At 44.5% G+C, this 144,179-nt stretch overlaps 1 protein-coding gene across 9 annotated transcripts; it reads right to left on the bottom strand.

Moving 5' to 3' along the window:
* Window positions 1-47,575: 47,575 nt before the first annotated feature.
* Window positions 47,576-126,418, bottom strand: IRF2 (interferon regulatory factor 2). 9 transcript variants are annotated; one of them, XM_055315664.1, is made up of 11 exons: window positions 113,904-114,981; window positions 111,254-111,438; window positions 108,348-108,423; window positions 87,262-87,354; window positions 79,954-80,053; window positions 78,574-78,750; window positions 78,201-78,247; window positions 68,900-69,017; window positions 57,757-57,921; window positions 50,254-50,300; window positions 47,576-48,931 (listed from the first exon to the last, which is right to left on the bottom strand). In XM_055315664.1, exons 4-11 carry the CDS (start codon window positions 87,346-87,348, stop codon window positions 48,623-48,625), a joined length of 1,050 nt encoding a protein of 349 aa, XP_055171639.1. In that variant the 5' UTR covers window positions 87,349-87,354; window positions 108,348-108,423; window positions 111,254-111,438; window positions 113,904-114,981; the 3' UTR covers window positions 47,576-48,622. The 9 variants fall into 9 exon arrangements, with proteins under 9 accessions (XP_055171639.1, XP_055171644.1, XP_055171640.1 ...); XM_055315669.1 differs by lacking the exons at window positions 111,254-111,438; window positions 113,904-114,981 and adding an exon at window positions 124,871-124,885; XM_055315665.1 differs by lacking the exon at window positions 108,348-108,423.
* Between the last annotated feature and the right edge of the window lie 17,761 nt (window positions 126,419-144,179).

The raw sequence follows: 144,179 nt of genomic DNA, 5'->3' as shown, positions 1-144,179 counted from the left end.
TGAGCTGAGGTGATTTACTATAAAAGGGTTTAATGGTGAAGAGCCATTATGCAGAGTCATAGAAATATAAGAACACCTGCTACAGCAAAGGTCCTGGACAATACATGCATGTTTTATTCAAGCCCCAGAGCTGCGGGGAACTTGTTAAAATAAGGGACACAGACATTCATACGTGGCCCTATGTGCCTGCACTGGAAGTAGGTGAGGGCTATAGTTCCCTCAACTTCATTACCAGGTGCTTTGTTACAATGAAAGCAAGTCTCAGACTGAATTCAGCCATAAAATAAACATTTGGAAGCCAGCAGGCACAAAAAAGTTGTACAACCAGTTCTGTAAACTCAATGAAGTACAGTTCTCTGTCCCACTGGCTCTCTGACAAATTCCTTGCATAACAGACTCGCTTAAGGCAGATGTGACAACATTCTAACAGCAAGACTTAGCTCAACGTCTGGTCAATCAGGTGCGAGAAACTTCCTACAAGACCTGGATACAGGTCTGTTTCAAATCCTAAGACAGAGGCAGCATTCCGAAGGGCACGTACTATCAGCTAGGCTTTCCAGAACACAATACCCTGTTTAAGCAAGGTCGGGAGTGTCTGATACAGAATTTTCAACCATTTACGTATTTTGAACATCTTTAATGCCTGCCAGTGAACATTACTTCTAAGATCCATTATGCTAAATAACAAAGCCGTTGGTTCTTATAGCTGCCTCTAGAGCAAGAGCCTCCTGATAACCTTTCAAATTCCAACAAACATTCCTTGAAGTGTATCTTCAACCCCAAGTAGAGTCCTTCAACGTTCCCTGCACCTGCAGTGTCAATAAAAAAACCAAGAGACTGATACCACGCTCATTGCAGACATTAGAACATTTGTATTAGGGCATTTTATTATTTCTAGTCAGAGCCCAGGCAGGGACAGGAGCTACACCTGAGCTCTGAATTTAAGAGAGCCCATCTTTCCTGTTGGGTGTTTAGAGTCTTGGGCAGAATCAGCTCATACGCAAGCAGGCCTGTCTCCTCATTCCTGCTCCTTGGACCAACTCTATCGAGAACGTGACAGTAACCAGGCTTAGAGATTGGTTCTTTCATAGGCTCATCAGTGCAATTAGGTCACAGAACTGATTTTTTTTTTTTTTTTTTTTGCAATTTATCTGGACTCCAACATTTTCTTTCCATAACTCTTAATGTGACCCGATGTTTTTGATTTGCCGGGAAGGTTCCAGAATACCAGCCCGGTTAACACCAGCCAAAATACCATCATAAATACCACACTTGAATGGGGGGCTTCGGCAAAGACACTCTTCTTGACCACACTTTAGTCAGGCCCCTTTCAGCCCACTTTCTGACTGGGCCTCATCGTTAGGCTCTGACTTTGGCCTTCCTAGACCAAATATAGCAAGTATAGCAAGAACCCTTGATATCTGACCACCCTGGACTGCCTTCAGTAAGAAACCTAAGTCAATTTAGCAAGAACTGCCCATACCCTTCCTGTCTCCTCTTAGTAATGTTTTATCTACAAACCCATCAAACTCCCATTCAATTCCTTGGCTACAAATCTCCAGCTGTGTTTTAAAAATTGGGCCCTATCATTCTCCCCATTGTAAGTCTTGACATCTATGACAACAGTCCTGAATAAATCATCCTTACCATTTTAACAAGCATCAGAATAATTTCTTCTTTAACAATTATGGTACCATGACTCAGGATCAGATTCCCCATTGGACCCCTGGGCCTCTCACCCAGGACCCCAAGTGCATATCTTTGAAGGCTTTGTCTTCAGCCCTGACTCCTTGATCGAGGACCCATTGGTAAGTCCAACTCCTCAGCCAGCACTCCTGACAACACTCTGCTGAAGCATGGTAAGGCTAGACTTTGATTCCTTTTTTTTTTTTAATAAATTAATTTTTATTGGTGTTCAATTTACCAACATACAGAATAACACCCAGTGCTCATCCCGTCAAGTGTCCCCCTCAGTGCCCGTCACCCATTCACCCCCACCCCCCCGCCCTCCTCCCCCTCCACCACCCCTAGTTCATTTCCCAGAGTTAGAAGTCTTTATGTTCTGTCTCCCTTTCTGATATTTCCCACACATTTCTTCTAAGACTGAGTGTATTCTCTGAGGCTGGGTTAGTCTCAGGCTTCTTTGTTTGAAAGGTACCTTCTGACTAGACATTCCTCCTTGGCTCCTTGTTTCAAGTGTAGATTCATTCCCTTAATTGCTGGGCTGGAAGTGCTTCCCAGCTCTTTTCTTTCTAGTGGGGATTCACTCCCTGATTCTTGGGCAGGAAATTTTTTTCCTAGCTCTTCGTGAAGCCTCTCCGACCTATTTGATCTTACTTTTTCTATAGGAGTATCTCCATCAGCTGAACCTCCTTTTCCTAAATCCCTCCCAACTATATGCCCCACCACTACCATGCTAATTCTGTCCCCTTTACATCTTGTTGCCATGATTTTACTCAGGATATTTTGGAACTTCAGTGCTTTTCCTAGACTGACTCATCTAAGACCTCTCCCTCCCCATCACTTCCATTCCTCCTTCCTCCTTTTACCATTTTTGACCTTCCCTTCAGCTCTCTTGAATCCTTTCATAGGTCCGCCTCTAGCCCCCTACCTCCTCCATCCTTCTGTTCACCCTGCCAGACTTTTCCTTTCCCACTCCCGCCCACAGTCACTTGAACTTTAGGCCTCCTGTCCCCTGTCAGGGGCTCTCAAGGAATTTAAGAACCCCCAAAGCAACTACAGATCAGAGCAAAAGAAAACCCTACAAGTTTCTTCTGCAAATATTGGTGGAAAGCCTTAGCCCTATGTTAAACAGGTAACTAACTTTTTCCATCTGCCAGAAATATAATTCAGATTAAATATATATATAAAGGAGATCAAAGATGAGAGCCAACTATTTATATAAACCAGTGAGTCTTGAATTACTGCATTTACCTGACCCAGGGCTAAGGTTTTAGAATGAAAGTTACAAGTTCTCCATTTGTACTTGTTCATGCAAATGCCTATGTACATACGCTGTGTATGCATGGTATTTTTCTACCTCTGGATGGTATTACCAAATTAATTTATAAAATCCTATGAAGGAGCTCTATTCAGATTTTTTTTAATTTTTTTATTTTTATTTATTTATTTATTTATTTATTTATTTATTTTATTTATTTATGATAGTCACAGAGAGAGAGGGCGGGGGCAGAGAGAGAAGCAGGCTCCATGCACCAGGAGCCCGATGTGGGATTCGATCCCGGGTCGCCAGGATCGCACCCTGGGCCAAAGGCAGGCGCCAAACCGCTGCGCCACCCAGGGATCCCTCTATTCAGATTTTTAAAGTTTATTTTTTAAAAGTGCTTTTATAATTTAAATATTCCTAAAACTCCCAGAAAGATAGATACTAATCCAAATGTTTTTCAAGTTCTTGCAATTTGAATAGATCTTTGATAAACAAGACTAGTTTGTTATTACTGGTTTAGCAAAAACAGGTATGCCTTCTGTCAGCATTGAGTATGATATATTTTCGTTCTGCTTGGGTTTACTAGTCAAATTAGGTAATGGTGGGACACCTGGATGGCTCAGAGGTCAAGCCTCTGCCTTCAGCTTAGAGGGTGATCCAGGGATCCCGGATCAAGTACTGTATCAGACTCCCTGCGGGGAGCCTGTTCTCCCTCTGCCTGTCTCTGCTTCTCTCTCTGTGTCTCTCTTGAATAAAGAAATAATTATTTTTAAAAATTAGGTAATATTATATCTACAAGATGGCTAAGGTTATAAAAATTATAAATTCAACCTAAGAACAGATGTACAAGTAAAGATGCAGTAAAAATGAATTGCTTGGTATCCATTACTTTATATATATATATGACAGCTGTGGAATAAAACAGAAACCAATATATGAAATTGATTTTGTATACTTCAATTTTGGTAAATTCATCTATTACTCCTACTAGGTTTTTCTGCGTGTAAATTCCATTGGACTATGCTGAGAATGCTGTCTATAAATACAGTTTTACTTCCTTTACAATCTAGATGATTTTTTTTTAATTGCAATGTCTTGATACAGTACACCACACAGTACAATGTGGAATAGAAGTGATGAGAACAAACATGCCTATTGTTCTGGATCTTTGGGAGAAAAATTTAGCCTTTTATCATTGTATATGATGTCAGTTTTAGCTTTTTTTTTTTTTTTTTGCAGATGCCTTTTATCAGACTGTGGATATTTCTATTCCTAGTTTGCTAAGAGTTTGGGGGGGGTTGTTTTTTGTTTTACTAAGAATGGATTTTGCATTTCTACATACAACAAACCATTGAAATTGAAATTTACAATAAACAACACCATTTAAAATAGGGTCAGAGGGATCCCTGGGTGGCGCAGCGGTTTGACGCCTGCCTTTGGCCCAGGGCGCGATCCTGGAGACCCGGGATCGAGTCCCACGTCGGGCTCCCGGTGCATGGAGCCTGCTTCTCCCTCTGCCTATGTCTCTGCCTCTCTCTCTCTCTCTCTGTGACTATCATAAATAAATAAAAAATTAAAAATAAATAAATAAAATAGGATCAGAAATATTAAATACTTAGAATAACTCTGACAAATCTTTAAAAGATCTGTCCACTGAAAACTTTATATTGCTGAGAGAGGGGGGCCTGGGTAGCTCAGTTGGCTGAGATTTCAACTCTTGATTTCAACTCAGGTCATGATCTCAGAGTCCTTTTTTTTTTTTTAATTTTTTATTTATTTATGATAGTGGGATTTGATAGCCCGACGTGGGATTTGATCCAGGGTCTCCAGGATCGCACCCTGGGTCAAAGGCAGGCGCCAAACCACTGCGCCACCCAGGGATCCCCAATCTCAGAGTCCTGTAGTGGGGCCCCACTTGGGGCTCCATGCTCAGCCCAAGATTCTCTCTCGCCCTCTTCCTTTCCCCCCTCCCGCCACTCACATGTGCTCGCTCTCTCTCTTTATCTAAAATAAATGAATAAATCTTCAAAATATTACTGAAAGAAATTAAAGATCTAAACAAATAAGGAGATACACCACACTCATGGAAAGAAGATCCAATGTTGTTAAGATGAGTTCTCCCTGAAATTGGTCCGTAGATCCAGTACATTTCCAGTCAAAATCTCAGCAGATTTGTAAGGGTGTGGGAATTAATAAGGTGATTCTAAAATTTTTATGGAAAGGCAAAAGGCCTAGAATCGTAGAAACAAGTTTTAAAACAAAGTACTGAGCTTAAAAAGAAGAGGACTAATATGACTAGATTGCAAAATTTACTATAAAGGTACAGTCATCAAGATACAGCAATTTTGGCATGAAGATAAACTAGTAGATTGAGGGAGTAGAAGAGAAAATTGAGACAGAGAGGGGGCCCACATATAAATGGAGAATCAATGTTTTACAAAGATGAAAAAGCAAATAAATGGAGGATGAGTCTTTTCTGTTTTTCTACTCTTTCATCTCAACAAATGATGCCAGTGAGATTGGTAATCCATATGCAAAAAAACCTCAATCCATAGTTTGCACAATACATAAAAGCTAACTCAAAATGGATCATACATCATGTAAAACCTAAAACTGTAAAACTTCTTGAAGGAAATCATTGTGGTGTTGGGTCAGATCTCTTATATACACCACCGTAAACATGATTCACTAAAAACATAAATTGATTAATTTAACTTCATCAACATTTAACTCCTCTTGCCTTCAAACGATGCTGTTAAAACAGACAAGCCACAGGCTAAGGAAAATATTTTCAAAGCACATATCTGAGGAAGGGCATATATCCAGAACATATAAAGAATTCTCAAAATTCAATAAAGAAGAATAAACCCAATTTTTAAATGGGCAAAATATTTTAACAGACTCTTCACCAAAGAGGATAAATAATTACGTGAAAATATGCTCAACATATATTGTCATTAGAGTAATGTAAATTAAAACCACATTGAGATACCATTCCACCTTATTAGAATGGTCAGAATCTAAGACTGAACACAAGTTTTGGAGGAATATGGAGGAATTAGAGCCCTCATGTATTGCTAGTGGGAGTGTAAAATAGTATAACTATTTTGGAAAATAGTTTGGCAGTTTCTTAAAAATTTAGAGATGAACCTAATATATGGTCCAGCCATTCCACTCCTAGGTATTTACCTCAGAGAAAAGGAAGCATATGTCCATACAAAGACTTGTGTGTGAATGTTCATAGAAGCTTTATTTGCAATAGTCCAAAACAAGAAATGACCCACAGGCCCTTCAATGAATGAACAGATAAACACACTGAGGTATATATGTGCACTGAAGTCCTACTCAGCAATATAAAGGAAAATATTGATAGAGAATCAGCACAGATGAATCTCAAAATTATGCTGAGTAAAAGAAACTGGAGAGAGATGCAGAATGTGTGATTTCACTTACATAAAATTCTGGAGAATGCAAGCCAATCTATAGTGGCAGAAAGCAGATTAGGATTACTTGGTGTGGCACTTGCTTCGACGTGGATGGACCTGGAGGGTATTATGCTGAGTGAAATAATCAATCAGAAAATCAGAAAAGGACAAACATTATATGGTCTCATTCATTTGGGGAATATAAAAATTAGTGAAAGGGAATAAAGGGAAAGGAGAGAAAATGAGTGAAAATATCAGTGAGGGTGACAAAGCATGAGAGACACCTAACTCTGCGACAAACGAACAAGGGGTAGTGGAAAGGGAGGTGGGTGGGGGGTTGGGGTGACTGGGTGATGGGCACTGAGGGAGCAGTTGGCGGGATGAGCACCGGGTGTTATGCTATATGTTGGCAAATTGAACTCCAATTAAAAAAAAAAAAGTTAAAAAGAAAAATAAACAAATAAAACAATTTCTTTCAAAAAAAAAAAAAGGATTACTTGGTGTGGGCTAAAGAGATGGGGGAGGATTTACAATAGGGCACAAGGAAATGAAACTCCTGGTAGTGATGGATGTTCACCATCTCAGTTGTGGTGATGGTTTTGTGGGTGTATACGTATAACAAGACTTCTCGAACCGTACACTTTAAGCATGTGCACTCAAATATTGTACATTTTACTGTACGTCAATTATACTCCAATAAACCTCAAAAAAATCTACTACTTTGTGCTCAACATACTATTTCTCCAGTTTAAAAAGCCCCTTCTGTGGTTACTGCAAGCTGGTTATTGGGTGAGAGACCCGATATTGATGTCAAGTTACAGCTCACAGCGGGATCATGGCCCTTCTGAGCTAACCGCCTGTTGAGAAAGGCCAGGCATCTTCAAGCTGTCCTAATGAGTAAGCAAACTGGATTGGAAGGAATTGGGGAGGAAGCATGGTTAGGTGGAAAGTAGATGCGATAGATAAGGGTTGAAGTTGTAGTGCTCACGCTACTTATGGCCATGCGACTTAGAGCTAACTTCTTTTTTTAAAAATATTTTATTTATTTATTCATGAGAGGCAGAGACACAGGCAGAGGAAGAAGCAGGCTCCATGCAGGAAGCCTGATGTGGGACTCGATCCCGGGACTCCAGGATCACGCCCTAAGCTGAAGGTAGAGGCTCAACCAACTGAGCCATCCCAGCATCCCTAGAGCTAGCTTCTTAATTTGTCACCATTTATCAGTTTGGGGGTACTTGGTCACAAGCATCAGAAACTGATTCAGGCTAAAATTTGGAATAGATAAGAACCAGCAGCTCCAAAGCATCTTTATAGCAGAGACCACGTCTCAATAGTTTTGCCCAGAATTTTCCTCCTTCTGGTCATGAATCAAATTTCAGAGATAGAGCATCCAACTCCAAGTCACATGCCTGCTGCTTGACTAAGGGAGGGACAAGCATCTTATTGGCAAGTACAACAGAAGGGATTTGGAATGCTAGCAGCACTTGAAGGTAAGATAGATGCTTGGTGCAAAAAATAACATGAAACTTGATCAGGTATATATTGCTGCCCATAGTTTTAGAGGCTTAAGAAAACAGTGATTTCTTATCTCTCCTGAGTCTGTGGGTTAGCTGAGTGGTTCCTCTTCTAGTTTCACCTGGCTTGCCCAGGCAGTTCCATTCAGTTAAAGGCAACTTGACGGAAGATTCAAGATGGCCATACTCACATGAAGGAAGTGGGTACTGGCTGTGAGCTGGTGCATCTTGATCCTTCCTCATGTGGCCTCGCATCCTCCGATAGGACCAAATGTGCTACATTTATAGACATTACAGGACAGTGGTCCAATTGAACGAAGGCAGAACCTGCCAGACCTTTTGAGCCTGGGCTCTGGAACTCACATTCATGTCTCTTCTGGCACATTCTATAGGCTGAGTAGGTCACAAGATTCAATAAATTATGAGGAATGAGGAAATAATATACTGCTGCATGGGAGGGATGGCTAGGTCAGATGGCAAAGAGTATGCATCCTAGAGAGGGCTATGTAGCCACTGAACAATCAACCAGTGCCATTAAAAATATTTTATTTTCCTCATTATGAAATTAGAATAACAATACTTAAATTCTAGAGTTATTTTGATAATTAAGTAAAATAACATAGTTGACTAGGCCTCACATATAGAAAATACTTGATGAAAGCATACCTATTATTAATGTCATTGAAGGCTGAGATGATAGACAGTACTCCTTCAAGGAAACTTTGTTTTATATTTTTTTTATTTTTATTTTAAAGATTTTATTTATTTATTCATGAGAGACACAGGGAGAGAGGCAGAGATGCAGGCAGAGGGAGGAGCAGGCTCCTCACAGGAGCCCGAAGCGGAATTCGATCCTGGGACTCCAGGATCACATCCTGAGCCTGAGGCAGACGCTCACCGCTGAGCCACCCAGGTGCCCCAGTTTCTTGTTTTAAAATACTTGTGCTAACTTCTTTTCCTTGGCGGAGGCTGCAGGACATCTGAGGAGGAACTGAGTTTTGTTCGAGTATTTTTGGGGTAGAATTTTGCTTATCTGTTCCTTTGTGTAAACTCCAAAATGCAAGTGGAGTAAGGGATTAAACACATCAAAATTGTACTTTGGTTTGCCTTCAATTTTTTCCTTTAAGATTTTACTTATTTATCTGAGGGAGAGAAAGCACGATCTGGGGTTGGGGGGTAGGGGGAAGGGAGAGGGAGAAGCAGACTCCCCACTGAGCAGGGAGCCCAACACGGGGCTGGATCCGGACCGATCAGACGAGCAGAAGCAGATGCTTCACTGGCTGAGCCACCCAGCAGCCCCAGCTTGCCTTCAATTTTTGTGTTTAGTTTATACATGGATGTATTCATCAGTGTCCAGTCAGCGGAACAGAAACTACTGTAGGAATTTTAAATAGTTGGTTAACAAAATGTGAAGGGCTAGAGAGAAGAAAAAAAGGTGAGATTATTCAGAGATTGGTAACAGCAGGAAGCTACTACCATCCTAAAGCCAACTGAACATAGGAAAAAAATGGTGTGATCCAGAATCTGCCACTATTCTGTTGCTGAGACTGCTGGTATACCCACCGCCCCACTGCTGTTGTTGGAAAGTCTTTCCGGAAGCCAGTGGCCTGAACTCCCATCACAGTTGGCCAGTGAGAGGGCTAGAGCCAGAGCTGGGAGATGCTGAGCCGCAGGAGCACCCCCTACCCCTACTGCTATTGAAATTCTACTACCTGAGTGCAAACCCACATTCACCCGCTATTGCTGCCGCTTCCTCTGCCAAAGCCTTCAGCAGAAGTAGAAGAAAAATCGGCCTCTCCTTCTGCCTACCTTGCAGTCTCCCAGCACTGTCTCCCGTGGGTAGAACCTAAGTGGAAGCCAGCTGGCTGGGGAGTCTGGGAGGTGGAGCTCCCAGGCTTCCAGCCCCTAGAGAGGAGGCAGGACAGGCAGCGTGGGTATGGAGCTGGGAGCCAGCAAATAGCAAGCAGCACCGTGTATGATTTATACACAGCTGTTACACGGAGCGCTGCTGTGTGCACCTCCAGATGTTTTCTATTCGGATCTGTTTGAAGCAAAGAGAACATATGTTGAATGTTTCAAAACTTCTAGCGGAATGCTGTCTTGCCACAGTTAAGCATCTGATAATCAAACCCCTCTTCCTCATGACCATTTACTCCTTTCCTCCTTGGGCTCTGGCCGGGGATATGGAAATGCTGGCAAAAACTTGAGTTTCACACTCCTCTGTGCAAAATACCAGTGAAATCTTTCTAGTCTCCTGCCTCTTATCCACTTCGAAGTGCCTCATTAAATACGTGACACAGTATGTCGTACGGGGCAACTTATGTGAAGAGATAGCAGATTCGTTATTTTTCCTTCGATGGGCCCAAAAGGTGTTCCTGGTTTTCTCTTCAAAATTGTCTGTAATCTTTTATCGGTGACTGCACACGAAGGATAACAGAACATGCCACCCCAAAGTATGACTATAGGAGTTCAGGCTGTGTCACCCCCAAATATGCTGCTTTGGTATATTGGTTATTTTGAGCTGTAGGCAAATGCTGGGAGAGGCTTTCTCTGGACTACCCTTATCTACCTAAAGACAGGTGCTCCAAAAGGAGCTCCGTTGTCATAAGTCTCCTCCCAGGAGTGTCGTCAACCAGGAAGAATGGACTCTTGTCACAGGAGGGGAGCATAGAAGTCAACTCGACACCCAGACAAACTTTGTCACAAACTTTCATACCTCCCATCTGTTCTTTCAGGGGCCCATTTGTCTCCTAAAAATAATTTCAGAGGCCTCCTAAGAGGCCTACATTCTCCTTCCCCTCTCTCTGTTAAGATGGCTTTTATTTTATTTTTTAAAATATTTTATTTATTTGATAGAGCACAAGCAGAGGGTGCAGCAGGCAGTGGGAGAGGGAGGGGGAGAAGCAGACTCCTTGCTGAGTTGGGAGCCTGACATAGGACTTGATCCCAGGACCCCGGGATCACCACCTGAGCCAAAGGCAGACGCTTTACTGACTGAGCCACCCAGGCACCCCAAGATAGGTTTTAAATCTGAATTCTAAGTCACTTCTTTGAGTTACCCATTTGTCCCTGGGTATCTCCCACATATACATGAGGTAGACCTGTTAATAAAAATCCATTTTTCTCTTTTTGATCTGTCTTTTGTCTTTGATCACAGAGGTCTCAGCTAGGAATTCAGAAGGGTAGAGGGAAATTATTTTCCTCCCCTACACACATGAAGTCCGCTAGATCCACAATAATGCTAGTGGACTAGCAGTAACTGTCCCTTCCGAAACAAGGTCTTTTCCCCTTGACACCTGAGCAGTGAGTTTTTTAGTCTATTCTCAGATTTTCCCTTAGGTTTATTGAGCCTGATTTTTCTTTCATGGGCTCAAATCATGCTGCAGTCTGCAAGACGAGTCCTGGAGTGGAGAGGGGTGGGACAAGTGTCAGAGCCGCTCTGACAACTGAGGCTTGGTCAGGCCTCCGGGGAAACTCTATCCCGACTCTGGAATTGGCTTCTGAGGTAAAATCAGGTCACGCTCAACAGCGAAGGCAGTTGTAAACATGGCAGGCTTGTTTCGGAAGTGGCAGTCCCCTGAAACCCGAAGGCAGCTTCCATACCTGGCTGAGGCACCCCAGGGGGTTCCACCGAGGGCAATGACAGGGGTCCAGCCACATGCGGGGGCGTCTCAGGGTGCACGGGTGGCATATGTCAGAGAAGCTGAAAGGTGGAAGCCAGCTGCATGGCTTTGTCTTTTCAGTCCTGACAACGACTTGATGACATCATCTCCTCTTTAGGAAGAGAGAAGCTGGGGGCCTCACATCTGGGAAGCAGCATCGCCAGAATCAATACCCTGTCTATTCTGCTCACACATGAGTGTGAACAAATCCCTGTGAGCACCGCCCCCCCACAAGGGGGCTGAGGTACAAGCCTTCAATGAGCATTTATTTGTCCTGTGCCAGGCGCTGCGCGGTCTTCCTCAGTACCCCGAATGGTAGGCCTCGATGGACCCATTTTACAGGGAAGGAACATAAAGTCTAACATCATAACTGTGCACCGAGAGAGGATTTGAACCCAAGCCTGACTTCCTCCGGAGCCACATTGTTTCCATGACAAGAGTGGCTCCATTTTGAGAGAGCACTGTGCCGGGGAGGACAGGAGCTGGATGGCTGGATGGGACAGGAGTGTGCAGCCACAGAGATGAGGGGTGAGCCTGGCCTGGGTGACGGTGCACTCATCACAATTGCTCGGCTCCTCACGTCCCCCCCTTTCTGCCCGTGTCTCTCAGAGGTGCGGACTAGCAGAGGCCACTTGTTTTATTTTATTTTTTCCCCAGAAGCCAGTATAACTTTGATTTTGGGGGCCCAGACGAGTGTTTCTGCTGATCTGCCCACCCCCCACCCCCGCCGCCCCAGGTGGGCCCCTTCCCTGCAACTTCCAGGGCCTATGTCCCAGTCACCCAGTCCTGGAGGTAAGGAAGGCCTTTTGTCCCACACCATCCTTCCCTTTTCAAAAGGTTGTAAATCCAGCTGGGCAGGGCCCCGGCCTACTCTTTAATTGCCACACCTGAAGACCCATTACATCACTGTGCACCCAGGGGACAGTCTCTAAATAACTTCTGACCAACTGAAAAAACACATTAACCTTAAAAAAAAATCCTCAGCATTTTAGGAAAAGCATAGCCACTAAAGCAATTTCATGGGCTCACTTTGGGATTTGCCAGCCGCGCTCGGAGTCGCCACAGAGCATGAAGAAGTAGTCAGTGGCATGGAACAAAACGAAAGAAGTAAACCCAAATACATTTCCATTTTCTAAAATCTTCTCCTTTTACATTTGGTGTCATGGGACAGCAGCACCTCCTGCCTTGGCAGCCTGGCGCATCCTCACCCCGCATACCCTTCTCCCCTCTGAGGAAGGACAGAAAGGAGGAAATCTTGGGACTGGGACATTGCTGGTGAGAGATTCCTTCTATCCCGACGTTGCCCTCCTAACCTAGTTCTGGGTGTGATCTCAGTGGCCGAAGGCTTTCCACAGTTAAGCCAGAGGGAGCTCAGAAGCAGAGAGGCGAGGGGAAGAAGACTGGACGATCTGAGGACAGAGAACCAGCTATTTTTGCCCAGCTGCTCGCTCTAGGTGAATATCATCTATAGAAAAATGTTTGAAACACCATTTAATGCAAAGCCATCCTGGGGAGGCAGCGAACCAGGGATTTCCTCTGGACAAGGAGTTCGGGGGTGCTTGGTACCTGACACCCACCGCATTGCCAGCAGGTGACCAGATGAGCGCCAAGGTCGCTGGGGCAATCCTTCTATTTCACGACAGCTACAAGGCGGGCCATCCCATGAGTCTGAAAATATACATCCCCAGCCACAATCCCTTAGGAGGTTTTAGAGACAGATGGCTTTGTTAACTCTCGGTGAACGTCACAGTCTTTCCAAAATTCTGCTTTCCTGCCTTCAATCTTACTTCCTCTTTCAGCTGTCGAACAGCAAATTGCTGCTGCAGAAATGACCTCCCCACTGTTCTGGAGTCCTCGGCTCCAAATAGGAATGGATTGATGGATGTGCTTGCTACTTGTCTCTGGGCCCAAGAGCCTGTGCTTGGAGGGGCTCCATGGCTTCTCAGCACCGTCAGATTTCTGTTGACTCAAGAATCCTCCCAGAAGTCTGGGGAAACGTCTTTGGTAGAGCGACGCCAACTGTCCCTCCTCTGGCTTATGCATTGGCCACAACATACAGGAAGGAAGTCACAACTTAAAAATATAATTCACATGTAAGCACTCGGCCAACATTTTTTTTTAAGATTTTATTTATTTATTCATGAGAGACACAGAGAGAGAAAGAGAGGCAGAGACACAGGCAGAGGAGAAGTAGGTTCCATGCAGGGAGCCCAACGTGGGACTCGATCCCGGGTCCCCAGAATCAAACCCTGGGCTGAAGGTGGCACTAAACTACTGGGCCACCAGGGCTGCCCTGCTTGGCCAACATTTAAATGTTACTCTGAAGTCTCGTGGTGTCCCACACTGAGCTGTATCCAAAGTCAGTGATAGCCACATGGATCCTCAGACACCTCAGACCATCCCCTTTGAGCTGGGGCCTTCCTGGGAGAGCTGCCCCAGCAGAGCCAGTGGAGGTGCCTTCTGCTGAGGAAACTCTGACCATGACTGGATTTGAGGCCCACATCCATTCTCCCCGCTGTTACTCCAGGTCCACCTGCCTAGTGGTAAATTCCCCAGGCTTTAGGACATGTCCTTGGGTCCCCTCAAGGAGAATTTTTGAACTTGCCTGCTGGACTCTCGAAGGAGAGAGGCAAGAGCTTGTCATGGACTCAAAGAGGCTTTCATCAAAGTCTCTGCTCTTTTACAAAATTACCCACGTGAGTCTTCCCTTACTGGAGCCTGCCCACTGATGGAGGTCCTCACACGTGATCTGTTCACACTCGGAGCCCACAGCAGCCAGGAGGAGATTTCAGTGTCTCCACCCCAAGAGGAAGTGGGTTTTAATACCTTGAAGTCAATGAAGTTCTCCAAACTGCCTTTCAGTGAACTGTTCCAACTTCTGATATGCGTATATCTATTTTCATTTTTTAGATCACTTCCTGGTAATAGCCAGGACTCACAGAGATAACTGGCTCCTCTTCTAATACCCCGGTTGGCCTCAATGCCTCCCCGAAGCCTGCTCCCTGATAGTGAGGCTCTGTTGCCCAGAGGTCAGTGTGAGGCCAAGGGGAGAGCCATCTGGCACCCAGGACCCGGGAAGTCATCATTTCAATCCATTGACCATCTGGGTCTATTAAGAGACCTGTGTTTGTAGCCTGGTGCTTCATGAGATGGATTGTTTTTCTGATCATCACCCCATACAAATGAAATTGAATCAGACACCTAGCCCCGATATGCCTGCAAGTTATCGCCCTATGACTCTCCATAGACGCAGACCCCGTGGCAACCCTTCTCTCTGCCAGGCCAATGTGAATCGTGCATTTATTTGCTGACTGAAGCTCTTCTCTCTCCTGGTTTCGCACAGTCCTCCCCTGATCAGTGTTAGAAGTTGAATAAACAACCTTATCTTTTGGCAGCCTTTTCCAAAAACATACTGTAATTCCTTTTCTTTTTTCCTTCGGTGCCCCGCCCCCCTGGACCCCATACTGTACCGCACTGGTGCCAACTCCCCACACTTCTCTCTAGAGCATTGTCCTGGAATATGGTACGTGATTTAAAAAAAAAAAAATCTGAGAGTTTTGCCAAACCAGTAGGATGACGGGAGTTCAGCGGATTATGGAGATCATTTCCCCGTGGATGTTAATTGAAGGCCAAGGTCCACTGTACTTGGTGGTGCCCCCCATTTGGAACACTGAGGCCAGTGTTCTTCTCACCGCCCCAGCCTCACATTGGCTCCCTTGCAAGCAGGTGGGGGCGGCGTGACAATGAGTGACTTGAACCCCCTGGCTGGCAAATATTTACACCCGCAGGTGCTGCTTCTCCAGCGGGTGAGGCTGAGGGTGCTGCACAGGGCGAGCTCCCTGGGCAACTCTTCCTCCTCTTGCTTGCAGCCAGTCCCCGCTTAAACCCGGTTTAATCGATCCTCTTTTTAAAGCCTCCCAAGGAAGGCCTGATAGGTAATTGCCCTTGCTAGAGCGCCTTAATATGTCATTTCAATCCAGGTCCCTTACGCGTTCCATCTGCGCCTCGTGGGCCCTTACGGATCCATTGCGTGCAACTTGTGTCTCGTCATGATTTCTTGAATGAGTGAGTGAAAAAGATGCAGAAGCATATCTCATTCTCCAGTCTCTTTCTTTTTTTCTTAAAAATTGTATTTAATTTTATTCAATTTGCCAACGTATTGTATAACACCCAGGGCTCATCCCACCAAGTGCCCTCCTTAGTGTGTGTCACCTGGTAGCCCCATTCCCCCTCCTCCTCCCCTTCTGTAGCCCTTTGTTTGTTTCCCAGAGTTGGGAGTCTCCAGCTTCTTTCTTTCTTTCTTTCTTTCTTTCTTTCTTTCTTTCTTTCTTTCTTTCTTTCTTCTTTCTTTTTTTTAAAGATTTTATTTATTTATTCATGAGAGGCAGAGAGAGTGAGGCAGAGACACAGGCAGACTGAGAAGCAGGTTCCCTGCGGGGAACCGATGTGGGACTGGATCCCGGGTCCCTAGGATCATGCCCTGAGCCAAAGGCAGACGCTCAACTGCTGAGCCACTCCAGGCGTCCCTCCAGCCTCTTTCTAAACCTTGTGATCGCGACAGAGCGAGTGCCAGCTTCCATTTCCTTTATGTCTCCCTCTTGGCACTGCCCTCTCAGCAAAAGTTTAGGGAGTGCTGACTCTGGCTTGCTGGTCATGCAGTAAGACAGGGGACTCCTGGCCCCTGTGGAAGAGTCGCATTTACTGAGTCCCCTGCCTTCTTTTCCAGGTAGTGTGGCCTCTGTCTCTGTCCTTGGGGCTCTCCTTTGAACGCTCTTAAGGATTTATTTCTCCTCTGACAGGGCATGTTCCACAGCCCAGGCATGGAGTGATCACTGAGTTACTTCTGGGCAACAGCAGGCAAACAGGCAGGAGACATTCTGGAAAAGCCCTGATGAAGCCATGCTCTTTGGGAACAGAGGCCAAGGCCAACCCCGAGTCCAAGAGTGCCAAGAGGACCCATGTAGCAACTGGCAAGGACAGCAGCCCAACACCAAGGTCTCTTCTAGGGTGTACCCTCAGGGGGGACCTGGTGGCCACACAGGGGGTTCTGTAGGTACATCTGGAACACTCCTACCTCTTTCCTAGCTCAAGCATCAGCTTCCAATTTAGAGGATGTATTTGAAGGGCAAAGGGAGGAAGGAGTCACTGAGAGGGGTGTGGACAGGGGGAGGAGGTCAGGGCTTGGGAACTGACCCCACAGGTCATGGACGATAAGGAACACACGTGGGTATGGATTCATTGTACTCATTAGTATACAGGAGGTCCTAATAGCTGCCAGTGGGGTAGGCGTTTGAAGGCCACCCCCCTATTCTTCAGTTGCTTTGTGAGTGAGGCTTTTTCTCTCAATATTCTGCAAGAGGCAGAGGCATTGAAGTCATTTGAAGGACCTTGGCTGAAAAGGTGGGAAAGCATGTGTGTCTAGAGCCTGCTCTTCTACATTTCTATTTCCTCCAAGAGTTCCAGTGCCACACAATCACAGGAGGCTGATTTGAAGGGGGAATTACAGGGGCGAGGCAGCGTGAAAGGTGCATGAGGAAGTCAAAGTATATGTAAGTATGAGCATGGAGGTGGCACTGCCTACTTGAAAGGATTTTTTTTTAATATTTTATTTATTTATTCATGAGAGACCCAGAGAGAGAGAGAGAGAGAGAGACAGAGACAGAGACAGAGAGAGGCAGAGACACAGGCAGAGGGAGAAGCAGGCTCCATGCAAGGAGCCCGACATGGGACTCGATCCTGGGTCTCTAGGATGACACCCTGGGCTGAAGGCGGCGCTAAACTGCTGAGCCACCCAGGCTGCCCTTGAGAGGAGCTTCTTGATGCCCGCACTCCAATTCCATGAGAAGCAGCCATGGGTGTGGGAGGTCTGCTGGCTCTGGCCATCAGGACTGTGCCAGCCAGCAGTAGCCGAGCCAAACACAGCTCACCAGGGAGACACCTTGTTGGATGGTGCTGCCATCATTCTTGGCTCCAACTGGAAGTTAATCTGTACCCTCCACACTCTTCCTCATTCTCGAGGCTCCACCACTGCCATCCTTATTTGAATTCCTAGCACTCATTGCTTCTACCAACTACAGTCTGCTTTTGCACGGTTTTTCCAAGCAGACTAATATTTGGAAGCAATGATCAGCAAGGGTTTCAGAGTTCAATAGAAAGTGTTAGCCCTAAATGAAAATTTGAAGAAAATATGAATATCATGCAGAAGTATGTCCCATTGGTGCACATAGGAGCTGGTTTCATAACTTCGAGAAATTGGACTTTCCAGTATGGCTGGGGAAGTCGTAAGTGAAGATGAAGGACTTGCAAAGACATTTCCCCCAGTGCCTATAAAGAAATGATCAACCAACCAGGCCATCTCAAGATTGTACTGTTAATTTTAATGAAACAGGTCACTATCAGAAAAAACTGCCCTATGGACATTCCATTCTCAAGAAGAAAGCACAAACCTGGGACGGACTCGCTGATGCCATGCCAGTGGAGATGAACTCTACTAATACTTTTATTAGCATCGTTATTGTTTTTATTAGTGCTCTGGTTATAAATCCCATAAGCTTTGAATCATTTTCCCCAACCATACTTTTCCCATAAGCCTAGTTATTATTCATGCTTGATTTTGCAGATGTAAGGGGTTTTTTGGGAGGAAGGGAGAATGTATATATGGCATTCGAGTAGAATTCCCAATACTTGACCGTTTGTCATGGGCTATTGACCCATGACACCATTTTCTGGATTCTTGTTTCATTTAACTTTGCTGTCTGTATTAGTTTTCTATTGCTCCTGTAACAAATTACCACAAGCTTAGTGGTTTAAAAACAACACAAATATCTTTTTTTTAAGCTTTTGTTTAATTATTCAAGAGACACAGAGAGAGAGAGAAAGGTAGAGAGGCAGAGACATAGGCAGAGGGAGGAGCAGGCTCCCTGCGGGGAGCCTGATGAGGGATGCGATCCCAGGACCTCCGGATCACACCCTGAGCCAAAGAAGATGCTCAACCACTGAGCCACCCAGGGGTCCCACAAATACCTCATGGTCTGAAGATGAGAAGTCTAAAATGGGTCTTAATGAATTAAAATCAAGGTTAGGTAGAGCTCTGTTCCATTCTGCCTTTTCCTGCTTCTGGAGCCTGTTTTCATTTCTTGGTCCATAGCCAACATGGGCCAGTCAAGTCATTCTCATGTTGCATAACTGACTTTCTTGCCTCTTTCACTTAAAGGACCCATGTGATTACATTGGGCCCAGCTGGATAATCCAGGATAACTTCCCATCACAGAGCTTTGATTTAATCATATCTGTAAAGTCCCTTTTGTCATGTAAAGTAACATATTCACAGTTCCCAAGGATTAGGGTGTGGACATTTTAGGGAGACATTTTTCCACTACGAGACTCTGTTATTTACCCTTGTATGTGTTCATGCTTTATTGAAGGGAGGGACTCCTGCTTTGTCTTTTTATTCCCCACAACAATTGCCCAATTCAGAGAGTCAGAGGTTTTTTTTTCCCCCCAAAGATTTTTATTTATTTATTTATTTGACAGAGAAAGCACAGACAGGGGGAGGGGCAAAGGGAGAGAGAGAAGCAGACTCTGCTGGGCAGGGAGCCCTACGCAGGGCTCGAACCAGGACCCTGGGATCATGACCTGAGCCAAAAGCAGACACTCAACTCCCTGAACACCTAGGCACCCCAAAAGGATATTTAAAAATTAATTTTCCTTCCTGACTCTTTTTTTTAAAGATTATTTATTTATTTATTTATTTATTTATTTATTTATTTATTTATTTGAAAGAGAGATATCTAGAGAACAGGAACAGGGGGAAGAGGGAGAAGCAGGCTCTCCACTGAGCAGGGAACCTGATGTGGGGCTTGATCTCAGGACTTCAGGATCATGACCTGATCCAAAGGCAGACACTTAACACCCAGGTGCCCCTCCTTCCTGCCTCTTGATTTGAATAACACCCAGGTGTGCTTCCAGGTATGGGTTGTGTTGAGCCAACTATGGTATCTTACCTTCTTGCTAGATAGGATACAAAAATAATTAATGATTGCCCCATTTTCAATAAATTTGCCTTGAAAAATATTCGAGACCATTGGTGAGTATCCAGGCTTTTGAAAACATGAATAACACGTATAACTAAACAGAAATAAATGCGATACAGGATCAAGCACAGTTTTACAGACCAAGGAGAGAGCTGGAATCAATGGAACAGACGACCAGGGAGAAAGAGTCAAAGTAGGTCCATTCTCTCCATATGCTGACTAAGGTCTTGGGGAAAACTGAAGCTGTAGGGAGGGGCCAACGTAAAGTGTGCAAAGACATGACGGTATAAAAATGAGAACTCAAAAGATATCAAAAGTATGTTTATGCCTAAATATATCCAAAGAGCAAAGGAGTCACACTTTATTTAAAGCAAGACAAGTAACAGGTTAAAATGTAGAGACTCTTGGAGGGAGGCAGGGCAGGAGAAACTGGGATAAGCTGCTTCCCTGGTCTTTTGCTTTGTCAGTCAAATGCTCAGATGAATCCGGGTTCCATCAACACTTCAAGTTTGTCTCCATCTGCCCTAGAACCGCTCTCTAATACCACAGTCCCATGATGTAGTCACCTTTCCCTGTACTTCCCACCTCCCGGTATTTATTTATTTATTTTTATATAAAATCATTAATTAACACATAGTGTTTTACTCATTTCAGAGGTAGTGATTCATCAGTTGTATGTAACACCCAGTGCTCATCTTATTATGCGCCATTAATGTCCATTACCCCGTGACCTCATGCCCCCACCACCCTCCCGTCCAGTGACCTTCAGTTTGTTCCCTAGATTTAAGAGTCTCTTATGGTTTGTCTTCCTCTCTGATTTCACCTTATTTTATTTTTCCTTCCCTTCCCCTATGTTCATCTGTTTTGTTTCTTAAATTCCACATATGAGTGAAATCATGATATTTGTCTTTCTCTGCCTTATTTCACTTAGTATAATACCCTCTAGTTCCATCTGTGTCATTGCAAATGGCAAGATTTCACTCTTTTTGATGGCTGAGTAATATTCCATAGTGTATACCACATCTTCTTTATCCCACCTCCCTGTACTTAAAAGTGCTGTCTCCCCTGCTTGGTATCCCCTCTTGTCTGCCCTATCTTTCCAGGTTTAGCTATAATGCAACCAGACTGATCTCTGTGAGTAAAGATTCTTCCCCTCCTGGACCCCTAGAGCGCTGTGTTTACAAAGTACAGAGCACCAATCACACGTGGCTTCCAATTCTGCAATGCAAATCCCCACACATCCTCTACAACCAGAATCCACTGTGGCTGGTTGTATTTTCCAAAGATGAAAAGATCACATCTTCTATCCAGGCACTTCCAGAACCGTGTTACTAACCTGTCAGGATGTAGAGTCTAATTCTCTTTCCTTTGAATCTGGGCAGGGTTGTGGCTTGATTGCAACCAATAGAATGCAGTGGAAATGGTGCTGCATGACTTCCAGGTCACCTAGGCCATTCACTGAGCCTTTGTCTTGCTGCTGAAGCACTTTTACTTTGAGCCCTGAGCTTCCAGGTTAGACATCCAGGTCACCTGAAGCCACTATGCTATGTGTAAACCGCTCTACATGGAGAGCTCCTGGATGGATGCTTAGTCAACAGTGCTCGTCTTTAAATGCTCCAAATCAGACACCAGATATGGGACTGGAGGAGTCTTTTTTTTTTATTTTTTTATTTTTTATTTTTTATTTTTTTTGGAGGAGTCTTTATATGATTTTATGCCCCAGTTTTGCATCACTCCCAGCTGTCTGGGCTCCAGATCTTATAGAACAGTCATTCCTGCTGTTTCAATTCCAAAGCCCCAGAATCCATGACCATAATAAGAAAATTGTTTCAAATCACTAAACTTTGAGGGTAACTTTTCATGTAGCAACAGTAACTGGGCTACCAGGTATGAGCTGTCTGTGTATTTTCACTGAATTTACTGTTTGGGAGTGTTCCTCAGTCAGAAGTTATTAGTATAGCCATTATGTTATCAGGTAAACCAACACCCAGGAAAGGGTGGAGGACAGTCAGCGGCTTCTCCAGAGCCTCAGGCCAGTGCAAGAGGAGAGAAAAGCATGATGAGGATCAGTTCTAAGACACTTATTTTACTTGAAGCAAGAAAAAATATTTGGGGGAAGTATATCATTTTTCTAGAGGAGAAAAGTAAGCAGAATTTGGGTGCCCAAAGTCTGGTGAAAACAGGCACCACTCCTCCCTGCTTCCTCCCCTGAGGTGAAATGCCCCCTTATCTAGGGAAGACCACCACCCTGCTGAGGCAGGATGGCTCCTGCAGGAGGAAAGCAGCAAAGAAAGCATCTCAGAAAGGTTAGGAATTTCCAGGCAGTCCTAAGAAAAGTCCTTATGGTTGCTTCTTATATGTCTTTTTTATGCCACATTGTGGGTGACACACACACACACACACACACACACACACACACACCCCGCACAGCTGACAGTGCACAGGACTTCCTGGGGATTGGACAAAGTCATTGTTGCTGGGAAGAAAAGGGAAGTGCACACTTCTAGTGAGTTTTTCCCTACGTGGCTGACATGTGAGGACCTGGGCAAACTTCCCAGTCCAAGGAGTCTATGTGACAGGCTCATAAAGGAGAGGAGAAGAATCCCCAGAGAACTCACTGAAGTGAAAGTGAGCTGTCCTCACAGGGGACCCTGTCCTTATCCTGAGAAGGAGTGAAAGGAAGAAAAGAACTCAGTAGGCTTTGTAATGTTGTCTTGACAGTTAAGTAGTCATCAATCAATATTATTAAGACATTAAGGAATCCAAGAAATTATTACTTGGACTACTATTTCTTCTTTGCTTAAGACAGCTGAATAATTTTGCACAGACCAGGATGAGAATATAAAGTTCTTGGATGTTATTCCCCCAATTAAATTAATCAACCAAACAATAATCACTGAGCAGGATACTCCAAAACTGTTCATTTGGGTAAAGAAATTCCAAGGAAGAACTTTTTGAAACCTGTAGTAAGGAGGTGTTTCCTGCCATTTTAGCTGTGGTTTATTATACATTCGAAATCTATTCAACATTCAAGGCTCTACACTTACATTTTAAATATCAGGCTTCCTTCTTTTCTTTTTTTTCTTAATATAAGTGAAATTTCTTTTTCTTTTTTAAGACTCTATTTATTTATCCATGAGAGACACAGAGAGAGAGGCAGAGACACAGGCAGAGGGAGAAGCAGGCTCCATGCAGGGAGCCCGACATGGGACTCGATCCCAGGTCTCCAGGATCACGCCCTGGGCTGAAGGCAGTGCTAAACCGCTGAGCCACCCAGGCTGTCCCTGGCTTCCTTCTTCTTATCCTAAAATGTGTACACATGAACTGAGTGTTGGTGCATAGGTCCTTCCTAGTGTGATCACATACCCAATACCCTCAATTATCCGATCTCTAAATAGACAAATCTCCAGCATACCTGTGCTGACATTCTGGGAAAAAGTCAATTATGGATCATCTCATTGGGGTACCTGGGTGGCATAGTCAGTTAAATCTCTGACTCTTGGTTTCAGCTCGTCATGGTCTCAGGGTCACGGGATCAAGCCTTGCATCCGGCTCCATGCCCAGTGTGGAATCTGTTTAAGACTCTCCCTCCCTCTCCTTCTGCCCCCACCACCCATGCTCACTCTCTCTCTCTCTCAAATAAATCTTAAAAAAAAAAAAAAACAAACCCTACAAATCATCTTGTATTAGTTAAGATGGTGATGGCTGCTATAACATGTAAACCCTCCAAAACTCAGTGGCAAAATTGTAGTATTGATTTGTATAAAATATAAAATTTTATTTATGAAATTTATTTCTCATTCATGTAGCATCCAGTTGACACAAACCTACACTCGGCACAGTTCTGTGGGGACTCCAGCTGAAAGAGCAATTGCATGAGATTCCTCAACACATGGCTCACAATGCTGCCCACGCCACTGACATCCAACCAACCTGCAGGATATGGAGAGCAAAGAAGCATATTTTTATAGGCCAAGCCTGAAAGTGTTTATATCACTTTTGCCAGAACTCGTCACATGGCCCAAATTGGATGCAAATGTTCCTGAGCAATGTTACCCTGGCTGAGCATCCACTTCCCAGCAACACAGAGGGGAGCAGAGTTCTTTGGTGGACAACCAACCCTCTGCCACACATCTCGTTGACACTATAGATGCTCTCCATCGCCAGACCTATGGGATAGTGCCATGGAGATCAGATCGAGCCCAGTCTCACCAGATCCAGGCTTTGCTGTCTTTGTCTGCATTATATTTAGTTTGCAGCAGTGCTATGGAGCTGGGAGATGGTCCCTCCCATGATGACATGGCACAAATGAAGGAGGTTGTGTGCTGGCCCAGCTTGCATCCTAGCACAATGGTGTTTCATGTTTCCAGTGTTCTTTCCTCTGGGTTCTCCCATATGTGCGAGGACTTTATGAAAGAGGAGAGTGTTCCTTCCGTCCTCATTGACAGACGGACACGTTGGCATGGTTGGTGCCTACAGGCCAACTTTGGGAAGCCAGCACCAGGCATCAAGATTTGCTATGGGGCTAGGCTCTGGCTAGGATCTCACTTAGTAATAAATACTAGCTGCTCTTGTTCTTCTGTGAGCAGCTACTAATGATATAATGCCCAGGGCAAACAGGCCTGTGCAAAAACCTGTTCATTTGCATAAGAAATTGGCCCACTCTGTGGGCCCAACATCCTCCTATGTAGATCTAGATTATTTTTAAGTAATGGCAATGTAAACCACCATTTATTATTATCCCATTACACTAGGCACTGTACGAAGTACAGTGCAGCCTTTTATCTATACTAGTAACTGTTCTGTAAAGTGACGTTATTGGTTTTGTTTTAAAATGAGATACCTCAGCAAGCTTAAGTAGGTTGTTCAAAGTAAATGATGAGTGGCTGAGCTGACATTCAAGTCTAGAACTTCAGAACTCTAAAATGCAGTCTCCTTCCGCCACGCTATACGATGAGTACCAGCAGCTCCCCACTATCACACCATGAGGTACTTATTGCCCTCTTCCAAGAGCAAATGCTTAGCACACACAAGGCAAACACCAATCCATTCATCCTTCCTGGGCAAGACTCACCCACAGAAGGCCTTTCAGACCGCTCGGGGCCAGCCTGGGGCCTTCACCTATAGAGTAAACCCCGCATACAGGAAGTTTGATGACAATGGATTCATTGCAAAGTGAGTGTTCATTGTACAAAACTGCACAACAATAGCATATGATCTGCGGCCACACCCACTCCTTTTCAACGACACAAAGGGTGAGCCACAGAGACACAGCAGCTGCTTTGGATCATTGTGTGATTCTCAATGTCATCATTACAAGGCCCACTTCTCCTCATCTGCTTCTTCACCATTAACAGGTGTCCCTCCTCTGTCTCTAGAGATGTTACAAAAGCAGCACTGATTCAAAGAGCGACCAAGTGGTCACCCAGACAGCCTTTTTGGCAAGCCATGGAATACTTTAAAAGATAGTTACAAAAAAAAAAAAAAGTTACTGAAGCCAAGAATCCATATCACTTAGCACCTTCTCTGGTGGAACACTTTGTGTGTTTCTTTGGAGACTTTAAGCAAAGGCAGAGCATTTTGGTGTTGGGGATCACAAGAAAGAAAAGAACACTGCACAGTCCCTTCACGCCATAATTAAAATAATGACTTCATTTATTGGAGTACTTAAGATTGCCAGGCACTGTGCTGAATGATTTACACACATTGTCCTATTCAGTCTTCACAATGATCCCACAAAGACTGTAATATTATTATTATTTCCATTTTACAAAAGAAAAAAACCCACTCAGATTAAGTAAGTTCATCACAAAGGATAGCAGTGAACTCGAGCCCAGGTCTACCTGACTGTCCCTTTCCTTGAACCAGCCCGCCTGGAGGTCCCAGAGCTGTCTGTGAAGAATACCTGCCAGAAGGAAATCCTGGCGTGGAGTGGAAAGACTTTCCAGTGCTGTGTGGCAGTGCTTTTGTTGTGCAATTACAAGAAAGGGAACACAGTGTTCTGAAATTGCACAAGGAATGTAAACAAGACAAAGAATCTCAGAACTGGTGCTAATCCCCTGCTGGAAGTTGTTTCCAGAAAAAAGTCTTTTGTGTAGCATTTGACTAGATGGATTGGCCCCCAAAATGCTGGGGGAAAAAAGTGCTGAGAGCAATGGCTGAGTTTTGCAAAGGTGTAGGCACTTAAGGAGCTTTATTTCTTCCTAAGTAAATGGTTTCCTTGCTTATACCAGACCTCAAATGTATGCTGAGCTATTTAAGAATTCCAAGGAAGACTAGAATTAGCCTTTATGAGGAAAATCCCAAAGCCAGCATTTGTTGATGAAAGTAACTTCAAAATGTGTGATGGAATGATCTTGGCACTTCATAGTGAACCCCGATAATACCCCACTTAAGATTGGTAACAGCTTATGGGGACAGCCCTGGGATGGAGTTATGTGAAGGACCCCTTCTACGCATCCCTTCATATACAATAAATAAATAGATCAAGGTCATGAACTCCCAAGAATTGCTTCATTGCTTCAAATGAAAACTCTTACATGTAAAAGTACATACATGTTTTTATTTGTAGCTGAAGCTTTAGGAACTTATAGTACAAATGAGTTCATAAGATGTAACCACTTATTGAGCATTTACGATTTGTCAGGTCCTACACATAGTATCTTATTTAATGTTGACAATACCCTGTGAGTTTGTGGACAAAAGAATTCTCATGTCCATGCTACAGACAAGGAAACTAAAATCTGGAGAAGTTAAATGATTTTCCCAACATCAAATGACAAAATAAAACAATAACAAGTTTGATGTCCATTATTCAAGGGAAAACAATCCACGGATTGGGAGAGTGCAGTACTTCTCCAGCAGTAAAACACTCTTCCTGAGGGAATTTGGGCAAGAGCAGATTGTTTAGAGCGTAAGAAAGTAACTCAGAAACAGAACATGATTGGCTAGGAGGTCGGGGACTTCCTTCCAAGGCAAAAAGTTCCTATTTTCTAGGCTAATGTAAGCTAAAGTCGAGCTGGAGGGTTGTAACTGGGGTATGCTAGGTTTCTTTGACTGTGACACATTTCCCTTAAAGCGTGGCTGACTTAGGTTTTGATTTGCACGTTGGGCCAGGCCACTGGGGAGGCCTTCATTTTGCAGGTCCCGATATAATAATTACCTTTATCACCAAGAACATAGAGGTAGTAAGCGGCTGAGTCCAGATTCAGACCCACATCTTCACTTCCGAGGACAGGCTCTTTTAACTTCTCTGAATAATAGACTTGAAGTTTCCTAGCATGATTGTACAATGAATGACTCATCTGAAAAACCATAGGACCTAGGCATCATTTTGAAGTTCCTATTTCACTGAAGCATCCTAGGAATCATTGAGAGTAGAAAAAAAAGAGGGGGGGGGGTATTTTTCTATGTATTCAGAGATTGCTTATTTTTAAAAAAACACATAGGCCTTTCTTAATCCACATTGTTCACTTGCCAAAGTCCCTCAAAATCTACCATCCATCCATTATGTGATGTAAGACGTAATTTCATCAAGCCAAAAGTCACTTCTTTTGAGCTCTAAGACTTTGCCCATAATTTCCCATTTAGCACCTATGGGAGCTACATTAGCTCTGTCTGAAGATTTGCCCAGTGACTCTCTTGTAGCTCAGTCTTCTTGGCGTCTGTCAAGAGAGACTATAGTGGCAGCACATTAATAATTTAAGCCTTGTTTCATTGATGTCTCTGTGAGTAAAGCCCTGGCTGAACTTATATACCCCTGGATGTTTTTAAACCAAACTTTGAAAAACATACTGATGTCACTTCTTCATGTGGTTATCTTACTGTAGCCAGTAAGATCACCTTCTTGCAGATGGAGGTGTACCCCTTACTCGTAAAGGGTGTAAAATTCCAACTGACAATCATCCTGGCAAAAGATAAATTCTGGGGCAAGAAATAAGGGCCTAGGATTGAGATGAAGGGATACAACTTCCTTGTCTCTGAAGCAATGGCTCAGTTTGGTGCTGAGTCAAAGGATGGAAGTGCCCCGGGTATTTCTGGCAATAGGGATGAGCTGCCCCTTGTCACATGCAAGGAAACCATGAAGACAGCAGGATAATGGTCTGGTAAGAAGCCCCAGGGCATATACTATTTTACACAATATTTGTAAATTCATTCCTGAGAAATTGATATCTATATCATTTTCTCTATCATCTATCTATCTCTAAAGCTCTGGAGGTGGGGGAGGAAACACATATATTTACATGTATGTGGTTTTATGTTCCTTCCTTTATCTTTGAACCTCAAGTAAAACCTTGTGTGTTTTGTTTTGTTTTGTTTGTTTTTAAGAGAGAGAGAGAAAGGAGTAGAGGGAAAGGGAGAGAATCCTAAGCAGGCTCCATATGCCCAGCATGGAGCTGGACATGCGGCTCAACATGGGACTTGATCCCACCACGACCCTGAAATCATGACCTGAGTTGAAATCAAGAGTCAGACACTTAACAGACTGAGCTACCCAGGAGCCCCTGGTATAAAACCTTGTTACATGCTGCAGTGTTGTCTCAGTCATGCTGTGAGGAATTAATGAAAATCCAGGCCCATGCAATTGGTAGATAGAGTACAGAACAGAGTGGTATCCTCTCCCTCAGGCTGGTAGCAGGGGTGTTCTCTGGAAAAGGCCTGGTGTGCCCAGTAGAGATGTGATCCTTGGGAGGGTCAATTGTGTGACCAGGTCAAGATGGAGGCCTACCTTTGAGTTCAAGTCAGACAAAACTTTGGGAAACAGCAAATGAACGGCCAGCAAACAACTGTGAAGACACCCCATGTGTTGCAATAATACAGCCAGGGGCCATATCATCAGGATCATACTTGGCTAAGTTGTGCTCTGCTAAGGACAACCAGCCAAGGGGGTGAGTTAGGGCTGCAACCCAGCCCATCCTCCACTTACTAAGCATGCACACTTGCATGGGGCTGAGTCTACCTGGAGGAAGCAAGGGCATGTTTCCAAATTTCAAAGAGATGTTGTATGCACTAGGGCAGCCCAAATGCCACTGTAGTTTGAGGTGTACTTTAAAAAGTATAACTCTGGAACATAATGAACAGAATGAAGTACAAGTTGGGATGAAGAGGACTCAGGCTCAAGTGAAGTGACCTGTTAAGCAAGTTTGAGTAGAGAATAAATGATTACGGGGCTTGGGCAGTGGGCCAGAGCAGGTGGTGTGTCTCCTGTCACAGAATGGAGAGAGAACTTGTATATAGTGCCTTCAGCCAGTATCTGCAGTGCAGGGTGCCTTGGGTGGACATTCACATCTGCATGTGAATAGGGTCCAGGGGAGCTGACCACAGTGAGCATGGGCAGACAGAGAAAAACCTGTGCTGTACTGTGGCAGCCAAGATGCCTTCATAACCATATAGAAAACCCTAGAAACTCCTAGACTTGTGTGGGTGAGAGTCAAAGCAATACAAATCTGTGACTGACAGTTGGATCTCATATCCCAACTCCCATCACCATCGGTGGCATAACCTAAGAATCATAGCTTATATCCAGGGGTCTGTTGGAAGGTTTTATTTATATACCTGGCTCCCATCAAGACGATAAGTTCCTTGGGTCAGGGAACATGTTCCATTCATACCTGTATCCCCCAAGAATTCCTGTAGTGCGTGCTATACAGTAGATGCTCAATCTATGTTTGTTGGAAGGATAAAGGACATAGAACCACAGGATGTGATCTCTGCAGAACTGGGCACATCATGTTCCTACTAAATGATTTCTGGCTGTATGCTAGTTTGTGCCATCCCATCTGACATTGCCACAGGGCTAAGGTGCTAGGAAAAGGCTAAAAGGTAGGAGACGAGCTGTACCACTTTTGACAGTCATCCTGGGACACTTGAGCACTGAGCAGTCTTGACTCACCATCTACCAAGACTAGCCAGTCCTCTGACTATTGAGCTGGATGTAGACAATTTGCTGAGCCAGGTAAGACAACAGTGAGAGAGGAGAGAAGGTACAGAAACCCAAATGCCACAGGCTCCCCTCTTGGGGAGGTCTGAGAGAGATCACTGTGGGCTGGAAAAGCTCCCTGTGGGCATGAGCCAGATGGGCAAAGTTGGGGGAGTTAAGGGAGAAAAGGGAAGGGGAAAGGCATTTCAAGTAGGTGGAATAGCATGAGCAAAGGTTTGGAGATGGCATAACTGATACCCCAAAAGTGTTTCTGTTAGGAATAGAAACCAAAGGGAAGGAAGACTGAATAGATTAAATGCTCTACAGAAGAGTATGTACTTGACCACACAGGCCAGCATTTGCCAAAATATTCTCACTGGAACACTATAGACCATAGAAGAGTCCCATGGTCAAGTTAAAATCACAGTCCTAGTTCTCTTCCCATTAGGCAATTCACAGTGTGCATTATTATAGCAAAGACAGAGTAGTTCAGCAGTAAAGAAAGAAATCTGTTTAACTTGGTTTAAAGCCTTGTTGAATATGAAAAGATGTGCAACATCATTAGTAATTAGGAAAGTGAAAATTTAAAACATAACACCCTATTAGAATAACTAAAAAAAAAATGGCAATGCTAAGTATTAGTGAGGATGCAGAACAGATGGAACTCTTGTACTACTGCTGGTCAGAGAGCAAAATGGTACCACAACTTTGGGAAACAGTTGGGCAGTTTTTAAAAATAAAGTACATACTCTCTTAGCTTGGGCTGCCATAACAAAATACCATACCGGCGGGGGTGGGGTGGGGGGAGGCTTAAACAACAGATATTGATTTTCTCACAGTTCTGGAGTCTTCATGTCCAAGATCAAGGTGCCAGCATGGTCGCTTTATGGTGAGAACTGTCTTCCCGGCTTACAGATGGTTGCCTCTCTCTGTCCTCACGTTCAGTCTGTAATAGATGCTTACTAGGCCCAGCAACCTCACTCCTAGGTATTTACCTAATGAAATGAAAACTTATATTCACATGAAACTAGGACACAAATGCTTAAAACATTTTATTCATCATCACTTACAACTGGTAACAACCCAAACCCTTTGAAGGGGACCAGAATATGACACCCCAAAACATGCCACTTTGGTATAAGGATTATTTAGAATGAACAGAAAAGGAAAGAAACCTTCTCAGAACTGTCCCAATCTGATTAAGAACAGAAACTTCTGAGAAATGAGGACTGTCATAAATCCCCTCTCCTGGGGGAGTTTTATGGCTACAAAGAAGACGGAGATTCGGCACCAAAATGGACCTACACAAACAAGCTGTGCTAAATAATCCTTATCTTCCATTAGTTTCCCCATATATTTACCTTCCCACAATTTACCACCCCAAAAGCTCAACCCCCTTTGCTTTGTCTTGCTATGTCTCCACAAATTTATTGCACTTTGACTAAAGTGGTAGATAAGTTTTGAGGTCTGACTACCTCTTTAGGGTTTTGATTTCTGTGAGGCCCTTGTTATGCATGTGAAATAACACCCCAGCCTCCGCCCCGCCCTGCTTAATTTGTCTCTTCTCAGTTCATTTGCAGGGCTCCAGCCACTGAACCTAGAAGGGTAGAGGAAAAAGTGTTTTTCTTTCCCTATACAGCCAATGAATGGATGGATGAACAAACTGATACATTCATACAATGGAATACTGCTCCACCACAAAAAAGAATCAACTACTGACACAGCCAACCATATGGTTGAATGTCAAGTACATTGTATGCAGGGAAAGAAGCCAGACTCAAAAGGCTACATATTGTATAATGCATTCATATGACATCCTGGAATAGGCAACACTTGGAAGAGTAGAAAGCTGGCAAGTGGCTGCCAAAGTCTGAGAGTAGGGTAAAGGTTGACCAGAAAGGGACAAGAGGGAAGTTTTGGGACTGAAGGAAACATTTTACATCATAATTAGGGGGATGGCTACACAACTGTGCATTTGTCAAAACTCACAGAATTGGATACATTTAAAAGGTTATTCTTGCCATATTTAAGGTGTGTCACAATAATTTCTTTTAAATGAGGATAAAGGAAAAAATGACACAGAATGAATGTCAATCAAGTAAAAATAAAATGCCTATTCACATCCCTTGGAACTATGTTTACATGGAACACAATTTGTAACTGGGGTTTGATATCATAGATTAAGCACTCCGACAGTCACACCAGGATCCATCATTCATTTACTCATCCCACAAATATTTAGTGAGTGCCCACCATATGCATTGTTCAAGATGCTGGGGCATCTGAGGGCAAATGCAAATTAAAAGCAAAAGGCTTAATCATCCCCACTGAAAATAAGGGAAGAGACACCTCCCCCTTCTCCCTGTTCTTTCAGAATTTCTTTCTTTGTCCTTTGCCTTGCTATGGGAGAAGATGCAGAGAAGATTATGGAATGTGGGGAGTAGAATTTGGTCATTGTTAATGTGGTGTTCAAAGAGAACCTCAATGAGCAATGGAATTGAAGCAAAAAGTTGTAGGAGATGAGGAAGAAAGTCACGAGGCTATCTAGGGGAAGAATGGTCTGGGCAAAGGGAACAGTAGTTGCAAAGGCCCTGAGGGAGGTACACCTGATCTGAAGTGCTCCAACTTCACTGCCTCCTCTTCTTTTGAGAATGCCGCTTGCCAAACAATCTCCCCATCTGACCCACTTGCCGTGCTTACAAAACCAAGACTCACCCTTTCTCCATCCACTCCAAAGAAGTTGGAGGAACCTGGCCTTTGCTTATGTTTATCTGCACTTGACTCTGCTATGGTGACTTTATTTCTTCAGCATCTTCTCTTGAGAGATCCAGTCATCTCACTTGTTTGAAGTCATCCCCAGCCTTTCATCCTATAAAGCTTAACTCAAGCGATCTGAGATGTTATTTCCCCAGCTCGATGCTATTGATTGTAAGAGGCTCTATCACTGAGTAGAAGCCTCTCAGTGAGAGAAAGAAACAAAAGAAGGTAGTAAATGAGAGGAGTTAGGAAGAAAGGAGGGAAAAAACAGGGAGAGTGGAAGGCTAAATTTAATGTATAGTCTCTAACAAATTTAGCATTTGTTTAACAGCAGTTACATGTTGTTATTGTTTCCCCATAAACCAGCAATGAACAGAGGAGTTTGAAACTAAAAACATAATACTACTTACATTAGCACTCCCCAAAATGAAATACTTAGGTACAAATCTAACAAAATATGTACCAGATCTATATGAGGAAAAGTATAAAACTCCAATGAAAGATATCAAAGAATAACTAAATATGTAACAAATGGGGGGATGCTTCATGTACATGGATAGAAAGACTCAATATTTTCAAGATGTCAGTCTTCCTAACTTGATCTCTAAGTTCAAGGCAATCTCACTAAAATCCCAGCAGGTTATTCTGTGGCTACAAATAACCTGATTCTAAAGTTTATATGGAGAAGCAGAAGATCCAGAAAAGCCAACCCAGTGTTGAAGGAGAAAAACAAACTTGGAGAACTGACCCTACCTGATTTCAAGTCTTAGTATAAAGCTATAGTAACGAAGAAGGCAAGGTATTGGTGAAAGAACAAGCAGCTCAATGGAACAGAATAGAGAACCCAGAAACAGACCCCCATCAAGATAGTCAACTGATCTTTGACAGAGGAGCAAAGTGATACAATGGAGAAAAGACATAGTCTTTTCAACCAGTGGTGCCAGAACAATGGATGTCCACATGCAAAAAAAAAAAAAAAATCTAGACACAGACCCTTGTACTGTTCACAATTATCAAAGCTTAACTCTAGCTTACTTAATAATCAGAGACTATATTTTCTTCCAAATCAGATTTGGACCCCCACAGTTATTCACAACCTTGTGAGGACTTGCCGCTTTTCAGATACACTTAAGACCTTGGCCTTATAAACACACTGAAGATTGACAATGTAATTTGAAGGCATCATGGAGAATCCTAGGGGTTTACTGGCATTTCCTCTTTGGTTAAACTTATAATTTTGTTTTTCCTTTTTGGAGGATAAACATTAAACAGCTTCTACTGAAAGTCACTAGAAATTTTTTTATAGATTTTGGGTTCTGAATAACAGGGTTTTGTGGGGGGGGGGTTTGTTTTGTTTTAACAATGCATGAAGTGGTCATAACAATTTCCTCTAGCTCTGAGAACTTTTTAGCTTGCTCTGTGTGGCAGGGCAATTTGTAATGCTTGGCATGTGCTAGGCAATCTTAAGCACACATGACATGTGTTTGTTTCAATTCAGTAAAGCAGTGTAATCTTTGTGAAGACATTTCTAGCGACCATTAGGGATACAAATCTAAGTTAAGAGTGTGTGGTGCCACTAAATAAAGAAACAGAAGTGACAAAGTGAAGAGGTACTTGTACACTGGCTCAGTCCGAGTGGACATAGGCAATGCCAACCACGCGGGCACCTCTCTTCTGCCCAGCAACTGGCAAAAATTTTTGACAGAGTGTGCATTACAGATCCCAATTCCATAAATGTAAATGCATCAAAAAAATTAAAGCGAGTTAAACTAGAGGAAATATGGCAGCTTTCAAAACTCACAAGGCCTTGAGAATTCTATTTAGCCCACAGAGCTGGAGCTGCGTCTACCAGCTAAAAAAGTTGTACCTACCTCTCCACTTTCTGTAAGCCCAGCTCTTTCGCCAGCTTCAACCTTAGAGATAACAGAATTCAGGTCAGTTTGGAGGGAAAACCAGTCTAAAAAGGAAGAAGAAGACAATAGTTAACGTTTATTTTAAACATCCTGCCCGGACTACCACGAGACTCATTTCTTTCTGATCGGACTTGGTTTTCTGAAGGCTCGTGGGCAAATACGTGTTTTCATGGCTCTACTGAAACATGTAGGCTCCCCTTCCTGGGGCTCGGAACCTCCCTTGAGTTCGCTGTTGTGAAATACCACCTCATATCTGATACAGGAATTAGGAATGAATCCTATAAAACTTTTGCATGTTCGCGTGTATGGTTATTTTTCTTTGGGGTGTATTCTGTTTCTTTCTTTTTGAATGAAATTATAAGCCAAAACCTTTTAATCATGGCTACAAGCTCTCATACAGCAAAGCCTCTCCCTTCCTGTTTTAGCAGTAAGAGCTTTGGCTTGCTGCTTCTGGAAAAATGCCCAGCTTTCTAAGGACGAGTAAGCCCCTCAGCCTGGAAATACATGGCAAGAACAGACACAGGAGGGCAAAGCCAAACCAGGCCAAGATGTAGGTATGTGGAAGGAAGAGTCACCTGCAGGGGCTCTGTGGCTCTCCCTGAGAGCCTGCCCCAGCGTCAGAAGGAATGCCCTGCATCTGGCAACCAGCAGACAGAAGAGAAGCAAACAGGACCACAGGCCTCTGCTCCTCTCATCTTAGCAGCTCTTGGTAGACAAGAAAGAGCAACATGGCTACTGGGGCGGCTAGAAACACTTTCCTCTCATTTCTGGCCATGAAATCCCCCCACAGTCAACGCAAGCTTTCAGATATATCTTACTTATTCGGGTTGATTTCTCTTATGAGAAAAAGACTCCTTTTCCATTACCAGCTGACTCTGCCTGACACACTTGGAGGCCCTTGACTTTTCTGGCCACTGATAGGGCTTAGGATGAGCAGCAGTGCGGTCCGGCCAGGATCCACGGCCCTTCCCAGGGGGCACCACTATTGAAAATGAAAACATTTATGTAGAAGAACAGACATTTGATCTAAATAAAAAGACAGCCCTACCTCACAGTGAGATATATATATATATATATATATACACACACATATATATACATATACATATATATGTATACATATACATATATATACATATACATACATATACATATATACATATACATATATACATATATATATACATATATATATATACATCTTTTGTATCTACTTATGTTAAATAGCCCTCTTTAAGCACAGTCTTCTTAAAACAACTACTAACTTTTGAAATAGACGCTGATAGTTCTTGAGCAGGTTTGGTCCACAGGTTTTCTCAAGGTCAGTTACTGGCTGGCAGGTAAAGGTCAACAAAACTGTGGTGTAAATTGCATTTCGTCATAACTTCCTTGAGAATCAGAAAGGTAGTAATATTTTCTTTCATTAAGCACGCACTTTGTAAAAAAAAATATTGCTCCCAAATTGTTTATTATAAAAGGAAAAAAAGGAATTACTAAATATCAAAACAAATAGTTGTGGATTCAGACCATACAATAAATGACAAATCCACGGAGCAAGAGCATTCAGGATGCTTTGTGTATGAGCTATGGAAGCCAGGTTCAGCTTTTGCTTTCTGCCCATATTACATGCACGAGTAGCCCACAGTTTACTGTGCTTGTCACTGACCTTGCCGAATGGCAATCTGATGATGCCGTACACCTCACAGGCCACAGCACAGACCACGCAGCGCAACTGACTGGCACACCAAGTGGCCTGCCTGAGCAGCAGCAAGAGATGAGTCCCGGGACGTCTGGAGACTTGGAGGAGTCATCGATCCCTAGACACAGGTGTCTGAAAGCATATTGTATTTTAAGCATCCCACATGCTGTCCTTCAAAAGGAGATATTAGTTGTGCTGTGTCTGGAAAGGGTCAGGGATACGCTCAAGTAGGAACTGTCCTCACTGCACCTGCATCTTACACAATAAAAGCAGAGTTCTACCAAACTTACCCGGGTTCACTTAATGTGACTGTAAATACACACAGGTGATCAAGTGTTGAAAATGATCCATGTTCATTACATTTTAAAAGAAGATATAATCTCTGTTATTGAGGGAACGGTATAAGATATATATGCATAAGTCCTACCTTATTATTTATTAAGTTGTTCAAAACATTTATATCTTTATTTTCCTTCCATTAGACCTGTCATGCTGAGTGTGTCATGTTAAAATCTCTATCTTCTATCTTCTTTTATTCTCATCTCACGTGATTTCTGCTTTATGTTGGTGGTTGCTGTATTCTTTGGGGCATAGATGTTTATAATTTCTCTTCATTGCAAATTGTGGTTATCAGGCCCAATTCTATGTATTTTTTTTGTCTCATTTAAAGCTTTTTGACCTGAATTCACTTTAACTAATATGAGTCACTACCTTGTCTTCTTATTGTTTTTATATTTCTAGTATGCTCTTGGCCATGTCTTCATTTTTGAATCACTGTGTTTGGGGTGTGTCTCCCTAAATATAATATGGGATCCACTTTTGCCTTATGAGCCATTTTGAGAATTGGCTCATTTGTCCGTAGAGCAAGAAGAGAAGATAGTGGCAAAGGCTATTCCATTAACTGATAGGACTTATGTGTTTAGTCTCAAAGTTATCATATTATATTCTTATTATGCATGTATTAGAGTTACTGTAGTTCCTTCTGAATTGGGCCTATTTTCTTTGCTATTTATTTTTTCCATTGCTTTTGGCATTTCAGAAGGTTTGTATGTTTGTTCCAATGGCTGTCTTTGGTGCCTTTAATTTCCTTTTTTTTTTCATACTGAGACTTTGCCATCTGGTATGTCCATTTGTATCCTTCACTTATTGACTGTAAAACTGTCAGTTTTGCTATCTTACCTTCCTGTTTCTCTCCCTTCCCTCTGTTTCTTTGGTGGTTTTATTTTTATTTTTCTAAAACATAACATATAGAGATAGTAGAGTAGTAACTCTTTGGTCCATATCCTCACCCTTGTTTTAGTCTTAGCTATGCTATCAAACATATTATGACATAGATAATGTGATAATTAATATTGTATAGTAATATGATAAAATTACATCATAAAATATGTTTTTACCCCTGATTCTTTTACGAAGGTTTTCTGGTTATCTCCTGGCTAGATAAAGCTCATCCCCTAGAAGAGTTCTACAGTATGTGTGTACAGTATTCCCTGAGTTACTACACGTTAAAACCACTTCCTTTAACCTTGGTATTTGAAGGACAGTTTGGCTGGATAAAAAATCTTTGGCTCACACTCTTTGTTCTTGAGCCTCTTAAAAATGCTGCCCTAAAAAAAAAAAAAAAAAAAAAAAGAATGTTGCCTTTTATTGACTGGCTTTATCAGTTGCTCATGAGAAGTCTGATGTAAGTTTAATATTCTTACCCTTATAAGTAATTTGACCTTTTAGTTAGGAGGCCCTGTAGTAGATTGAATAGTGACTCTAAAAAGATATGTCTTTATCTAAGTCCCTGGAACATGTGAATGTTACCTTATTTGAAAAAAAGAATCTTTGCAGATGTAATTAAGAATTTTGATATTAGATCATCCTGGATTACCCAGATGGTCTCTAAATTTAATGGACAAGTGTTCTAATAACAGAAAAGGACAAGGACATAAATTTGAGACAGGCAGTGGGGGAAATGTACAGGGATAAAGAAGAGAAGGCCACATGAAGACTGAGGACAGAGTGCAGTATGTGACCACAAGCCAAGAAACACCTGGAGTCACCAGAAGCTGAGAAAAACAGAGAGGATTCTCTCTTAGAGCCTTCAGAGGGAACATGGCCAGGTTAACACCCTGATTTTGGACTTCTGGACTCCAGAACTGTACAAAAATAAATTTATGTTGTTTTAAGCCATCAGTTTGAGGTAAACTATTATTAATACAGGCCCTGAGGAGTGCGTGTATGTGTGTGTGTGTCTTTAAAATCTCATAGTTCACTAGAAAATGTCTCAAAATTGCTCTTTCTTGATAAATTTTCCTAGATATGTAGCAGTCTTTTCAAATATTGTTTACATTTTTTTTCTTATTTCCAGAGAGTTTTCTTGGATTATAGGATACTTCATTGCTTTGTTTTTCTTCTTTAGGTGCTGCTACTGTATGTATGTTGGACCTCATTTGCCTGTTTTTCATCTTAATCACGCTGTCTTCAACCCTGGTTACACCTCTCTTAATTTTATTTCCATTCTCTTATTTAGCTGCCCTTCTTCAATGCTGAAATTATACAACATTCAAATCTATCCAAACCTTGTATTTATTCTTAATTTTTGAAATACTTGAATTTTTCTTTATTTTCCTAAGTCAATCAACTCTTGTTGCATTTCTTCCTATTTTGTGCCCATTTATGGCCCTACTTTTTAAATGTATGATTTTGGTGTTTTCCTAAACATCCTCAGTTGTTTGAACATAATCATTTCTGTTTGGAGTGCTGTTGTATAGTTTTCTTTGGCTTTGCAATTGGCTTGGGGTGGAGAATTTTTATCAGTTCAACAGTTGTGATTCTCATTTTCTGTGTTCTTCTAACAGAAATTCTTTATGGAATTAGGTTGATTATTCTTTCTTTTCCTGGGCATTTTGTACAGAGTTCCTAATTCAAGACTATTCTTAGCCCTCAGCTGTCAGAGCAGTGAAGTGAAATGTCTTTAGTGAACAGAGAGGGGAGCAGGACCATCATGCCTTATTTCTGTGTCATTTCTGCAAGATCATAAGTTTTCTCCTTGGTTCCTTTCCATGTCTCTTTGTTCTTTTTCCTGGAGATTTTCGGTTTCCTGTCTTATACGTTCCATACCCAGCTTATAGTGACAAGTGATATGAACTGTCTTGGGATATGGTGCTCATTTGTCTACTCATTGTAATTTGAAGTTTTTGAAGGTAATTGGTAGTTTTGAAGTTTGAAGTATTCTCTTTTTCTAACGCCGAACTCAATGGACTGTAGCGGTTTTCTCTCACTCCTGTTTGAATATAAGGTCTGTATGAAGAGATTCAATTTCAGGTAGCTGCACTTATCCTCCAAATATGGAAACTCCCTTAGATTAGTGTTTCTTAACCTCTTTTGAACCCCCTTTTTTTTATCATCACAAAATCTCATACAGTATTGAAATGATTATAAAATTCAAAATCGATGAAATCATACAACTAAAAGCAAATCAAAGCAATGGGACAAAGCACTATTTTCTTTCCAGACACACATTTTCCCCTGCCCAGATTCTGGTGTGTGAATATTTCCTCATCTTCTCCTCCAAATCACTGAACTGAGTAATTTCCAGAGCCATTGTCTTAGTCCATTCAGGCTGCTATTCCAAGAATACCGTAGACTGGGTGGCTTGTAAACAACAGAAATTTATTTCTCACAGTTCTGGAGGCGGGACGTGCAAAATAGAGGCACCAGATGGCTGTTTTTTGCCATGTCCTCACATGATGGAAGGGAGGAGGGAGCTCTCTCAAGCCTCTTTTATAAGGGCATGATTCCTATTCATGAGGGCTCTACCCTCATGACCTAATCACCTCCCAAGGCCCTACTTCCTAACATCATCCTATTGGGGGAAGAGACTTCATCATATGAATTCTGGAGAGAGAGAGAGAGAGAAACATTCAGTTCGTAGCAGCCATAATATTGGACCAGGATATTTTGCCATAGTTGTTTTGATGTAGGACTATTTGGTTACTTCTAGACTTATGCCTTTTGTAATACTTTTGTTCTCTCTTTTTCATAACTTCTTATTGTCTATTCTGTCCATTTTAAGTGGCATGATAGTACTCATACCCAGAATCTATCAATACCATTGACCTAATGGATAATGTGAGAGGAGGAATAATGAATGTGATAGTTGGCTCTTCTCTCTCCCTTCTTCTACCTGTAATTAGCTGCATTTGTCCCCGCTTGGCCAGAACACATCATGTTAACATATTATCATTTGATCACGTCCCCACCCTGGTTTGGGTCCTAGCTATACGATTACATATATTAAATCTTCATGATCAGTGCTTTTGTTGAAGTTTTGCTACTTATCCCTTGCTGGAAATAGCTCATCCTTGAAGAGAGTTCCCTAGAAGAGCATGTATATGTGGTATTGATTCCCTGTAGTGTCCTCAATGTGAATAAAGGTAGCACTAGGAGAAGCATTGCTTCTGGAGGAGAATCAGATACATAGAGAAGCAGTGGTGGTCCTTGCAGTTCTGAAAGTGAAGAAAAAGGAGACAAGAGGGGAAATCTTGAGACTCTTGAAGAAATGAAAGAAATGTACTTTTACATCATAATGGTCACATTATGGTTTTTAGTATTCATTTGCAATTTGAATATCCCAATTTTTCTCAGCCTGTATGCAAACGATGCCATATGACACATAGACTAGCTGTCCTGATGTTGAAAGCCCAATCTATGCAACCCTAAGGCTTTCAGAAGCATAACTCCCTGCTGCTACTAACACCCATTTTTGAGGTCCCTACAGCTCCAGTGTCTTGGGTTCTCTGCTTTGTGGACCAATCCACTAAATACACTAGTTAGACCTTCAGTTTCCCTGGGCCAGATGCTAGCCCCACTGCCTTCCCACTTTTAGCCAAATTCTCTTTCTTATCTATGGCTGCTACATGCTCCACTGATGTGATCCTACTCCAGAATGTCTGGGAGCTCCTCCTGGCCACCTGCCTCTGTCCTTTCCAGGGTAGTTCTTGTCATTTTACTTGATCTGCCAACTCAAGCTTGGACCACAGCTCATCAAACCACTAGCTAGGGGAATAAGGAGAGGGATAGGCCCTCAGGTGGCAGCTTTCCACACCCTCAGGGTACACACTCAAGGGTAATCAGGTGTCCTTATGGGCTCAAGCAACAGTCTTGAAAGTACTAAGAATAGCTCACCTGTTCACCCTCCACCTTCAGTCTTATTGGCTCCAGTTGGTCACATCCCAGGATCTAGTCTCTGACACAGTCTTCTAGCTCTTTTTCCAGAGCCTTCTCAGCCCCAGTGTTATTCCATTTAGGCAAACAGAGGCTTTGGAAGGGAGCACTCCTGCCCTTACACCTGGTATATGTTTGGGCTCTGACAAAGCATCTGCCATATAAGTTCCCTCGTCCCATCCACGAGGTGGGATGACATTCTAGGATAGGGTAGAAATATATTAAGAAAGCGCAAAAGCTTAATTGTTTATTAGTCTGTTTTATAAGTATGTTGAAATATACCTAGTTTCGAAATTGCTGAGTCAAATGTCATGCATCACATGAATTTTGTGGGAAATATAGTGCAAGCTGGTCCATAATAGATGGGTATTATATTGCTGACCCAGAAGGAAGCAAAGTAGAACCACCTCAATAATCAAAAGTTTATTTCATTCCACTTGGTGGTTTTATAAGGCATTTAAACAATTTGGTTAGTTGTTGTTAAAAATAAAAGTAACTACCAGCAGGTTCTGACCTTTTCAACTTCTACCAGAAAGGAATGTTTTCTTAGCTCCTTCTAAGTCACTCAATAATAGAATTAGCCTGTCCCCATTAAGGATGGTCTAGGATCTTAAAAACCAAAACCAAAACCAAAAAACAAGACCCACTAGTTTTAGCTACATAGAAACTGGCATCACATGTTTGAGCTCTGGGGTCCTCAGTGGCAGATCCTTGAATTAATCTAAGTCTGGAAGAGGGTGGGTAATTTGGAATCAGTACCCCCAAATATGGATATTAGTTATTTTACATACAAATTATATGGTTAATAAAATGGAATGCCTATATGCCTCAAATTTTTATAGCATTATCTTATTTAATGCTTACAACATCCTTCCAAGTAAGGAGCTAATACCCCATTTTATATAAAAATAAGCCACTTCTCATAGATATTAAGAGATTGCCCAAAGTCGTCAACAAGTGAGAACAAAAAATAAATAAATAATAAATAAATAAATAAATAAATAAATAAATGAGAACAGAACCTAGGTTTATCTGATTTCAAAAACCTAATCTCTTCCCACTACACACAATGCCTTCCCATATACACTGGGTTTACAGGATGAAGTTCCCATTCTCTGGACATTCTTACCTGGGATTTTCCATTTCCTTCAACATTTCTTGGCAAAGAGTGGCTTCCTTGAGGTGCCTAGATGTCCGGAGTAGGCACTGAGTGCCTATTCCCAATTCCATCTACTGTGTCTTTCTCTAATGCAAAGGTTGGAAATCTAGAACCATGTTTCCTAGTCTTTTTTTGTGGCTGAGGCTTCTGTGAATTAGGTTCAACTAATTATATGCATTTGCATGAGGCTGGGAGTGAGAATTGCAGCAAAATCAACCTTCCCACCCATGTGGCTGTAACCATTGGCAAATGTGATTGTGGAGACACTGGGGCTTTTGGTCACTAATTTAATGGGTGGCAGGAGATAGTCAGAATGGGGGCGACAGGGACTTCCTGATTCTTATATTTCAAGGACAGCAGTATGTTTCCAGTCATCACTTCCAAAGACAACCTCCTGATGGTCACCCTTCACGGCTGTGGCCGAGGTGCAAGCAACCCTAAAGTCAGCTCCCCCAGCCTTCCAAACAATGCTGTAAACACCTGCTTCTCTCTGTTTAATGTCTTTCTGCTTAAAATAGCTAGAGTGGTTTCTGTTTCCTGCAGTGAACCCTGCTGATACACACTGTTTTCCTTCTTTCCCACTAACTGCTGGTCTTTGCAACTGCCAACACTTCAACTGATCCTTTAAGCTCTAAAATGAGTTTGAATATCCCCATTCACTCCCTTTCTCTCTTATCCAGCTTTACTTTTCTCCATAGAATTTATTGTTACTGGGGACACCTGGGTGGCTCAGTGGTTGAGCACCTGCCTTTGACTCAGGGTGTGATCCCAGGATCCAGGATCGAGTCCCACATCGGGCTCCTTGTGGGGAGCCTGCTTCTCATTCTGCTTGTGTCTCCGCCTCTCTCTCTCTCTTTCTCTCTCTGTGTGTCTCTCATGAACAAAAAAATAAAATCTTTTTTAAAAAAGAATTTATTGTCACTCACAGATGATTTGTTCGTTGAATGTCCACCTCTACTAGAAATTTAGGCTCCACTGGAACAAGGATTTAGTTTTGTTCATGTCTATACACTTCTCTAACACTTGGAACAGCCCTAGCAAATAGCAGGGACGTAATACACAGTGTTGAATGAATGAATCTTTTTTTCCTTTTTTTAAGAAAATATTCATTTATTTATGAGAGAGAAGGGAGGCAGGGGTGGGCAGAGGGAGAGGGAGAAAAAGTCTTAAGCAGACTCTGTGATGAGTGAGGACCCCACTTGGGGCTCCATCTCAGGACTATGAGATCATGACCTGAGCCGAAACCAAGAGTCAGACACTCAACCATTTGAGCCACCCAGGCGCCCCTAGAGAATATTTATCAATAGGCCATTTCTGTTTCTTAGTCATCCCTCATGCTAAAGAACTCACCCTAACTTTTAGCTGCTAACTTTATCCTGAAACTTCGGACAGTGGGTTCAAACATAACTTGTGAATTGAAAATGTCAACACCTTGGAACTGGTGCATTAGAGAGAATTTGGAGAATATGAGCATTCTCAGAGCTATGACCCAAGCTCCCAGCAGATGGAACACCTTGGGCATTCTCTTTGCCTGATGATTCATGTGGACGGGTGTTTGGGTGTTCAGACTTTTAAACGTTCTTCTCAACCAAAACTGAAACCGAGATGTGCAATCACTGTGGAATTTTCCGCACCTGCAAAAACAGTTGTGTTGCTAAAATCAGCTGCTTTTGCTGCACAGGCTGCCGCATGTGAGGGTGGTGTTTGTCCAGCCACATGTGTAAGGGGTTCACAGAGCAGCGTGTGCACAGTACCAGCACAGGACCTTCCAGAGAGCCCGCATTCTCCATCCCCAGGCGTTTATAAACCAGAGACAGAGAAACAGACTAAACCTGCAAAGAGCAGCTTGCTCTGAGCAACAGAAGTGCACATGCAGCTTCTTGCCTTGATCAGAGGACTCCAGAAAATGCTTTCTGAAACGTCCTACATCTTGATCCTTCCACAGCATGACTCAAGTTCTTGGACAGACTTAACATTTCTGTAAAACCAGCTATTAGGCCTGGCCACTTCCTTCCTTCCTGGCACTAATTTCAGTAGCACAGACACGGAGCCCCTGCACCTGTTGCTAGTACAGCCACAGAAGGAAACCTCTACAAACCCTCATTTGTCCCCACGGCACAGCCAGGGATGCTGAGCTGCAGCAGGGGACAGCGTCTGGGTCCAGAGGGGCCGTTGGGACTCAGAGGAGGGAACATTTCACCCGGCACCTTCTTGGCACATCCTGGGGCTCCTCTTCAGGGCTGTGGATGGCCACGTTCCCGGGGGAGGGGTGCAGCCAAGAATCCAGCCCTGTACTTTTGATACTGGAATGGTGGATCCCAGGGGAGAAGGAGGAGGTTCTGGGGGGGGGGGGGGACTGCCAATCTTACATGTTGGGATGCAAACATGTGATTGAGACACAGCTCTGAGATGCTTACAGTCCTTTGGACTGTGACGCCCTTGAGGAAGGTACCCTGCAGCCTGGGAACAGATGGGAGAGGAGAGCTGGCTCCGGCCCCCTTGACTGGTCAGTGTCGGGTCCCCCTGGCTCTGATCTTCCTGGCCCTGAGTGTGCCATTGGATGGAATTTTAGGATGAGGTAGCTGAACACCACCAGGTAGAAATTGGCTTCTGCTCCCATTCTCTTTCCACACCAAAACTAATACCAAGGCGTTGGATATCCGGCACGCATGCCAGGGACCCATCTTGGGTACCTCATTGCAACCCTCCTCCTAGCACGCTTTTCATTTCTTCAGTAGAAATTTGGCAGAAGAGCAGGATTCTTATTTTCACCTTTTATCTGGGTCTGTTTGTCCACAGCTAGAATAACAGGGGCTCTAAAAACCTAATGAATTCAACGTTCAAAGAATGGCCTCAAGCAAATGGAATGTCTAATGTTCCATCTCTCTGGCTTAGGGCAGGAGGCCATTGGGGCTTAACATCTTTTTCATTCACATGCAAAATATTTCCCAAGGCCCAAGTTTTAAAATTCAGAATCCTGAAACCAAATCACTAATAATCTTCCCCATTCCTAAAACTTCCCATGTCCAGCGGATTTGTGTGTCTTTTTTATCCATGTGTATTTCTTCTTCTCTATAAACACATTTGAATAGACTAAACACCTCCTTTGGCAGTTACTTCAACAAAACATTGAAAAATCGGCTACGGTTGAGCATGGATTTATTTAGATACTTGCAAACGGTGTTCTGGAAGCCCTTTGCAGTTCAAGGATATGCTGGGTTCTCTCAGCCCTCTGGCTGGGAGGAAGTTGCTGTCACTGGAGTCACGGTTCACAGCTGTACCACGCTCCTGCTATCAGGGGAGAGACCTGAGTGCCAGCTGCAGAGAATAGAGATTATTGTCCCAAAGGCTATCACACTGAACTTGCTACTTACACACACACACCACACACACACACACACACACCCAAGCCCATCATAAAAGCATATCAGCTCACACAGACGCTGCCCAAATGAAGCACGTGTCCCCAGTACTTCCTCTAACCGACAAGGTCTGAGGCTTGAGTCCCTGAGATGCCCCATCTCATCCTCTTTCTTCCTCACGTCAACCCTTGGCATTGTATAACTAGCTCGTTTCCCTACACTACTGGTAACACTTAGAACCAATACAGAATTTCTCAGAAATAATTTAGACTTGATTCCATCCTCTGGGGCCTTATTGGCAACGGGTGATTATTTTTAGTACCTCAGTTGCGCATTTCCAAATCCTGGGAAGGTTCTGTAAGTAAGTCTGCTCACAACCACGGGAGTGGAAGATGCCAGTGGGGATGGCATCTGGGGCCTGCAGAGCTGCGGGGAAGGGTGAGGTGTGAGCTGGCTCCTCTATTTTCAGGAGAGGGAAGGGATCAGGGATCAGGAGCTACCCTTAACCCTCTGACTGCCAGGCCACGTGACTTAGGGCCACTTTCTTTTATTATTTTTTCAATTCAATTTAAAACAGGATGGCTGGGATCCCTGGGTGGCGCAGCGGTTTAGCGCCTGCCTTTGGCCCAGGGCGCGATCCTGGAGACCCGGGATCGAATCCCACGTCAGGCTCCCGGTGCATGGAGCCTGCTTCTCCCTCTGCCTGTGTCTCTGCCTCTGTCTCTCTCTCTATCACAAATAAATAAAAATTAAAAAAAAAAAAATAAAAATAAAAAAAATAAAAAAAAAAAATAAAACAGGATGGCTACTAAGATAGAAGTCACAAAAAACTGGCCTCATTTGTTTAGAACTTGGAAGATGAGTAGGTCTTAACTGGAGAGCATAGTGCTTAGGGGGTTGGGAGCATCTCCTTCCTCTTCAGGACTCCTTTCACTACGAAAGTGAGGCTTTCCCACGAAATTGAAGTAAACACACAGTCAACAAAGTGCCCCTCACAGAAGCAGTCAACCATCAAGATGTGGCATTTCAACCCAAAACGTCCACCAGTAAAATGCTTCAGTTAATTTCTGTTCAGAGCTGGATAATTTTATGACCACTAATTATGTCTGCAGCCACACATGGAGAAAAGCATAAAAATAGCTCTCTGTCCTTTCACCGAAGGAACCTTTTCAAATATTAACTTAGCAATCTCTTCCACAACGCCCGGAGGAAGTAGATAGGCAGGTTAAGTCTGAGTTTTCTGATTTTATAGACATCATGGATGCATGAAAGGTTGGCGCAGTGGCTTTTCCAAGGTCAGGGATACACCTTGAAATGACAAATGGGTGACGGAGTCTGGAGTTCTTTCAATGCAAAAAGACAGGCCCTAAGTACTGAGGACAGCTTCTAGGAGGCCCCAGGTCCCAGAAAGAAGACTACGGTAGACTAGGAACCCAACATGTATTTCCTATTACTGAAAACGTCTTGCGTGTGGGCCTGGTATGTGACATAAATACAAAATTTTAGCCATACGTATGAGCCTATGGGTGAGGAGAGGAAAAGCACAGAAGTGGGTAGAATGGGCACATAGTAGAGAGGGAGATAGTGGGGTGGCTTTGGACTCCCTCCACAGTCACACCAGACTTGGGCTTAACTCATGCTCTTGGCTCCTACTACCCATGTGACCTTGAGTAAAGGCATTTTCACTGGAAACATCCATTTCTTCCATGTGAAATGGAGCTAAGTCCCTATCAGGGATACAGCCTCAGTGAGTGAAGTGGAGAGCTCACGGAAAACGCACAGCTGAGCGCCTGGCTCAAGGTGAGCACTAGAAAGAGGAGGCCATTCCGTCCTCATGGTAAGAACCTTCCAGGGTTTCTTATGGTTGAAATGGGAGTAAGTTTGGGTCCCCAAGAAGCAATGATCCTTTGCCAGCCGTGTCCCATGGTGGTCCTCTCAAGTAGACACAGACAAAGTCAGGCATCATGCCCATTAAAAATTTAACTATATATCATATTCATTTATTATCAATCCACAGGATAATTTGATTGCTACATGAGCTCATAAAAGCTTTTTCACCTTTACAAAATTAAAAAAAAAAATGTGCCACAAGGATGTAATAACAACTGCCGATAAACAAGAAAAGGAATCTTAAAATTATAAATTTGCTGTAGAAAAGATAAAAAACAATTATATTTTCTTTAGAATTTTACCTTGAATAAAATATTCCCCTGTATAAAAAATAAAAAAGCTTGCTCTGGTTAGAATTAGAATATTTTTGTCTTCAAATCTGGGAATTTGCATAATATCTCATGATAGTTTTCCTTTGTACCGCGTGGCATTCAAGCACAGCAGATTAGATTTTCTTTTTCTTTTTTTTTTTTTTTTTTTAAAGCAGTCTTAAAAAAATGGGACATCTGTGGAGAAGCTCATTTTCTTCTTCTCCTCCTCAGGGATGTGGAACACAGCCTCTGCGGGGAGGAAAAGGAGGAAATGAACTGGATGGGCTGGGCCGGGAGGCGGGACAAAGGGCCCAGAAGGGGGGTCGCTGAATGTGTTGAGAAATAGAGCAAGATCACAAGAAGAAGGTCTATCTGTAAGTGCTTTAAGATAAGGTGCAGAAGCAGACTGCAACGTCGCTAGTACTGCCCTATGTACATATTCACAAGAATAAAAAATTCCAGCTAGTTCACATTTTCTCATCCGTTCTGAGGCATCCACTCCACCATGCTGGCCTTGACCGCAGGCAATGCAGCACCTCGCTGCCCGTGTGGGTGTTGGTCCTATGACGTCCTTGAACTTGAGGGAGCAGCCCTGGGAGATCCAGCAGGCTCTAGAGATACACGTCTACCAATGGGCTGGAGTCCTGAGTTAAAAAGAAGCTCCAGTACTGGAGTTGGACACAGCAATCAATGTTCTATTGTCAAGGCTTTTTCCCTTAGATTTGTCTAAAATGGGTGTCAGAGAGAAAAATAAAATACAAACAAACAACAAAACAAAGCCAAGAAATCCCAACAACCACCAGGGGAAGTCAAAGGCTTAACAGCTCTTGACTCGGGCCTGGGTGATATCTGATGTTTTCTTGATGACGCTGGCCCGAGTCTCCCGGTCTGGCCGACTGCTGCTGGGCGCTGGGGTCACGGAGGGAGGGAGGGGGAGGTCTGGTAAAGTGGGCCATGAGCTGTTGTAAGGCACCGGACAGCTCTCCTCTTTGATGGTGACCTGGAGGTCAGGTTTGTTGGAAGTAACGAAGGTCGCCATGCTGGGCAGCAGGTAGGTGCTTCGAGTCCCCATGTTGCTGAGGTACTGTTTGCCTTCAATGTTCCTCTTCCTCCAGTGGGGTCGTCCCTTTCAAAGAGAAGAAGCAAGATACAGGTTTGTTCTTGGCCTTCAATCAAACGGCTCTTTAAAAACAAAAATGCACCACTATTCCCACGTGTCAGTGTGTTAACTGAGGTTCTTAGGAGGCATGGAATGAACAGAAGCTTAGCGACTTGACATCCCTCAACTGAGACCCACACCCGGCTGTGCACATCCCAAGCAATGGTTTCTCTTCCCCTTTTTTTTTTTTTTTTATCAATTCCCATTTGCTACCTCCCAGAAAAAAATGGCCAAAACTGTTCTATGAAGGCAGGAAAACAAGGCAGGAACTTGGTTTCTGGTTCCGCTCTCCTGCAGGCCCCCCAGCCTGATCATGAGGAAGGTCTTAGGTCATCATGGCTGGTTTGTCACAGAGTCTTGCTTCCTCACTCATGGCCCAATCCAATCTTTTGAGTCAATCTGCGCTTTCCGAGAGAGAGGGAAATGAGGAACTCGGAGGGTGAATGCCTTTCCACAGCGTTCAAATGGGTACAGCGTAGAGCTCCAGCGTGCCAAGCAAACAGAGGGTCTCGGTGGGGAGGGGTGGCTACACTCCAAAGAAGGAGCTGGAATTTCTGACCTTGAAGAAACAGGGTTGGAATGTATGTGAGCATCTACACTTCCTGTCTTTTCAGAGTTCCTGGACTCCACTTGAAGTATTTCCTACACTGAAAAATCACGACGTGAAACACCCATTAGCCAGTCAGTCTCTCTCTCTCTCAAACACAGACACAAAGCAGGCGGTTACAGCCATTTCCTGCCATTGTGTGAGCCCAGCCTAGAGCAGGGGAATAGGGAGCAGGCGACTGCGAATCCAGACTGCACGCACACCTAGGCTCTGGGCACGGATCACAGAGGAAGGGGACTCCGGGTAAACATGGAGATGCTTTTGCTCAGCACTTGCTGCCACCTACTTCCGGTCACTGCTTTTGGCCACTTGTACCAGCTGTTTCTGCCGGTGAACTAGGATGTTGAGAGTGGTGAGCACCTCAACAATTCCTGGCCTCCACTCCGGTCTCTATTTCCTGCCGTCATAGCCTCTTTTTCTAGTAGCAACCTCTTCCTCTTTCCTCCCGTTCAGTTCCCAGAGATTAGATTTATAATTCAAAACCCAAAAGTACGGTAATTTTCATGTTGTGTATATTTTACGACACACACACACAAACCCCCACACCCACACACAAACTCCTCCAGTAGAACTCGTGATCAAACGTAGAGAAACTTAAGGAGCAGCAAGGAAACCGAAGTGCTGGTGGGAAAATGCTTCCCCACAGCGCCTGTCGGAGCCAGGTGGCGGCCGCCATGCTTACCTCGACGCTCTCTTCATCACTGGGCACACTATCGGTAGTTTCGCTTTCTGTTCACAGAGAGAAAAACACAGGGCCATCATTCCTGCCGCTCCAACTGTTGTGTGGCTCAGGCAGTGTTTAAAAAAATATATCAGCACTTCTTTTTTGTTGTTGTTCAAAAGGGAAATGGGTCAGTGAACTCATGATCTTCACCCTCTTTGTGCAAAAGGTCAAACAGACAGTTGTACTCGGGAGATGCTAGAGTGGGTTGTCCTTCTCTGATTTTGGCCCTTCAGTCGAGGGTCGCTTGCTCTCCAAGGGCCAGGCTATGTGTTCTCATGGCCCCTACCTCCCAGGACTGGGGCCAATCTGCCCTCTGCTCCCCAGGACCTCTGCTCACTCCTGTGTCCACCTCACCCCCTTCCCTCAGGGCTGCTCTATCCACACACCCCACTCGTGCTTTCTTCCAATCCCTGTCAGGTTAGTTCCATTTAAGTCCCAGCCCAGAGCCTCCCTGGAGCACCCCCGCTTACTCGGGGCCCTCCTTTACCCCATATCCCTTTCAGACTTTTATCCTAGGTTTACAAAGTTGCACCCTCCACCTGGGTTGCTGTGGTGGACAGATTCTAGGGCAGCTCCCGTGATCCTCCTCTCCTGCTGTTTCCTGGCTTGTTGGGATTCCCTCCTCTGGAATGCAGGGGGGGAGGGGACCTGCGACTTGGTTTGAAGCAACAGAACACAGTGAGCGATGGATGTTTGCGACTATGTTAAGTAAGCCTGAATCCTGTCTCCTGAGGAGACTTTCTCCCTTGTTGGCTTTGAGGAAACAGGGAGCCATGTTGGGAAGGTTTCCATGACAAAAAGCCAACCAAACAAAAAACAACCTAAAAGCTGCTTCCAGCCAACAGCCAGCAAGAAACTGAGGCTCTCAGTCTGACAACCTGCAAAGAGCGACATTCCACTCCAAACCACATTCCACTCCAAACCACGTGAGCTTAGAAGCAGACCTCCTCCCCGCCATTCCACCCCGATGCCGGATGAGCAAGTAGCCCTGGACCATACCTGGACGGCAGCAGGGCTGTGCAGGCAACGTGCGGAGCAGAGAGCCCAGCTAAGCCATGCCTGCACTCCTGACCCTCAGAAACTGGGCTGGGATAATACATGTGTGTTGTCTTAAGCCACTGAGTTTGTGGTTCTGTTGTTACGCAGCAACAGACAACTAATTCGGTTACCATCCTGATTCGGTCTGCCCGTTGGGAGACGCGGAGCAGGTTGCCTAACTTCACAAAGTGCAATTTCCTCATCTGTAAGATGGGAGTATGAATGTCTTCCGAAGAGGGTTAAGTGATGAATCAGTGTGAGGATGTGTGGGAAAAGGCCTAGCACAGGGCCCGGCCCACAGCTCGAGAAATGATAGCACACCGTTGTCCTCAGCTCGTCAGCCTTGCTCAACCTTGGATTTGCACAACACACTAGATTAACAGAGTCAAAGTTAATAGCCAGCGATTACACATCACCTGTACATAGAACGCAGGATTTTTTTTTTTTTAACTTAAAAGAACCTAATTTTTTAAGTACAAAGTTTTTAATTCTTTAAGAAAATTGATGGTGTGCAGCTCTTCAGTGTTGACGGCATTGAGAAATGAAAGCACCAGGGGTAGGGAAATACACTGCCCCTTAGAGAGCTCTGAGTCTGGGTCATTCCTTTATAGACAAGGGCTAGAGAAAGCATGATAGTGAACAAAAGAGAGAGCCTTGGGCTGGGGCCGTGTCGGCACCTTTGCACGCAGGCCTGGTTAGGCCTCACAGAGATCCTCAGCTGGGAAGCAGCTCCTATCACCCCCCCTTACGTAGAAGGGCTCATGTGTGCTCCAGCACCTTCTACCTCTTTCCATCCCAAACCTACAGAGCGACTGACCTCCAGTCTCATATCTGGCCAGTGGCAAAGCTGCGACCATAGGGCTCCAGCCCACATGGAGCCCTTTTGACCATTCGGAGCACTAGCCCCAGAGCAGGATCTCTATGAATTAAATAACAAATGGATAAACTGAGCCACAGGTTCCTCCCTTAAACAAAGCAAGTGAGAATGCTGACCACACGAGGCCTGCCCTGGAGCCTTTTTCCACACAAGGTCAGTCACTGTTTTCCAGCGACATCTCCTGGGCATGAGCGATCCCCCCCAGAGCTGGCCAGGAGCCCCTAGAGCACAGGCCTGGCCTCTCCTCTTCTCAGGCTGAGCAGACTTCCCCAGAGCACCCCCAGCTGGAGCAACAGCCACCCGGAGAAGGCTTTGCCTGGGCTGATGATGACCCTAGCCCTCCAGACAAGCTGACAGTACCAGGAGGCCTAAGAAATGCTTCCACCCCGAAACAAGTGAAAAACCCTGCTCTCATAATCCTCCGGCTAGCTCAGTATCCCAAGGAGGCAGGGATCAGTATCGCCGCTCCCAAGAAGAATGAGGAACAGAGATATTGAGAAACCTGCCAAAGTTGTGGCCTGAGTCAGCAGAGAGGAGAGAAAACAAAACTGCACGTCTGATTCCAGGGCTCTGGGCACCGAAACACAACAGCAGCTCTGCTTCCTGAGCGCTCCTGCTGCTCCGGCTGAAATTTCAAGATCCCCTTTCCATTTTTATGCTCAGCTTTCTCGGTGCTCTAAAGCCAGGGTTTCTCTTCCTTTCGTACATGTCTAGACCCCCTTTGCTCCTAATTACCTCCCAGAAACGCCATCATCTTCTGTTCCTGTCTCCCTTCAAATAGAAACAAACACACAGACGCCAACGGACATGTGTTGGGGGGAGGAGAGCTGGAAATATGTGGAAGCCAGCAGTGGACACCAGGGTTCTGGGATTCCAGCACAGCCCCAGCCCCAGCCGCGGGAGGGCCAAGAAGACGCAGCCCCTGGGTGGACTGCTTGGTTAAGACCTTTGCAGAGACCATGAACGTGATCAGAACGTTCACTGCTCTCATGAGAGACCCCCCAACCCTGGGAAATGAACAAGGTGGGAGGATGGGGGGACTGGGTGATGGGCACTGAGGGGGGCACCGATGGGATGAGCACTGGGTGTTAGGCTATATGTTGGAAAATCGAACTCCAATAAAAAAATATACAAAAAAAAAAAAAAAAAGAAAGTTCATTGCCCTTAAGCATCCAGTTTTCAAAACTTCAGGAATCAGTTTGAGACGAGAAAAGCCATCCGTGTTCTGATCTGAAATTTTCAGCTAACGCAAATCTTAGTGGAGAGCAGGGCTTCTAAAATAAGATCACCTGCTTCTGAAGTAACCCTAAAGACTCTCCATTATTAGCAAGCTGAGATTTCTAGTTTTTATTGTTTAAAAGATCGGCCCTGTGCACCTGTGACCCAGGAGCAGGAGATGCCCAAAGCTCCGGCCTGAGGACCCGAAGACCCTCCTCTCCCGAGTAAGCACGGCTCTCACGGCTTCCCCGACGTCACTGGTTCACAGTGCTTTGTTGGGTGTCCACGGGCCCATGTCCCTCTGTCCCTTGGTTTTCCTTCACTGTTGTCATTCTCAAGATCCCTTCTTATATCACAAATGAACTCACTGCAGCTGCATATCAGCCTGCACTGTTATTTCATTTTCCCTTTCGATGAGTTTGGATTTGGGTTTTTTATTGGTTGTGAATACAACGGAATGAGAAAAAATTGGAGTCGCTTCACTAGCGCGGCATGACTGAGTGGAAGGTATTTACAGAGCAGTAACAGGTACATGAGTAGCTCCTTTCAACACTGTGGTCCCAGTTCCCCTGAAAGTGACTGGTGAGAGGGAAGGGGATCAACCCTTGGGCGGGTTGATCTCAGAGATCCTTCTTCCAGAGCTGTGGTTCTAGGAGGACACTAGTCTTACGTTCACACGCTGCTTCAGCCCAGTTTTTATTGTCAAACCACCTCAGGAACATTCCGGAGAGGGAAACAGGATGTTTAATGTTTAAGCCTTTTTGCATTCTGACATCTGGGCACATTTTCTGGAAGGTTCTTGTTCAACAAGTTTTATTAATAAGATTGACAAGAATTTCTTTCCCTCGATCCTTTCCTCAACTCACTAGGAAAGCTCAGTCAAAAGGTTCAAATCAGTCCTCTTCATTTCAAAGCACTTCTACCTTAGCCTCACCCAACAAAATGCAAGCCTGCTATGGTTTCCATAAGGGCCCAAAGTCTTACTGCCAATTGTTGGTCAGTCCACTCTCTGTCATAACCAATTAATCCTTTGTATTTTTTTTTCAAGATTTCATTCATTTATTCATGAGAGACACACACAGAGAGAGAGAGAGAGAGAGAGAGAGAGAGAGAGGCAGAGACACAGGCAGAGGGAGAAGCAGGCTCCATGCAGGGAGCCCGATGTGGGACTCGATCCCGGGACTCCAGGATCACGCCCTGGGCCGAAGGCAGGCGCCAAACCGCTGAACCACCCAGGGATCCCTAATCCTTTGTATTACGCTCTCTTCTCCATCTCTCGTCCAGCCCTCCACAAAATACTACTATGGCTTTCTCTTACTAAACCATCGATAACCTAGTAAAATCCTGGTGCCATACATACAAGAGGCAAGAGCCCACTATATAGCAGACTTTTAAAGATAAAACGACTCCACCGGAGTTTCCCAAGGTTGGGCTCGGGAGATCTCTCTCCAGGATGAAAGTTTTAAAAATCCAACGAGAATTTTATATTGTCTTAAAACACCCAAAGCAAGTACTTCCACTCAAAGAAACCACCTCTTTTCTTGCTCACCACAAAATTTAAACCATAGAGAAGACAGACTTGCAAAACGGAATGTGGTTTTGTAATACTACTGGATTATATTTCAATGATCAGGAAGGGTAAAAAAAAAAAAAAAAAGAAAGAAAAAAGAAAAATAACAAAACAACAGCCTCCAAATACCAGTTTCCTAAGCAAGTGAACGAAATGGTGAGAGGAAGTTGAAATTCAGTTGAATTTCAGTCCAAACAAAGGAAGCTTATCACAAAAAACAGACAAGCAGCCTCTCCTATCGGGGAACATAACGTAAGAAGGGTGAATTACAACCAAAAAAAGCTGCCTTTCGAGGCAGAATGTTATCAAATTCCTTGACCGGAAGACTTCAACCAGCCACTCCGTTAAATTTTCCTAACAGGTAAATTTCGGGTCTGTAAGTTCTGGAAAGGCAGCAGTGAGAAAACATCTTGGCTCCAACCGGTGAGCCTCACTCCAAAAGGTTCTGGAGAATTCAGACAATGAAAACAAGGGAGAGAACGAAAGGCCAGACTGAACAGCCAGGCTCCAACAAAGCTCCTGCTGCCTGCCAGCCTGGCAACTGGGATCCTTCTTTTCAAATCTATGCAAATGTCCTGAAAAGGGTAATGAAATTTTCATTTCTCTCTGCATGGATCAGCTGTTCCTGGGATTCTTCTGCAGAGGCAAAACGCCACTGAGGGCAGACCAGCAAGAAAGACGTCTTTCCAGAACCCTCGAGAAGGCTTCAGGAAGTCTTCAACAGATAAACAGAAAAGTCTATTCTAAAGCTCCAACCCTTGAAAAACAAAACACAAAACAAAAAACACCCAAACCCACATGGGGTGGCATCATGCCCCGCAGCAGCATGATGTAGAACAAAGTCACACATTTTCAGCCATAGCTATGTAAATATAAGCAAAGGAGCCTAGTGTCATCTCAACTGTAAAATTAAGGCATAAACAGGCTGCTTTATTCCACCCCCCCCCACTCCCCCCATCGTAGGCCGTGGATCTCAGGGCCGTGGATGTGTTCCCAACCATGGAGCCCCGTGGATCGTCCGGGGCAGCACCACAGTGGGAGGGTTAAGAACAGGCTTTTGGCACCAGCCACCTGTAGGCAGAGTCTATCTGTGTTGCCAATTGTTCTTCCCTGGACACACTGCTTTGCCCACAACTGGCCTTAGGTTCCTAATTTTTTTTTTTTTAAAGATGTAATAATGATGATACCCAGGCTGACAGGGTTCTTCTCCTGATAATTAAGCAAAGTCAGTGGATTCCAAGCAGTTAGCACAGGTCCTGGGGCACAATAAACAGACAACACACAGCGGTTATTTATCCCTGGAGCCTGGCAAAGGCCAAAACGGAACTCTGACACGTAGGAGCTCAAAGCGTGATGAGTAAACCACTAATGACAAGCTTATCCTGTTTGACAGATTATAAGCTTCCTGTAGCCAAGGTCTGCTCTCACATCCCTTTCGCATTCCTGGCATAGAAGAAAGTGAGGATCTTGAGGACCTTACGTGAAATCGGCCAATCACAGAAGGACAAACGCTGCGCGAGTCCACTCTCCTCAGTTTCGGAGAGTGGCCTAGTCCACAGAGGCAGAAAGTGGAGCGGGGGACTGCCAGGGGCTGGGGACCTGGTGTTGACTGGGGACAGAGTTTTAGTTTTGCAAGATGAGAAAGTACTGGAGCTGGGAGGCGACGATGGTTGCACAACAACACAAATGCAATTCCTGCCGCCAAAATGTGCACTTAAAAATAGCAAAAATGGCAAATTTTGTGCTATGTCCATTTAACCACAGGTTAAAAAAATAAGCTAAAGAGATAGAAAGCGGGTGTTCAGGCGAAGAGAAGGGTCGCTTAGTGGCTGACAATTCACAAAGAACCTGTCATTTGAATCAACCTAATTCTACTACTGTGTGCCAGTCACCAGAGCGTCATCCTAAGTGAAGGACGCTCTGTCTGGCAGCGCATAAAGGATCCTGGGAAGTATACTAGAGCTGCCTGTACTGACTCCTGATAGGGCCTCTTTTTTTCTTTCGATTTTTAACGTTCGCAAGCAATAACATTGACTCAGAATTTATATTTCCTAATTATCGAGTCTGCAGAAAATGAAATGGAGATCATGGGACAGTGTAAGACAATGTAATGGTGGCAGATGAAGGAGCCACCACTTTGTTGCGTAAGGATGGAAGAAACAACAGAATCCGGTTCTGATCCTAGGATTGTCTGAGTCAACTTCTGGGTTGTTATGGGGCACTCCCCCGGGGAATCAGATCTGGGCTCAGGCACCTGGCCTGATTAGAAGCTGTATTGAACTGAAAAAGAAGGGGAAAAAGTAAACATGTGGCTCGAGGTCTCCAGGTTGAGTTCAAGTCCTGACCAAACACTCACTGACCATGTTATGTTCCCTAGAACACATGCCTTCCCTTCCAGAAATTCTGTAGGAGCTGAAAGGGATGGTCTTCAAGGTTCGATCCAGCTTGGTCAAACTCAGATTCCACTGGAAACACCCTTCCGGATTTCTTATAATTTATGCAATAACATAGACTTCGACGAACTACTTCTCCCAAGAAATATTGTTAGTCATGCACGAAAAAGTTATGGGTGATCCGAGTAAAGAAATGCTGTGGCCGTGTCTTCTGAGAACAAAAGTACCCAAGAAGATGTTCATGGAGAAAACAAAGCAAGAATAATCCCCAGGATGGAGAAGTGAAGCAGGTGCCCTCCGCCCCCCGAAGGACTGACCCACACCCATCCTTGCTCAGCTCCAGAGGTTCCCTCCAACCCTCTTACCTGCGTAGGAAGACACGGGGGAAATCTGCAGAGGGTAGAGCTCACTCATGCTGACCGGCTGCTCATCACTCTCGGTGGTCACCTCTACAACTTGGCAAATGTCCGGAGGATTAGTGACAATCTCTTGATCGTCGATGTTGCTGTCCAGATGTGACTGTCCTACAACTTCAAAGAGATGACAGCCATCATGCCCTGATGCCTGACTCACGACTCTAGCATGCACTCTCAAGGAAGACAAGCTTTCCCCAGAGTTGAATCATCAGGAATCAGATTCTCAGCCACATGTCATCTGCCGTGAAACTGAAGAACAGCCTTAGCTTTGGGTTTATGTCTCCAGAGAAGCATCTTGCCAGTATCCTGCCTCCCGGGGCTATTTCCAGCATGCTGGCCAATGGTGCTTACACGTGGCAATGTCCCAAACTCAATCCGGTCATAGCCAAGCCTGCAGGACCAGAGGCTGCAGCCAGAGCTAGCCCCAGGGCCAGACAGACAGTGCTTTGAACTTGACCCACTTCTGTCCTCTGCTCTTCCACCGAAGGAAGGAAGCTGCCATGCTGTTTTCCAGGTCTGGGTCCACAGAGACATAATCAAATCTTACTAAGGAGAAAGGACCCCCCCAATCCACTCCACTGCATCATTTCCAGCTGAGGGTGCTCTGTTCGGGTTCCCAGCCCTTCCCTGCCCTCCGGGCACCATGACCACTGGAGGAAATATCAGAACGACGGAACAGAGCGGCCTAACACAGACCAGCCCCACCAGCTCCCCAGGACGCTGACAAGATGAATTCCCACCACCCCGGTTCTGGATCCTGCCTCGACTTGCTTTTAATTAAACTTTTCAGTTTGAGGTCATTGTAGATTCACATACAGTTGGGAGAAATAATAGAGAGATCCTGTGTCCCGTGTGCCTTTTATCTAGTCTCCTCTAATGGCTACATCTCAGAAAACTCTAGTACAGTATTAGGATATTGACACTGATAACTCTACACTGCTTGTTCAGATTTCTTCACTCCTACCTGTATTCCTCTGTGTGTAGATGTGTATCTACGTGTGTGTGTGTCTACATATGTGCAATTAAGTTTTATGCAATTTTATCACATACAGAGTTTCGCATGTTTGCCAGCACAGTCAAAATACAAAACAGGTCCATCCTCACAAGCATCTCCTATATACCCACCTCTGTCAGCCTCTCCTCCCCACCGTCTCTGACCCCTGACATCCACTCATCTGTTCCCCACTTCTATAATTTTTGTCATTTCAAGGATGTTTCATTCATAAATGAGCTCACATGGTAACCGTGGGAGATTAGCTCCCCCCCCTCAGTATAATTCCCTGGAGATTCATTCATGCTGTGTCTACACAGCTCCTTTCCGCTGCTGAGTACTATTCCATGGTGTGGATATACCACAGTCTGTTTAACTACTCATGCGTTGAAGGACTTCTGGGTTGTTTCCGGTCTTAGGCTATTCCAAATACGGCTGCCACGAGGGACATGGCACACATGCCATACAGGCTTTGTATGAACCTAAGTTTCCATTTCTCTGGGACCAATCAATGCCTAAGAGCACAACTGCTGGATCACATGGGAACTTCATGTTCCATTTTACAAGAAACTGCCAAACTGTTGCTTGACGTGCTATACTGTTTGACATTCCCACCAGCAATGTGTGGATGGTCTAATTCATGGTCATTCTTGCCAGCTTTTGGTGTTGTCACTGTTTTTCTACTTCGGCCACTCTGAAAGGTGTGTAGTGGTATCTCATGGTGGTTCTCATTTCGATGACCCTAAGGTCCTCCCCTACTTTCAAACAGAACTGACCTTATACTTCTGTTGGCCATTGGCCAAATGACATACCCCTAAAAACTGGCACTGATAAACAAATGGAAACAACAAAGGAGTAATAAGGTTTTCCCAAGGGCCTCAGAATACTTGGCGATCATAGTCAATGCTTTACTCACCCCTGTGTAAGTGATTTCTAACATTTCCACCCATGAGAACGACAGACAAGCCATCCTAATCCTTTTATCAATTAAGAAGCCCAGTCACAAAAAAAAAAAAAAAAGAAGAAGAAGCAGCAGCCCAGTCACAGAGAGGTAGATTCACCTCTCCGAAGGCACACAGTCCAGATTACGCGCAGTGCTCCCACGTCCCTCACATTTTCTTGACCATCAAGTTAGGCAAAAAGGCCTAACCACATTCCAATCTTCCTGAGAAATCTGCCATCGTGGACAAGTTCTTGTTTTAACTGCTCAGTATTTTAATTGCTCCAGGATTTTTGTTTATAAATGAGTTCCGGTTTTAATTGCTTTTTGGAGAGAGATGAAATGACTAGCACGAGGTGGAGAGAACATGACCTGATTCTATTCAGAGAAGGCTTGAGAGGGGAGTGAGAATTCTCGAGTTCTGGAACGAAGAGAGGAAAGGCACCCGCGAGGCTGGGGGAAGGAGATGTGGGGATGTGATAACCATCCACAAAGCCCTGGCATTCAGAGAGGAAGGGAAATGGAATGTTGTTTAGGTTCTCCTGGAGGGGATGAAATTAAAGAAAAGGACGACAGGCTATATATGGCAGGCAGACTCCCAAATTCTTATTTTATCCTTTGGACCGTACCATTTGAGCATGAAGAGCATCAATTATGTAGTTCACCAGACACAGACTGAGCACCGACATTGACCTCTCTCAGGTTTCTGCTGCCTCTTCTCCCACGGAAGATAAAACGGCAGGAAAACAAGATTTTCCCAAGTCCTAAAAGCAGTGGGCAGATGGAAACCAAACAGGGCGCGCGTGTATGCACGCGTGTGTCTGAGGAGGGGCTGGCCAAGAGTGATACCCTGCCCTGTAGGGCAATCAAGGTCTTCGACAAATTTGACTGACATCAAAACCACTTTAACTTCCAGAACTCCAAAATTCAATTCTCGGTTGCACCGTCCTTCCAAGTAGACAGCAAGCGAGCTGGTCGTTTATGCAATGGCAGCAGCTCAAGTGTCTTCCCATCGTAACAGCCCCTTGCTCTGACCTGGGATTCTCTCCCTCCCTGCCTTTTCCCATAATGCCCAACTCACTCATTCAACTCACAGAAGATTTATTGTGCACCTACTCTGTAGGAGGCCTTGTTGTCAAGTACTAAGGGGGCAGAGGGCCTGGTCTGTGAGGACTCTGGTAGGGCTGTGGGCCAGCACACAATGCTCTGGAGGTGAAGTTTAGGACAGTTGTGAAGGGAGGGGGGCCGGGGAGAGTCCACACCAAAAGAGTTGAGAAAGTAGAGTATTTTTTCCCCCAATTCGAGGAATCAAAGGCTTCAATGAGGCAGTAACGCGTGGGTTGGGTGGGAAGGGGAGGCTGAGCAACAGGCAGTATTCAGAAGGCCTCTGTCTTTCTAGAGCCTTTTCCTGACCACCCCTCACCCCAACCCCCAGAACAGACTGACCTCTCCTTCCAGATTGCCTCTCACCCACTTGCCCCTGCTGCTTGTCCAAAATTACAATGTGACACAACCTTGTGACACTTTCCTGACTTTCTGCCCCATATCACAAGTTACTTTTTATTTGTACGCATCACTTCCCAACCAAATTGTGGCTCCTGAGAGAGTTGAGAACCGGGATTAAAACTTTCTGTACCAAGGCCTAGCACAGGCTCAGGACTCATGCCTGAGAACAGCTCAGTGAACCTCTGCTAAACACACAGATGAATGAAACAGACCGAGGCTCACGGACTGGAGCCAGGGGCCCATAGGAGATCAGGACCACTTGCAGATGCCGGATGTGGCAATGAGAGTCTCCTACCAAATTTCAAGACTCGTGGCAAGTGGGCTTTTTAGAACCTAGAGGAAGTGATGAAGACAGAGTGGGCCGTGGTTGCCAGAAGCTGGGGGTAAGGTGAGGAAATGTTAGGGGGTGATAAAATGTCCTAGGCCTTGAAGATAGCAGTGGTTACACAACTGAGTGCTTCTGTCAGAATTCTAGAACTATTCACTGAAGAGGGGTTACTTTGTTGTTATTTCAATTAACATCTCAACATCGGTGGGACCCCAACTCACAAGCTGCAAGCCCAAAGGAGAAGCAAGGAAGTCCCAACATCTGAGATGCTCTCTGGATGTGCTTTAGGCACTACCCCTAATCAACTGATCGATCTGTCGCTCACTCGCTCGCTCTCTCTCTCTCTCTCTCTCTCTCTCTCTCTCTCCCTGAACGACTAACCTTTGCCCCAAGGGACGACCTAGACAGTAACACTGACTCTTGACAGTCATGAGACACACACACAGTAAACTGTTAGCAATCTGCTATGGCGAATCAAGTCAGGAGCGGCACCGTGCTAGGTGCCCAAGTATCCTGACTGGTAAGTAATAGTAGCAAAACCAAACACTTCCTGAGCACTTCTCTTTGCCTCTTCCACTCACCCCTGACCTCCCACCTGGAAGCCTCCACAACCCCATGAGGAAGGTACAATTATGGTCCCCATTCTAGGCATGAGGAAAGGCATCACGGAGAGTTAAATATTTATTCAAGGTCAGACGGACAGTAAGTGACAGAACCAGAAGTCAAATTCCACACTCCCAGATGCAAGGTGCAACTCAAATTCTCCGCAGAACCACCTCTCCAATCAAAAGAGCTCATTAAGTGCCCACCTGGCTGCTCCTGGTTTTCTAAGCCCATCTGGGGATAAAACCTTAAGAATCTCACTTTAATGAAACTCTGGGCTCACAACAGCAGTAGTGACATTGCTTTTCAGAAGCTCTGTATTGGGTGCCAAGGAAATTCTACAATGATTAGAGAAGCTAGGAATCCACTAAACTTCTCTAGCACATCAGGTCAGCCCATCAGGAAAAGAGTCACCCACAGGAATGTAATTTTATCCGGACCTAGTTGCTGAGAATTACAACAATATTATTCATGGCTGCTTACTGATGACCAGTTTGGTTCCTTAACAGGTCATTCTAACTTTATTAACAATTGCTGACATAACGTAGGGCTCCACCTGAGAAAGCAGTTGCCCCTGTGCCTCACAGAAAGCTCGGAATACCAGAGACTATTAGAAACAAAAATAAGGGATCCCTGGGTGGCGCAGCGTTTTGGCGCCTGCCTTTGGCCCAGGGGCGCGATCCTGGAGACCCGGGATCGAATCCCATGTCGGGCTCCCGGTGCATGGAGCCTGCTTCTCCCTCTGCCTGTGTCTCTGCCTCTCTCTCTCTCTCTCTGTGACTATCATAAATTAAAAAAAAAAAAAAAAGAAGAAACAAAAATAAGGGTTTCTGGTGGAGGAGGAGGTGGGGGGGGCCATGTTGGTCCTACCACTTTACAGCTAAAGAAAGTGGAAACCCAGAGAGGCCAGACAGACTGCCAAGGTCACCCAAGTAGCTGTAGGGTTGAGCATAGAGCTTATCGGTGGGCATAGAAAATCAGGCCATCAGCATGGTAGCATGGAGAGAAATTTCTTCTTGATCTCATCCGAAGAATGGAATCTGTTACTCTTAGCGCTGACAATGTGGCACAGATGGAGGCTACTTTCCTTACTCAAATATATTTTAATATACTTTTGATAATATCATCATAATACTTTTTAACCACCTTCTCACTATCTAGTGATTTTTTTTTCCATTACACTCATTTTGTGCTCCCAACAACCTGTTGAGGTGGGCAGGATCAGCATTATTATTTCCATTTCATATTTCAAGAAATACAGTCTCAGAACGGCTATGGAATTTGCTCAAGGTCATGTGGTAAGTAAAAAAACTACAGAGGTAGGTCTAGAACCTATGTCTTTTAACTTCTAAACTCCGTGTGTATGTGTTTTAAATAAAATGCAGCCATGATTTGGGTTAGAGGCCCAAGATCCACAGTGAGAGACGGTCACTATGGTGCTAATAATTTCAGAGAATGGACTTCTGTCCTTGCACGGGCCAGACCTCCCCAGCTGCATCAACAGGTTGATGATGTAGGTCAGGGCAAAGCAAGAGTGTGACTGGGGCAGTATCCACTCTTCACTCTCAAGAGAAAACAGTACCACATGCTACCGTAAAGGGAAGTAAAGGGAAGCCAATCACCTGTTCCAATAAAATCTCGGTCAAGTTAATCAATGTATCTCAAGGGTCAATGGTCTGGGAGCAGAGATGTGGGTGAGACTTCCTGGGGTAGCAGCTTACACCTGCCAGCAGAACTGCCAAACATCCATGTCTTCTGGGCTGTGTGGACAAGCCCTAACAGCTGCTCCACAAGGACAACACACATAGCCCACCTCGCTTTCTCACTGGATAGGCACATGGAAGTCAAAATGTTCAGAATAATTCAAGTTCAAAAGCAAATATAAAAGGAGTCACCAGGGACCAGGTCACCAGGATTCTGGGGACCCGAGAGAGACTCCGGTCCTCATCCTGGGGGTAACAGTGAAATGCTGAGATTGGCATTTTTTTAAATCTCTCTCTATAGAGAATGATTGGGGCAGGGGCAGAATGGAAGCTGAGCCCTGGCAAGAGCGAAGGTGACTGAGGGTAATATCAGAAAAAGAAAGAAAGGGATGGATTTGAGAAATACGAAGAAAGACAGGAGGAGCTGATGGTTAATTATAAACACGGTAGGTAGCAAGGGAGAGGAGACAGTGATAAATATAGAGCCCCATAAATAGATGGCAGGTTTCGTGGGCAAAGAAAGACTTCTCAAGATTGAAAACACCATAACCAAACTACTGCCAGGATACTGTGCCGGCACATGGTAACTGAGAGAGTCCCATGCAGTTCCACCTCTGTGACCAGGCTTTCCCAGGTCCAGTTTGCTAAGGAAAAATAAGGTACACTATCGGTTTTGGGTCTGGGTATATTGTGACATTTGGGTTTTACATCTCACATGGAGTTTCATATTGCTCAGAGTTTTCTAGGAGTTCTAGTAAAATTGGAGGCTTTGTCTCCTGAGGGGCAAACAGCTCAGCCCTCCCTGAAGAAGGCAAGAGGCACACAACCCACCTAGAAAGAGCACAGAAGACCTTCACTGCCCCACCTTACGGGGTGGGGTGGGAGGCTTCCATCTAAAGAGCCACCTCAAGCTATTATTGATCTTGTGGATGGGAGTTTTTGTTTTGTTTTGTAAAAACATTGCTTACATTGTAAGCACCAGGAAAAAGATCAGAAAAGAACAGTGAACAAAGGGGCTGGAAAAAAGATGAAGACACAATTCTACAGCCTAGCGTCACCTCTGGCAATCCACAAATCATTATGAATTCTGGTGCCAGAGGCTGCCAACCTTGAGTCATAACCATGAGGCCCTCGTGGGGACCCAAAGGTGGTCTCTACGTCGTGATTCTCTTCTCTTGCGGCTGCAGTCCTCCCTGGTGATACCGGAGTTCCTAAGCTTGTCTACAGGAGCTACTCAAGCTTTACTTTTCAAGACAGTCAAATTTGGAAGCAATTACTCACAAAAGTACATCCTATCAGGTGCATCTTGGGCAGACAAAATCCAAATTGCCTTATTTCCTAATTGCCATCCGTCTAGTCACTAAGGATTGCTTGATTTACTGTGGAGTCATGAATAGTCCCCCTGTTTCACAGCAATCTTAGCTTTATTGAAGGGTGGGGTTACCTTTTATCAAGAAACACAATGGGGTTATAAAGCACTGCCTAGGCAAGTCACACAGAACGTCCGCACCTGCAAACTTTTTACGCTGCCTGGAGATGATTTCAATACAGCTCAGCAAAAAGCACTGCTAACCTGGGCAAGATGCCAGCGGGGTATTGTCAGAACAATTCAACATGTTGCTGGCGTCTTCCGCTTCCTAAAACCAGAAGTCACCCCACACAAAAAAGAATTCAATGCTCAAGAAAAGTAAAAATAAGAATAGAAGGGTTTTTTTTTTTTGCCCCTACCCTTTCAAAGGAAAGCAGGGTCAGGTCTTTGGGTTTGCTAACCTGTGCATTTAATCAGACAGGAGAGATGAACATTAAGAGACACTTGATGGGGTGAGCACTGGGTGTTATGTGTTGGCAAATCGAACTCCAGTAATAATTTAAAAAAAATATATATATATATAAATTTTTTAAAAAATAGAACAGAAAAAGAGACAAGTCTTAAGGATTGAGACACCGTGCTCCTTTTGGGTGTGGACAGCCGGCTGAATCAGAAAGGGCCTTCTGCTGTCAAGGACATGAAGGCAAGACCAGGGCCCGGCCCGCCGACAGCCACAAGTGTGCGCATGTGTGCGTGTGCCTGCAAGCCTGTGTGTGTCTTCCTGCTGTAATTTGTGGCGAGAATAAAAGCAAAACATAGCAGCAATCAAGCAAGAGTCCCGGTGCCAGGGCAACGGTACGTTCCCTGCTTTGTACTGGATTACGCTCACAGTGACCTCCACCCCGTCTGGAAGAAAACTGCGCTGGGTGGCTGGCCTCCACTGTATTAGCTTATTGATTTTCCATCTCTTTCCCTCGCCTAAGAACCTACCAGACAATGTGAAAAACTGCTATCATCGAAAACACTCGTTTCAGTTCCCAAATTAAATCTTATCAACAACATGTGCTTAGAAAAGCAGAAAGAAAACACCGGGAAGCCTTCTTCTTCTGGGCCCAAACACAGAACTGGCATGAACTCTGGGTTCAGGACCAAATGAACTAAAAGCAAGAAATGGTGTTGTTTTTAAATAAGGCATTTTTTAAAAGGTTGAGAGAGTTGCTCTCAAATTCCACAGTGGCCTTGGAGTCGGAATCCCTGCGTTTCTCACCTCTGTGCACGAATCACAGAGGCTGGGGATGGCTAATGGATGGATGGTCACCGTGGGAGCAGAGACCGAGTGCTGTGAAGGGTTTAAAACTGAAGACAGTGCTACTGTTAACTATGATCACAAATGACCCCCTTCTTTAAAATACTTGCATGGGGGCGCCTGGCTCAGTGGTTGAGCGTCTGCCTTTGGCTCAGGGTGTGATCCCGGGGTCCTAGGATCGAGTCCCTAGCAGGCTATCCATAGGGAGACTGCGTCTCCCTCTGCCTATGTCTCTGCCTCTCTCTCTGCATCTCTTAAGAATAAATAAAGTCTTTAAAAAATAAGATAAAAATAAAATACTTGGCATGGATCCACTTGGTATATTATTACATACCTTTGTAAGGGCCACCAACTAATTAGAGATATTCAAATTCCTTTTACTGCCATCCACTATTAGTTTATTATTAGGCCAAGGAAGAGACTCATTTAATCCAGCAGGTGGTTTTCCAACCAAACTGGGGCGTCTTTGCCCTGGAAGTAAGGACTCAATAAATGAGCACCAACCCCCATTGCACCAATCATACCAAAGGGCAAAGAACAATCAGCCTGACAGAGAATTTACATGCCAAAGACTCCACCAAATGTTTAAAAAAAAAAAAAGTAAAGAAAACTCTGTATTTGCCATTTTATCTGAGGCTGAATTCACCTCGTAAATGAAGGAGAGCTTAAAACCAACCAGCTCACTCGAAATAGCTGAATCTTAAGAAAAAGTGCCCGGAGTCTTGGCAAACATTTTCTTTCTTTTTTTTTTCTTTAAAGGGCTCCACAGGCAAGGCTTTCCAGAGGCTGCCTGCTGGGAAGAGGAAGACAGATGAGAACCCAGGGGGGGTTGAAGCAGCTCCAGGCTAAGGGAGCACTGGTCAGGCAAGGCCTCATTCTCCAGGGGAGGTGGTAACACTGGGCCTGTGGGACCTGAGCACTGGTGGCCGGGGGGCTGTTATCTGTCCTGCTCTGCTCCCATCCTTCCTTCACGCTGCACTTGCGTTCAAGGGAGCCCCTGCATACATCCCCCTGCTTCCCAAACTCCAAAACCCAGAGGAAGAGGCGGAGGGAGGATACTGACATTCGTAGCATCTGCAGCCTCCTGTCCTCAGCTGAGGATCCAGACATGAAGGCACCTGGACAGGAGGTCTGCTCTCATCGTTCTGCATGATCTCGCCGGTTCTTAGCAGCACCAGAAGCCCTGACTGTCTACAAACTGGAGAAAAGTGTAACGGCCCTATAGGTGCCTTGAGGGCAGAGCCTGGTGCTGGATGCTGCGGCTGGAGAAGGCCTCCCTGTCTGCCGGGGCCTGCACCATCCGGCCGCTCAGCCGTGGCCCAGTGCGATCTGGTTGAGAGGAGAGCCACTCGGGTCACCCTCCTGCCTAAATCCCTCCAAGGGATGGTGTGTACATCGAGTGTGTATTTATGCAAAACATTTGTGCACATCACTGTCTCTGAAACTTCAATTTAAAAGAAGTAAAAATTTTTTGAAACGCCCCCTCCAGCAGTTTGGAGATAAAACCAATGTCCTTCCCATGGCCTGAAAAGTCCCCAGGACCCGGCCCTTCGTCCCTCTCTGACACACCCTCGTGCCCCACTCTCCCCAGGCTCACCCCTCTCCACCACCTGGACTTCCCTAGTCTTCCACGTGGGTTGCCACGTTGGGATCCATGTCTGGCAGTTCCAGGGCCCCCTCCTCACCCACCCACCTCAGAGGAAATGCCACTCCTTCGAGAAGCTTCCAATCTAAATCTGGCCCCAGATAGTCTCTCTTGTTCTCTTCTTCATAGCATTTTCCACAAATGCTAGTGTCGTAGTTATCCATGGCCTTAGGGAACTGTCTCCTTCCAGGGAACTAGGGTTTGGGCCTGTCCTGTTCCCCAACCTATTGCTAGCACGGAGTCTGGTATACAGAAGGTGCTCAAGAATCTTTGTGGAATCCAAGCGTGCCCTCTGGCTACATGTCTCTGCCTCAGTTCTTTTGTGTGTAAGAGGAGCGCCACTCTTTGCGGCAGGTATGCCACGGAGCAGGTTCCACGAGGACCCAAGAGGACAGTCATCCCTCTCCTTGTTCCCAAATTCAAAGAATAATACTTTTGTCCACGTGACCAGTTATTGAAAGATGGAGAACCACTAATCATGAGCCACTGGGGGAAAAAAAACCCCATTTCATCTACTGGAATCTCCTGGGAAGTCACTCTTGGCCTATTTTCTTGAGGCTGACCCATCAAAAGTTCCTTTATCGGATCCTCAAAGGCCTTTATTTTTCAGCCCTGAAATCTGGGGGCTGGAACTCTGCCCTCTGAGATGGTTCCAAGACCTCCTCCCACTGACTATGTTATTTCAAATCACGTTTTACAAATTTTTAGGTCCCAGGGGGCTGCTCGTGTGTATAAAAAAACGAGATGTCAAAACAGTTTACCTATGATGTTCACCGTACTATCCACTTCATTTTTTATAGCTGAAGTCAGGACGGCATACTCAGGAGAAAGATCACTTACTCCATTACTAAGCCCCAAAGATGACTCAACTGGTTCTTGCTAGGAAGAAGAAAAGAAAAAAGAATTGAGAACACTTCCTTTCCCTCCCTCCTTTTTCTTAAATTCTACCCTCTACTTTTTTTTTTTTTTTTTTAAACTGCTAGGGTCATGCTCGTCCCCTGAATACATTCCCTACTAATTTAAATCAGCCTGGAGCTAAAGCAGCGCATTTCTGGATGGAGTACACTGCCAGGTATTTGCCTACTTTCATTTTCCTTCGAGGACATGGTTCAAGCCCATCTGGTTTGCTTTTATGAAAGGCTTACACCTGTAGACGAGTCTGGGGGCTGCGTGGGGCTGCAGAACTGTCTGTGGGAAGTAGCGTGAGCCTCGCTTCCAGATCCCTCTTCTCTGAGGGAGTGCTCCTAAGGGGCAATTCCTGGCTTTCTCTGGAAGGAATCATGCCACCTCTTTGGAAACCTTTTCTGGGGGAAATGTCTGCCTCAACCACCGAGCCAAGAACAGGAGCCCAGGGGACTCTGTGAATGACTTCTCCTCCCATAAGGTTTGTCCTGCACCTTGGCCACTTGAGCACCAGGCCCTGGGTGGGTGGCCGGTGACACAGGCCAGATGGTGCAGGAGGCCTCCTCCCCCAGTGGAGTCCAACCGGGCAACCCCACACCCATGGCTTCCCACAGAGGCCTCCCGAGAGCCTGAAGGTCCCAGGCAGCCCGGGAGGCTACTCGTTCCTACTGATGAAGGGATGCAACGACTTCCTTGCCCCTTAGTGTAGCTCTTGCTTCTGCCTTATTCAAGTGCATCGGAACCCTCCAACCTCTGGGGGAGCCAACCAACTTTGGGGGGAGCCAATTCCTGAGCTGCATACTGATTTCCAGCATTTTGATGAGAGAGCTCTTCCTCGGGGTAAGATTGCATTTGCATCTATGAGAGGAATTGTGTCAGACAAAAAAAAAAAAAAAAAAAAGCCACACAGGACAAGTCCTTCGGGAAACCAAAATGAAGAGTGGGGGCAGGGGCGGGCAGAAAGAACAAGCTGGGAGCGGAAGATCATCAGAGGTACAGATGCCTGTGCTTTGAAAAATCCAGAGTGGGGGGCACCTCTAAGGCATGCGGGGTGTTCTGATGGGTTTATGTGCTACCTGGAAATCAACAGTGAACCCCCACCCCCACCCAGCCCCACTGTCGAAATCTTGGGAAAGCCACCTAGGGAAGGTCATGATCCCAACCTGGCAAACTCCCATCATGACAACTGTGACTTGGAAGACATCCCTTCACTACATAGCTCAGTCCTGAGAACCTCCCACCCCGCATGGCTCACAAGAGACACGACAGGGCGCAGAGGACGGGCCCAGGACGGGGAGCCCCCTGCCCCCCACCCCCGGGCAGCGTCTTTACCCCTTCCTCCTGCAGCGCCTTGCACTACCTCCTTGTATGAGGCCTTCCTGGGGATAACTCGCTTGCCTGTGACTGGAGTCTTCATCCTTTCCCCTCGTCTACAGCCAAACTTCTGACAAGGATCTGCCCTTCCCACCTTCCCCCCCCCCTTGCACCCCTGCACCCATGACAGAGCCTGGTCTGGCCACCACACCAGCCTTGGCCTTCAGCTCCAGCCCCTGCCTCCAGCCCTGGCCCCCTGCTCCAACCTCCAGCTCCAGCCTCCAGCCTCAGCCTCCAGCCCTGGCCTCCAGCTCCAGCCCTGGCCTTCAGCTCCAGGCTCCTGCAGGGCTGCTATGACCAGGTTCGCAGTCATGCAGGACCTGGGGTCAGAGCCTGGCTCCGTCACCTTGTGATGGATGCAGGAACTCATTTTACCCAATTCAGCCTCATCCAGGGCACTATAGACAGCAGTAAACCAAGGACAGTGAGGACCCCACGTCCCAGGGATGATGTGATAATTAAGTGAGATTATGTGCACCTGGCACTTACTATCAAGTAAATGCTTCCAATCATCCAAGCCTCAGTCAGGCCAATAAAACTGTTCTCCCAAATACTATGACCTGTCCTCAGGTGCTGGGGTTCAACCCCACACTCTGACATCCAACAGGGAGGAAGGACAGCACTACCCCTCTCGCCAATGTGACAGTCCCACGTTATTCCAATTCTCCACCTTCTCGTGGCAACTGCCACTCTCGCTGCTTCCTCAGGGGCATCTTCCCATGTCTCCCCACCCCTCCACCTCATTGTGCTCCGTGTGTCACTTGGCCACTTCCTTTCCCTCAATTAGCCCAAAGGAACCACGTACAGAGCATCAGAAGGAATGATGAAAAGAACCGCTAATCTGTATGGCTTTCTTTCGTTGTCGAGTTATTTCTTACTCATTCTGCTTCTAGATTTCTTATAAAAGTAATGAGGCAGTCGAGACTTGCACGTATTTAAAAACCTAAATTATTCTGATCTCAACTGAAGGCCTCGGAGTGTTTCACATGATCTACTGTTTAATTAGCGGCAAGTGATACTTCTATCACTTTACACTTGAGAAAACATGACTCAGAGACTAAATTAATTTTCCAAGATCACTCTACTTTTAGCTTGAGGAGATGTAAGAACTGAACTCAGTCTCTGGTCACGCCACACGATCCTATTCCAGGAGCTTTCTGCCTTAATAAACCCTGCACTGATCCCAGTGGAGATTCAGAAGGAACTATTTTTGACACCATTGTAGTCTCCACCCAACCCCACCTTGTGTCCTGCGCTACTTCTCTATCGGAACGGTACACTCTCTACCATCGGAGACTAAGTCGGACTCTTTCGGACACTGTCTGACTCCTCCTGTCCCACTCCTCCCATCCCCTGTTGCTTCTGAAGTCTTCAGTGCCAACCATCTCATTGGTCCTATCACTCTGGAAGAACAGTATAGTAAACTGAGCAGTGGTAGGCAGCCAGCATCTCTCCGAAAGGTCTCTCTCTATTCAGGGTGCAAGATGAGGATCTTCACTGTACTCGGTCAAACTAACTATATACCTTTTTCATTTTTAAGCAAGGAACTCAAATGAAAAGAAGGGGTGCACAGTTCTGTATGGAACGTGTGCGCAGAGGTCTCTGTCCAGCGTCTCCTAGTCCCATCGGGTGCCCACCCCTGCCCCGTCCCCTGCCTTGTTCTACCGTAGCCTGGCCTCATTAATCCTAGGCCAGCCTCCCTCTCTCTGGCCCCTTTCTTACTTAGATGTAGGTTCACTTATGAGTCAACTAGTTTTGGTTTCTAACCTGCTCCCAGAGGAAACCAAACGGAGACTACGCCTTAGTGCATTAACTTTGCCACGTATGTACGGTGTATTAACTCTGCTTCCGTGGTGCATTCACTCTGCCAAGTATGTATGCCCAAGAACCTTTTTTCACAGCATAGGATCTAAAGTTTGGTCTGCAGTTTAAGGGGTTTAGGGGCAAAGGCACAAACTGGCACAAGAGGTCCAGGGCAGGAGCCACTCTCTATAGACCTCTAACGTAACACATCTTTGGTCTCTAAAGCTACGCTTGCGGCATGGGCGTGAGGATGGGCCCAAGTCAGAGGACAGCAAGGACTACTCAGCCCCCTCTGCTCCAAGTCCATTCCATCTCATCCCTGAGCCACAGCCCCTTGTCTAGATGTCACTTTCCTTAAGACCAAATGCAATGGCCGCGTGAGCTTTTCCGTCTGCAACCCAGCCCCTACTGCCAGCAGTGCCCTAATTCATCTGTGCAAAGCCAGTCTCCTTGAAGCCAAATGTAAGGACATCTCTAGGTCTCTCTACTAAGTAAAATTTCAGGCTGACAGCTGGGCTTCATAAAGTAGCCCAGGGGTGGGGTGCCTGGGTGGCTCCATCGGTTGAGCATTCGACTCTTCAGATCTCAACTCAAGGTCTTGATCTCAGTGTCGTGACTTCAAGCCCAGCATGGAGCCTACTTAGAAAAACAAAAATAAAAAAATAAAAGTAGCCCAGAGGGATTGCACACTCCACACCATGAGGCGGCTAGTAAAACAGGCTGATGCCTCCTGCCAGGTCCTACGACACCATCCTCCCTTCCTTCCCTGGAACTAGACCGCCTTCATTCTCCTCCTACTCTCATTGTGACCTCCCTTTGACTTCTCTCCTTGGCTCCCTTTCCTCTTCGCCTTGTCCTTGGGTCTCTGTGTGTGTCTGATACAGCTTCTCCTTGGAGCAGGCACCTGCTGTCAAGGGTCCAGTATCATTCCTGAGCATGTGACCACACACCTGCGCCCCCCACACTTACCAGAGCTCTGGGCCCATCAGCTCCCACTCTCTACCTGACATTTGTTTCAGAGAGCTCTCTGTCCTCTCAAACTCAACATGTTCCAAGTTAAACTCCCCCTCTACTTCTCCACAAAGCATGCTCCACTCCCAACGTTTGCTCCTGGGAGGTGTGAAGACCCAGGGCTTCCTCTTTGATCTACTCCTGTCTTCATCCTCCGTATCCTCTCCAACATCGCCTCTCTTTCCACGTGCCACCATCTTCATCTTCACTTGCCCTCCACTTGCTCTTCTTCTCCTCCCCTCCATTCCTTCTTACTGCCAGGAGAAAGACCTCCCCCCCTTACATAGCAACTCCGTCACGCTCTGATCCTACCCAAGGAGTTCAACACCAAGCCTTATTTTGCAACCTCATCCATAGAGGTTACTCTGTCACCCAGTCTTCAGACTGAGCCCTGAGCGTAACCTCAAGAGCCACCGGGAGCGGAAGGAGGCACCAGTGCCAAGCAGGCAGGGCAAGCCCTCTCTCCTGCTCCATCCGGGCCAGCTCTGATTTTATCTGTTTTTGAAGTGGGTTGCCACTCTGTGTTTTCATCTGGTTAAGGTTTAAAAACGGAAGTCCTCTTCCAACCGATGAAGGGATCCCTCCAGTATCAGCCCCGATGGGTGGCCTTTGGACGGTGACAGGGAGCCTGTTGTTTTTAATCTAGCTCAAGTCACCATCAGAGCCAACAGCTCGATTAGAAAATTCTGCTAGAAACCAGTACCTGCTTCTCTGCAACTTCTCCCCAGCGGTCTGCATTCAGAACTGACACAGGCCAGGTCTGCTCTCTCTCTACCAGGTGACGTTAGAGACCCTCCTCGAATAGATTTCCCATCTCAGCACCAAGGCTTTGATCTGGAAGCACTTTATAGTTTCAAAGCATTCATGTTTCATCTGCAAACAATCCTGGGAGGCGGGCAGTATTAATTTCTAATCCTCCCCACCCACGGCCTTTTGTTTCACACTGTTGCCTCACATAGACTCCTGCTCTAATGAAGCGGGTTTCCTGATTCATCCAGCAAAGACTAAACAGCAACCTCCAACTTCCTGGCCTTCATCTGATGCTCCCGGTGCTGGGGATTGACTACCATCTTGCTTCACCCACACCCCAAAGCCAGGCTCGGGTCCCACAGCTCTTGAAATGCCAAGAGGCACCAGGTACGGTGAACAAGCGTGGGTTTGGGAGCTGGATTGACCTGGATTCAAATCCCAGCTTCGTAAAGCACTGCTACCTTGGGGAAATTACTCACCCCCCTCCCACCCCGGCCATGCCTCCAGCTCCTCATATGCAAACAGAAGATGACCTGGCCACCCCAGGGAGAGCTAGATGACATAATAATTAGTGCTCAGAACTTGGTAGAGGCTCAAAAATGTCAGCTACCACCCCCCTCTGTTTATCCCCTTCTCTCCTGACTGATCTTGGCCCTGGGACATTTTTGGAAACACATACATGCACCGATGATGCACGACATAGGATGGTTCACTGTTGCCTATCCTAGTCTTATTTCCTTAGACGGCCAGTTACCTCTACACAGGCAAGGCCTACTTTAAGTAATAAATGGCTCACTGAGTTCAGAGCATATTTACTCCTAAAAAGAACATCAAAGAACATTGAGGCAGAGTTCCTGCACCTACCACGTGGCCAGTAGGGTCTCAGTTTCCCAGTCTTGGGGAAGATATTTGCTGAGGGGAACAACTGCCTGAGTGACCCAGGGAAAATCCTGACACTTAGCCCACATGTGCTAAACATCCTTTGCTAGTTAAAACTTCAACTCAAACTCAATGAAGACTGGGAGGAGCTTGTCTCAATAGCAAATCTTCACCCCTAGTTACCACACGCAAGACAAATGCTGTCAGTGGAAGAAACCTGTCTCATCAACCCTGTTGCACTTCTGCATAGGACATATTAACTCAGAGCTTAGACGTTGTGACAACAAAAAGTAATGTATTAATAGCTCGGTAAGGATAAAGTCCTTCAACTATACAATTCCACGCAACTTGTAGAGCTCACTTGGGAATGTTCTATAGCAACATTCAGTGAACACCATGGTGTTAGCTGTCAGGAGCCACAAAACCTGGGAAGGCTACTGGCCTTATCTATGTGTTGCTGCTACACTGGGACAGATGCAAGCAGATTTCAATTCAAAAGTTAGGCTGTGAGGGGCACCTGGGGTGGTTCAGTGGTTGAGCATCTGCCTTTGGCTCAGGTCATGATCCAGTCCCTCATCGGGCTCCCCGCAGGGAGCCTGCTTCTCCCTCTGCCTATGTCTCTGCCTCTCTCTATGTCTCTCATGAATAAATAAATATGATCTTAAAAAAAAAAAAAGTTGGGCTGTGGTTATTTCTGATGGAATTGCCTGTCTTCTGCTGAAGGAACAATGTCCCTGTGAGGGATAGGTCTTAGGTATTCACCAAACTGTCATCACTGGAAGACCTTACAATATACACTTGGCTGGGACGGAACTTGACCAATGCAGCTCTTTGGAAGAGGAAAACTCTCACTTGTTTCCCTGGGGCAGTATGGCCCAACCTCACCCAGGACTGTCCATTCCACAACTTGCTGCACTGATTGGCCATATGGAAGACACTACCATGTCCTCTGCTTATGAGAACACCCCGTGTCATCAATTCTAAAATGCACATCTCCTCGAATGTCCACAGCCCTAAAATAGAATGTGCCTTGTAATCAATTATGGGCCATGGTTTCATTACAAGCAGTTTTTCTTGCTTAGACCTCCCTAAAATAATGGTGTATCTTATACTTATTGGCATCTGATATTCAATGGACTATGGAAGATGTGTCTGAGCAAGGTTTGCTGAAAGTGAACATCGGTCACTCCATTCTTCCCTGTCTCTTAACTGACATTATAACATTAAATCTGCATTGCAATGTAAAACCTCTACTCCTGCCTCACACATTTTATTTATTTATGCATCTATTTGGGGATCAAATATGTATTATCTGTTCTGTAACAGACATTGAGCTAGATGCCATGAAAGTTGTAGTAAATATGACATAGTCATACTTAAGATGGTAGCAAATTCTTCCAAGTCACGTATTTGTGGGGAAGTGAGTTTAGTTTTCTGACTAAACAACACTAATGAAAATGCAGGCCCCAGAAAAAAAAAGCCAAACTCTGGGAAACTTGATACAACTAATAACTCATTTTTTATTTCAGTTGCAAGGAAAAATAAAATTTTTAAAAAGTGATGTTAAGGGAGACTTACAGATTTAAAAAATGTATAAATGAAAAGACTTAAAGATTTTTAAAAAATGTTAAGAGACATACCCCCAAGTCACAGTGTGTGAACCTTAGATGGATTTTCATTCAAGTAAACGGACCATATAAAAATGACATCACTTATGACACCTGGGAACCTGAACATTGACTGGATATCTGACAAAATTGAGGATTTACTAATTCTTCAGATGCTACAGTGACACTGTGTTATTTTTAAAGAATGTCCATATTTTAAGGTGTACACTGAAATAGTTATGGGGAAAAAAATGATACGATGTGGGATTTGCTTGAAAATAGTGTGCTGAACCATACAGAATGGTTTTTGTGAATCAAAAATGGCCAAATATCTGTCATTCCTATGGGGTGGAGGGACGTGGATGGAGTTACTCCTGAAACAGAATAGCCAGGAGCTGGTTAATGTGGAAATTGGGGTGATGGTGACAGAGCAAATTCTACTCAGTTGTCTCATCCTGTGTGCATAAAATGTTTCCATGATAAAAAGTTAAGAGACAATTAGGCCTCAGTACTCTGCTGTATTTAAAATAAGTCACAAACTGTAGATATTTTGAGTGAAACTGGACATATCACTGCTGAAATACTCTGCTGAAAATATTTGTTTTCCACTCGGAAGGGAAGGGGAATATGAAACTTTAACACTTGATTTCAGCTTCCCTTCAAACTATCTCTATCCCCACAAGTCTCACTTTATATCAGAAGTCAGTATTTCTGTATTTCTTCTGACTGTCTGGACTAACTGGCTTGCTTTTAAACACTGTGCTGTCTGGACGGTTTGGTTCTTCCCTCCGATAGTGATTCTGGATTAGGAATCGGAATACTTGGCGTCACCTTTAAGTGCAGTTCTACACGACCACGTGACTTTGGCCATGAGTCCCACGGCCCTTGGGCCCACGGCCCTCAGCTCCCTTGAACCTCAGTTTCTTCATTTTGTAAACAGAGTGCACTGAACCCTAAGACAGTCTTCTCTCTGATGGCCTGTAGGCCTGGGGGTGTGGTATCTCCTCTTTGCTCAGCAACTGAAGCTCATCCTCAATTTGGCATGGATATTTGGCTATGCTCTGGCTATTTAACAAAGGCCTTCCAATCCAGGCACAAAGATGCTCACACATCAGGGGATTCCAGACTACACAGCCCCCTGAAAGGCTCACATGCACATGCACGCGCACGTGCACACACACCCCTACAGAAAACCTTTGGGAGTCGTGAGAGTCAGTTCTGGGATGGAGCAGAGAAAATCGGCTGGGAACTAAACTAATAGGGTGTTCAAAGGTACCCCCCAACCTAATGGCATGTCATGGAATAGATAACGTAACAGGTAGGTGATATGTATTAATACAAGTATATAATACATAATATGCCTTAAGATCTACTGAATAGCCTGGAAACGTACTCGATATGATCAGATAGCTGGCTTTTGGAGCTCGCCTGGAGCTCCAGGCCCCGCTGGCAACAGTCGTGGGGACCAGATGGAGGCTTGAGGCCAGCTCAGTGTGAACTGGGGACTTCATTCATAAATTGTTCAGTGAGATCGGATTAAGCAGGGGATAGGTGTACTGAGTCTGCGCGAGGGGACAGGCCAAAGAGGAGACATGAAAAGCACAGAAAACACAACAGCCGAAGAAGAAAGATCAAATACGTCACAGGGATCATGTTACTTGTTTTTATGAGACAGAACAGGAATTACTAACACAGTCACAACTTTGGCTTTTTCATCTGAACCACCAAAGATTACCTTGATGTGCTTAACTCTGTCTTCTTTCTCTGTCTTTGGTTTCTTTCCTGTGGCAACAACAAAAAAATAGTTGGGGGTCACTTCCTGAGGAATATACAGAGAAACGTTCCCCCCCACCTCCTCAGTTCTTTCTGGAACTCTCAATGAACTCTGTATATGCTTTAATCTACACATGGTCAAAATTCCACAGGGTTCTCTGACCGTCTCTGGTGACCTGATGGTCACTTGCCCCAGCCAGGCAGAGCTGGGACGATCATCCACAGTGTGAACAAGTGTTCTAACCTCAGACTTACCACAGATGTGGAAATACAGAAATCATGAAGGTATGGCAATATGTATTACATGGCCATTATTCTAGTCAGTAAATATCTACCTTTCTTAGAAGGTCGCTCAGATAAGGGCAACATCCGGTACACTCTGAATGCATTGTTTCCCTTCTTTATACTTTTATCCTTGACTTCCTCAATGTCAGGCAAGGAGTTCATGGCACATCGAAAATTCGCCTTCCATGTTTTTGGATCAGGTTTATCTACTCCCGGTTGATGCTTTCCTAACAAAATAGCCAAAAGAATGAAGGTTAAGAAAAACAGGGGAAATCATATAGGGTAGAAGTTTCTGGAAACATAGTCTTGCTGACCAGGTACTGCAGAGACCCCATCATTTTTTTTAGAGACCCCATTTTTAATTCCAGGCTACTACAGATTTGCCTGGGACCAAGACTGAATTCCTGGGATGTGAGAACTTTTGTCTTAAAACCTGGACAGCTCTGGGCAAACTGGGACAAACCGGTCACCCTGGCATGAGAAAAAATTAATAATGATAGAAGATAGGAGTCAAGGTAAGTAACAGAGAAAGCTTGGCAGGTCTGGGAGGCCAACAAGCCCAGGTAACTAGAGTGCCTCTTTTTCATCTGACTCTCAAATATTAGTAAAAAGGCTATTCCTATAAACATCTCCCTACTTACATTTTCTTATAAACTAATATATTCTTGATTACCTTTTGGAGAGATAAATTCCAACCAAATTTACCACTCCAGAACAAATAGGTTCTATATTCCCCTGGCGTACACCTGAAGAACATAATCAGAATCCCACATTTACAGGAAATTTAAGGACTAAGTTGCCATAGGATGGGCAAAGTATCACTTCTGAGTGATAGAGTCTGTGGCCCATGGGTCCTGGATGGGATGTGCCTGGGGACACGCCACAGGTTTTTCAGAGCTGTCTTCATGAGGCCATAAGCCATATACATGCAGCGGGGAAAAAAAAACCAACAATGGTTATTAACACTGTATTGTAGAATTGAAATTTGCTGAAAGTAGAACATCAACGTTCTCACCAAAAATAAAAAATAAAAGGTCAAATATGAGAGGTAATGGATGTGTTAATTAATGGGGAGAATCATCTTTACATAGTGCATAAATCAAATCATCACGTGGTATGTTCTAAATATCTTGCAATTTTATTTATCCATTATATCTCAATTTTTTAAAAAAAGAAAGCACTGGGGCACCAGGGTGGCTCAGTCGGTTAAGCGTCTGCCTTCAGCTCAAGTCATGATCTCGGGGTCTTGGGATCAAGCCCTGAAAGTCGGGCTTCCTGCTCAGTGGGAAGTCTGCTTCTCCCTCTGCCCCTCCCACCCCACTCCTGCACTCTCTCTCTCTCTCTCATATAGATAAATAAAATATTTTTAAAAAGGCATGAAAGCAACAACAACAATAGCATCTACCTCTATACAGATGCGGTTTTAATACCTGTATGGATCGCCCAGTTTCTAAAGAGTGGTGCATCTTTTTCCACATCCCACCCATGTCTAGCTGCATGCATCCAAGGGATCTGGAAAATCTTCTTTTCCTAAAAAAAAAAAAAAAAAAAAAGGGAAGAATTAAAAAAAGACTGCGGCAATAGGGTTTTAGCCACCTTTACAGAAGGTCTTTCCATCCTAGCCAGTAAGATTCTCTACTAAGGGACACTGGGTGTGCAGAGTGTCTATGGCAAAATCCACTAGGAACCAAACCTCCCTCCTCACTGGGCCCCAGATCTTGACAGTCCTACTGGGGAAGAGATTCAGAGTCGTATGAAGTCTGGCAGAACAGGAATGCATGCCAAGGTCCAAGGACTTGATTTGGGGATATGCCAATGTGTTCCATTATGTGTGCCATTTCTCCTTAAAGGACCACAGATGACTGGCCACCGACCGAAACTTCTAACGCTTATTGTCATCATTGATTTCCATCATTTGCTAGAGAGGAACTCCAGTTGCCTTAGGTAAATTAAAATTTAGGCAACTTTCCAAAATTATACCCATTTGTGCTGCTAAAGGGAAATTGGGGTTATCTGAGGTCATGGCCACAGAGATCAAATACCTCAAACTACTGTGCAGCCAACAGAAATAGAAGATTCAGTCTAATGTGTCTACTCAGGGGTTAGAACCTGCATGAAACAGCAAGAAGTGCAAAGATGTATGGCAAGTGTGGCCATGATTACTACTTTTCTAGAGAAAAGGCTTTTGGTACAAATCTTATGGTAGACCCTTTCCATCTCTCTCACAGCCTTGAGAGGTAGGTAACTCAGTTTATACCAACCCTGGCAAACATGGGATTGGACACTAGCGTTTTGGAAACAACTTCTTTAAGCAACAACTTGTGCAACTTCTTTAACCAGCAATCCTGACAGGACCAGCAGTCACTAAGTTCCCACGGCACTTCACATTTGACTGCCCACCTGTTCACATGGTCTGAGTTTCCTTTTTTTGCAAGCACCTACTGAGCTACATATATGTAATAATTTCTGCTTTACAGTTGAGGAAACTGAGGAAGAGAATTAAATTATACAGCTAAGGAAGTTATCAAAACAAGTGTCCAAATTCAAAACCAGGTCACGTACCCCACACTCAATCACCTAGTCACATCACACGCTGTCTCCCAGGAGTCAGATGGAGATTTCCCATCCTATGACACATCTGTTGTCTTGGATTCTGTGGAAACCAGGCCCAGGAAAACTGTGTGTTTTTAAGCCCTAGAGGTAGTTCTGGTAGTTTCTAGGTATGGGGAATCCTTGCACAATATACCGGGAAAGGAAAAAAATGTCAGTAGGGATTTTCCACCACTTTGGTCTCACACAATGAAAGACAGGAAGGGTCCCAGTTGACCCCCAAAAGGACTCAATGCCTCTATAGAAGCCTGAGCTAAAAATAGTTCAGAATATTTGAGAGTTCCCCAAAAACTGTCAAAAGGGAAAATTCTGTTGTATTTAAAACTCAGTTAATAAAAAGAACTGAAAGTGAGAGACTTCTCATAAACCCCTCCCCATCCATGGAGATAGCATGGTTTCAGGTCAGCCATTTCCAAAGAGCAGTGATCAGACAAGGGCTGGGTGAAATTTTATTTTATTCTATTTTATTTTATTTTTTAATTTTATTTTTTTAATGTAGATGTAACATCAGAAAGCAGAGTCTTTTAATGCAGTTTTTGATGTTCACATGAAAATGAAAAAAAAAAAAAAACAACAACAACTAAATGTATTTTGGTGAAGGAAGTTCTCCTGAAAGTGCAACCAGCATCTAAATGTTTATGCCTAAAGATGCAGATCCTTTATAGAATTGCTGCTGCACATTTCTGTAGGTCCAAAGAGTTGTGGAGGTGATGCAATCTGAAATCTATCTTAAACACAAAGTTGATTCTGATAGATTTTATCACTAATCATCAGGCCAATGCATCTCAAAACAATAATGAGATACCATCTCCTACCCCCCAGGATGACAGAATAAAGTAATATAAGTAAATAAATAATAAGTTGGTGGTCAGGATGGAGAAAGAGGAACATTCCTACATTGCTGGCGGGAATGTCAAATGGTGTAGACGCTGTGGAAATCATTTGGCTATTCCTCAAAAAGTTAAACACAGAGTCCACAAGACCCAGTAATTTCATTCAAAGACTTATAAACAGATGTCGAAACAAACATTTATATGTGAATGTTCATAACAGCACTACTCACAATAGCCCAAATGTCCATCAACCAATGAATGGATAAAGGAAATGTTGTACATGCACAAAATGGAATATTATTCAGCCACAAAAAGGAATGTGGCATTGACAAGTGCGACAACACAAATGAGCCTTGAACATTATGCTAAGTGAAAGAAGCTTTCTACAAAAGGCCACATATTGAATGGTCCCATTTATGTGAAATGAGCAGAAAAGGCAAATCCACAGAGATAGAGAGCAGATTAGTGGATGCCTTGCACAACGAAAAGATTTAAAATACTTTGCAATGCAAAGTGACTGCTTAATGGGCAAGTGTTTCTTTCTGGGGTGATGAAAATTCTGGAATTATAGTGGTGAGGCTTGCATATAACATTATGAGTAGACAATGCTACTGAATTATACATTTAAAAAATGGTTAAAGTGGTAAATTTTTTAAAAACCTCATGTCACTTTTAACTAGTTTTTCATACTGCAAAAAATACTAACAAACATATCACATGTATCTTTTTTTTTAAAAAAAAACACTATGCTAAAGATAAAGAAAATGAGACTCATTTTAAAACTGAAAGAGATTCTGACCAATAAACATTCCAGTCATAGATCATTGTGTCCTATGGGATGGTGACAGCGTTGCTCTGGGTCTGTGTAGCCTCTGTGACATCAGTATGTGCCATTAGAAGCCCTGAGCGTCCCCTCCACACAGGCTGTGCACACTGTGTATGGAAGTACAACATGTTCCAGACTCTACTCATGTTTATAGAGAGAGAAGACTCTGCCCACATGAGGGAAGGAGAGAGAATCACTGCTTGAGTTGAGAAGTTAAGATTATCTTGAGTAATGCAGAACAGACGTATGTTGACCCCAAAGGGAAACCGGTTCTCTTCACTCCCTCTGCCTCTTCCCTCCCCTAGTACTTGTAAGATGTTCCAACGTACACTATTTTTGTTTGGACTCCTTACCTTGTGCTGAGCCTGCCTGACATTTCCACAAGCACAAGCCTGTTTTCAATGTGAACAGAAGGATAAGGTATGGAGCTACCTGGTGACACCGTACACTTGGGGAGAGGCCTCAGCTCCAGGGTCTAGGCAGCTCTCCCACATGAAATGAGCATGTCAATAACTGAGTGGCGGGGCAGCCCGGGTGGCTCAGCGGTTTAGCGCCACCTTTGGCCCAGGGCCTGATCTGGTGACCCGGGATCGAATCCCACCTTGGGCTCCCTGCATGGAGCCTGCCTCTCCCTCTGCCTGTGACTCTGCCTCTCTCTCTCTCTCTGTGTATCTCTCATGAATAAATAAATAAATAAATCTTTAAAAAAAAAAATAACAGAGTGGGAATCAACCAGAGCTGTAAGAGAAACCACGAACCTGGTCATGGCTGCCTCCTTCCTTCCTCAAGAAATGGCCCAGAGAAACCACAAGCAAGCATTTGGACCAGTCCAGAACTGACCTGGTCTTTTGGACAAGTCAATGCCAAGAAGGAAAATAAATAAATAAATAAATAAATAAATAAATAAATAAATAAATAAATAAGGGCCACTGTTCATAATCAAGGCAATCAGGAGACACTTCAAGTCAGAATAGCATTCTCTGGATTCTGACTGAAGAAATCAATTGTAAAAACATATTTTTGGGGAATACACAAGGCATTCCGAATATGGATGATGCAGGGATGAGATTGAAAAATTATGATTAATGATGAGTGGTTTATTCAATTGGTGATCCTACTGTGAATACACAGAAAATGCTCTTAAGTCTTACTGACATGTAGTATCAGGGAGTTGCTTTCAAATGCCATACACATATACACACAGAAATATTTTAAATGTTAGTAATTTTTAAACTGGATGTGAATTTGAAAACTACACAAGAGGGGCGCCTGGGTGGCTTAGTCAGTTAAGTGTCTGCTTTTGGCCCAGGTCATGATCCCGGGGTCCTGGGACTAAGCCCCACATCAGGCTCCCTGCTCAGTGGGGAGTCTGCTTCTTCCTCCACCCCTTCTCCACAATGGTGCTCTTAGTCTCTCTCAAATAAATGAATAAAATGTTTAAAAATAAAAGTAAAAAAACAAAACTACATTAGAATGTGCAGGATTCCTAGGTGACTCAGTGGTTTAGCATTTGCCTTCAGCTTAGAGTGTGGTCCCAGGGTCCTGGGATCGAGTCCCACGTTGGGCTCCCTGCATGGAGCCTGCTTCTCCCTCTGCCTGTGTCTCTGCCTCTCTCTTTCTCTCTCTGTGTCTCTCATGAATAAATAAATAAAATCTAAAAAAAAAAAAGAATTTGCTATACTATTCTTTCTAGTCATTAGACTATTCAAATCTGCGAGTATGTTTGCAAATACTCATAATAAAAAGTAACAGGCCCAAGCCAAGGCCTTTTTCATGAGCTAGTGATAATGCTGCTTTGCCAGACATCCTCCCTGCTCCTTCAGAGGATACAAGCCATCACCATCCTCCTCAGGATGCATTAAGAATAAGAAATGAGGGACGCCTTGGTGGCTCAGCCGTTGAGCATCTGCCTTTGGCTCAGGGCGTGATCCTGGAGTCCCGGGATCTGAGTCCCACATGGGGCTCCCTGCAGGGAGTCTGCTTCTCCCTCTGCCTGTGTCTCTGCCTCTCTCTCTCTCTCTCTCTGCCTCTCATGAATAAATAAATAAAATCTTAAAAAAAGAAAAAGAAATGGAAACAAATTTAAGGCATCCATTAGCCACCTATTTGTCTCTTACTAAGATGTCCCGGATATGATGGACTCTCCACTTGAAAGGAACATGACACCCGCCAACCCGATGTGCTTAAGCCCAGTTATCTTAACAGAACGAAGCCACAGTCCCCAACACTGGTCCTCTTGGAGGGCACACACATCGCTCACCTAGAGCTGCCCACGGGTCAGGCAGGAGGCCTAGCACCGAGCCAGCGAGCAGCAGCAATCAAGACGTCCCTGGCCTGCTCTCCGGGGCCTTCCAGCACGGAGGCCTTCACCACCACCAACAACCAGTCCTGAACAACTAATGTGTAAGTGGGTAACAAAGCCCCACAGACAGTGCCGTTTTCTGAGTTATAACCAGTCCTCAGCAGGAGAAGAGATTTTACAATGACCCCAAGCCACTGAACACACAGTGGGGATTCTCAGAGTGCTTCTGAACAGAAGAGGGGGCGCCCGGTGGCTCAGCGGTTGAGCATCCGCCTTCGGCTCAGGTCACGATCTGGTGGTTCCAGGTGCTTCCTTGGCTCATGGCTGTGTCTCTGCAATCTCTACCTCTGTCTCCATGTGGCCTCTGCTCTCCTTTCTCTTCTACGGATGCTTGTCATCCCATTGGCCCAGCTGGACAAGCTAGGATAACCTTGAGATCCTTAACTTCTTCTGAAGACCCTTTTTTTCCAAGTAATTACACATCCACAGGTTCCAGGGGTTAGGACGTTAGCACAAACCAACCCACTAGGAGGAGAGTTAACCGCACCATATCAAGTGCCTACTCGTACAGGGGACGCAATAACACCGTAAGTCTACCCCTTGCATCGAGTCAGCCCAAATCAGTGGAGATATATATTTTTTTTAGTGGATATATTTTTAAAGAAGAAAAAAAATCACTTCTCTTCAGAAATCAGGAACTTCTGTTTAAATGTCATAAAAGGCAATGTTATCTTGTTCTTTAAAACATAATCCTACTTAGTGTCTCTATACCTTAGCTTCCAGGTCTGTAGAATGGAAAACATAACAGTATCTCCCCCATTGTGGGGATTATGTGAGTTGATGCATGTGTCTTGCTTAGACGAGTACCTGGCATTATTAAGAAGCATTAGTTTTTATTATTATTATCATTATTGAGCACCTTACGTTTCTTCAATTCTCCTTGATGACAGTCCCCCTTTCCTTCTCCACCTGCAGCTCCGCTAACCATGCAAGCCAAGACCCAACCTGATTTCCTGTTTGTTTCTTTGGAGCAGGCTAATTACAAAACCCCTTCAGGATACCAATCTGAAACATTATGGACAGAGCAAGCCTAGAAAAAGAAATTGTTTGCCATAAGACCTTCAGATAGAGGGCAGCTCACCTGAAATGAGCACATCGTTTACTTATTTCTATTTATTCCATCCTGCTTCAGAAAAGGCCCGCTGAAACCGATGCACTCAAATACAATACGGTCACATTTAAAATAAGTGGAAAAAGAATAAGTGGGTGAGGGAGAAAGAAATAAGGCTTGAGAGATATCTGAAAAGACAAGCTTGAGCCAGGGAGTGATCTTAGCAAGCAGAGCAATGCAGCAGTATCCCGCACACTTGTTAGAAGTGGGCCACAATCAGGCTCCGAGCTCTGGAGCGCCACACAAAGATAAAGCCCTACCAGCTGAATTATTCATCAGGCCCTTAAGATTACAATGAGGGGGAGGCAGAAGAGGAAAAGGAAATTTACTCAAAAGAACTGCAATATTCCTGGCAGTGGGAGAGCAACCTCTCCCTTGGGCCCTCTTAAAGAAGGCGCGGTATGTCCACTGCTTTTCTAAGCGATAAATCTATTTTTTCAGGTGTTCTTTATTTTGACATCCATTCTCTTCCTGACTCACTCCTAACAGGTAGGATCAGTTCGATCGAGAGTCTGAGGCTGATAAAGGAAGGATTTATATACATGTGTGTGTACATATGTGGGGAGCAGGGGGTCGTAAGGGACAGCGTACTTTTTTAAAGACCTGTAGGCACACAAACAGTGTTTCACAATAAAAAGAGAAAACTTTTTTTTTTTTAAGTCCCAAAACAAAAGTTTTCTTTACTCAGAAGAATACTGAGAGGAACGCCAGTATACTCCATTCCCAACACAAAACCCACGTTTCCTTGTCCTCCAATCCTAGAAGCCAGGAGAAGCAAGAGAGGAGTTCAGAGAAGGAAGAGGGTGAGAATCATTAAAGAATAACACAGATCATTTCTGGTTGGCTGGTTTTGTCATTAATAAGCATAAGATTTTGAAGACAAAGAGTGCAAGTTTCCTTTTCGGCAGTTTCCATGCATATCTTTTAGTAAGAGTAAGGACCTCTCTCTCTCTCCGCCCCCCCCCCCCCACACACACAGGCACCCAACACACTTACCTTGTTAAGCCACTTTAGCCCTGGTATCGTATTTGAGTTTATCTGTTCCTCCAGCCATGGGCGCATCCGCATCCTTTCCACCGGCATGGTACCCTTTTGCAGAAGAGAAACATGGTATCAGGCAATTTTGCTAGCGACTGTCACGTCTGAACTGTAAAGTGCTACACCTCTCTCTAGCACTTATCTTCATCCTATTTGCATGTAAATTTAAATTTAATGTGGGATTCAGAAGCAAAAATGAGGCCCATTCAAGCCTCCAGCTATCAACCCCATGGGCAGTGTGACATCATCCTCTTTTCAACCCCTAGCTGTATCTTCCTCCTTTTACTTGTTTTCTCCTCTAAAAATGAGCTCTGAAAATTCTACTGCGATGAATTTGGGTTGACTTGATCAAAGTCTCACTCTCTCTTCCAGCTTGCAGAGGACTTGTCTCTCCTCTGTGCCTCCCCAGCTCATGCCAGAGTTCAAGTATCAGTCCACGAACCATGTGGGACCACAGCCTTGGCCTCAGGAGTCTAATTCCATTCTAGAACTCAATTCTAGAACCAGTACATCTCTCCCAGTTCATTTTATTTTATTTTTTATTTATTTATGATAGTCACACACAGAGAGAGAGGCAGAGACATAGGCAGAGGGAGAAGCAGGCTCCATGCACCGGGAGCCTGACGTGGGATTCGATCCCGGGTCTCCAGGATTGCGCCCTGGGCCAAAGGCAGGCACCAAACCGCTGCGCCACCCAGGGATCCCCTTTTTTTTCTTTTATTTTTTTTTAATTTTTTTTATTTATTTATGATAGTCACACACAGAGAGAGAGGCAGAGACATAGGCAGAGGGAGAAGGAGGCTCCATGGCACCGGGAGCCTGCATCTCTCCCAGTTCAGATCCACTCACTGTTGCAGACGCCTCACCTCGGGCTCCTTGCTCATACTGCACTCTCTGCTCCTCCCTCCCTACGCTTTGCCCATCCCTACCCATCCTCCAAGACTCAGTTTCTGCTCTCTCCTTCTCCACAGGCCTTCTCAGACCACTCCAGCCTGAAGAAATCTTCCTCCTGGACTTCCCTAATTCTCACGGATCTTACATTGCTCTTTTGAGAATCAAACATTGCTTCAGAGCAGCTTTTCTATGCTGTCTTTATTCTTATCCAACTCTCATCTATAAACTTTTCCACTGTGTACACCTCTCTCTCTTCCTAACCAAACAGTAGGCTCTTTGAGGGCAGGAACTCTACCTCCCGTAGGTCTTTTTATATTCCTACAAAGCCCAAAGGTTGCCTTCCACCCAGGAGATGTTTATTTTTTTTTTAATTTTTATTTATTTATGATAGTCACAGAGAGAGAGAGAGAGAGAGAGAGAGAGAGAGAGAGGCAGAGACATAGGCAGACATAGGCTCCCATGTGGGAGCCCGATGTGGGATTCGATCCCGGGTCTCCAGGATCACGCCCTGGGCCAAAGGCAGGCGCCAAACCGCTGCACCACCCAGGGATCCCCCAGGAGATGTTTAAACAAGATCCAGACCAGCCCTGAAAGGTCAGCCAAGCCGGGCTGCCATTGTGGGTTGGCCCTGACCACTCATATGGAGGCTTCAGGCCATCATTCTTTGAGGTAAGTAATAGGAAGCTCAGGGACAGGCCCAAAAGGGCCCCCAACACAGATGCTCTTAGTGGTTCTGAATTCATCCCATCCCCTCATGCATTCATCCACTCATTCAAGGATCACTTATTGAGAATATTCCAGGAAAGGGCGAGACATCCTCTAGCACCTAGAAACTCCCAGTCTAACAGAACACAGGAAGGAAGAGATTACCACACCACATGAAGAGCCCTGTGTACCGAATGATACTAGAAAGTAGTCGGCAACGGACAGGGTGACAGAGTCAGGCTGGCCCTGCGGGGCCTGGAAAACCATGCCTGAGATTCTGGTCATCATCCCCAGACTGAAGGGAGGAGAACCGGAAGTTAATGCAAATGAATGATATGATTAATCTTGTCAACAGTAAAGGGAAGGGCTGATTACAAAATCCAGACCAGGGCTTCACCAACTTGAACGGGGACACAAATCTTGATTTGGTAAGTCTAGGTGAGCCCTGGGATTCCGCAGTTCTAATAAAGCTCCAAGGCCCTTGGACCAGACTCTGAGGAGCAAGGCTCTCGATTGCCTTTTATTTTTAATTATGAGCCACCTCCTCTTCTGCACTCTTCCCGCAAAGTCTGGTCATCCTAGCAGGCAGACCCCTTCTATTAGTCTCAGCAGGTCAGGTTCCAGATAACCTGTCTGTCAGTCCATCCCTTGTTTACATGCTGTGCCTTTCTAACAAGGACACAGCTCAACCGAACTTCAGCCTATCGCTTACCCAGCCAATCACACATGTAAAAAATGGTCTAAATCTTTAATCAGGACTGTCATTAATCATCAGCAGATTTTTCTGGAAAAACAAAGACAGCAAGTATTGCCTTATCAGAGTAGGACAGGCTCATTTACAAAGGGCTTCTCTTATTCCAGGTTCTACATTTTGTTTTATTTTAAACACCCAGGACGTCCCCGATGTCACACAGAGAAAAAACTAATCCTTTTACATGAAAATACTTCCTCTATTTATATTTGATTTTACAGCCTGGCCGCACGCCCCACACACTAACTAGGTAATGAATTACCAGTGGTCTCCCCACCCGGCACAGAAGAGAACAGGTGCCGTCTGACACAGATTTCCCATGGCTATCACAAGTTGAACGCACATCCTGACTTCTGCGGAAGAAAGCAAAGATGGAATTCTATATTGACCCTAGCACCAGAAATTCATCATTTAGTTTGACACAAAAAATAAATTAGATTTCCAGAGATGAAAAGGCTGGGAGGATAGTCACAGAGGGTTAGAGACCAGATAGTAGGGAAAGATGCTTCCTTGGCCTGCGTCTTCTAGCTCTGTCGATGAAATTTACGGGGACAGATTGGTCTTCCTGTTATAAGGCAAGGTTCCCATAGACCCCTGGTCTGATGGGCCACATGAGACTCGTGGGAAAGGCATGGAAATGCTTAGAAAGACAAAGAGGTGCTATTTTTTGCCAAGAGAACCAAAATCTGCCAGAAATCGAGGCACTTGTGTTCCAGCCCTGACCTTGCCATTACTGGTGTGTGTCCTCGGGCTAGTCACTCAAACCCTCTGGTCTGCACTTTGATCATCTAGGAAAATAAGAGGTTTCAAAAAGATAACTTCTCAAGTGAGCTATGACCCTAGGAATCCTCCTGTAACAGGAAGGCTCGTCATCTGCTTTATCTTTTTTGTAAGCTTCTGATCTTGTACACTGGGTTGTTTTTAAAAGTGAAATGCTTGAGGCGCCTGGGTGGTTCAGTAAGTTAAGTGGCCAACTCTTGATTTCAGCTCAGGTCATGATCTCAGGCTCCAGGGATCGAGCCCCATGTCCGTCCATCCGTCCATCCATCAGTCCAGCTCTGTATTCGGTGGAGAGTCTACATGAAGATTCTCTCTCCCTCTCCCTCTGCAACTCCTGCCGCTCGCACGTATGCACACATTCTCTCCAAAATAAATCTTTTTTTTAAGTGAAATGCTAAAATCTTATAATTCTATAAACCTAAAATATGAAGCAGCTACCCTCAAGCTTGACAAAAGGCACTTTCTAAAATCACCTATCATTACACCTTTGAGATGTGAGGTTGGGATCATCTTTAAAACCGTAATATCAGCCTCTAAATCAGTTCAGTACATGGAGGGTACTTAGAATATTAATGGCACCAGTGATGCTGCATAAATGTATGCAACAGTCCCCCATGAAGTTGACAATGGTATGGTCATGTTCACGGCCAGTAACAATAATCTTGAATTTTAACCTAAATAACTGATTTTTGGATCTTGGAATAGTAACAGCAATGGTTACCATTTACTGAGCATATACTATATGCCAACCCATTAAAACCAGAGTTTTCTGAGTTTCTCATGTAATTCTTATAACCCTAAAAAATAAGGACTTTAGTATTCCATGTTATAGACAACAGGATAGGTAAAGGAATTGCTTAAAGACAATCTGCTAGTAAGGAGGAAGCCAAGACTCTCACTCGGATCTCTCTGAAATGCCCAACTTCAGAAACCCTAACACCTGCTCTTTTCTTAGTCTAGAAAGTACTCAGTTATGATGGTCTTTTAACTGTTCTACTTACTGAGCCTTTCCCAACTCCTGTCTGTTTTGCATACCACTGACATATTAAATTTCCTAAAATACCACTTAAATCATGTTAATGTTCTGTTCTAGAGACTTCTAAACATCCCTGCTGGATTTAATAATAAAATCCTTGGCTGAGATGAGGGGGGCGGTGCGCTTCTGGTAATGACACAATAGGTAATTCAGACCTAACTCCCAAGGTGAATAACAAGAAAACCTATACAAAACATTCTTTTTTTTAAATCTGTTTAAAAGGATCAGGGAAGTAACAAGTAGGAGAGCAGGATCTGGGGGAAGAAAGAAACCCAGGAAGGTAAACCTGATGTTCGGAGCGCTCTTATCCTAGCCTGGAGGCATCTGCCAATTCCAGGATAGAAGGCTGCAGGGCACAGAAGCTGAGCAAAGCTTCTAACACATTCGGGTGACCAGGAGGACAAGAATTGAAGATCAGGACCTAAACTAGGAATAGGGAGTCCTGGAAACCACACACTCACCCGCCACCACCCCCAAGCTTCGTTTGGGATAAAACTAAATGGAAATAGACTAACCTCAAAGACTGAAGTCGAGCTTTGAATCACCTCAATCCCTGATCAAATTAAAATAACCTGGAACTCCCAGAAGTAAATGTAATCATATCTTGAGGAAGATAACATTATCCTAGGATTTATATTATCTCTGGAGTTTTTCATACACCAGCAATATAGCTGAGAACACAAGGATAAAAGGCAATGAAATAAAAAAAATCAATGAAATATGAACAACAAAAACAGATCCACAGGGATTCAGACATGAGTCTTAAACAGATATAAGGGATACAGAGATACCAAAAGTTTTCGGACACAGCCTTTAACACAAGTATGCCTCACATGTTCAAGGAACTAAAAGACAAGATGGACAATGTTGGCAGAGAACTAGAAAGTAAAAAAAGAAATTCTAGAGCTAAAGGGCAAATAATTAAAATTAATAACTCAAACGGTGGGTTTACTAATAGATCAGACACTACGATAAAGAAATAGTAGAAAGAAGATAGGTCGGAAGGAAATAAACAGAATGAAGCACTTAGAGACAAAAGGGCGGGAAATGTTAAAAAGAACATAAAATCCATAGCATTTTTTTATTTTAGAGGTAAAAAGATCTAAAATATGGGCAGTCTGTAGTTCCACAAAGAGAAAGAATGAGGCAAGAGCGGTATTTGCAGACAGTGACCACATATTTAAATAATTTACTACAAACCCCAAACAGATAAATACAAATAAAACCACACTATAGTACATGTGCTGAAAACCAAAACCATAGCGAAAAATCTTAAAGATGGCTAGAGGGAAAAAAAGACAGGCATCACCTTCAAAGTACAAGTAACAAAAACCACAAGACCAGAGGCCTTATGGTTGCTACTCAACAGAAGCCATGGAAGACAGAAGACAGCAGAAAGGGCTTCCGTGTGAGTCTGTCGCCAACACAGACCACAGCAGCGTCCCATCCCATTTCTTCCGCAGCTGAGACATTTATTAGTTTTATCAGTAACTTTTGAGGGGTCTTGTCACCTAGTAGCCCTCCCTCCATAGCCATGCCCACCCTCTGACCAACTGATGGAAATGCTGCCCTCCTAATAAAAGCTAGCTCCAACCTCTGTTCATGCATGAAAATTTCTCTCACGTCTCTAACCAGCGGACCCTCTGCTTCTAGGGCAGGTCCTGTCTGCAGGACCCAGTCATCCAGTGTTATCCACAGATATTTATTAAACACATGTTATGGGGCACCTGGGTGGCTCAGCGGTTGAGCATCTGCCTTTGGCTCAGGGCGTGATCCTGGAGTCCCAGGATCGAGCCCCACATCAGGCTCCCTGCATGGAGCCTGCTTCTCCCTCTGCCTACATCTCTGCCTCTCTCACTGTGTCTCTCAAGAATAAATAAATAAAATCTTAAAAAAAAATAAAAATAAACACATGTTACTGCAAGGGGCTCTGCTCAATGCAGAGGATTCAGAGATGTGTAAGACAGGATCACTACCCTCAAGGAATTCATAAGTGAACTGGGGGCATGAGACATTAATCCTATTAAGCTACCTAATAATACTATAATTATGATAATAAAAGACTGCACCAGGGATGGCAGAGGCAGAACACGATTAATTGCCAAGTGCATCAACTAGTTGGTGAGGAATACATAAATCACCATTGGGTGGGTTTGTAAGGGAAAGCTTTGCGGCGCAAGAAGACTTTATAGTATGGGCAGGAATAGTCCAGGTGCAGAGGGGGTGGCAAGGAAGCCAGGCAAAGGTGAAGGCAGAGCCAGGAAGCTGGGAAGATGGGTCTCCTGATGTGGGCGGAGCAACTGACTTATGTGGGTGGAGCTTCGTGAGAGTCAGGAGCAGGGCAGCAGGTGAGCAGAGGAGCAGGTGAGCAGGTGCGCAGGTGGGCAGGCTGGTTGGTTACCAGAAATCATCGCTAACCCACACTGTGGCCCTTGTCACTTAAATATAGTCATCCCCATCTTAGAGAGGAGGGAAAGCATAGCTTGAAAAGGTGACTTCAGGAAGAGAAAAAACCATGTCCAAGTCCTCCAAGGCCCCAGAGAAGGGACCAAGGCTTCATGATCCCCCCCCACCCCTCCAAATCGCCCAGCTTGTGTAGAGGCTGCTGAAACCACTGGGTGTGCGCTGGAGACCGGCTGTGTGGCACTATGGTGACACAGGCAGCAGTCACACGGGGGCAAACACAGGCAAGGAGGTGAGCCAATGAGCTACTGCTCTGGTCCAGGCAGTGGCTCTTCCTGAACACGCGGGCATCTTTCCCCAAGTGCAAGCTCCGCTTGCATGACGTTCTCCACTCCTCACGCTGACCTCTGTACCCTTTTGGCCAAAGTTAAAAATTCCAGTTCAAAATTATGTGAATTGAGAGGAAGCTGGAGTTGAAAACTGAAAATCCTCGCCATCATCAGCCCCAACACCTCGCTCAAGCGCTTCCTAGGAATCAGACACTAACTAGGCCAGGGGCTTTTTGTGCGTTATTTCATTTAATCTTCAAACCAGCTACATGAGGTATAGGATCTTATCTCCATTTTACAGATAAGGAAATGAAGCTGCTTACCAAGCTGGAGAACCATTAAGTGGTAAAAGCTGGGATTCAAATCCGGATCCACCTGATTCCAAAGAGGACACCAAAAACCTCCAGTGTTGGGAAAACAGTGGCTCGTGAAATCAATTTACGGTGCTTCAATCTTAATGTATGTGAACGTAGAATACAAACTATGGGAGTCCCCCAAATGAGAGTAAGGTTGTTTTATTAAGCTTTTTTTTCAATTTTATATTATATTATCCTGGTACTATGGTCAAAAGGGTATAAAAAAGCATTTTACTCAGCCAAACCATTCCCCAGGTGTGTGCACAGATGTGTGTGAGCCTGTGGGTGGCAGGGCGAGGGGGGGTCATGGTGCAAAGTAGGAATTGGAAGAGAAGGATATAGCAAACCTTAGAACAGGAAGGACTCCTGGAAGACAAGTGAAAAGCATGAGAGAAGTTTAACAAGTGTGGGGCATGGAAACAACATGTTCAGAGCTCAGGTAACAGGGCCCTGTGTCTGAGGGTGGGGGTTTGAGACCCGTGCCCATTTGGCTGCTCTTAATACTTCGCTGCCTACAGTAGTCACGTCACTCTGCACACTCTGGTGGGGCCCTGGAGGATGAAATCAACGGTTACTGGTCGTGAAATCAGGAAAACATTTTAACACTGAGATGAGTGCCAGAGAAAACATCCCTGTCCGCGTACATGTTACCTGCACCGATGCGAAACCAATTTCAAAAAGTTTTATTAAACTTCTGGAGAGTTAATTCGCAGTGGAAATCAATTGCGTGACATCCACTGTTATCACTGATGCAATCCTCATTCCATGCACTTACTGTTTTATTGAACTTTGAAAAGATGTGCATCGGGCTCATTAAATAATTTTAAGTCTCTAGCCCAGTTTTTCTCAAGGTTTTAAGAAACTCAACCATGAATTCTCCTACTACGTGGAGTTTTCAAGAGCTCGACCTTGGGGCACCTGGGTGGCTCAGTCGGTTAAGCCTCTGCCTTCGGGTCAGGTCATGATCCCGGGGTCCTGGGATCGAGACCCTGTGTCCAGCTCCCTCTCCCTCTGCACCACCCCCACCAATCGTGCTCCCCCCCTCAAATAAATAAATAAAATCTTAAAAAAAAAAAAAAGCTCAATTCTGAGTGATGAGGGCAGGACTGCCAGAACTGGCTGCCCTCAATGTATCACCACCCCTAATTATACTTTTCTATACTTTTCCATCCACCTATACTAGAACCCCCAAACTGCCTTGCTACATTATTACCCGAGGAATTAAAAAAAAAAAAAAAAAAGACTCCCTGGTCCCATCAAGATTCACTGAGTAAGAATTTCCAGGGCTTAGGAACCAGGAATTCTTTTTATTAACCCAGGGCAATTCGGATATGCAGCTACCTGTGGATATCACTGCCACTCAGTAAGTACCACCAGCTCAATGGCCTTCCAGATCCTCTATGTATGATAAACATCTCCAAATGAGTCATAGGAAAACGAGGACGCCCATGGCGAATAGATTTCATCATGAATAGAATATAAATACGTATGAAATTAAAATTCTAAAATGCCTTTAAATACCACGGAACAAGTTTCCCATACTGAGAATCATCCAAATTATAGTTTTGCATATTCCCCGTTCTACCCACAATTTTCTTATTGGACGTGTTTTCTATATCCTTTTAGAAGAGATTACCATAGCTACTTTACAAAAATTTCCCTGCCTCTGACCACAAACTAACTCTGGTCCCTGAAACAGTGTGATTTAGCCTCTGATAGGGACTTGCACTGCATCACTGCAACCGAAACTGACTTAGGGCCTCCACATGGGTGCTCGAAAGACACCAAAATACATCACCAGTTTTCCATAACTGTGGTGAGCCAACGGTCATTCTAGGAAACAGTTCTCGATGCGGCCTAAAGAGAACAGGAGTTCTCTCCATCCAGAGGGCAGGCATTGAAAAAATGCTGGACATGCTCTGTCGAGGCAGATATGTGCTCTTCAGACATGGGGCCCAGAACCCTGCCATCCATCCCTGCCCAACCAGCCCCACTCCCCTGTCCCCTGTCCCCAGAGCGCCTACCTACTCCGTGGCCCTCTTCTCTGCCCAACACAGCTGCTCTAGGCCTTCCCCACTACAAATGGGTCTCACTTCCTCCCTCCTGCTGCCTCACGTGGGAAACCCATGCCTGGGCCCACTAACCCCCAGGCCTGACTCTACCATGACACATTGCTGGTGTATCACCTCACCCGAGCCTTCAAATTTCTGCACATCTTTTTTTGCATCTCCCTCATCAGCTCCCACTGCTGATCTCAGATCTTTCCATCCTCACACTGCCCAACTCACTTCCACACTCGTCAATCCCAGCAAAGCGCAATCCCAGCAAAGCCTCTGGCCTCTCACTTCAGAGAGAGAAGCAGAAGCCACTGCCAGGCTCTTCTTTCTGAATTGCGGACTCCTTCCCCTCCTCAAACTCCTCCAGGCTTCCAGTGTTGGGTGGGCAATTAGATCCACGGGGGCTACACTGGGGAGAAAGGGCTAGCCTGGAAACAGACAGCCACCCCTTCACAGCTGGTTCAAATGCCATCTCTGCCACAAAGCCGATCTCGACCATCTCAAAACTTCCCTTGAATTCCTAAAATACTGCCTCCAATATACATCCTATGTTCCCACCAAGCCGGACACACCTATGTTAACATTGCTACATATGTTAATATGTACATCTGTGCGGTCTTGAATTTTGCATCCAGGAGGCACCCAATAAATATAGACCAGCCCGATCCAGCAATTCTGGACACGTCCTGTACCTGCACAGCCCAACAGCGGAGCCCCCAGCCACAGGTGGCTACTGAACACCTGAAATGTGGCTGGTGTGAAGGAGGAACTGTTTGCCCCCAAAGATGGACAGAGTTTCAAGGCCAGTTCTAGTTTTTCCAAATCATAGTGAATGGTCAGGTGTCTGGTAAAGAAACAAAATATCTGCATAGGACACCCTTGTGGGGCTTTTGAAAAGGCCACCTGACATTGAAACTATTCTATTTCGAAAAAAGCCTGGGTTTTTTAGTGTTTTTTATTGTTTTTGTGATTTTTAGATTTTTTTCTTTTTGCTTGTTTAGTTGTTTTTTTGATTGTTTTGGGGGCTTTGTTTTGAGAAAACCCTGGTTTTAAAAGGCCAGACTCGCTCTGCAAGCTTAATCATCTTTTGGAAGGCAACCTGTTGGTAAGTAGGGGAGATTCTGTGTGAGAAATTCTTATCCCTGTTCAGACCTGCAAGCCCTTGAAAACACCACCAGCGGGTGGGTACAGAGCACCCAGGATCCCATGCTACATGATAATGATATGAGGAATAGCTGATGAGTATTAAATGCTCCACAGTGCCAAGCAAGTTCTCAGCTTGTTGTATTAGTTCACTTGATTTACCACAATCCTGTAAGTAGGTGCTACTAAATATCTCCATTTTAGAGATGAAGAGACAGAGATACGTAAGCTTGGTAACTTGCCCAAGATCACAGAGCTACTGAGTGGCTGAGTTCACATTTAAACAGAAGGGGCAGGGCACCCGGGTGTCTCAGTGGTTGAGCATCTGCCTTCGGCTCAGGGAGTGATCCCGGGGTCCTGGGATCAAGTCCTGCGGGGAGCCTGCTTCTCCCTCTGCCTATGTCTCTGCCTCTCTCTGTTTCTCTCATGAATAAATAAATAAAATCTTTAAATAAATAGATAAATAAATAAAATAGGTCTTAGGCCTTGACTTGGTCTTTTGACCAAAAAGTCAAATTGGGGTCCACATAAAGAGGCATGCAAGGCCCAGCACCTCCCAGTCTGACGCAGTGTCCACACTGGGAGCCTGGGCTGACGGGGCTCCAAGCCAGGGCAGAGAGAGGCCGGTGGCCAGCAAGCACTGCTCCAGGGATACTGCATAGAAAGCAGCTTCCCTGGGGATGCCCGGGTGGCTCAGTGGTTGAGCAGGTGCCTTTGGCTCAGGTTGTGATCCTGGGATCCAGGATCGGGTCCCATATCGGGCTCCCTGCATGAAGCCTGCTTCTCCCTCCGCCTGTGTCTCTGCCTCTCTCTCTCTCGCTCTCTCTCTCTCTCTCTGTCTCTTATGAATAAATAAATAAAATCAAAAGAAAGAAAGAAAGAAAGAAAGAAAGAAAGAAAGAAAGAAAGAAAGAAAGAAAGAAAGAAAGAAAGAAAGAAGCAAAAGCAGCTTCCCAACCTCCAATACCCCGACCACCCCCCACTACTCCATACTTCCTGCCCCTGTCAGTACCTTCCTGGCTGGTGGAATCAGCAAGACATACTGCATATCCTGTCCAGCCAGAGCTTTATTTTTGTCATTTGTACCAGGACAACAGTATTTCCCCACTCCCAAATAGAACTATTTTTCTACTTTTCACCCCTCCACCTGCATCTCCACTTTAAGAAAGCAACAGGAGAGAACCAGGTTTGTTGTTTGTCACTGGGGGTATTTTACAGTTGTTTGATTTTAGTTTCTGCTTCTGCCATAAGGCAGGGTCACCTGGCCCAGAGCACAGGCCATCTGGTCCTGGGGGGTAGGGGGGTGGAAGAAAATGTGCCCTGCCCAGCCTATTTTTTTTCCCTTTTCCTTTTTTTTAAAATTTAAATCAATTAATTAACATATAGTATTATCAGTAGTTTCATAGGTAGAGGTCAGCCCTTCATCTGTTGCACACAACACCCAGGGCTCATTCCATCATGTGCCCTCCTTAATGCCTGTCACCCAGAGGCCCCAACTCCTACCTCCGTCCCCTCAGTTTATTTCCTAGACTTGAGTCTCTGATGGTTTGCCTCCCTCTCTGATTTTTTTTTCCCTCTCTGATTTTATCTTATTTTACTTTTCCTTCCCTTCCCCTATGTTGATCTTAAATTTCACATATGAGTGATTCTTGATGAGCCCCAAGAACTATTTCAGGAGCACACATGAGACCCATAGACAGCTGTCGCTCTATCACCTCAATGTACACTTCACACGAACATTTGTGTAGGGTACTGAAAACCACTCAGATGGTAAGCATTTGGGGTGTTTGTCGATTTCCATCCCGCCAGTGTGTATGAAGAGCAAGCACGGACCATGAGGGCATTTTGCTTCTCCCTCATTTTTAGTAGCAGGACCTCTAATGAGTGCCGAACCTCATGCCTGCAAACGCCACGCCAACCTGCACACATCTGTACATCCCTCGGCACCAACTCACCTCTCTCTTGCAACTAAGGGCCAGTTTCAAATCTACCCTTCCCCAAAAGCTTTCCCTGACCAATGCAGTGACTGTGACCACAACAGTCATCCTGCTTATATGGATATAACAGCCCCAAGAAATAGGTGGATGTTAATTGATCTCACCTCTTACTTAGCTAATTAAGTTGACCCAGAACTTCCTAATAAGCAATTGTGATCTCACAGGGCCTAGCACCATCCTTATTTGTCACTGAATAGCACAGTGGCCACGATGCAGAGCTGACAGGCTCCATGACTCAGGGACAGAATGGTCACCCAACCAGCAGGGTGGAGACCAGGGAAAGCCTTGGAAGCTCCTGTGTCCCAAGGAGCTAGACCCACATCCTTATCACCATGTCCTATATGAGACTAGGACTGGGGAGTTGTGACCCTGAGAATTCTAACCTGCTGTTGCCCTAAAAGCTCAGAAATCTCTTAGTAGCCTCCTCCACTTTCTCCACACAGGTCTAGGAGTATTTCCCCTCGGCAACCCCGGCCACTCCCGGGGCACTGCTTCAGGTACCAAATGCAGAGGGTAGCAGAACCCCAGCTCCTTATGCCTCACTGTTCTCATCTGCCAAATGGGGATAACTTCCTAAGAGTCTGTGGTAGGATTAATCAGATGTGTAAAGTGCCTCATCTACTATCTGGTCAACAGTGGATCTTGAATAATTAATAGTTTCCACAGTCACAAATTTTTGGTCAAGGATATTTGATGGAGCAGGATTTACAACAGCAAAAAATATAAATTGATCCAAACACCAGACAGGAGGGAGATGGTTAAGTAACAGGCGGTAGACTCAAATAATGAAAAACTGTGATTCTAGAAGAGTATCTCATTTGTATGGGAAATCGACCAGAATATACGTTAATATAGAGCTAATATATGTAAGTATATAGCCTATGTATTTTTGTATGTTCCATATATGTAATATATAAGTTAATACAATTAGGAATATAATACAAGTGAGTAAGTGTGTGTGTGGGGGGAAGCCAGGTGTGGAGGTCATTTTTTTTTTCAACTATCAGGGCAACAGGCCTCTAGGATGCGCTGGGCCCCGGGCAGCGCCCCCACAGTTGCTGAGTTGGGGTGCTGGCACAGGGCGCAGAGCTCACCCTGCACACGCACCCCAGCTGCCCCCCACAGAGGCTGGCACGGAACTGACAACGCACACCAACACACGGCTGTTTGGCCTGGAACCGGGCACCCAGGGGACAGGGGAGGACCCCAACCTCAGTGGCACCAGACCAGGTGAAGAGGTTTGAGTAAAAAGCTGCTCACTGTACATTATAGCACAGGGTGTCTTGAGGGGTACAGTCCTGTGAGGAATCGTACAGTCACATCCTAACAAGTGCCAGCCTGCGTTCGCACCAAGTCCAGAGGTTTCCAACAGCCCTGCTGGCAGCAGAGTGCTCTAACTTCAGGTCACAAAGTATAATATGGCAATAAAGAACATTCTTCTAGAAACAATGGAGTTTCCTTCTATCCTTCCTCCTCCCTCCCTCCCTTCATGGAGGATTTAGTCCAAAAGCCCATTAGGTGGAACAGAACAGAGCCGATGTACTGTGTTGCACAGTGTTGCCCCAAAAGCCAGGTCCACCCAGAACCTGTGAATATAACCTTATTTGGAAATAGGGTCTTTTCAGATATAATCAAGTTAAAATGATGGACAGGTCAGGATGGACCCTAAATCCAACACGAGTGGTATCCTTATAAGAGGACAGAAATCTGGACACACACACATATAAGAGAAGGCCATATGAAGACAGAGACCGGGATTCGGGGGAGACATCTAGAAGCCAAGGGACGCCAAGGACTACAGCCACTGCCAACACGAGGAGAGCCGCATGGAGCAGATTCCCCCTTAGAGCCCCCAGAAGAAACCAACCCTGCCAACACCCTGAGATTTCAGATTTCCAGCCTCCAGAACTGTGATCACCCAGTTTGTGGTACTCTGTGATGGCAGCCCTAACAATCTGCAAATAGCAGACATTTGGGGAGCAGAGCAGAAGCATGCTAAGTGTGGGGTGCTGGCATAAAGAGGGTGTCCCCTTGGGTGGGAGAAAGCAGCGGTATGTAGCATGGGGAGGACTGCAGCCCATGTGGGGCAGTGAGGATAGATGCTGGGGGAGGCAGGAGCCAAGAGTGGGGTGTCAGGGCACAAGTGGAGTGGCTAGGCTCCTGTCCAGGGGCAGCCATCCCATCTAGGGTGCAGGAGCCCCAAGAATGAGGTGGGGAGGCTGAAGATTGGAGACATAGAGGAACTGAGTCAATGAATTAATACATTAAGGATAATGAGAGCCAGGCTCCTCACTTTTGGAGAAGGAAGTTCAGAGAAAGAATCTAAAATAACCCTGGGCCTCGGTACAGAATAAGGACTGAGTTCATAGCTCATCATCTATCTCGATACAGAAATACATGCAGATGTAAAAATACATGTATGTGTACTGTGCACAGATTCCCCGCCCACTATGAGGGTCTGGGGACAGCAACAGGCCACTGGTGATGGGTACACATCATGCCCGAATCTTAGTTTCCTTTTGTTTTTTTAAAAAGATTTTAAAATATTATATTATATTTCAAATATATTCAATTATATATAAAATTCATATATATGAAATTTCATATATATTCAATTATATATAAATTATATATAAAATATATAATTGAATATATAAAATTATAGTCAATAGAAACTCCATCGTTTCTATTTTTAAATATTTATTCATGAAAGACACAGAGAGAGGGGCAGACATAAGCAGAGGGAGAAGCAGGCTCCATGCAGGAGACGTGGGACTCGATCCCAGGACCCCGGGATCACGCCCTGAGCCAAAGGCAGCCCTCAACCCCTGAGCCACCCAAACATCCCAAATCTTAGTTTCTAAACACCATTCTCCACTAAAAGGAATCAGGGCTTTGTGGGAAAATGGCTGGTGGCAGGTCTAGGGCAGAGAAAGCAAAAGATAAGCCTGAGCCATTTTAGGGGGGGATCAGAAAGTACAGAAGTGTCCAAAAAACACTGGGGACCCAGCAGCTCACACGAAGGGGCTCCGTCTAGCCAAATCTGGGACAATCTGAACACCGGAATAAGGACAAAAGGGTCTTAAGGTCTGGGCTCAAGAAAGGCCCACCCAACTGAGGACGGAGGGCTTTGCTTCTCATTTCTCACTGACGATTCGTCAACTTGCAGGATTCCGGGAGCCTGGACAGCCTTCAGCTCTGCTTGTTCTAACCTGGAGGAACGTCTCAGGAACCACTGTGGCCTTAAGTTGTGAGCGGAGCCCACATTTCCAAGAGTGACTGTCACACGGTGGGAAAAGGAAGTGCGACCCTGTGGGTCGGGAGCAATCCCAGCCCTCAGTGGGGCCGGTGCCCGGCAGCCCTTCTGTGCTCTCTGCACCCCTGTCCCCCATCTGGTAGCTACCCTGCAGCCAGAACAGCCCCGGGAAAGGACAGATAGTCTCTTTCAGGCCCCTTGGGTGCCACAAGCACTGGCTCCAGCTTCATCTCCCTCTACTACCCTCACTCCCCAAACTCCAGCCAGCGGGTCTGCCCCAAGGCCTCCCCCCACCTTGTCCCCTTTCACTGCCTGACCTCATATTCTTCCCCTCCTAGCTCTAAGGCTACTTCCTCGGTGAGCCTCCTTAGTGTCTCTGGGCGGGGCCAGGCCAGGCCCTCACATCTGTCTGCACCCCCTGAAGACAATCTCCATGAGGCCCAAGAGCATTTCTGCTGGCTCACCTCTGTGTCCCCAGGTCCTGGAGCATGGCAAGGGCTGAGGCTTAATAAATAAACCATGGGCTTTCTACATATGCCAGGCATCAATAATGATGACAGAGGGAACAGAGATGGGCTTGCAAACTAGTCAAAGAAGGCGGATACACAAGGAATTAGAGTAAGGGGAGCGATGATTTGCCATAATAAAAAAGGGATATATAAAAAATAAATAAATAAATAAATAAATAAATAAATAAATAAATAAATAAATAAATATTAAAAAGGGATATATAAATGCTGTGGGGAATCCCATCTAAGGAAGCACAGGAGCAGACCATTTAAAAAATCATTTCCTATAAACAATGCTCTAAATCATCTTAGATATAATCATCAAGATATAATGTGGAACCTGTATAGAGGGCAGCTCACTAGAAACATACAGATGCCCATCAGCACCACGTTGCCCATTACCGAGAGCGCAGAGATGGTCAGCACGGTGACCAAAATCATCCATTGTCCAAAATGGAACACTTCTAACTAAGTGTGAATGGGGCCTTATTAATAGTCATCCCTTGCCTGTGCACAGAGGTGAAGAGGGACTGTCCCTGGGGAAAAAAAAAAAAAAAAAAAAAAAAACAGGATGTGGTGGTGTTCTGGTTATGGGAGATAGTTGCTCTTTTATTCAAAATCCTTGGATCAGGTATGTATGTTTGAAAATGCAGTCAGTGGGGGTATATTAGAGAGACAATATGGTGCACCTACCATACGAACAAGAATGCCCCCAGCAATATCCAGAGCAGGACCCCTAATGCAACACAGCAATATTTCTGCAGTTAAAACGTGAACACTCACACTGATCGGGATTAGCAAAAGCTCCGAAGAGCTTCACGCCAATTCAGGGCAGATCATACTGCCAAATGAGTCATGATAAAAAAACTTTCAGTTTTCAGAGCTTTTTGGATTGCAAATAAGAGATATGGGATCTGTAATTAATCTCAAGTTATTTCTACCCTTGGAATATATTAGTGTTCCCATATTATACAAGGAAATCATCTTCTTCCTTAAACTGTACTTTCATTATAAATTAATCTGGCACATACTACGCTTAAATTAGTGAATAATAATAGCACAGTTTTAGTCTCGAAATGGAAAAGTTTAATGCAAACTTCTTTTGCACATTAAAAAGTAGGGAAATACTTCTGCTGAATATTTTTATAAAATCTGAAATCATAAGTAGCCATTTAAAAAGGATTATTAAAAAATTTTTTAAATATATAAATAAAAAGGATTATTGCCTTTATGTTAGATCTAGCTGGCAATATGGATAGATCTTCATTTTACCTATCTAATATATAAAATATTTATTTATAAAATAAGAAAAAACCTTAAGATGCAAAATGTCTTTCAAATATCTTCCCTAGGCTTCCCTTATAATGACATCTGTAGTGACATTGTTCCTTCTCGTATAACATTTTAAATATTTAATTTCCAAAATTAAATCTATTACAGAAAATACTTTGATGCGTATCAAGTGAGAACAAGTTTATTGGTTTTACTATGGTTTGTGTAGTATGCGTGAGAACTGCATGAGCCATGGAGATGAGTACAGGAACCCCCCCTCCCATTTCCTAGAAGCCCTACTGCTCTGTGGCAAAACCATCATGGGAACCAAAAAGACTAAATACTCGTAGTGGCACAAATGAACATTTATCCAAAGAATTGTCTGGAAAGTTTACCTGTTCCATTTTTTTTAATTACTTAATATAATTTTGAACAAAAGAGCACAGCTATCATTGCAACGTGAGAAGTGCAATGCACACTGCATGGTTCAGATCCTGTGGGACATGGGCAGAAATTCAGTTCAAAGGTCCTGGGGCACACAATTTCTCCTATGTGAAGTGTAAAGGAAGAAAACACACTAAGGCTAATGACGGTCAAGGTGAAGAGCCGCCAGAGACCTTCCAACTATAAGGGTCAAAGCAGTTGACATTTACTGACTTGAACTGTTTACAAATATATGAGTTAAAAAGTCAACACTTAAAAAAAATAAAATAAAAAGTCAAAACTTGCCTCCAAGAAAAAAAAAAGCTATCCCATTCTTCACTAGATAATGATGGTGGTGGGGATGGATGGCAACGACTACTTATAAGAGCACCCATGATGCACCTGGTATTAAACTCTATGCTTTATATACATTATCTCATTAACCCTCACAGCAAGCCTAGGGGGTAGGCGCTGTCATCACCACTATTCTAGAAGAAGCAGTGGCTTAGTCCTTGCCAGAGCGGATTCCCCACCACTGAGCTCCGTTATCATGAGAACCAAGTGTCCAAAAATAGGCTTTCAACCTGGAGAGGTCAGTACTCATCTCCATGTGCCCTCTGGGTCCTCAAACATACATGCTAGAAAGCTGGTGTGTTTCCCAAGCTTTACTTGAACGGGCTGCCAGGTCTGACAGTGGCCTCCCTGAGTCAGAAACATTTCAGGAACTTAGCGCTGGTCACCTAGGGCTGCAGGTCAGAAAGAAAACACAGAGCCAGAATGGCAGCATTTCCTGACACTTTCTGTTTCATTTGGTGTCTGTTCTCAGGGAGGTACAATGAAGGATACAAACCACCCACAAACAAGGATGGAACAAGAAGATAAGTGAGCTGTCTGGGGCTTTTTCTAAAAGAGGAAGTATTTTGACCCTGAGTGACCCCTGGGCTACACTGCTGAAAACATTTTTGTTGGTGTGTGTGTGTGTGTGTGTGTGTGTGTGTGTGTGTGTGAGAGAGAGAGAGAGAGAGAGAGAGAGAGAGAGAGAGAGATCTATTGCACCGGATCCAGCAGCAAAGATAAACAGGGGTTTAAAACCTGAAGTCCCTAAACAAAACTTTATAGCCCCTTCCTCCCCTCCCACCCCCTCCCCGCACCTGACACTGTCCATCAGGTGCTGCTGGCAACCAGGTGATGACAAAGAGGCAAGAAGAGGGGTCATATGGGTACAAGATTTAATGTTGCCCACTACCAACACCCCCCCACCCTGGCTTTTTTTTTTTCTTTTCTTTTTTTTAGCCTGCAGCCTGAAGAAGGGAGAACTGGGGAAAAAAGCCTTGGTGCTTCTTTCCTAAAAATGACTGCTTCGGAATTGCACAGCTTCGTTAGGAATGTACAGACGAAGGCTTTGGGTTCAGAAAAACCATTCTGCACCTATTCTATCCGATGCATCAAGAACGAGGGTCAAGGACATTATATCCAGACCATAGGGACTCATCACAGGATGACTCTGTTCATTCTCTCCCACCGGCCGCCCGGAGCTAACAGAGCGGAAAAGGCAGCCGTGTGCGATATGGAATCTGGTTGATCCGCCTCGTTCCAAACTCTGGCTCTGTCTGCTTATGAGCTGTGTGACCTTGGGCGGGTTACTCACCCTATCTGTTCTCACAGGCCTTTGCAAGGCTTAGGTGAGGAAACACGTAAAACATCTAGAACAGCTCTTTCTATCGCACGTGGGTTATAGTATAAAAAGGTACAAACTCTCCAGAGAGCAGTGTGGCCATGGGGACCAGAAAGTTTCAACAGCATCCTTTGACCCAGTCGTGTCATGTCCAGGAACGCTTCCCAAGCAGCTTAAACAATTGTGTGTAAAACGATTTTTTTCTTAAAAAAAAAAAAAAAAAGTAATAATAATCTACAATCATTGTGAAATCTGTTACAGATGCAAAGGTAATATTCTTTCTTACAAAAAAAAAAAGATAAGAATGTTGTATGCAGCTGCACGGATAAATGACTCCCCAGATACATCTAAATTATGAAAATCTAAGAGCAGTTTTAAATCCATCACCTTTTCCGAGTATTTTCTAGAAGAATTCATAGTAGGCAATAAAGACCTAAAAGCGCAGAAATCACGCTGTGACTGCTGGGTGTGCTTGGGCCCAGACCCCAGTACCTAGATGGCATGGAGTCTGCAATTCAGCAAAGCAAGAATCATGGACAGATTTCAAAGCATATGGACTCAGGCTCATACTGCATGTTCAAACCTTCTTTCCATATGGAAAACAGGAAAACAAGCGACCCTAATTTTCCCTTAATCAGCATGTCCTCTGAGCACTGCCTTTGCAGTACAGAAGTAAAGCACGCTGAAAGGCACGGCTTCTTTGGGGAGTTAATGAAGAGTTCACTTAAGACTGTCCCTCCTTCCGTGAATAGGCTGGTGTCCCTGGAGCCACCCATCTAACTCAGCAGAACGAAGGCCGGGAAAAGACACTTTGGTCCTTAACTTGGCCCAGGAAAGTAGGGGAGACAGTGCACGTCAGAAACGTGTGGACAACAGAGCGGGTCAGTGCGCCACACAGGCACCTGCCAACCCCTTCCAGGGCCACACTGGTGTCCTTCTCTCTCCCTGTTGCAGCAGAACGTGCTGGAGAGCTCAGGTTGGGGGGTCAAGCACACCTGGATTCAAACCTCAGCACTCACAACCTGTAACTTCTCCACATCCTCTACTACAGCACTTGGCCGAGCTCCCCTGAGGAAGAGCTACGTAAGAAGGAAGACCATGGGATGACTGCTTCGGTCTCCTCTAAGACTTCCCCAAAGAAGATCTAAAATGTGGAGCCAGGCCTCCATCTAATACCAGAATGGACAAAGGCAGATTCTCTCACAAGGAGCAGGAGGGTAGCCAGGGTCCATCTTCTAGAATACTAGTGTGGTCTCCGCCCCGCAGGGTGGCGGCCAGGTTAATCTTCCCACCCATCAGATCACAGGGCGCAGAGTCCTCCAGCAGCTCTGCAAGGCTCCCTGAACAAAATCTGAGCCACAACTCAGCCTGTCCCACTCTCTGGACTTCATATCCCACCGACTGTTCCCAAAGCTCACAGCTACATGAACTTGAACATGTACTTGAAAACAGGCATACCTCTGTATAAAGTTCCTGTGAGCAGGAATCTCCTCCTATTCATCTTTAAACCTCCCCAGGCATCAAGCACAGTGCCCTGCAAATAACAGTATGTGGTAATTATTTATTGATAAGTGTTGGAGAAGGTCATGGAAAAGAAAGAACCGCCAGCTGAACTGGGAGCTGGACCCCAGCAATGTGAGGCTCCTTGCCTCGTCCCCCTGCCCTTGGAATAGTTCTCCTTGCCTTTCCTGCTCCCAGAAGCCCTTCCAAGGACACAGCAGTGAGATAGATGTGATGTTGAGAACACCTGCATGGTCTATGTGACTGAACCGAGGTAAGGCCTCTATATATAAACTTCTAAGGTTTGATGGGCAGGTGCAGAGATCCAATTGTCTTGCTGCCTCCAAGACAACCCTCCTGTGCAAGTTCCCTTTGCTTATTAAAACTGCCACCCGCCAACCTGGAGCAGCCTGCCTGGAGTGTATAGGGGCCAATTTCAGATTATACCAGGGAAGCTCCCAAGAGGGCTGCAAGCAAGTGATAAGAAAGTAGATGGATTCCTCCTGCAGAACCCATAGTGGGGGCAGGGGACAGGGAGGGAAAAGCAGATGACATGAACTATATACACTGTGATGGAAAAAACTTACTATGAATCAGTGATAAACAAGCCAGAGGAGTGGGGGGAATGATTACAAAAAGCATGCAACCCGAAAAAGAACAATTTTACTCTTTTCATGACACGATGAATCCCAGAGGAATTGAGCTAGGATGTTAATGAATTTCTTTTTTTTTTTTAATTTTTATTTATTTATGATAGTCACAGAGAGAGAGAGGCAGAGACACAGGCAGAGGGAGAAGCAGGCTCCATGCACCGGGAGCCCGATGTGGGATTTGATCCCGGGTCTCCAGGATCGCGCCCTGGGCCAAAGGCAGGAGCCAAACCACTGCGCCACCCAGGGATCCCTGTTAATGAATTTCTGACACTTGACTCAACTTTTCATTCAAAAAGCCTTACTGAAAAAAATAAAAATTAAAAAAATTTAAAAAAACAAAACAAAACAAAACAAAAAGCCTTACTGAGCCAGGTACTGTAAAGAGCCCCCTGTGCCAAGCACAATGACAAGACTTTGGGGCAGGGGGCGGGATACAAAGGAGAGGAGGCCACGATCTCTACCCTCAGAGCTGACGCTGCAGTGATGGGCCGAGGCACATGAGCAACCAACTCCAAAATGAGGTATCTTGTCCTGAAGGTAACATAGAGAAACCAACTGAGGATGGGAGAACCTGAGATGATGCACTTCAGGATCTGCCCCAGCCCGTGATAACCAAACGGGGCATTCGGCACCACTGGTTCGCGGGTCATTCTCCACATCAGACTCCCCCGCACCCAACACCCCTGCATCAGCCTCACAATAATGTGACCTGAGTCATATACAGGTGAACACTGCTGCCAAGGTATTTCGGGGGGAGGGGTTACTGTATTATGTAAATGACCAGAGGAGCTAACTCTGGAAGACTGCAAAGAATTGGGGGTGGGGTGGGGAGGAGGGGTAAGGGATCCCCAGGTGAAAAGCAAGAAAAAACATTCCAGACAAAAGAAAGAATGGCAAAGGGCAAGAGAGAGAAGGTGTGCAAGGTATGTCTGAACCATCAGTAAGAGGGAGAAGCTGTGCCCCAGGGAAAGGGTAGAAGAGGCGAAGAAACAGCTGGAAGGTTCATCCAAGGCTGGCTAATAAACAGAGAGCCATTGGTCCTTGCACCTTAACAAGGGTCCCTATTGACTGACCAGGCGAAACACCCCGATACACCCCAAGGCACATGCAAACATGGCTGATGTGCTTTCCACCTGCCATCTGGTCCTGTTCCTTACTGGGCAACACAGCACATGGGTCCTATTAGCTCTAAGGTACCACAGATGGGCCCATGTCTGGACAGGAAATCACAAACGGAGAACTAGGTCAATCATTACAATTTAGCGCAACCAAGACTTATCGAGTATTGGGTACGGGAAAGTCATTTTGCTGAGCCCTGAGAAACACATGACAGTACTCCAAAATGTATCAGCGGAGTCGAGAAGGCAGCCATTAATAATAGATGTAGAATGTGATATATTGTCATCGAACCCAGAAAAACCTAGGGCCTTTGAATAAGATCTTCAAACTTTATCCCTACAATGAAGTGGAGAGCCCAGCAAATACCCATGATCTGCTATCAAGGGAGCCAGTCAACCAGGCCAACACGGCCTCCACCCCTGATGAGGGTGCCATTTTGACTTCAGTCATGCTGAGGGAATGCACATGGGAAGGAGGCTCAACGTGGTGCAGCCCACCTAACCAGGTTCCTCTGCGCTTCCCGAGTCCCTGTAGTTTAGGCTTGACCCTAAGGATCCATGAACCAGCCCTTCCATGTCCTTCCATAGGCATACTCAGGGAATGTGAGCAAGCTGACCTCATGCCTGGGCAGGGAGGAGCCTCCTAACCCAACAGCCAATGTCACTCCTGAGGGGAGAGCGAGATCCCCATCACTCTTTAAGCCAACAGGACACCCTGGCCTGAAAACTTCTGCTGTGCTAACACATGGTTTTGGGGCACCCTGCCAACCATTCTCATGGTTCTCTAAGTTATGCTCGCATCCGTATTAAGGACAACCATCCACTGTAAACATGTTCATCACTCTCTTTATAAACCAGATCAAAACAAACAAGAGAAAGCACAAATAAATATTTTGGAACACCTGGGTGGCTCAGCGGTTGAGCGTCTGCCTTCGGCCCAGGGCATGATCCCGGAGACCCAGAATCGAATCCCACATTAGGTTCCCTGCATGGAGCCTGCTTCTCCCTCTGCCTGTGTCTCTGCCTCTCTCTCTCTCTCTCTCTCTGGGTCTCTCATGAATAAATACAATCTTTAAAAAATGTGTTTTCATACCTGTGCATTACTTGCTCTTAGGAACACATGAAAGCACCTCAAAGGCAGGCCTGGTTATCATCAAAAGCACAATCCAGTCCTTTCTGCAACGCTCATCACGTGTCAGAACGAAGAACGCACATGCTCTTACATCTCCTCACAGCTCTTCCGGACCCGGCCAGCCAGCAGTTATTATCTAGCACTTTCTAAAATGTAAGGAGAAAACATTCCAAAGCCTCAATCAGCTCCCCCCTCAACCACCACCCCACGCCCCTGCCCAGAAAACTTGCTCTGTGCTCAAAACCAAGTCCTTCCTTATTGGGAAACACAGGGCCACATGCCTTGAGGTAGCTGTGCTCACCCGGGCTGACCCTGTCCCTCCCATGATCCATCTGCTCCTGCCACACCAGACAACTCTACACGCACCAAGAGCACAAGGGGTCTTCGGCTCGGCCTGCCTTTGCTCTTGCTGTACTTTCCCACCACAGACACCCTGCCCCGCTCCTCCATTTGCCACCAGCTGACACCGCCATCCTCCTGCTAGTAGGTGGGAAATCTGTGGTGAAGCACACCCCATTTCTCTGGGCAAAGACACAGGTCCTTTTGCTTGCTGTGCTTTTATTAAGTACACATTTCACTCTTTGTTATGACAGATGGTTATCTACTGCTTGTCTCTCTAAGTAAATGATAAGCTCTTTGAGAACATCAAATTGTCAACGTTACATCTCCACAGCACCAGGCTTCACACACACGGGTTCAAAAATGTCTTTTGAAGGCATTAATTCTCCTGAGAGTTTCTTCCCCCCCCCTTTTTTTTTAAAGATTTTTATGTATTTATTCCTGAGAGACACAGAGAGAGAGGCAGAGACATAGGCAGAGGGAAAAGCAGGCTCCCTGGGGGGAGCCCGAAGTGGGACTCGATCCCAGGACCCCGGGATCATGACCTGAGCTGAAGGCAGATGCTCAACCACTGAGCCATCCAGGTGCCCCTCTCCTGAGAGTTTCATTTAAACTATGTGCTTGCAGAAAGGAGTCTTCAACTTAATTTCATCATGATCCTATTTGTTTTCATAGTACCTAAGGTGAATTTTGAGGGCTTTTTAAAAAAAGCCTGAGCCCCAAACCTGAAGGGAACATTAATTTCCCCCCTCCACCTTATGTCAGAGACATTATGGATCTCCTTCCCAGTTTTTCACAACGCATCCCCAGTTAGAATCCATATGTCATCTTGCCAGGCTGTGTGATTTAATAAAGACCCACTCTGCAAAAGGATCGAATGACGTGAAAAATTTGAGCACAACATCAAAGCAAACCAACGATAAATTTGCTACTGTGCATTTGTGATATTTCACTGAATTTCCTCATCTCCTGTTGCTCTCATGAGAACAGATAAATGCCTCCTCATTTGGTCGATAATTCAGAATAAACACACAAATGCTTTCATTTTACTTTACAGATCTGTTATTACAGCAATAAATTTGTTTTCATCCACACAAGTAGTAGTATTAAACCATGACTGGATATATGACCTTTAAATTCTCATGCCCCAAGTGTTATTTTAAGGTTGCTTTTACTCACTTTTATCCTAACACAATGGGGATGAACCTGAGGGTCTTTTTCATGAGCACCACAGGAGCAGCCACTGCAATTAATTCATTACCATATTCAAGGACTGCTATGCATTTTTTCTTCCTGGAAATTTTAAAATGCTAAATGCAACACAAAAAAAAAACTTAATTCTTTACTACAGAGTTCAACAAGGCATACTGAGTACTTCATTTGGTCACAAGATCCTGGACAGGTCATTTGATTTCTCCAGCTAAAAAACTGAAGAAGCAGTATAATCTCTAAGGAAACTCCCAATTCTAGTATTCTATGAGAAGATTAAATACTTTTATCTGAATTCCTGTTTACCAATGCACCTTGATTTACTTCATGCAATGTCATTTAATTCTTCAACGTGTGCTTTATCAGCTTTACAACATCACAAAAGTTTTTAAATGATTTTGTGCCACATGCTACACATACTATAATGGGGGAATGGGATCCTTGCTAGCTTTTCAGGCCACCTAGCATGTCATCTTGGAATCCACAAAAAAGAATGACATAACCCTACAACTCAGCAACAAAAAAAAACCCAAACAACCAAATAAAAAAAATAAAAATAAAAAAACGGGCAAAGATTTGAATAGACATTTCTCCCAAGGCAATATACAAATGGCCAAGAAGCACAAGAAAAGATGCTCACCATCACCAGGTATTAGAAAAATGCAAATCAAAAGCACAAGGAGAGGGGCGCCTGGCTGGCGCCATCGGTTAAGGGTCTGCCTTTGGCTCAGGTCACGATCCCAGGGGCCTGGGGCTGAGCAGGGAGCCTGCTTCTCCCTCTCTCTCTGCCCCTCCCCACTATTCCTTCTCTCCCTAGCTCTCTGTCTCTCAAATAAATAAATAAATAAAATCGTTTAAAAAAGAAAAGCACAATGAGATACTACTTCACAGCCTTTAGGAGGCCTAGTATCAAAAAACAACAACAAAAAAAAAAAACCCTGAAAAACAGAAAACAACAAATGGTGGCCAGGATGTGGAGAAACTGGAACCCTCACGTGTTACTAGGATGCAAAATGGTACAGCCACTGTGGAAAAGTTTGGTAGTGTTAAAACGTGGAATTACCATGTGACCCACTGGATTGAAAGAATGGGAGGCAGGAACTCAAACTGAGGCTTTTTGCACCAATGATCACAGCAGCATTAGTCACAAAGCTGGACGGTAATAATAAACCAAGTGACCTATCAACAGATGAATGGACAAACAACATGTGGGAATATTATTCGGTCTTAAAAACACAAGAAGTTCTGGCAACCTGCTACAATACGATGAACATGGAAAGCATTCTGGGAGGTGAAAAAAAAACAGATACAAAGACACAAATACTGTATGATTCCATTTATATGAAGTGAGAGTAATTAAATTCATAGGAAGTAGAATGTTGCCAGGGCTTGGGCCAGTGGGGTTACAGCTGATTAGGTACAGGGTTTAGTTTGAGATGAGAAGTAAGTTCTGGGGTGGATGGTGGTGATGGTTGCACAGCATGGTAAACATGCTTAACCCCACCAGATTATACACCTAAAGATGTTTATCCCGGTAAATTTTATGTTATGTAACTTTTACCAGAATTAAAAAAAAAATGAGACAGGCGTTTATGAATTCATTGCTTGCTCCACTGTTTCCTTAGTCCCGTCATGGATGATGGTTATTCTTTGATTCCAGGCAACTTGAAGTATTTGCTAGCCAAATGCGTGTGTGTGTGCATGCGTGTGTACGAACGCATGTGTGCATGTGTATGTGCACACCCGTGCACGCACGCACACGTACACATGCACACACACAAAGAATGAGAGAAAAAGAGGGGAAAACGAGGATGTTCAAAATGAAATAAGGGCCAATTTCCTGTTCATGGTGATGATACCTCAAACCAAGTGAGGAGAAGGCCTCTCCCGGACATGCAAAGGGCTGGATTCTCCTAGCCTCAACCTGGGGGGAGGGATCAGAGCAGTAAAATTTATTAGCAGCACAGCTAGATACAGTGCCTACCTTGAGTGAACGGGAAGGAGAGAGAGGAGATAGCCATCAGGACTTACCCCCCTGGTTTTTCCTGAATGATAAAGGCTACAACAGTTGAATTCTACACACCAGACTCAGTGTGGGAGAATTGTACAAAAACAACAGTGAGGACAAAGCAATATGCTGTTTTATGCCTATTATATAATTTATTAAGAATCTATCTTTTAGGGGACCCCAGGGTGGCTCAGGGGTTGAGCATCTGCCTTCGGCTCAGGGCGTGATCCCAGGGTCCTGGGATCGAGTCCCACATCAGGTTCCCTGTAGGGAGCCTGCTTCTCCCTCTGCCTCTCTGTGTCTCAGGAATGAATGAATGAATGAATGAATGAATGAATGAATGAATGAGTCTTTAAGAAAAAGAAAAGAATCTGTCTTTTAATAATTAAAATGTATACACCCAGGCCAAAAACGTGTCATATTAGCACTGTAGCTTTGTCTATGCTCTGAGACAACGCCATGGGGCCCATGAAGACCTGCAGAGGGGATTCACACATATCTAACAGTACTTCCAGAAGTGGGATCTTAGTTGCTCAACTGCTTGATTCTGTTTTATCTAGCTGTTAAAAGTAGTGACATCCTGACAGTCCTATCCTTGTAGCTAGGAGCGGAGACCCTCTACCTAGCTAACTCAAATCCAAGCTTATCACTTTTTCACCTTTTTGTACCTCTCTCTACATAGAGCTAGCACCGAGTAAATACCTGTAAAAATCCGTAACTGAACGAATGAATGATCAAAATAGTCGACTGTTCCAGCTGAATGATTCATCTCAACCCAAACTGCAGCCTGACCTTAAAGAAATTTTTTCAAAAATTTTTTCAGTCTTAATGTATGAAAAGCACCTGTCAGAGAGGCAGATCCCCCCCCCTGTAGTATTTTGAATTCACCCTGACTTCTCGAATCACCCAACATGACCACACCCAACAGAAACCTGCAGTTTTCTATCCACACTCCCTACGGGGGCCTCCTTTGCAGGCTCCCCCATTTCTACTTTCATTTTATAACGGAGAGAAGGAAGGGGCGCAGGGCCATCTGTGTGGGTCCCTGGGAGTACCCAGAACACCCCACAAGTCCACAGTGTCCTCTTGGGGTGAGAACCACATGTCTGACTTCTCTGCTCCATTCTATTCTACCCTGGGGAACTTAACTTTCAAGGTCAGCTAAACGGTGCACATGAGTTAAGTTTTCCCATATGAACAAAATCCCCACCATTCCCCAAAAAGAGTCAATAAAGATTTACCTTCAGGATTACTATTTTAAAGTGAGATTATACTTTCCTGTTCTTCTGTCAGTTGCAAATCCCCAAACCTACTAGAATTCACTTAAAACTAATCTACAGTGTTTTCATTGGTAGAAAGCAATCAGGAAAGCTCTGACCCACTGAGCAGCTGGGAATTTCTTTGCTGAAGGTTTGGTTTAGTCTTTATTTTTCTAGCTGCTGGCCCTGCTAACATGATTCAGTGAAGGTCGTATTTAATCTTGCGGAGAAAAGCTACCTAAGCAGTTCTTAGGTAGGCTTCAGTAAAAATAAATTGCCTTGGCTCTGTGGAGAAGTCTGTTGCTTCACCCCAACAATTATAGTCAAAGGGGACAAATGAAGGCAACTGTAAAATACCGTACTTGATTTTAAAAGAATTCCACCGCATACCCGTTATAGCTAAGTGTGTGTTAATAATAAAGTGATTGTCATAACTAACCCACCAAGAAAGTCGCAGATCCCAAGCACCTATCTTCAGTTTACCGGTGAGTATAGCTTATTTATATGTTCAGCAAAGTATTAGTATGCTCATTGGAACTTAAATGTTAAAGAAAAGGGGCTGGTAAGATTGTTTTACTACGTACAAAGGAGAAGAAAAAAGTGGGTTTTCGCCTTCTGGATGTTGAACCCCTAATTCAAAGTGACAAATCCTAATGCAAAGCGACAAATCTCAATGCTAATGTGCTCAGTACCTATACCATTAGCTTTCTAACACAAAGCAGACCTGTGCCATCCATCGCAAACTAGAATTCAGCCTTCTGAGCTAACCTTTGCTTCGGGGCTAAAAATCAAATCAACAAATGTTTATCTAGTTCTTACTGCGCTTCAAGTACTGGTGGGGAATGCAAAGAAATACAACAGGATCCTCCCTCACAAATAACTTGCCACGTAGGTGTTACAAATGGAAAAACCCAAGGAATCAACAATTTTCTGAACAGGTCAAGGGGCTAGAGAAGATTCAAGATGTTTGAGGCTGATTATCAAAGGAATGGCACACACAAGGGGTTGCTTTTAAAGAAATTCAAAGCATTTTGTTATCTCAGGCTGAAGAGATCAGTGGGGTTTGTTTGGGGAGGCAGGGAGGTGCATGCAGTTATCACCGAATGATTGCATCACCAAAAGGACTGCTCAAATCTACTTTCCCTCAGTCCTGTTAGCTTTAGTCATTGGATTATAACTTTTCCCCATACTTCTCTTCAAGCCTTGCTTCATGTCCTCATTCTGCACCACACCTCGCATGGCAGCCACATGTGGCCACTACACTCTGGAAATAGGGCCAGGCGGATTCAGATGTCCTATAGGTATAAGACGTCCTATAGGTATAAGAGACACATTAGATCTTGCAGATTCGGTATGAAAAAAGAACGTAAAAGATCTCATTAATACTTTTATATGAATCACATGTTCAAAGATAGTATTTTGGACATATTGAGCTAAATAAAATATTAAAATTAATTTCCCTTTCTTTTTACATTCCTAACGTGGCTACTAGAAAATTAAAAATTATGCCTGTGGCTTATGTTCTATTTCTATTGGGCAGTATTGTCCTAATCAATACTATTTTTTTTTTTTTTAAGCCATGCTTTGGTGCTCCTCTTCTGAACTGGTAATGGTTATAACCAATACCAGCTCGTAACAACCCAAAAATGTCTCCAGTATCTATAAAGGGATGAAAACTATGCTACTTTTTTTTTTTTCAGTTACAAGTCAGGTATCTGGAGGTTTCTGTAGTTGTGAAAAATCTTGGGCCACATTCTTGATGGAGTCACACTAAGTCAGTCTCCAATAAAGGCTGTTGTGTGAGGAAATAAAAACTCTGTAGATTTCTCAGGGCTCCCTTGAGACACCTGACCCACCCGAGACCCAGAAATGTATGCAATATAGAGAATGTCTATGACATAAAGAGGGGGAACGTCAGCATTCACTTCCCCTAGAAACATTTTGTTCTTCAACATGCCAGGAGAATTGGATCGGTGGCCATTTGTCTAAATTAACTGCTCTGATCCAAGAGGGTAATTTTACTCCTCTCCCCTCAAGAGGGCCAACTGGTTACAGCCAGGACCAGGGCCCTGGGTTGGTTCCCAGAGTGCCAGGAAGACCTGTCTCTAACATGGACGGTTCAAAAGGAATGAGGCCCAGGTCTCAGGAACACCCCTAGAAAAAGCCTCACAATCCCAAGGGCTGGATGAGAACCCTGGATCCTTTCCATCCACTGTCACAGGAGCAAAGGTGGGGTTTTATTTTTTTCCTTCTCTGTTTCTCCCTTGGGTTGCTCTGACGTCACCGACAGATTGTATTGCCCACACCCACGTTCCACCTGTTTTCACAGCGTCTCCTGAGGGTCTGGGAATGGGTGACCATCACCACATTACTCAGGCTGTTGACCTGGCCGTGATGATGGATGATAAATTCTTCTTTCCTACCACAGTATCTTGTTTCTGCGGTAATCCCGTACATAAAGATGTACCGATCAAGTGGGGTAACATCTGTGACCCTGCCACACAATGTTTGACAAGACAGCATATCCCACCATCACCAAGGAAGAGGCAAGAGCTGAACTGGGACAAGAGCATCTGTTAGCACCAGCTGGGGGGGAAGCCCAGATTCTAGAGCCTGGCTCCATACATCAAGGCAGAAAGAACTCAAGAATGGCCACATCCAAGCATGCCTGGGTGGCTCAATCATTAAGCATCTGACTCTTGATTTCAGCTCAGGTCTTGATCTCAAGGTTGCGAGTTCAAGCCCTGCATTGAGCTCCATGCTTGGGTGTGGAGCCCACTAAAAAAAAAAAAGAAGAAGAAGAATGGCCACATCCAGGTACAGCACCCTCCTCAGCAACGTTCTCATCTTACATTTATCAGAGGTGAGGTCAGAGGGGACGCTTCAGAGTCATCTTGAGGGTATTTTTAGGTTATAAAAGCAACTGTACTGCTACATTAATTTGGAAAATACAAGTGTTTCGGGGTGGGGGGAGCCAAGCAGCCTCAATCCCACCATCCAAATATTTTCTGCCAGCTTTTTCTTTAATAATGGAAATATATGAACACACATACATTTTCAAAATAAGGCCACAATTAAGGACCTCTTTTTCTCCACTCAACATGTATCACAAGCACTTTTCCATCATTAGATGCAAAAGCATGAATTTTATAAGCTAGCTATCCTCATCGTCTGGCTGTACCAGAATTCACGTAAACGTGTTCCCACTGCGGGTATTTCAACTGTTTCCAAATTTTCACTCTTACAAAACCTAATTCAATAAACATCCTCGCACATAAATCTTTGTCCCATCTCTGGTTACTTCATATGGGTACGTTCCTAGAAGTGGAATTACTGGAACAGAGTTTAACATTTTCAAGACTTTAAGTCTATAGCACCAAATTGAATTCCAGAAGGTTTATTTCAACATACAATCCCAACTGCAACACCGAGTGCTCAGTTTCAACGTCAGTGACCTACAGTCCCCAGGAACAGCATTTAGAGTTCAGCCTTAACTGGTGCCACCTGTTCTTTAGGGAAACACGGGATGGGCCCAATCTGTTTTCCTGGTTCCCAGTCACCTCCTACAGTCTGACAAAAATAAAACAGCAGCTAGGAAGACCAGCCTTGGCCTAAGAAGGCAGTTACAATATTTCTAAAAATTTGTATCATCAGGGATCTTCCTCTCAGGGCCCATGGTTGCCTCCAAAGGCAACTGTGGACTGAGTCTGAGGTCTCGAGGGGGGTATGAATTCTTGTAACCGCAGCTCCAGCACCACGTCCAAGTGATAACTACCCACCACGGCCTGTTCACTTGCCCAAAAGCCAGCTGATGCCTAGCAGTCTTCCCATCAGACTTTACCCCCCAAAGGATAAAAAGGATTATTAATTCCAAAGTCGGATGGGGAGGGTCCTCTGGTATTTCAACTTGTCCTTGAGTTACTATCCACTAACTGCCGACCTTCTCCTTGCCACCCCGAAACTCCTTCAGTGATATCTGTAACGACACAGAAAATCCACCTGCCTGATTCCCTCTTTTCTCGCTCTCCCACTCAAAAATTCAGGAGGCACTATCCCACCCTACACCATATTCTTGTTTCATCATCTCACCCCTCCCCAAAAGTGTCACCTTCCAATGCCCTCCCACTGCTATCCCAGCCATCCGGGCACCCACTAACACCCTATCCAGGTGCTAGGACACTCTCCTCACCACTCTAACTCTTCTTGTCCTGTTCAATAATTCTAGGGTAAAGAGAACAACAAAAAAAAAGACTCTCTTCAAAAAATAACATATTAGATATTGCTTGGGAAACAAAGCAATTTGTATGCAGTGCCTTCTCACTCAAAATGTAAACCTCGAGAAATGGGAAAAGGCAGTATGAGTCTAGGATGATGGGGTCAGGACTGTGTACTCTATCTACAAAACAGTTCTTTGGATCCTACACACAAACCTGACATTTATAAGCTCAATAGGAACAAATTAAATTGGAAGTTCGTCTTTCCCTCAATCACACTGGGTGTGTGAGAATAGCAACAGATTGCTAAGTTTGCCTGAAAAGAAATTATTTATGAAAATTACACAGCAAGTACTTAACTCCCCAAAATATTGGTTTAATGAAAATTAGACAGAACTTTATCACACAAAATCCTAAATTATTTTGTTGAACTACATTGACCTTGCCCTGGAGATACACATGCTCAGAATCCTCCATCAGAAGGAATCGCACAAGCCTTGTTTCTCATAAAAATAGGGACAATGAGGCATGCACATAGAGTGTGAGGCATAGGAGACATTCTTGCTAGACTCCAGTTTTCTCTTGTTTATTGAAGATGAATACTACACTGATAGAGGGGACTAGGAGCTGAAATAGAAACAAACCCATAACTCTTTATGGCCTTCCTAGACCAAGAGACATACACATAAAACAAAGTCCTTCATGCCTCTTCAGAATGGAAAATCCAAAGCAGCACAATCATAACACTAATACCAGTTTTGTATGACAAGCAAGGTCAACACGAGCAGAACCAACTGAGAGTGACCACGGATTCCCTATCCAAAGCCCCATCTAAAATGTGGAAAACTAAAATGTAGAAAACAGGTCTGCATAGCATGGCCTCTGGGACAACGGAAAAATAAAAGATCTGGCCCTGAGAAGAGATCCTTGATTCAGTGGTTCTCCACCTTTGCTCTGGCCCACACATCTGCGAAATGGGGATCCGGGATGCCTGGTGGGGATCAGAGCCTTGCTATGGGGGTGGGGCTGGCGGTTCTTTGCGTGAAAGAGTCAAAGAATCAAGAGAAAGGTTGTAGACAGTGTTAAATCTAAAAGTTCCTTATGGCTTCTCAAAGCCGCCCCCGCCCCGGGGTGATTTGATACCCACATAAGCCCCATACGCCATACATAACAGAACGATGCAGCCCCATTTTACAGATGTGAAAAGCAAGGTACCAAAAGGAAAAGTGATTGGGAGAGTAAATGAAAGGGCTGAAAGTCAACTCCAGGCCTCTGGACACTTGAGTTCATGCCCCTTGAACATAGCTGGTTGTCAACAAGTATTTAATAAATTAATGATGTAAAGGTACAGTGTTTGTGTTCATTCAATAACATAACCGCCTGGGTAACTACAATGGTTCATATCCTGGGATTCCTGGCTCCCAAAGTTAACTGTGGCCAGCAGGAGTCCTGGGCTAGTTTCCAACTCAGGAAGCCTAAGGAGACTATGAGTTTATCCAAAATGGGCTGCTCAGAGTCCAAAACGTCAAGTGTCTCTACTTTGGGCTGGAATGAGATCAACCAGACCTGAGGATGCTATTTCTCCCAGGTCAATCAGGAGTTCTGACTAGAAGTCTGATGCAATTCTAATAATAAAAACAGGCATCGAAGTCTTCCTAACTAAACACAATATATTTCAGGGACAGTCTTTCAAAAGATGGAGCTTGTGTGTGTGTGGGGGGGCGGTCATTTAAAAAGGATGCTTGAAGGTAAAATGCTGGCAACTAGGGGCCTGCTGCAGGCAGCCCAAGCTATGGCTTGGCATCAGGTGCCCGAGGGCTGAATTTGCTGCTCGTGTATTTCCCTTGGTATATACAAAATATTGGCTTCACATTTAAATCTGGAACCGACATATAATTTATCAATCTTTGTTGGGAAAAAAAAAAAATCAAGATTCATTCAACCTTCCTCACTTCCTTTCCGGCCAGGCACCTCCTTGAGAAACACCCTTTAACCCTGCCTGGGGCAAACATTATGCACCGGACATTGATCACACTCAGGACAAAAGCAGGGCACGTCTGGGGCAAAAGGGCAGAAAGCCCTGACCTCCTATCCCACCTGAGAAGAACCTGGTGTCCCATACAGACAAAAAGAACGGATTTTATTAATAAAACTGACACTTCACAGCAATTTACATTATTTGCCTATAGTACCTTACGTACTTTTAAATGTTATATTTTATAAAAATACACTATTTTTTTTCACATACACAGTGCTGCCCACACAGCAGTCAATAAATGAAAGTGAACGAAGTCCCCTTAATGATGCTATAGCAAAATACTAACATCAGCTAGGAGCTTATCTGTAATAACGATAATGAATTACAGAGTCTGCAGCAATGGTAAGAAAATTCAGACTAAATGACATTGAGCCTGAGAAGATTTATTTATATAAATATACAGATATATAGATATATATATCCTTGCACACACACACACAGAAAGTATATTGGTATCACTGTTATTTCCATATCATTTGGTCTCCATGGATACCATCCAACTTCTGACAGAAAAAATTCACTGACAATATTATATTTCACTGTTAAATTCTTTGATGCTTTACATAAAATAGCTATTCTGTATTTAATTCCTTGCCGTTATCCATAATACTCTCAGAAGAAGTAAATCCCTTTTTGCTGAAAATTCTGTAAGAGAAAGTCACTGATCAATCCATAGTCCTGATTTCCTGGCTTTTTCGCATTAATAATAATGACAGATTTCTGAAAGTTAACGCCTTACACATTTGTAGACTGCTGTAACTTCTATAACCTTCTCCCTTACACAGTCTCTCCTCTGTTCCCCAAAGCAACCCTATCAGATAGGCAGTTAAGTATTATTATCACCTTCCATAGAAGTAACCCCAGAAGGTAATCACTGTTTTTTATCTTTCGGTTGCCTATTATCAGCTCACCGACCACAATACAATTTCCCCAGAGGGTAAGGAAGTTGTTTTCCTGTTCCGAGTAGAACCCACAGAGCCTAGCACTGTGTCTGGGTGCAGAGTGAATGTCCCAGGAATATTTATTAAATGAATAAATAAAGTCCTTCCTCTGCTTTACACCCTTTTTGGTATATAGCACAAAACAGAACCATGTCCCAGATACCCCATTTAGAGTTCTGCTCTCTATCAAAAGGAAATTGTGTGAAAATGTTCTAGAAACAACCAAGCTCGTATCTGATAATCCTAAGAATAAAAGTACAGTGTCCTTGCAAACCTGAAGCAATGGATGCACACCAAAAGTTAAGTATCCAGAGTCTCGAATCTTCCACTACTAGTTGTAAGCTTAACAGCTTTATTAACTGGCTTTGGTATATGGAATATCTGCCTAATAAAGTCTTTCAGAAGGCACAGGAAAGCCGGGCCATAGTTCACAGAGCTGTCAGTACTTAAGGACAACCATAACTTTGCCATAATTTGCTTCCAATTCAACTACAAACTCTCACTTTTGATGCCGGTGACATTTTTACAGGTAAGTCAAGTCTGAAATATGCAAAATTACCTTTTACTTTCGAAGATCAAAAGGAAAAAAAAAAAAAAAGACAACTCCCTGAGGACGAAGTATATAAATGTTTAATATTAGGAAGCGATTACAAGTCATCACAGAACTCCTGAATCTAAAGAGGCGAAAATCTTGCTTCTTACACAACAGGCCGAGTTATAAATTACAATCGTTCACTAATTGCAGCGAAATTCCGGACTTTGCCGTCTATCAATCAATAGATGTTCCAAGGTTACCCCCGTAGAAATGCCTGTTTCATTTCTCAATATTCCATGTCTGAAGTCTCCTTAGAAAAGTCGAGTTTTCCCAGGACGTTCTAGGTTCCTACTTCCACCGCTGCCCCCTCCAAAAAAGGAAGGACGGGGCGCTGGGGAAACTGGCGGATCCTGGATCTGCTGGGCGCCCCGAAGTGGGGCAGGGATGGGCCCCCAGGCGCTGGGAGGCGAGCGCGCATCCAAGACCACCCGCCCTCGGAACCACGTCGGCCAGCGGCCCCTCGCTGCACCTGCCCTGAGAGCACCAAGTCCCTCGCTCCTAGCCCCCCCCCCGGCCCCCCACGCAGTGTGCAATCGGTCTGAACCCTAATAAGTGACTGCAGGCTCGACAGCAGCCTCGGTGATTCCTGAAAATCCACAACAGGAAATGTAACCATCCTCCACCCTCCCCAGCCATTCATCAAAAGCAGACCGAGCCACTGCAACAGGGGAGGCCGGGGGGTCGGGGGGGGGCGCAGGGGGCGCAGGAGGCGCAGGAGCGCCCGCACTTTTCCAGCTTTGGAGACACTCCGCGTCTAGGGATTCCGCGACCCTGCACGCGGAGCACTGCCCACCGCCCGCACTGGAGGGAGGGGCGGAGGAGGGACGGGGCGGGCAAAATGTCCCCAAGTTGCAGAGACTGTCCTCCGGGGCTGCCGAGGAGTGCGCCCCGGCCTGCCCGTGCCAGGGGGCGCAGCTCCCGCTCCCCGCTCCCGCTCCCGCTCCCGCTGCAACAGGGCAAGGGCGGCGAACGTACCGGGACCTGGGGCCGGGGCCGGCGCGTCCTGGCGGGGGGACCCGGTCGCATCCGCAGCCCCCCTCCTCCCCCGAACTTGCGGAGGCTCCGCGAGCCCCGCTCGGTGGCCGGGCCGGGCCGGCGGGGCGGGGAGGAAGTGGCGGCCGCGCACCAACCACGTTCGGCCGGCGGGCGAATGCCGCTCGGCGCCCAGAGCGGGGTCGGAGGGCGCGGGGCGGGCACTCGCGTCCCCACCCCGCCCCGCCCGCGCCGCGGACCCCCGGGGGACGCCCGCCCCCGCGCCTGCCAGCGGGGCGCCGCTCGCTCCCCGGAGGCTCCCCGCCCCTACCGCGCCCGCGCCGCGGCCGAGGCGGGTCGGGCCCAGCGCGCCAGGCCGGCCCGGGGGCGCCCGCGGGGACCCGGCGGCGCCGGGCGCTAGGCCGCGGCCGGGGCGGTGACCCCTCGGCGCGGCGCCCTCCCGGGACGCGCCGCCGGAGCCCCCCGCGCGCCGGGACCAGCGCGGCGACAAAGCCCCGGGGCCAGGCCGGGCGCCGGCCGGCGGGAAGGAGGGCGCGGCGTCCCCCCGCGGCGGCGGCGGCGGCGGCGGCGGCGGCCCAGCTCCCGGGCAGCCGGGCGCGCCGGCCAGGCCCCGCTGGCGCCCGCCGCCCGCCGCCCGCCGCCCGCCACCGTGCCCCGGGCCCGCCGCGGGGCGCCCCACCAAGTTTCCCCTCGCCGCGGCCCGGGGCCCGGGGCGCGGGGCGCAGGCAGCGGGGCGCACGGCGGAGCCGCCCGGAGACCGCGAGCCCCGCTCCCCTCCTTCGGATCCGGCGGCGACGGCGTCTGTAAACACGCGCACACACACACACACACACACACACACACACGCGCGCGCACACGAGAATTTTGTTTTAAAAGGAGGCCCGACTCCGGCGGACCTGCGCCCACACACCCAACACCTGGGGCGCAGAATCACACAGAGCAGGTCTGTGTCCATGGAGCCACCTCTCCGCATCTGCAAATCCAAAAGTGAAATTAAACCTCCACCGACCTCCTCCTCCTCCTCCTCCTTGCAGCCTCAGCAGCCCCAGCAGCCCCAGCAGCCTCAGCAGCCCCAGCAGCAGCAGCAACAGCAGCAGAACCTGCTTCCCCTAAACATCAGACGATCCATCAGAGCGCCGACTGCTCCTCCAAAAATCAGTATTAATATTTATGAACCCCCAGCATTTTCCGGCTGCGACTGTGTCAAACCATCAGCACGCGCGCGCGCAACACACGCGCGCACACACACACACACACACACACACACACATCCCCTCCAGTGCTCAGCAAACATGCCCTCGAGAAAAACACACACGCACAGTCACAACTATTATTTGAAAAATGTTACCTCTCAGTGTGCTTTTTCACACTACCAATACAATCCCGCAAGGTTTAAGTGTTGCTAGGGTGTGTGAAATGGAAATGAAAGCCCGTCAGTTGAATAATCGCAGGAGCAAAACTAAAAGTTACTCCCCAGCTTGCCTGAGAACAGTCCAGATCGAAAGCAAAACAAGGAGAGGAAACTGCGAAGCGCTGAGGCTGGAAATCCCCCCACCCCCCGCCCTCCTCCCTGCCCGCCTGCCTCCCTCCCTCCCTCCCTCGCCTCCCCCCTCCGCCCTCCTCCCTCCGCCCTTCCTCCCCAGTGTTTGTTTCGAGCTTGTGCAACCGGGAGGTGGAGGCGGAGGCGGAGGGAGGGCGCGAGCGGCCGGGCCGGGAGGTGCGGAAGTTCGCCGCGGCCGCTCATTGGCGCCCGGCGCCGCTTTCATCATTTCTCGGAAAAGTCCATTTCATTTTCGCTTCCCCACGTCGCGGCAGCGGGAGCAACAAGCGGCTGCTCGTGAGTCTGTCGTCGGCCGCCGGGACGCTCCCGCCGGCCGCGCTCAGCCTCGGGGCGCCGGGGGCGCGGGGGGCGCGGGGGGCGCCGGCCTCCTTTCAGCCCCGAAGCTGTAGCGGCCGCTGGGCGAGGAAGGCAGGTACCCGAGCCTCCAGCCTCGGGGTTACCTGAAGGTTGGAGAGGGAGGAGGAGCCGGCGGAGGAGGAGGAGGGGGGCAGGGGAGCCCGGGGGCGCTGGCCGTCCACCGGCCGGCGGGGCAGGTGGCAGGGGCGGGCAGCACCGCTCTGGTCCGAGGGGACAAAACCCCACTTTGTCGCGGGCCCGCCCCAGAGGGAGAGAGGGCACGGGCGCCCCGGCCAGACAGCGTGACTTAGACACCAACTGCAAGAACCGGGCCGGCCGAGGCCCTGCGACCTTCACCGGAGTGGAACCCTCATCAGTAGTTGAGGGTGTCCCCCTTGGAGGGCTGCTGCCGGCCCCGGCCCCACCTGGCGCCGCGTGGGTGGAGGGGGGACGGGGTGGGGGGACAGGGGGGGATGAGGAAGGCCTTGCCCAAGCCAGCCAGGGCCGCACCCTCCAGGCCCATGACCTCCGCCCGGGCCACAGGAGTGACTCCTCCCCGCGGGATGAGACGCGCAAGGCTGCGAGTTAATTTTGCCTCGCGACGTCTTCATCGTGGCTGGTCCAGGAGAGAGGCTTCTTCATCCCGGGACCCGGGCAGCCAGATTCCGATCCGATATGGCCTCTTTAACTGATTAGCTGGGCATGCCCCGGCAAGTGCCATGGCCCGAGGCCTCCGTTTTTTAATGTGGTGGAATAGGGATAAATGATAGAACGCGGGTGGCCAGGTACAGCGCCTGTCGCCCTCGAGGTGTGTTAGCTCACGCTGATGTAATTCATTTGGGACCTACCACTGCGGGGTCCTTTGCCAGGTAACGGTACCGGTTCTCCTCTAACTATACCTGTTTCTTCCCCCCACATGCAGCAAAATCAGCCTCCTCCCACACTTCTCTACCCAACCAAGAGAGGCCCTTCTCCGGAGGCCAACTGTTTACACGTGAACACGTCTCTAAGAGCATAGCCCAGCATCCCTCTTTGCCACAGAAGTATTGAATTCTGTGCATTGGAAGAAGAAAAGTATCTGAGTGCGTATGTGCTGAGACAGCTGAGCGTTTAGGATTCTGTTTTGTGGCTGCGATCTCAGAACTAGATCCCACGTGCACACATTGCTTCCTGTCCCCCCTCCTATGATCCTATCTGACACAGCCGCTTGCTTTCTTATTTCACAGAACATTGCCCACTCCGGGTGGTAGAGTCATTATATACAAAGTCTTTAGGGCAGTTGGCAGTCCCTCCACCACCTGGGGACCCAAGTTAAAAACCTAGTAGTCCTCCTTGATGTCTTCTTTCCCGCAACATACACCCAATCAGTGGCATCCCACTGACCTGTTGATGTCACTCCCAGATACGTGTGGACCCGGGCCCTTCTCCGTCTCCACTCCGCCAGCTGAGCCTGCCTCCAACCGTGCTCCTTCAGGCTAGCAGCCACACTATGTCTAATTAAGTAGGAAATGAACTACAAGAAAAGCACGATTCCAACCCTAACTCCCTTCCAAAACTTCTCTGGAGACTTCAGAATAAAGTCTTTATTTATTTACAGAGAGAGAGAACTAGAGTGAGTACGGTGGAGGGGAGGCGGGTAGCGGGAGAGAGAGAATCTTAAGCAGGCTCCATCTCCCAACCCCGAGATCATGACCTGAGCCAAAATCAAGCATCACTTAACCGACTGAGCTACCCAGGCGCCCCAGTAAGTCCATATCATTTAACAAAACCTGTAAAATCCATTATGATCTGTCACCAAGCCCTTGAGCAGCCTCATCTCGTGCTGCTGGGCCCCACAATCCTCCCTCGTCAAACACGCCGCCATTCCATTTTGTGAAACAGCCATCCTGAGGTCTGTTGTGTTGTCCTTAGCGTGGTACCCCGCACACGGGCACTCAAATACTTGTCCATTAATCATTACCTGCCCTTATTTTTTTCTCGTGAAATATTTTAGACTTCATCAGAGTATTTTCATTGTTTAATGTATTGTGACCGATATTTATTGTGTGGAATGCAGAAAATGCAGCACAGCTGAAAGAGGAAAATCAGCCACCTGGAATCTCACCAGTCAGGAATTGGACTGTTGATATTTTTTATTTCCTTCTTTAGTTTTTCAAAAGGGCCACCTCCAGGGCCACCGATGCAATCTTTCCATATCCTGTAGTAGGGCCCGTCGGTGCTGTCTATTTTCCAGGATGTCCGTGTGACTCCCCTGTGTCCTGTTCTATTTCTCGGCTGGCTCCTCTCCTGCTGCCAGCCCCCTAAATTATGGGTTTTCCAGACATTCCATCTTAAACCCTTCCATTTTCTCATTCCACATGCCTTCTGAGTGCTCTCACTCATGCCCAAAGCTTCAGCTAGCTTTATTTGGTGATAGCCCCAAAGTCTGTAGCTCCTGAGGTCTGGACGCATTACCTCTTAGGTGTTCAACAAAGTATGCATGTCTAAAACTAAACTCATCACATCTTTCCCAACAACCTTGTATATTTGTCGCCTCATGGACCCACCAGGAGGCTGGCAGACGTCACTGACTCCTGCCTTTCCTGAGCACCCCCTGGACCTCCCTGAGGCATGCGAACTGTTTCCAATTTTTCAGGCCGCGAAACACATAAAGCACAGAATGAATTTCGCTCTGTTCCTATGACCTGGGTGACATATCACTACAGGCCAAAAGGGTAAATACGCCCCCCAAATCCACCTGGTATTCATATACACAGTCAAGAAATATTTCTTAGCCCTTCAGTGAGATATATACAGTCATAAATCTCTGTGGGAAATGGATCAATATAGCAAAATAGAACCTTTTTGAAAGTCTCTGAAAAAAGTAACCTTTGCCATACCATAGAAATCTGACCAGACACCTGGTCACCTGCCATTGTTCAGACAGTCTTATATCATGAAACCAGAGTGATCTCCTGAGTGAGGCATGTTAATGTTTCACCTGCAGAATGGGACCTTCTAAAGAAAGATCTACCTGCATGCATTAGGACTAATTTCTTTTCAAGGAAGTTGAGTAAGAGCAGTGATTAGTTGGACGTGTGGTGATCGGTATCTCCATGAAGGATTTCAACTAAGGAAGAAATTTAAAGATACGTTCAAGGTTAACCCCTTTCAAATGGGTTTCTCGTTTATTTTGCTAACAAGAGTATTTCCTAAAATTACCATTCAAGTAGCAAACATTTATTAATTAATTAATAAACACAATTATGTTATTATGTTTATTTATATTTATTAATAATAAACATTATTATTAATTAATAAACATAATTAATTATTAAACATATATTTATTGAATTTTTCTCAATACCGGGAATACAGCACTGATCCAAAACCATTGGAAATCTCTGTCTCCTGAGACGATTTCTCACAGTCTAATAAATTGGCATGTTAATTTCCATGACATCATCCCAGTCTCCCAGCCATCCCCTCCATCTGTAATCACAGCCTTTAGAAATGCACATTAAAATTAAGAATGTGCAATCCGATGGCTCACTCACTAAAGTGTTGAGTATTTACAGTTCTGATTAAATCAGTAGCCCCTCATCCGTCTATCAATTGATGTCTCAATCCTCTCCACCGTATCAATGATACCGTTCCATCCTGGCCACAGAGGCGCTCCTCCATGGTGCTGTAATTCAAGGGATTATAAAATCATAGAAAATGAGTATTCCACACTTGGAGGAGCAGTTGGCCAACACAGAGGCATAGACTATAGTTCTGAACTCCAAAGAATATTACACGTTGAATAAATACACAGCCAAGTTAGATTTTAGTTGAGACGGTAATACTGTAATGACATTGAGAAAGCCTTCAAAGGTCAAGGATCAGAGTCATCAAGTTGGAGACATTCTTGACTATTTCCTCATGTAATGGTTTCATCCACTTTATTAGAAACTCTAAAATGAGTTCTATTGCAGTTACTCTGAAAATCATGGATTTAAGTTGAGCAGTATATTGCCCAGTCCTTAGTAGTAATAATTAATTTTGTCCTGTTCCGATGAAATAAGGGGAAAAATATACTTAAAAAAAAAAGATTTTTTTTTTATTTATTCATGAGATACACACAGAGAGAGAAGCAGAGACAGGCAGAGGGAGAAGCAGGCTCCATGCAGGGAGCCTGACGTGGGACTCAATCCAGGACCCCGGGATCATGACCTGAGCCAAAGGCAGATAGATGCTCAACCACTGAGACACCCAGGTCCCAGGGGAAAAAATATTCTTTAAAATTGCCAGGCTGGAGGGTGGTGGTGGGAAAAAATAATAAGATAAATAAAATAAAACAATAAAATAAAATAAATTAAATTTTAAAATAAAATAAATAATAAAAATTAAATTTAATTAATTAAATAAAATAAAATTGCCAGGATGGGGGGCACCTGGCTGGTTTAGTCAGTGGAGTGTATGACTCCTGATCTCAGGGTTGTAAGTTCAAGCCCCACATTAGATGCAGAAATTACTTAAAACGTTTTAAAGTAAATAAATAAAATTGTCAGGATATCTGTGTATGTGTGTAAGAGAGAGACAGGAAAAGGGGAAGAAAGATTTTTCTTGTCTAAAAGGAAGGTTTACAATTTTTGAAAATTTCCTAATTTTTTGCTAAAATTTCTCTGTTCCATCCCAAATAGCTTTGAAATATTCATCACTTCTCCAAGGTGATAAACTATAAAGTAGTACTTTTATTTTTAAAGTCAGAAGGAAAAGGTGTCAAAAAAAAAAAAAAAAGGAAAAGGCATCCACAGTTCTGTCTTGAGGTTCTTTAGAAAGAATTGCTATTAATAGTTTCAAGTATAAAAAATATTTTAAACAGGAAATAAATTTCAAAGTTTTAACGTAAATTAAGCAAACCACACGATTCCCTGGATCTGGATAGCTGAAGAATTTTTTGTTTACAGCTTCCAGTCACTGGAAGCTCCCCACTTGCCGCATATGAAGCTCGATGATGTTCAGCCTGTTCTCTTTCTTCCCAAACCTCCTAGCATTCTGAATGACACACACCTTCACTTGTATTTGGAAATGTTTGGAAATTTGCCCATCAAAAAGACAGAGGAGTGTCATGAAACAAAGGACTGAGAGCGTTTTTTAAGTCTCTGACTTCCTGGAAAAACTTCACCTCCACTAAATCCAAAATGTGCGTGACAGTTCCTGCACACAACTCCTTTGCCTCTGATGCGAGTTGGCAGCAGTGTGCACCTCTGTAGTGTGGAGCCCTGCAAAGGTCCAGACACTCAGAGCTGCTGTGAAGGCAGTGAGAGTAAGACAGGCCCCCTCCTCCCTGGAGCTCACGTTCGAGTGGGGTCCATGTCACCAAACCAACCAATAAGACAGTGAGCAGACCTGTATTGGTGTTTTGAAGGAAATAAGAGTTTTGACTGAAAATCCTAGGTGGGACTGATCTAGGTGGTCAAGGAAGGTTCCTTGGAGAAAATGACATGGAAGCCAAGGCTTGAAGAGCAAGGATACTGCGTCAGTTTCCTAGCGCCACGTAACAAAGCACCGCGAACCCCAAACCCCCGGCCACTTGAACCAACAGAAATGTGTTGTCTGTCCCACAGTTATGGGAGCTGATAGTCCTAGATCAAGGTGTCCCAGGGTTGGTTCCTTCTGAGGCTGAGGGAGGGATTTGCTCCATGCCTCCTGGCTTCTGGTGGTTTGCCAGGAACCTTGGGCATCCTTTGGCTTGCAGGTGATCTCATCTCTGCCTTCACTTTTTTCTGGTGTTCTCTGTGGAGTGCACCTGTCTCCAAAATTCTCCAGTCACTGGATTAGAGGCTCACCTACTCCAGTATCCTCTCATCTTAACCAAGGACATCTGCAAAGACTGTTCCTGCATCAGGTCACATTGGGAGATACTGAAAGTTGGGACTTCAGCGTGTGAATTTGCGGCTGGGGGGGTGGGGGCTCGGGGAGGGCGGGGAACACAACGCATAACAGGTACCAATTGTGTGCTAAAGCCCTGGGGGCAGAGGAAAGAGTCAGGACAAGAACCCCAAGAAGCCAAAGGGTCTGGTGAATTCTGGAATCTGAGGGAAAATGTGACTTCGGAGTTGAAAATGAGGGTAAGCAGGACCCAGGCATAGGCCAATTGAGCAGACACCAGATCTACGAGTTTGGGTTTTATTATGGGATCAATGGAAAAGATTTCCACAGGTTCCATGGTTTTAAAAGGTCATCTTATAAATTTCCCAGGGGTCACCTCAACGAAGCAATGCAAGGACATCTTAATTTGTTGGTTTCTTAGGAGAATTTACAACTGTTCCTTCATTGTCCTCTCTGTTGGTTCCATGTTGAATTTGCTGAGGAAATACATGTATGATATTCTGAAACGGTTTGGTCTTTTTAATATTCATTTTTTAATTCCTCAGTTAAAATATTTATGTCCTGTTAACTTTCTGATTTTCACTTCCAGAAACGCGGTTTTTACTTCATTCTTTTTAGCCCTAAAAACACTTTCCTTAAAGAAGAAGGAAAAAGAGAAGAAATACTCAATTCTAGATTCCAGGCATTTTCCTCAGACTGTTTTTGAGTGAACAGTGATCCCTTTCAGAGATTGTGTCACCACAAAATCACTGTTCATTCCAAAGTTCAGTGGCTCCAAATTATTTCAGTTTTTTGATTTCTAAAAATTTTCAAATTTTTTTCTTTCAGAAACTCCATGTGTAATAAATCGTTTCCCCAAAACTGAATTTTTGTTGGCAGAACAATCAGCATAAGTAAAACTTCATGGTTTGCCCTGAACGTTTTGTAATTTGAAAGCAAATATTAGCTTAAACAGCCCATCACGTATTTTCTCAACCTCAAGCTGTGGATCCTGGTTTCTGCATCACTCCTCTCTTGACAACCAAAAAAAGGTCGACTTTTTTCTGTGTTATGTATTGAGGTTCTGAGTAAAATTTCATTTAGGGAAACGGTGCTGTTGCTTAAAAAAATTTTTTTAAGATTTTATTTATTTATTTATTCATGAGAGCCACAGAGAGAGAGGCAGAGACACAGGCAGAAGGAGAAGCAGGCTCCCAATGGGGAGCCTGATATGGGACTCAATTCCAGGACCCCGGGATCACAACCTGAGCCAAAGACAGATGCTCAACCACTGAGCCACCCAGGTGCCCCTCAAAGAGTTTTTTTTTTTATTTAAAAACTAACAGCCACAAAAATTGGCTGTTAGTTTTACTTCATTTTCAGATAATTGGAGAGAAAAAAGAAAACATAACCATCTTTAAGTGGAAAACCATTAAAGATTGAAGGAGAGAAAGAAATATGGACACCAGGCGACAGGACGCAGTTGGGATCATCCATAGAGCAGAGCCGGCCACCTTAGAGGTACCCCCGTTATAAGCTCATTTGCACTTGACTTGCTCAGTTGTCTCCCATTTTGCCTTGTTTTATACCCCATCTTGATGGGAACTTCTCATCTTTTCAGTGATGCAGAACCAAAGAATCATGACCACTTGTTTTCACGTATGCAGTTGAGGCCATACATAAAAGTTGAGGTTTGGACAGACTTTTTTCCCTCATTGCGAAATTGGAAAAACATGACCCCCAACCCGTTTGTCTTTTGCAGTGCTTATACATGTTTTACCACATACGCACTTTTCCTTTTGTTGGTATTTTTGCTTATGTTTAACTTGTTAAGTATGATAGGAAATATTTATACCACATTGAGGGTGAAAGGAAAATAAAGTTTTATATGTATGATGTGACCACCCCCCAAAGATGTCTTGTAAATGAGACCAAACAGAACCACATCAAAATGTGAACAGTGGCTGTCTTTGGATGATGGAACTATGGATAATTTTTTTCCTATTGAAAAGTTAACAATTTTGAAAATAGATTTTTCTTTTATTAATGTAAAACTTTAATCATTTTATAGGTGATTTCAGAAAAGTATTTCTTGATATATGATTATAGAAACTATTTGTGTAAGTTTTAGCTAGTTTTTTCCATAGAACTTCAAAAAAGAAAGCATTGATTAACATATCTTATATCTTACACTACACATCTTATATCTTACACTATATTCTTTTAAGAATTTTTAAACCTATGTCTCTTTAAGTTGCATGGAAAATAATTTTTTTTCCTACAAGTGACATGTAGTTTCTCCTAATCTTTTATTTCATCAAAACATTGATCTTTTAAAACAAATTTGTGTTTTTATCCTAACAGTTCAAATATTGACTCTCCAAATGAACATACAAGAACAAACTTATAAATTAATGTGTATCCAGATAAATGGCTATTAATAAGTGATACACCCCATGATCATTAATACTTAGATAACCTTTCACTTAACTTCACATCATGGTTTAAATATGCTATTGGAAAATATAAGAATTGGGGCACATGGGTGGCTCAGTGGTTGAGCATCTGCCTTTGGCTCTGGTCGTGATCCAGGGGTCCTGGGATTGCATCTAGCATCAGGCTCCCCACTGCAAGCCTGCTTCTCCCTCTGCCTATGTTTCTCCCTCTCTGTCCGTGTCTGTCATGAATAAATAAATAAAATCTTTTTTAAAAAATGAAAAAGAATAACAACTAAAGAGTCTTTTCTAATTATAAATTTTCGTTTCACTTATATGCAAATTTCAGTTACTATATTCTTAGCAATCAAATTCAAATTCTTAGATCTCAAACATGAATGAGGACTCTAAGAAAAATATCAAACTTCTATGTTAAATTTGTCCTTTTTGCATTTCGTCTTTCTGGCACTTTCATATTTAGTCATCACATTTCCTACTTTGCTTGCTCAGTTTCCACATACAACCAAATCAGCAGAAGGGGAGAGAAAACATCTCATTTGAGGAGAGTGAAGGAAAGAGTCTCTCTTTATCTCTCTCTCTCATGTGTGCACATGCGCACACACATACACATACACATACACACAGTAGAAGGTTCTATGCATGCAGATGCTCATTTGGAATTCAGAACATATTTTACCACAGAAATATAAGAAACTATAACAATGTAAGCGTATAGTTTACCTTCGGTATGAGTTAAAAGAAGAATCTGTGGGCTAGCCTGGGAATCCAGTTTTACGACACCATACACATGGGAAATTTTTATTCTGAAATCTTAACAGCTGTTTTCCAAAGACATCGTTAGAGCATATTGGATTGTGTGGGTCTGGGACTGCCTGCCCTCTGCAGGGCTGTGTTCCTCTATTTGGAAGAGACAAGGAGGAAAGAGGCCTGGTTCTTGACCTCAAGGCATTTGCAGGTGACATTGGGAGACAGGGCTCACAATGAAATGATTATTTCAAGACAGAGGTGATTGGTGGCTCTACTCCCAGGTAATTTTTTTTTTAAGACTTTATTTATTTATGAGAGACCTAGAGAGACAGAGGCAGAGATACAGGCAGAGAGAGAAGCAGGTTCCAAGCAGGGAGCCCAACGCGGGACTCGATCCGGGAACCCCAGGATCATGACCTGAGCCAAAGGCAGCGGCCCAACCTCTGAGCCACCCAGGAGTCCCGGTAATATTTTAGTATATTTATTTACCTGTTTGTTCAGCAAACAGGCTCAGTGTATTTCTTGACTCTATATTAGTTACCTCTCTTTTTATGGTTTACATAATATTTTCTAATATAAGTATTAGATGACTATAATAGAATATCAGTAGTTACAAAATTGGGAAGCATTTGAATGTCTATCGGTGACTAAATGATTGAACAAACCGTGGTTGATCTATTCTATGGGATGTTAAGCACAAATAAAAAAGAACACATTAAGACTTCCGGATGATTTAGAGAGGAGACCAGGGTGTATTTCAAAGAATGAAAATGAAGATGCAAAGAAATGTTAATATTATGATCTTATTTTTGCAAAGACAACAGTGACCCCCCCTTCTCCCAAAAAAGTGTTTGAATTGAAAAAAATAAAGGTATATATATATATATAATATAATATACAAAGTTGTTAATATTGCTCAGATTGAGGACAAGTGGGTTACTAGTTTTTTAAATTTAATTTTGTATTGAGAAAAATATAATTTTAAAATGAAAATCTGGAAATACAGAGCAGATTAAAGAGAAAAATTAAAATCACTTTGAGGGACGCCTGGGTGGCTCCGTGGTTGAGCATCTGCCTTTGACTCAGGACGTGATCCCTGGGGTCCTGGGATAGAGTCCCACATCAGTCTCCCCTCAAGGAGCCTGCTTCTCCCTCTATGTGTCTGCCTCTGTCTCTCTTTCATGAATAAATAAAATCTTTTAAAAAATAAAATAAAATCACTTTGATTTCTATTTTGTTAGGGGTGTGTGTGTGTGCTACTTGGGATAATTAATTATAAGTAGATTTTTCACAACTGTTCACTGTGTTTATGTTACTTCAAGGACCTTCTGGCAAAAATGCTTTAATCCAAAGGCACCCAATAGATCCACGATGGAGACACTTTTAAGCAGGCAGGCATTTCGGTTCCCTTGGAGATCTACCTCCTATCCCTGTGGTAATGGCCCATCTTAGCCCTTTCTGTATATCTCTCCTACCTAAATGGAAAGGAAGACTTTATCCTAAAGTGTAAAAATGTGGGAATAAAGCATGTTGTTCTCCTATCGGCATGAGCCCTACTCCCATTAAGGGTTCTCTGCTTTATACCGATGAGTTTTTCAATACCATCTTAAAGAACCAACATGGCTTCTTCCCCCTGGACAAGCTGGATGTACTCATAGGAAGGAAGCAAACAGATAATGGAGTCCGGCCTGCTAACTGCATCTTAAGAAAACACATTTCTACTCAATATTACTTGTAAGTCCATGACACTAGTTCAGTGGTCTTGGAAAAAGTGGGTAGCTTAGTCTAGTTTTCTCTGTATTTATTCTGAAGAATTATTCACCAGAAGATAGAGGTTCATTATATCAACATGACATATCAGCAGCACAAAAATGAACTATTCTAGATATAAACAACAAAGCATAGCCAGGACTACCAAAGGAAAAGCTCTGAAGACTTCTCCGAGGTAGTAGGATTTGAGCTGACCTTAAAGAATAGGTTAAAAATAGAGTAATTAAAAATGTGTGTGTGTGTGTGTGTGTAATTAATAGCCAGCTTTAAAAAGCCTTGCCAGAAGCTTTCAGACTTTAAAATGTCCTCTCATCCCACAGAGAACACCCATCTAATAAACTCATGTGGTCCTATAGTCCAAGGTAGTTCTGTATTTAAGCCAAAGAAATTTTGTTGAATTATACATTAAATGTAGTGGTAGAGTCAGGAACGAGCTTTTTCCATTAAAAATTGGAGATGGGGGTGGAGGGAAAGACTCCTAGATGCAACATGTGGAAGAAATATGTGTATTTACTAAGTTATCTAAGGCAGATCTTTAGCCTCTAAAACTATATAGATTGAAAACTATTTCCCTGTGGTACTTTAACTGATTCCTTAGGAATGAAAGAGAAAAGTTATACTCACCAGATCAGTGTCTATAGATGTGAATTTCTTGGATCCTCTTAGGGCATGTAGCAGTGGGCAGCTGATACAATGATGGTGGTGAACCTGTTCATGGCCATGTTCAGGATGTGCGAAAGAGTAGTCTCAACTTGTCAACGCAGCATTTCTCTCACAAGTGACTTTGATTACAAGTCTGTGTCTATTCCATGATACCAAACAGCTGGTGGAAACTAAAACCTATTGTCTAGATATTTCGCTTGTGATCATGTAGGCAAAACACCTGTGCACTAACCAAGTATTTTATCCAGATGTTTGATGGTGTGTGTCTATGACCCTTTCGCTATACATTTTATTTCTTCCTGTCAATCAATATAAAGCCCAAATTAGATTAAAATTCAATTTATCTCCAAGTTTAGGCTTTAATTAAACAAAAATAAAGGAATACTAAGAATCCAGAATATGAGTCATGTTTTCTGCTAGAAAAATGTGAGAGATTCTTGAGTACAGAATAGCAGAGTAAACACGTGCCCATCCAACCACCTTCTGTCAAAATTCACCAAGAAATTTCAGGAAGAATGGGTAACAGAAATGTATATCCATCATTGGAAAGGTAAGTGATATCCGTACCCACAATATATGGAAACAGATGTTGGAAAAAGGAATAACAAAGATCTAGGAGCAAAGACTGCTCCTTGAGCAAGGAGAAGGAAAGTCAAACCTGAACACCTGCAAAGGGAGTTGGAGGGATATCTATGAGAAGTGGGCTAATTTTCCACACAGGACCCAGAAAGGACACAGGAATAGGAAAAACTAGACAGGGGCAGTAGGATTAAATTAAGTCTATCTAAGGAACAGTTAGATCCATCTGGTTCTCTACCTTTATGTAGTTCCAATCAGTTCGTTGACTTCTCTTTTCCCCCAAAACACTGAAATGGGCAGAGGTGAAGTTCCTTCCAAAGTAAGTGAATTGAGGTAGTCTTTATACCGAACAGTGAAATCTCCAGCCACCTTCCACTGCTCAGACTCAGAACACCAACATCCAGAGAAATATTCTTAGTTTGGAGACTACTTTCTGAGGATGCTACCCCAGAGGAGATACTAGCCAACAGTGATATTTGGAGAGTCTCAGTAGAAAACTAACTGGGTCCTCACAGTTTGCCTCAGTGAAGACCACCAGTGAATAAGTTCGTGTCCAAAGAGCTTCTGGTCAGATTGGCTTTTTGGTGCCTTAATCTTAAGAGTGAATGCCTTAAGATAGCCACAATGAAGACAAACAATAAAGAATTCCTGCAATGAAAATGATGCAGAAAAGAAAACTAAAAAAATTAAACAACTTTCATTAACATCATTGGAGATATGAGAAAAGATATTGCACCTATAAAACAGGAACAAAATGGTATAAAGGGAACCATTGAAGAACAAGAAAAAGTTCCTAGAAATTAAAAATAAGACAGAATGTTTAAAATTCTATAGAATAATTGGAAGATAAAGTCAAATAAATCTCACACGAAGTATAATAAAATAACAGAGAAGTGGAAAATAAGAAAAACATGAAAAATAAATGCTCAATCCAAGATATCAAATATCTAGTAAAAATTCTAGATAATGGTAAATTATCTAGAATTAGCAAAATTAGCAAAAGCATAAGAAAATCCCTCAGGACATTTTGAAGAATGTGATTTTCCAAATTTGAAAGGCACCCCAATGTCCATCACAATATGTGAAGGAAGATACCTGAGGATCTCTATCAAGATTATCATCACAATAGGGGGCATCAAGGTAGCTCAGTCAGTTAAGCATCTGCCTTTGGCCCAGATCATGATCCTGAGGTTCTGGGATCCAGCTGACATCAGACTCCCCGCTCAGCAGAGAGCCTGCTTCTCCTTTTCCTCTGCCTCTCCCCTGATTGTCCTCTCTCTCTCATTCTCTCAAATAAATAAATAAATAAATAAATAAATAAATAAATAAATCTTTTTCAAGAGCTGAAAGGACAATTTGGCAATGAAAAGGTAACAAGGACTATACTTGACCTCCTGCAGTAAGCAACTAGAAACCTAGATGAAAACATGAAACAACTGTTTTCAGGCATTGACTAGAATCCTTGAGAGAAATGAAATAAATAAGCCAGCACTGTGCTGTCTTTGAGAGGCAACTTCCACACTGTGGTTGCAGTGATGAGCAGACCCAAACAGAACCAGGAAAGGAAGTCAGGAAACAAATATGATAGGTCAGAGAGGCTGAGGCTGAGGGGTTGGGATTTGTGAGGCAGGGCTCTCAAAAAGAGGTAAAGGGGTCCAGAAATTTGTATGGTCCCCTTTAGTGTTTGCTGAGTACTGAACTAGGCATGCAGAAACCAGTATTCCAAAATGCTAGACAAAGAATGGCTGGCAAACTAAATATTTCCAGAGCTCACACAGATCTTGGAATTGAACATTCTTTCCCCAATAGGCAGAATGAAGAGGACTTACTGATCATCCAACAAGTTTATGCTTCTCAGGTAGGGCTGACCAATCCTTCAAGTAAAAGCTACTTTCTGTATGTCTTAGCAAGGCTTAAAAACAGGCCTTAGAGGGATAAAACTGATACTCAACTAAAACTACTTGCAAATAAAGTCCAGACATTCAATGACATAAAATACACAGTGTCTAAAATCTAATAAAAAATCTCTAAACATGCCAAGAAGTAAGAAAATGTGACCCATAATCAAGGTGGGAACGGGGGGAGGAATCGAGCAATAGGAACAGGCATGAATAAAATCCACAGATGACAGAACTAAGCAGACAAGGACTTTTTTAAGCTATTATAATTGTGGGCATATACTTAAACAAAAATATGAACCTAATGAGGAAATACATGGAAGATATCCAAAAGAACCAAATAGTGAAATTTCTAAGATAAAAAGTACACCATCTGAAAAGAAAGTTTAACTAGATGAACCTACACCCAGATCTTGGCATCCAAATCCATTCTCCAACAGGAGAAATTGGGGTTCCTTGGTGATCAAAATTATCATCATTGGTCATAAGTCATGTTGCTAGCATATATCCTTAATATATGATGTGATGAGAATTGCACTTTACCCCTGTGATCTTCCTTCTTTTGCCTGCCGCATTGTAGCAAGCAAAATAATGGCCCCCAAAATGTTCACCTTCCAAAACCCAGAACTTGTGAATATATTACCTATGGCAAAAGAGACTTTACAGATGAGATTAAGGATACAGACTTTGAGATGGAGAGATTACCCTGGATTATCTGGCTAGACCCAATCTAATTGTATGACTCCTTGAAGTGGAGACCCTCTACTGGCTCTGTGGTAAGTAGAGGGAGAGAGAGAGAAAGATGTGACAGTGAAAAAAAAGCTGTCAGAGGGATGGAAGGGTCAGAGAGAGCTGCTTGGTTTATAGATGGAGGAAGAAACCACCAGCTAAGAAATTGTAGATGGCCTCTGAGTGCAAAAGATAAGGACACAGAGTATCCACAGAGCTGCCAGAAAGGGTCACAGCCATACTGATACCTTGACTTTGGCCCAGTGAGACTTATGTCAGACTTCTGACATACAGAATCATAGGAAATAAATTTGTGCTATCTAAGCCACTAAATTCAGAGTAATTTGTTACCACAGCAATAAAAAGCGTATACATTAAGCCTAATCATGAGAAAAACATCAAACCCAAACTGACAGATATCCCACAAGACACCCTCTCAAAACTGTCAAGATCATCAAAAACAATGAAAGTCTGAAAAACTCACAACCCAGAGGAGACTAGGGAGACATGATAACTACATGTTATATGAAATCTTAGGTGGGCAGATGGACCTTGGTTAAAAACTAAGGAAATGTGAATAAAGTATGGACTTTAGTTAATAGTTATGCATCAGTGTTGATTCATTATTTGTAACAAATGTACCACAGTAATGTAAAAAGTTAATAAGGGAAACTGGATGAGAAATATATAGGAACATTCTGTACTCTCTTTGCAATTTTTCTGTGAGTCTAAAAATGCTCTAAAATAAGTTTTAAAAAATTCACTGGATTTAGATTTTTAGATATAGGAGTTTAGATACAGGAGACAAGGCATGTGAAGTCATAGCAGTACAACCTATCCAAAATAAAGCATTGAGATGAGAAAAAAAAAAAAAGAAGAACTGAAAGGAATGTCTGGATGGCTCAGTTTACAATCTCAAGGTTGTGCTTTCGGCTCAGGTTACAATCTCAAGATTGTGAGATCAAACCTCACGTCAGTCTCCACACTCAGTGCTGAGTATGCTTGAGATTCTCTATCTCCTCCTCCCCCTGTCCCTCCCCCACTATTCACATGTGTGCACTCTCTCTCTTTTTCCCCTCAAAAAAAAAAAAAAAAGGGACTAAAAGAAAAAGTAAACAGAGACTGAATGATCTTTGGGAAAATGCAAAGAAATTTGACTCATGTATAACTGAAGCCCCAGAAAATGAGGAGAAAGGAAGCCAGAAATAATGACCAAAAATTTTGATGAAACCCTCAAATGCAAGAAACTCAGCAAATCCTAAGGAAAATAACCAACCAAAAAAAAAAAAAAAAAAAAGCAACAACACAGTAAGCCATATTATAATCAAATTTTGAAAACTCCTGATAAAGGGAAAAATCTTAAAAGCAGCAAGAGAAGAAAAAATATAGAGAACAAAAATAAAGAAGACAGGGATCCCTGGGTGGCGCAGCGGTTTGGTGCCTGCCTTTGGCCCAGGGCGCGATCCTGGAGACCCGGGATCGAATCCCACATCGGGCTCCCGGTGCATGGAGCCTGCTTCTCCCTCTGCCTGTGTCTCTGCCTCTCTCTCTCTCCGTGACTATCATAAATAAATAAAAATTAAAAAAAATAAAAATAAAAATAAAGAAGACAGCAGACTTCTCATCAGAATTTTGCAAACCCAGAAGATAATGGAATGGTACTAGCTAATAATCAGATTGAGGAATTCAATTTTAAAAGCAGCACAAAGCAAAAAGCATAATTAAACAAGTGGAACTACAACCAAAAAACTTCTGCACAGTAAAGGAAACCATCAACAAAATGAAAAGGCAACCTATTGAAATGGGAGAAAATATGTCACACCTATGAGGATTGCTAGTATCAAAAAGACAAGAGATAGCAAGTGTTGGCAAAGATGTGGAGAAAAGGGAACCCCTGTGCACTGTTAGGAATGTAAAATGGTGCAGCTGCTATGGAAAACAGTATAGAGGTTCCTCAAAAAATTAAAAATAGAACTATCATATGATCCAGAAATCCCCCCTCTGGGAATTTATCTGAAAAAACATAAAACACTAACTCAAAAAGAAATGTGTACCTCCATGTCCATTGCACCATTATTTATAATAGCCAAGGTATGAAAACAACCTAAGTGTCTATCAGTGAATGAATAGACAAGAAAATTATGGTATATATACAATAGAATACTATTTATCCATAAAAGAGAATGAAATCCTGCCATTTGCAAATATATGGATAGACCTCAAGGGCATTATCCTAGGCAAAGTCAGACAGAGAAGAAGAAATACTGCATAATCTTTCTCCCTTATATGTAGAGTCTAAAACAGAACAAAACAAGCTCATAGATACAGAGAACAAATTGGTGATTGCCAGAGGCAAGGCGGGGGTGGGGGGGGAAGACATAGGTGAACTGTTCTTTGTTTTTGTTTTTTTGTTTAAATACACTGATATTAAAAAATAAATAAATAAATAAATTGATATTTTAAAAACCAGAAATTGGAAACTAAAGTTTTTTTTTAATAATCATGTAAGACAATAAGAATAAGATATCTTGTAGTGAATAAAATCAAAATGTTAGAAATCATCAAAGAAGAAGATTAATAAATTTAACTACATATAAATATTTTCAAATGCAACATGAAAAAATATAAACAAAATAATAAGACAGATAGCAAACTGAAAGCAAATATTTGCAACGTATATAACAAGTTCCTAATTTCTATGAAATAGAAAATAAATA

Source organism: Nyctereutes procyonoides, unplaced genomic scaffold (assembly GCF_905146905.1).
Source record: "Nyctereutes procyonoides isolate TBG_1078 unplaced genomic scaffold, NYPRO_anot_genome, whole genome shotgun sequence".
Classification (NCBI taxonomy): domain Eukaryota; kingdom Metazoa; phylum Chordata; class Mammalia; order Carnivora; family Canidae; genus Nyctereutes; species Nyctereutes procyonoides.
This window is presented reverse-complemented; position numbering and strand designations above follow the sequence as displayed.

What these genes read in the sequence shown, in the direction of transcription:
- IRF2 (XM_055315661.1), bottom strand. Translation starts at nt 124,921, where the DNA reads ATGCGACCGGGTCCCCCCGCCAGGACGCGCCGGCCCCGGCCCCAGGTC. An exon ending in GGCCCCGGCCCCAGGTCCCG is followed by an intron (nt 87,355 to 124,870) that starts GTACGTTCGCCG and finishes CTTCTGCAAAAG; the next exon opens with GGTACCATGCCGGTGGAAAG. An exon ending in TGAGCGACCTTCTAAGAAAG is followed by an intron (nt 78,248 to 78,573) that starts GTAGATATTTAC and finishes TTGTTGCCACAG; the next exon opens with GAAAGAAACCAAAGACAGAG.